The sequence below is a fragment of the Melopsittacus undulatus genome, chromosome 16 (assembly GCF_012275295.1).
Source record: "Melopsittacus undulatus isolate bMelUnd1 chromosome 16, bMelUnd1.mat.Z, whole genome shotgun sequence".
Taxonomy (NCBI): Eukaryota; Metazoa; Chordata; class Aves; order Psittaciformes; family Psittaculidae; genus Melopsittacus; species Melopsittacus undulatus.
Genome location: NC_047542.1, coordinates 663,653 through 784,589, shown reverse-complemented (window position 1 = coordinate 784,589; position 120,937 = coordinate 663,653). Strand labels below are relative to the sequence as shown.

Below are 120,937 nucleotides of genomic sequence, written 5' to 3'. Positions count from 1 at the left end.
TGCAGGTTTGGTGAATAAATGATTGAATACAAAAGAGTTGTGATTTGGCAGGGACAGGAATTGGGGAACTCATGCAGGAGGCAAAGGTGTGGGGCTGCTCCTTCTGCCAGGTCTGTGTGTGTGGTCCGCAGAGCCCCCTGCCTGGCCCAAGGGCAGATCCCTTGCAGCTGCTTCTGCTTTCATTTAGGCTAAAAACATGAGGAATAAGGCAGCTTCTGGACTGGTTATGATTGTGTCAAAGGCTGTTGAGGGACCTTGGCCTGGTGGGTAAGGGGGGGCAGTGAAGGCAATGGCAGCAGCACTGCTCTGAGGGCACCAATTGAGGAGCTGTGGTTTGTTTAAACCCACAGGGAGCCCATGTGAGGCTATTCCCAAATCCTTTGGGGAGCAGTTGCTAACATGAGACCTGGCTGTTGCTGCATTGGAAGAGACCTTAGTGGCTATGGGCTCCTGGCCTGCCAGAGGTGGAACTTGTGGAGCTCTGGGAGATGCCACCTTCTGGCATCCTGTCTTCTCCAGAAAGGTGGCATCAGTGCTCCGGCCATTGTGCAGCAGGAAGGTTGGAAGTGGTCACTGCTCTGATCCATGTGGATCTCTGCAGAAGGCTGCTCCTGGAGGTGTGAAAGAGGTTTTTAGGGTCAGCACTTGCTGAATGCAGGCAGCAGGAGTGGTGCTGGCTTTCTCCACACTTAAGCCACCTGATTGGCCATCCATCTGCTCTGCTTGCACACAGGTAATGCACATGCAGGATTTCCTTTCCACAGGCACAAGCTGGAATTACAGAATCCATGTGATCAGTGGTCAGCAACCGGCCCCCAGCAGAGAAATGGGGAATGGAGAAATTAGAGTGCCAAAGGCTTGGTACAAACTTTAATCCAGGGCTTCTTCCCTTGCCCAGCCCCTTCTGTGCTGGCACCTCCTTTTTGGAGTGAGAAGGGAGGAAAGGAAATCCTGTTCTGGGATTAAAATGAGTTCCAGGTACAGAACAGGATGTGATTTTTGCAGGATGACACCTCCATCACTACTAACTTCATATACAGTTGAAATTTGGATATAGAAACAATAGATGGGGGGAGGTGAGGGAATGGATGCTCCTTTTCCAGCCCTGCAGCCACAAGTTTGCATGTTCAATGGCACATAGAGGGGGAAATGAGACTGAAAATGTCACCTTTGTACATTGTGCGTTGTTAGCCTGACCCCAGGACAGGGAGCGGGGTGGCTGCCACTGACTCCATACCCAGTGCAGTAACAAACCCCTTACCCTGGGGGTGTGAAATGCTGCCAGCTCCCACATTGCAGGTCCTGAGAGGAAGGGGTGCTGAACGGTGGTGGAAAAGGAACAGTGCTATGTCCTGAATGAAGAGATGCTGGGGTTTGTTCTGTAGTTAAAGGGGGCTACAAAGAGGATGAAGCCTCCCTTTTGACAAGTCACATAGAAAAGATGTCCAGGGATGGGGCATTTGGGTTGCTCCAAACCCCACAACCCTGGCCTTGAACGGTGCCAGGGATGAGGCAGCCGTGGGTCCTTGCTAAGGCCTTACCTCGGGCAGGTTCAAGCCATTCCCCTTGGCCTGTCCCTCCAGGCCCTTGTCCCAAGCCCCTCTCCAGCTTTCCTGCAGCCCCTTTAGGCACTGGAGCTGCTCTCAGGTCTCCCCTTCAGGAGCCTTCTCTTGTCCAGGCTGCCCCAGCCCAGCTCTCTCAGCCTGGCTCCAGAGCAGAGCTGCTCCAGCCCTCGCAGCAGCTCCATGGCCTCCTCCGGAGGGGCAGGATCCCCTCCCTGCCCTGCTGCTCACTCTGGGGGTGCAGGCACTGGAGCCGGCCCATGGGGATCCCCGTGTTCGGGATGGCCCCGGCCCATGGGCTCGGCTTTGCCTTCACCGCTCCCGTCTCTCCCCTCCGCCTGCCGCCATTTTCCCCTTCCCGTCCGCCGGCGGTACCGCCGCGCCGCCAGGGGGCGCTGTCAGCGGGGGGGGGGGGGGGGGGGGGGGGGCGCGCACAGCGTCGCTCGCGCATGCGTGCCGTGCGTTCGGCGCGCGCGGCGGCCGGGGCAGAGCAGAGCGGAGCGGGGTGGGGGGGGTCGATGGCGGGCGCGGCGGCGGCGGGGGGGGGAGGCGGCGGCGGCGGCGGAGGAGCGGGGGCCGCGGCCGGGCCGGGCCCGGTGGCACAGGGGCTGAAGGAGGCGCTGGTGGAGACGCTGACCGGGATCCTGTGCCCGGTGCAGGCGGTGCGCGCCGCCGCCGAGGAGCAGGTGAAGGTGCTGGAGGTGACGGAGGGTGAGTGAGGCCCGAGCGGAGCGGGTGCGGCGGTGTCCGGGTTGTGAGGGGGGGGAGGCCGCTGCCGGGGTCCCCACAGCGGGTCCCGGTCCTGGCGCCTCGTGGCTCGGCCGAAAGTTCCCGATGGGGCGCTCGGGGCCTGCGCTGCCCCCGCCCCGCCGGTGGGACCGCGTCAGGAGCCTCCTTCCAGCCCTCAGCGCTGCGCACAGCACGGGCCTGGAGCCCCTTCTGCTGCAGGGCCTGTTCCGCTCTGACCCCCCTGTCCTGCGGGGCAGCAGCGCTGCACAGCGGGGGGCAGGACGTGGCGGTGCCCCCGGCTTGTGTGGGAGGCGGAGGGCAGACAAGGCAAGAGAGCTGGATGGGGAACAGCCTAAGGCCTTGAAAGGACAGAGCTTGAAGTGGCTTGAACCTGCCCGAGGGGAGACTGAGCTGAGCTCTTAGGCAGAAGCTGTTCCCTGTGAGGGTGCTGAGGCGCTGGCACAGGGTGCCCAGAGAAGCTGTGGCTGCCCCATCCCTGGCAGTGCTCAAGGCCAGGTTGGACACAGGGGCTTGGAGCAGCTGCTCCAGTGGAAGGGGTCCCTGCCCATGGCAGGGGTTGGGGCTGGAGGAGCTTTGAGGTCCCTTCAGCCCAAACCAGGCTGGGATTCTATGAAAGAGAAAGCACCTCAAGTTCAAGCAGTGTCTTTAATGCCATTACTAACACGGCCTTTTTCTGATGGCAATAAGCTAATTCATGCTCCTGCTACTTTATCCTGGCTGGAAGCTCCACTTAAAACCCCACTGATGATAACGTTTTGTTTCTCTTCATTCTGTGACCTATCCCAAAGAACTGGAATCTGTAGGAGCCACTGGAAGATTGGTGGTAGTCACTGTGATGGGAGCTGGGTGCTTCAAGGTGCAGCTTTGCCACCCATGGCCCTGAGTTGTGCCCATGGCAGCTCCATGGGTTGTTCAGGGAAGCTCCTGCGAATCCTACCTTACTTTTGTCTGACAGAGCCGTCCTGAAGGTGTTTTGTGAAGTGTTTCAAACTCTTCCTGCTCCTTAACGGTAGCTCAGCAATACCTTAAAGGAGGTTGATGTTAAAGGGAGGTGTAAGGGTGTGAGTGGGTCAGGAGCAGTGGTGTGATTGCCTTACTCTGGGAACGCCACCGGGGCAATGGGAAGGATGGTTTGATGCAAGGTTTGTGCGGTCCCTTAGGATGTGCTTGTAACACTCTGGGTTAAGTCTGCTTTGGTACATTAGGAGGAAATGTGCATTGCCACCACAGCTCTTGGAGCTTTCAGTGGGTGATTCCTGGCCTTGCAGAGTCTGGAAGTGCTGTGAGGTTCCTTCACCCACAGCATCTTTGCCTGACCACAGTCAGCGTGTCTTCAGCAGCAAGTGTTTATCCCAAAGAGCCTGAATCCTACCACAAGAGATGAAACCAAGGTTGTGCCATGCTTTGGGCAATAGATTTTCAGGAAAGGATCTTGTTTGATGGCTTTAGTTGATGGATGTCCCTTTGAGAGCCCAGGGATGCAGCAGAATTACATTTGATGGGTAACACTGGGGGCAAGAGGAATGAAGTAATCTATACGTCTGTTTTTCCACTGGTTAACAGCTACCCTGAAGTCACCCACCACTGCTCTGTGGTTGCACTTCCAGAAGCACACAGGTCTGGTACGCGTGCCCTACAGGATACCCATGCCTGCAGTTTGCAAGTGACACCAAACTGGAGGGGAGGCAGTTGATGTCCTTGAGGGCAGGGCTGCATCCAGAGAGCCCTGCAGGGAGGGACTGAGAGGAACCTCCTGAGATTCAGCAAGGACAGATACCAAGCTGGGCACCTGGGATGGGAGAACCCAGCACAGGGATGTGGATCAGGCAGCACTGGGCTGGGGAGCAGCTTTGTGGCCTGGCAGTCCAGGTGGCCAGTGAGCTGGACGGGGCCAGCAGCATCCCAGGCTGTGTGAGCAGGACCAGAGGCTGTGATCAGCCCTCTCTGGTCACTGCTTGTTTGGCCACTTCTGGAATACTTGTCCAGGTTTGCTCCCACCCCTCCAGTACAGGAAAGGCAGAGACAAACAGGAGAGAGCTCAGCAAAGGGCAGAAACATCTGGCTGGGAAACTGCAGCCCTCAACACATGAGGAGATGCTGGAGGAGAGGGGTTTTCCAGTGTGGAAACAAAGAGGGTTTTAGGGGTAGATCTGACAGCAGCTTCTGGGAGTTGTGAGGAGCTGTCAGGACACTGACAGGTTGGAGAGGGTGAAAGAAACCAGACACAAACTGAAACAAGATGTTCAGGCTGGATATAAGGAGGAGTTTTTCCCTGGGAGCAGAGCCGAGCTTTGGAGCAGTTTATAGAAGCTGGGCCGTTTCCAGCCTTGAGGATCTCCAAGACCTGCCTAGAAAGTGCCCTGAGCAGCCTGGTTTGATGCTGCTGGTGCTGCTTTGCTCACAGGGTTGGATGGAGACTGCCTGTGGTGATTCCTCCTCTCTTGTTCTAGTCAAGCAGCACGGGAGGAAGAAGATGCTGAGAGTAAAAGTGAGAGCAGTAGAAAAGCGCACAAGTGTTGGCACTTTTAATGAGAAAGAAATGGAGGTAGGGCAAAAGAAAACTGAGGAAAAAGCTTGATAAAGACATAAAAACCAAAGGACCTCTGCAGGGGACACATCAAGTTACAGGATGGATCTTCAAGGCTTTTAAAGGCACTCAAATATTAAATTACCTTGCTGCAAATTGGGCTGTAAACTTGGTGCTTGAGGTCACTTAGGGACCAGATGAGTGGGACAGTTTTGGTGAGGGCTCTAAGGGGAGGAAAGGGTGAACGTTGAGGCTGGGTTGTTACAGGTGAGTCAGGGCAGCTTTTGCTCTGCCTATAGTAGTTATGTCAAGGGTTGGAGTAAGGAGAGCAGGGTACATGAGGTGGTTGTGGCAGAGTGGAGCTGTGTCTAACAGCAGAGTCCCGGGACTGCCAAACAGCTCTTAGAGAGTTCCCTTACTGAAACTCACTGGAGAAGGAGCACTGCTGCAGATGGCTCCTGGATTAATAAGGGGTTAAAAGCACAACACGCTGCAGGGGGAGAATCAGAAGTCCTACGTGTGAAGCTGGGTTGCTCAGCACATCCATAAAGGATGTGGAAAAGAGCAAATCGTGGTGTGGCCAAGCTGCTGCGAGTGCTGCTCAGCCTGGCCAGGGAGAATCGGTGGCAACAGCTACAGAAGGATCTCACCAGAGCCAGTGGAGTGTGCGGATGGGGGGTGTTTGGGACAGCAAAGCAGTGCTGGGGGAGGAGGAGACACCTTAAAGAGCAAGGGGCTGGCCTAACTATAGTCACTGGGAGAAGGGATCCCATTGTCAGGGTGGAGAGTTTCCTGAGAACACCCATTCACTGCTCTGCCGTGCTCTGAAAGCCAAATGGACCGTTAAGGAGGGAGCAGAGAACAAAGCCCCACATCAATTCCTCATGCTTCTGCAGTGAAGCTGGCTTGCTGCTTTCTAGAGGGGTGAAGCAGGGCAGTAAAACACACACAGGGACCTTCACAGAGGGGTGGAAAAGCTGCTGCTCTCAGGGGGAGCAAAGACAGTGACTTTTGTGCCTGGGAAAGAGTTTGGGATGGAGGCTTTAAAATAGTAAGTGCTGGAGAAGATGAGTGAGGTGTGAGGGTTATTTGTGCCTTCTCATCAAGCTAAAATCAGGTGAACTTTAATCTGAAACAAGCAGAAGGAAGCAGGTTTTCCCCAGCGTGCAAACCGTGGAGCTCATCGCAGCTGGATGTCAGAGGTGGTTCAGGTCTTTGAGAGGATGCAGTCGAGCTCCCTGAAGCAGGTTGGTAATGGATCTGGTCAATGCTGGTACAAGGAGATGGGTAGAAATGTACAGTCAGGAGTGGACAGGCTGAACTATCCGAGAGGAGTCTCCTGTCTGGCTGATAGGGCTGTTCTGGAGCAGTATGGGATGTCAGCTCTGGAGTAAGGATATGGTGGCAGTTTCTTCCTGCCATATCACCCTGTAGCAGCTTCCAAGCATCTCCATCTCTTCCATGTTTCTGCATCTTCTCTGTGCTGAGGAGGTGTGGGAATAGGCACCCCATGACAACTCGGGGATGGGAGATGCATTATCCTGTCTCTGGAAAGGTGAAAGTTTACCTGGGGACCTTTGGTGTCTCTGGGGTTTAATGGAACATAAAGAAAAGCAACATTCAGGGAGGTAAAGGGACAGTGAGAGCTCAGGGGTATGGAGTGGGGCTGCTGACAGCTCAAGCATCCACTTGATCCTGGTGATGTGGGGATTGCTGTTTCCATTCCCCCTTTATCTGGTCTGTGCAAGTAATGCCATGAACAGAATTCCTGGTAGGAATTTGCCACATTTCTCAGTTAAGAAGGTACAGTTCTGTACTGTTTTCAAGGTGCACCATTGTCCCTGGGCCTGGAGCAGTTATCAGTGGGTTCATGTCAGACCCAGAGCTCATGGTCACTGCAGGAGTGAGCACATCTCTGGATTGCACTGAGGATGCTGCAGTCTGCTTGGAGAGCAGGATTAAAAGTGTTGGAAAACCAGAGAGATGACCTGAAATCGTCACAACAGAATATTGTACCTGAGGTGGGAAGTACTGTGTGTGAATGGAAGGAATCAAATGTGGGCACCCAGACGGATGTGGAGATTGCAGGTCAGTCACAGTGGTGAGCTGCGGCTGGGTGAAACTGCTGCATTTTTGGTGGCTTCTTGGGTTGTTTGTCCCCTTTAAAAATGCAGCTGAAATGCAGTGCCTTGAGTCTGGAATATTGCAGGAATAGTTATTGCTGCAGGTAAGAGGAGTATTATGTTAAGTAGAGCTGAAAAGGAGGCTCCCTGCTCCTGCAGCCAGGATAAGAGAGGTTTTCCCTTACTCTTACTCTTCTCTTACTGTTAAATACATGATCTACGAAGAAGGATTGAAGGAACTGGGCATGTTCTGTGTGACCATGGGAAAAGTGGGAAGCGATTATCTTCCAACCCAGAAAAGCCTCTTAAAGTGAAGTGGATGGGAGGAGGAGCACAGATAACCAACCTTTGTGAAGCACTCAGATATGCACAGCTGCTTTCCAGAAGGAGTTTCAGTACATTCTTGTTGGGAATGCTGTGGGCAGCATCTCCTGTGCTTGGAAGCCAGGTTGTGCTCAGCCTGTACCTTCTGCCCTACAGTTCCTAGAAGCAAAACCCCACAAACATAGTTCTTAAGCAGACCAGCAAAATCAAAGAGAGGGTTCAGTACAGTTCTCAGCTACCTGGAACAATTGGAATGAATTTTAAGCCAATTGATGGAGGCAGATGGTTTTACCAGACCAGAACTGCTGCTCTGCCTGGGTTTTCTTTCCTGTGTTCAGTCATCAACAGAATTGGTGCATGGGTTTTGGTTTTGCCTTTTGTCATAGGACTTGCTTGGCAACTGAAAGAAGCTCTTGATTTTCTGGACCAGTTTCTTGCTGGAGAAGGTCCTGCAGCTGGAATGATTGTAGAGGCAATTCCCTGTGTCCATGGGCTTAGGCAGGGGCTGCTCAGCAGGGAGCTTGGTGTGTTCTGAGCTATCTTAGGGTGTCATCTGGGACAGCTGAAATGATGCTTTCAGCTCACTCTCTGGATGAACCTGGGTTGTTCACACCAGGGCTGAGTCACTGATACAGCTTCTATCCTCTTGGGGTTTGTTAAGCTGTAAATTCACTTGTTTTTAACCTGCACTGGAAGTTATTTTTTTGCCCATGAGAGAAAGAAATAAGATGCTGAGGAAATAAAATGAAGTTTGTGCAGAGAACACAGGGGGAATGAATGCTCATGATTCACTGGAGTAGCTCAGCGTTGGAATTGTCTCCTTCCCACATATGAGTCATGCCATTGGTATGATGCCTTTCTCCAAAAATCTCAATGAGTTTTGCTGCGTGGGACTAAAAGCTCTGATACCAACTTCTTGTTTTCCTTCCCTTGCAGAGTTTGGTGTTCACTTAGCGGAGCTGACTGTGGATCCCCAGGGAGCTCTGGCCATCCGGCAGGTGAGGTTACCTGGAAACATAGAAGGAATGGGGATGGAGCTTCCCTTTGGTTTTGAAGTGGTCTGTCCTATTGGAGGCAGCTTCCTGTGACTGCTCCTTCATTGTCTTTTACATTCCTCTAGAGTTGTTCCTTTCCCTGAATCAAGTGTTAATGCACTTACCTTGTTTGAAAACAGGGCTTTTTGGACTTAAGTCTGGTGCTTGGGCACAGCTGATGAAGTGGATGGAAGGCAGCAGCAAGCACAAGTGGGGCTTGTCTTTGTGGCAGCTTTGTCTGTGGGTGTTTTCCTCCTGGAAAAGGAGCTTTAGGTTCTGTGTTTCCTCATTTGCAGTGTGGCCCATATCTTGTGCCTTCTTGGAGGTGAGGAAGTAAAGCTCCTGCCATGTGTACAGGCCATCATTGCTCAATGGATGGACATCAGTTCATCCTGTATTATGTAACCTCTTTTCCATGTCAGAAAGGTTAACTTTCATTTTGCCAAGCCCTGTTGCCCCTTTAAAAGCAGCACGGAGGGATGGGGGCTGAGCAAATGGGGTAGGGGTGACCTTGCTTTGGCTGTTACTGATTCTTGCTCTCTCCTGCTCCAGCTGGCATCTGTCATTTTGAAACAGTATGTGGAAACTCACTGGTGTTCTCAGTCAGAGAAGTTCAGACCTCCAGAGACCACAGAAAGGGTAAGGTTTGGTTTCATGTTGTCTACTTTGAGACACTTTATCCATCAAGGATATTCATTTTGTAGGTGGTCTCAGAAGTCCCAATGCCCTCGTGCATTTTGAGGATTAATGGCTTCAGTGAAGGTTTTCTGACTTTTTCCACTTTGAAAATCTGTTTTCAGTTGCTTAAAACAACATTGAACTTGAGAAGCTTGGGCTGATTTCTATAGGAAAAGTTCAACCATAATGTTTTTGCTGCTCTAAGAGCAAGGCTGGGAGAAAAGTGCTTTGTAAGTTGTACAAATACTGCTTCTGGCAGTCCTTTTTCAGAGATTTGCTAAATCTTGTGGTTTTCAGCTTGGGACTCAAAGGCTGTTTTCCCATGGCAAGTATCAGGTTAAAGGTCTGCTGAGTTTCACTAGAAGTCCATTCAGTAGGAGTGTGTCACAGCTGAAATGGTCACATTCTGGCCCTGTTGACTGGAGCATCTTTCCCATCGAGGGTATGATTCACCCCATCAGAGATCATTGCTTGAAGCAGATCTTGTGAATGACACCCCAGAAGAAGTGGCTGTGCATTTCCTGCCCCTTCTAAGGGGAACTCGTTCTCATTTACTGAAATCATCCAAAGTAAGCAAACAGTCCCTGACCGGAGCTGGGATTTTATCTCGCTAGCTCTGGATGTCTTCCATGGAGATATCTGCATCCTGTGGAAGTGCAGCTGTGAGCTGTTTACTGTGTGCTTGGCTGAGTGCTCTGTGTGAGAGGAGCGCTGCGTTAAAACACACCATGCACTGTTCCAGAATTATGGGCTGTAGTGTGCAAGGTTTCTTTGTCTCCTGAGTGTTCATTTTGTGTAACAAGTGCTGAATCGATATAGGATACAGTCATATATATATATATATATATATTTGGGTTTGATTGAATTGTTTTATGGCTGGGGATCTGCTTTGTTGAACAATGTTCCTCTCCACAGGCAAAAGTTGCTATTAGGGAGCTCCTTCCCAATGGGCTGAGAGAATCCATCAGCAAAGTACGCTCGAGTGTCGCTTATGCAGTTTCAGCCATAGCCCACTGGGACTGGCCTGAAGCCTGGCCTGAGCTTTTCAGTCTCTTGATGGAGATGCTGGTTAGTGGAGATGTGAACGCAGTGCACGGAGCCATGAGAGTGCTTACAGGTACGTGTACGTGAGAGCTTTGGCAATGCTGATGTGGCAAGTGGTTTAGGCTTTTCCTGTGCTAACATCCTGTCACTTTGCACTCCAAATGGAAGAAATTGGAATTTGCTGCTTCTCCTGGATGTGTTGGTCACTGCTGAATTGCGTGCCCAGTACAGGTTGTGAAAGCTAAGGAAGAAGGTGCTGTGCTGCAGGTTATAGCTCAGAAGGAAACTGGATTGCAACACCCTGTTTTCCAGATACCTGCAATTTTTAGTGTGCTGTTTCTCTGCTTGCCTTCAGGGGTTGCCATGGGGAGGCCAGATGACACTGGTGTAATTGAGTACAGATCAGCATGTTCTCAAATTGCCTGGCATCTCCCAAAGATGCTGATGCTGTTGCCTACAGATTTGTTTCTTATAAGAACGTTCCTTCTTTTTCCATGTTGCAGAATTCACACGGGAAGTGACGGACACACAGATGCCACTTGTTGCTCCTGTTATTCTTCCAGAGATGTACAAAATCTTCACAATGGCAGAGGTATGATCTGCACTAGGAAGCTGGTACTGTGTGGCGTTAGTGGGGATGTTGGTTGGAGCAGAGGAGCTCTGGTTTTAATGGCTAAGCCATACTGTAGTGTGAATTAGACTTAAAGAGTTATCTTGATGATGTGGTAGTTGATGGCAGCAAATGCTTCAACAGAACTGTTGGGAACAGTGAGAAAATAAGAGAATCAAAGCAAAAAACCCAAATACAATTAAAAGAAAGGAAATGAAAGCATCTCGTGTTCCTGATCTGTTATTTCACCTTTTTCCTAGGTGTATGGTATTCGCACGAGGTCGCGTGCAGTGGAGATATTCACCACGTGTGCCCATATGATCTGTAACATGGAGGAACTGGAAAAGGCAAGAGTTTAACTTACAACATACACTGAATGCAGAGCGAGTGAGGTTCCAGAGAGTTGTTAAGATGGAAATGAAGCGTTGGAGAACTCTGTACCCTGTCTGCTGTAGTTCTGGTGAAGAGGGTGTAATTTAACCCATGCAAAGTGGCTGCCTCCCTCCTTTACATGCATGCCTGGATCCTGTGGCTTGGTTTCCATGATTGTTGTCCTTGTGACTTATCAACAGACATGCTTGTAGCAGCTCAGAGAAAGGGGAATCAGTGTGGGGAGGAGACGGTGTATACATCCTTTGTTGGAAATCCTTGTCCTAGCTTCCATCTCCAGGTGAACCGTGTGTCCTCATACACTGCCAGGCCTTGGCTATGTGGGTTATGATAGGCAGTTTGTGGCCCTTGTCTGAGGTGTTAGTTACAGGCTCCTGGAGCTCCATCAGTTCTTGACCATCCACGTTACCCTTTTGTTCCTAAAGGGATGCTGGAAACCAAACCAAACAACATTTTACAAGAGCAGTTGTGCAGTTTATAGACAAGTCTCCTGTCTGGCCCTGAGCACATCTGCATTTTATATGGCCTTTGCCAAGTGGGTTTCCCAGGAAAGAAATTGCCCTTTTGAACCTTTTTGGGTGGTGAGGATAGGAAAGCGTGACTCAATAATGCGGCTGGTTGTTGCCCAGTGCTTCTATGTGCTCTTTCAGCCCTGTTTGCACATGGAGCCATTCCATGCATACTTTTGGGAAGTTGTGATGATTACACCCTATCTGTACTGCACTGACAAGGTTACTCATGCAATCTTTAAGCAGACAACTGTGCTTCTTAGCTATGGAGTTAGGAATGGTCTCCATAAAACTCTTTTTGTCCACTATAACTTGCTGTGCCAAGGACTGCTTCCAGAGTGCTTTGACATCTGGAAAAGTACTTGCTGCATTTTCCTAGGAGGAATCGTGATAATTTTCAGGCCAGGTGCTGATACTCACAAAGAGCTTGTTTGGTCTGGGGGAAGGTAGCTCAGGAGGGAGGTAAATGCCAGCCTCTGGGTTCAGTGGCATTGCTCATGTGTGGTACAGCCACCCCACTTCTTTTATAGCCTGGGGGGGTGGGTGATAGGTGCAGGGCATGTTTCATCTCGTCAGATTAAAGTGTTTCTTCAGGAGGATGTGCACCATGAGGCTTTCTGGACAGGACTGTCTGGATCTCCAGTTAGAGCCTGAAGTTGGGGTGTGTTTTGCAGCAGTCTGTGCTGTGTGGTTTGGAAGGGTGGAATTCAGTGAAGCTTCCCTCCCAGCATCAAAGAGCCAGAGTGATGGATGTCTGAAATAAGTGACTTTACAATGTTCTGCAGTTGCCTCTTTGGGTTTGGAGCAGAAAAGTGTGATTTCTGTTGCTTGTGGTGTTTTATTGTCAGCCAAGGGGAGTTTGTGTCCGGAATTCACCTGTGCTTGCCTTGATTATCACCAGGGTGCGGCCAAAGTCCTCATTTTTCCAGTGGTGCAGCAGTTCACAGAGGCCTTTGTTCAGGCCCTACAGATGCCTGATGGACCTACATCAGACAGTGGGTTTAAGATGGAAGTCTTGAAGGTAAGTAACTTATGGCAGATGAAATAAGGAATTGAACACCAACATCTTGTCAGATGTGCTGGAAAAGAGGGACACTGGGGTCTGTGTCAGCTCTGCTGGTACTGCTTGTGTTATGAATAGTTGAAATATTTTGGATCCCAGTGCTATACAACATTGAAATAAATTGTTCTGCCTGTACTGAAGATAGCAATGATGAGATCCATAAGGATTTGTCCATAAAATGAGCCACAGGAATTAATCCATAGAGCAATCTATCTTGTCATTTGTGGATCTAGGACATCTTGGATGCATATTGTTCAGATGCCATACTCAGAAGTTAAGTATCTGTCATTTCTAAATATGCTGTGGGATTCTGCAGCAATGAAGTTTTCAAAGCTTGGTATGTGCAGGTGCTTTTCTAGAACTTGCCTGCTCTTTAATGCTAAATGATCTTTGCAAAAGAGAGTTGGGAAGTCTTTGTATTCTCCTTGTTTCCTGGAGAAAGAAGATAGGAGGTTAGAGTATGGGGATAACCTTCAACAGCTGGGAAAGCACTGGAGCTGCAGGGTCCAACATGGGAGAGAAAAGAACTCAAACCCGTGAGTTGCAGAATCAAATCCACGTCTTTCATGTACTCACCTGTGTGCTGGGGTGAGCAAGACCTGGATCACAGTGCCCAGCTTCCTGAAAGGAAACGATAAGGAAGGATTATTGAAGACAAGCATCAGAAGTTTTTCATAATGACCAGCTTTGCACTGGAGGCATGAAAATAACTGCTGGAGGATGTTATTGTATTATTCAAATTAGCAACTACTAAGTTCTGTGTTGTGGAACTTGTTTTCTTGGTCCTGGTAAAGGCTGCAGTACCCTGATGGTGGCATCCTGTACCAGCTCAGTGAGGGGTGTGGGCATCAGACCCTGCTGTGCAGCACCACGTGGAGGGGAGCTTGGGGCAGGATGCTGGCAAGTTCTGTCGAGAGAGCATCACTTGTGGGTTTCTTTTTATCTCTCCATTGGCTGCGCACTGGGATTCCTGGGACAGGAATAGGCAGAACACCAACATGAGAGGGACACTTTCCAATGTGTTATCTCGGTTTGAACAGGCTGCACCTCCAGAGTTGTACATCCTGTGTTATCCCTTTGCTTGCCTGCACAAGAGCAGATAAGGTGAGAGGTCTGTCTCTCAGTCTATGCAAGAGAGGGGACTGCCTGCTCAGGAGTGAGAGCAGGAGACCTTGGTGGCAGGAAGACCCTGGCTTATCTTGCCTGTTAATGAAGCAGCAGCCTGTGCTTGAGGTGTTTGTTGAGGGTTTTCCCCAGTCTTGCTTCTGATCACTATTCCCTTTTGTTCCAGGCTGTGACAGCACTTGTGAAAAACTACCCGAAGCACATGATTTCATCGATGCAGCAGATCCTGCCCATTGTCTGGAATACCCTCACAGAAAGTGCTGCCTTATATCCTTTGTGGGAAAGGGTTTTAACTAGAACAGAACAAGACAAACTGCCTCAGACGCAGTAATGACCTGAACACAGCTGAAGAGCGTGATACATGGAGTACTCTGCCATGACAGACAGCATGTAGGCATCTGTGGTGTAGACGTGCTGGGTATTTACTTCAGTAAGCTCCATTTGGTTTCTTCTAGCTTAAAAACCCCATCTGATGAATGATGCAAGTGCCTGTGTTACACTGGCTGTGGAATTGCAGCCGAGCTCTGCACTGGTCCTGGTATTCTTGGTGGAAATTGTCTTCTTAAGGTGTCTAATCCTGTTGTAAAGACTTCAGGGAAAGATGAATCTCCAGTGTCCCCTGCTGCAGCAGTACCAGTGGCTGCTGGCGCTTGCTGCTGAAGGTGAAGTTAGAATCATAGGATAGTTTGGGTTGGAAAGGACCTTAAGATCATCCAGTTCCAACCCCCTGCCATGGGCAGGGACACCTCACACTAAACCATGGCACCCAAGGCTCTGTCCAACCTGGCCTTGAACACTGCCAGGGATGGAGCATTCCCAACTTCCCAGGGCAACCCATTCCAGTGCCTCAGCACCCTCACGGTAAAGAATTTCTTCCTTAGATCCAATCTAACCCATCACCCCTTGTCCTGTCACTGCAGTCCCTAATGAAGAGCCCCTCTCCAGCATCCTTGTAGCCCCCTTCAGACACTGGACGCTGCTCTGGAATCTGAAATCTAAAATTCTTATCAGGAATTTTAGGATGGGAAGAGATGAAGTCCTCAATAGGTGCAGTTCTGTAAAAACATTTTATTTCCTTAGCTCTTGTCCACTTATGTGAGAACCGAAGTAAATTACACAGAAGAGGTGGAGGACCCTGTGGATTCCGATGGTAAAAACTTGTTAAACTGCACTTCTACCTTCTCTTTGGAATTAATGGACTTATCTAAACCTTCCTGTTATCAAAACAGTGACTGAAACACTGTAGGAGGTTGTGCTTAAGGGTATATTTATGATGTCAGAACAGTGTCCATCACTTCTTTGTGAGTTACCTGTGGTTGTGCTCAATGAAGCTGCCTAATTCAAGTTCTGTAATGACTTAAGGAGTGAGTTCTGTAACAATTTTGAGGTAAAAGTAATGGGACAAAAGAAACTCAAACAGTTTTAAGGTTGAGCTTAATGGGTTTTAATGAGGGGGGTGTGGTGAGGTGGGACAAGGTCAGGCATCCTCCTGGGGCTGCTGCTGTCCTTGCTAGTCCAGAAGTAAGAATAAACATCTCATCAGACTAGCTGATAGCTTGTCATTATATTTGGCAGCCATTTCTATCTGTACATTCACATATTCATTTCACTTCTGCCTTTATGTTGGCATACTCAGACATGTTCTTTTTTCCTCGCTTCTTTGGGCAGGTGAAGTGTTGGGATTTGAAAATCTGGTGTTCAGCATATTTGAATTTGTCCATGCCTTGTTGGAAAACAATAAATTTAAGAGCACAGTGAAGAAGGCTTTGCCAGAGCTGATTTATTACATCCTCCTTTACATGCAGATCACAGAGGAGCAGGTGAGCATGTTTGTCTTGTGTAGGAAGCAAGGGACATGAGAAAGTTAAAGCAGCTCATGTCCTGGGGTGAGTTTCAGCGCGGGTAAGCTGCTCTGAGAGGCTCTTCAGTCACTTTGCTGTGCCCAGGAGTTAGGGCCTTTGTCTTTTTGGGTAGGTAGACATGCATAAAACCAGGCACTCTGTTAATGTTCATCTGCTTCTCTCATTCCTTATCTATAAATAAGACTGTAGCATTGATTCCAGGTCAGTCATTACTTGTGTCAAATTCTGGTCTCTGATGAGGAGCTAAGAGCAAGATGAGCTAAGAACAAAGAGCCTCTTCTTTTCAAAGGTTCCTCTGATAGAATATAAGAAAAATCACTTGAAGGTGGTGACTTCTTGTGGCAGAGGCAAATTCTGGCAGTACTTTAAAAGCCTGAGGTTACTGGGAACAGAAAAGCTTCTCTTTAACCGTGGTGTTTCATCACCTCCCTGACCCTTTTTGTCTCCTTTCTGGTTTAGATAAAAGTTTGGACTGCAAATCCACAGCAGTTTGTGGAGGATGAGGATGATGATACTTTTTCCTATACAGTGAGGATCGCTGCACAGGATCTGTTGCTGGTATGAAATGTGTTCCACATTTAGATGGAACCAAAATAATGGCAAAGAACAAACCTAGCTTCAGGAAGGGGATTTGGAGAAAAGGCCAACTTTTAAAAGTCTATACAGATAAGTGCTATCATTTCCTTCTGTGCAGGCTGTGGCTGCTGATTTCCAGAATGAGAGCGCATCTGCTTTGGCTGCAGCAGCTACAAGACATTTACAAGAAGCTGAGCAAGCTAAAAACAGTGGTGCTGAGCACTGGTAAGGAGATGGGTGTCGTGATTTTGAAGTTCTTTGCTTTCATAGAATAGTTAGGGTTGGAAGGGGCCTTAAGATCATCCAGTTCCAACCCCCCTGCTATGGGCAGCGACACCTCACACTAAACCATGGCACCCAAGGCTCTGTCCAACCTGGCCTTGAGCACCACCAGGGATGGAGCATTCACAGCTTCCTTGGGCAACCCATTCCAGTGCCTCAGCACCCTCACAGGAAAGAATTTCTTCCTTATATCCAGTCTAAACTTCCCCTGTTTAAGTTTGAACCCATCACCCCTTGTCCTGTCACTACAGTCCCTAATGAAGAGTCCCTCTCCAGCATCCTGATAGTCTCCCTTCAGATACTGGAAGGCTGCTATGAGGTCTCCACGCAGCTTCTCTTCTCCAGGCTGAACAGCCCCAGCTTTCTCAGCCTGTCTTCATATGGGAGGTGCTCCAGTCCCTGAGCATCCTCGTGGTCTCCTCTGGACTTGTTCCAACAGTTCCATGTCCTTTTCATGTTGAGGACACCAGAACTGCACACAGTGCTGCAAGTGAGGTCTGACGAGTGCAGAGTAGAGGGGCAGGATCACCTTGGACCTGCTGGTCATGCTCATTTTGATGCAGCCCAGGATATGTTTGGCTTTCTGGGCTGCAAGCACACACTGAAGCTGGCTCATGCTCATTTTCTTATCGACCAACACCCCCAAGTCCTTCTCCACAGGCTGCTCTCAATCTCTTTTCTGCTTTGGGATGAGGAAAATCATTATCACAGCTTAGACCAAAGAAACCCTACTTCCACTTCAAAATTTGTAGTTGTTTCTTGAGTTGATGATAGAGGAAACGCCTAAAAGCATCTGAATTCTTTTGCAGGTGGAAGATACATGAAGCTTGTATGCTGGCCCTGGGCTCTGTGAAGTCTATTATTACAGACAGTGTGAAGAATGGTAGAATACATTTTGATATGCATGGTTTCCTGACAAATGTTGTTCTAGCAGACCTCAACCTTTCAGGTATATTGGATCTTGCTATTACTGAGAGTAAATGCTGGGTGCCAGACCTTGGCAACAAACAAAAGTGGCTGATGAACCAGGTTGCTCTATGCATGTGATAGATGTAATGCAGCTCTACATGTGGAAGAGTGTAAGTCCTAACTTGGGAGTTCACACGTGCCACCAGATCTAAGTCAGTTAAATGTGGGACTGTCATCAAAGAAACATTTATTTCATCTATTACAAAGGGTTTTTCTTTCTTTCTTTTTTTTTTAGTCAATTTTGAATGAAAACAGTGTGCAAAGTGCATAGTGAGCAAGGCATGTAAAAACTGCTTCATTTACATATATTTACATATATGGTATTGGGTTGTAAATGAGCTGTTGTGCTCTAGGCAGAGCTCGTGGGGTCAAAATATAGATCTCAAAGGATATCCGTTTTGTGCTCAGTAATGGTAATAAGACAAAGAAATCTTGCATTTTCTAATGCTTGCTTAGAAAACAGCTTTTCTCTTGCTGCACATCTTGCATGGAGTTCTTTATGTCCACATATTAAAATTAATACTTGCAAGAGTACAAATAATGGCAGTAAAGATGCTGAGAAATAGAGAGCATCACCTGTATGAGAATACCCTAAATAGATGAGGATATTTGGGCCTGAAAAGGCAGAAGGATTGAGCAGGATAAAGATGAATCATACCTTGATAAGTATGAAGAGGTGAGTAGCTGTAAATGTTCACTGTTTCTCTGGTACTGTTGAACTTTATGTTCCATAATTGCAAGGTGATGGCTGGAAACTAGAAAAGCAATCTGTGAAAGGTCCCTGTGTATGTGCTCCAGTTCTTTTTCCTAAGCTGCTGCTATTTGCTGATGCTGGGGGAAGAACACTGAGCTTAATGAATAGGAACTGCTGAAAAAGCCTTCCTTCTCTTTCTTTCCTGTTGTTCTGGAGGTCAGTAGAGCTGTATTGCAGTATTGATGAACAGATTCAGTTGAGGGAAAAGGGTTGTTTTAAAGCAAGTGAGCAGTTCCTTGAAATAACTGGGAAAATAAACTGCCTTCTGCCTGTGAACAGAAATGACTTGTATGCCTGCTGACTTGTCTTCTGTGTTCCAGCTTAGCATTTCCTACTGGGCTGACAGGACTGCAGATAACGGATGGAAGCAGCTGTCATTTTAAACTCATAAAACTTAATTCTAAACCCACTGGGGTTTGTGTTTTGCTTCAGTGTCTCCTTTCCTTCTGGGCCGTGCTCTGTGGGCTGCCAGCCGTTTTACAGTGGCCATGTCTCCAGAGCTCATCCAGCAGTTCCTACAAGCTACTGTCAGTGGTCTCCATGAAACACAGCCTCCTTCTGTCCGGATCTCTGCAGTCAGAGCCATCTGGGGGTAAGTAAAGCCCAAGGTATTCCAAAGCTCCAGGGGTAGGTGGTATAAATTACACTTACAAAGCTGGCAGGGTGGAATGTTAGTAATGTTTCTGTATAGGCTGTGGAAGTATGTGCTTTGAAATAGATGTCAATAGGTTTGTGGAGCACATCTCAGCAATAAGGGAAGTTTTGGGGTTTTTTAATCCTATTTTGTGAATAAGTTGCCAGAAGGAAAAGGGAGGCTCTGCTGTATTGATTCTACAGTGAAAAATGAACATCAGTTCAGAAAAGAGCCAACCACTGCTCCTTCCCATTCTCTTCTCTGTCCCCAAACCACTTTGTCTTCCATTGGCACTGAAATGTTAATGAATAAGTAGAGGCAGAGACTTACTTACAGCTTACTTATTCCTGAAGCTGTTTTTTATCATTCCTTAGCTCACTTATAGGACATGGTGATTAAACACCCTGTAAGCAGGAAGTGTCTGTCTTGAACATCTTCTTTCCTCAAGGTTTGCTTTCTCCACTGATGGCAGCTCTTAAGAGATTACTTACTAGAAGGCAGTGGAAGCTTTGAACATCACTTGGTTCAACTTTGCTTCTGTCAGTCATTGGGGAGGAATAAGGAGGAAAGATAGCTGAGGTGTTGAGAGCTCAAGGAATAGTAGACTGAAGGGGAAAAGTCCTGTAGGAGTGAACTTAAGGAAGAAGAATGGGGGGGGGTGAACTAATCCCTTATACATCATCTAGAGTTTAAGGTATAAATCACTTTAATATGTTATGTGTATATTTTTGTATCACAAATTCCTTGTCTAGCTACTGTGACCAGCTGAAGATCTCTGAGAGCACCCATGTGTTGCAGCCTTTCCTTCCTAGCATTCTTGATGGACTGATCCACTTGGCTACTCAGTTCAGCTCCGAGGTCCTGAACCTGGTGATGGAGACGCTGTGCATTGTCTGCACCGTAGACCCAGTGTTTACAGCAAGTGTGGAGAACAAAATCTGCCCTTTCACCATTGCAATATTTCTGAAGTACAGTAATGGTAGGTATCCAAGTTACACTCTCAAAGTCCAGTTGTTTTTTGCTACTGAATCCTGGTGCTGGAAATTTAATCCACCATAATTGAGTGAATGTTGATTGATACGGTAAAGCTGGAAGGGAAACTTGCTGCTTTGCCTGTTAGAAATAGAGGTAGCAAAAATTGAGATGTGTTTGTTAGTATGTTTTAGTAAATGGTGCTTTCTCTCTCCAGATCCAGTTGTTGCTTCTCTTGCCCAAGATATCTTTAAGGAGCTAGCTCAGATAGAAGCCTGCCAGGGTCCAATGCAGATGAGGCTAATACCAACTCTTGTCAGCATCATGCAGGCTCCTGCTGACAAGATCCCAGCAGGGCTTTGTGCAGTAAGTGCTACAGTAGTACCTGGTCTTAGCTGGAGATGATTCCCTGTTCTGTAATGTGTAGGATGACTGGGCTGCAAAGAGCAGAAAGGTTGGTTTTGAACTGCTTCGGAACTTTGGTCATTGGTTGAAGCTTCTTTGTGGAGAGAAGGCAAACTGCAGGTGGGGGGAGATGCTTCCAAAAACTTACTTTAAACTGCTCCTCTGGCCTTCTTCCAGCCCATATCTTCTTCCAATATATCCCAAGTCACGTTGCTTTGACACAGCCACCTTTCACCATTAAGTCTCCTCTCCTGGTGGAATGTTCTCCAGCAGGCCACACGACTGTTCCTTGCTCTTTGTTCTTAGGCTTTTTCTGATTTATGCATCAGATATCTGTAAATTGCTGAAGATAAAATGCGGCAGGTTTGTAGTTTCTATAAAAAATCCCTTTGTAAACGAGTAAGCAGTGACTGTGGAATCACTGTACAGAATTCAACCCATAAACATCTTTATAAATGCTTATAATCTGCTTACTGATTGGTATGACTGTAACAATTGCTTATGGGTAATTAAAATCAATTTAAATCAATACAAACCAAGCGGAACGAGTCAGCTGGCACAGTTCTCTGCTGGACTGATCCACGTGCATCAGCCTGCTGTGACAGTGTGTGCCATGGGGTTTTTTACACTGCTTTTGATGTTTGCACTATGTTGGGACCTTTCAGAGCATGCACTGCGTGTGGTGTCAGGCACCCTGATGCTGGGATGCACGACTTCAGGGCTCTCTGATCTTAAAAGTACTCTGGACTGTACAATCAGGATGTGGTACTGGTTCACATCCCTGCAGTTCATGCCTTTGATGCTTACACCAGTGCTGCTGACTTAGCATGCTATGGCTGCTGCAGTAACAGTGCTTTTGTTCCTGTTTTCCTTTCAGACCTCTATTGATATACTGACCACGGTTGTAAGGAATACAAAGCCTCCTCTGTCCCAGCTCCTGATCTGCCAAGCATTCCCTGCAGTGGCTCAGTGCAGCTTGAACACTGATGACAATGCTACAATGCAGGTAACACGGGGTGGGTGGGAAGGATTGCAGGGCTATGCAAGTCCACGAGAGGTGACCAAGACAGACAGGTCTTAAGGGAGCCCAGGCTTTACTTGCCAATAGCTATATCAGCACCTTCTCAGTATCTCTACCTTCTCCAGTTTATCATCAGAGTACTGCTGTTCAGAGGCCTGCAATGACTTCTGGTGCTCATTCCTTAATTTGGAGTTTGCAAAGCAGCAGCCTTGACCTTTTTTTTCTGTTTTAGGGAGCACATTAAAAAACCCAAAACAAAGCCCAAAACTTACATGAAAAAAACCCAGACCTTGTTGCTTTACGAAACACGATGGATGCTGTCTCCATCTTTCACTGGTTAGAATCTCGTGGAATATCTCCAGGTAGCAAGACTGGCACAAAACGGCAGCTTGGTGTTTCCCAGATGATCTCTTGGAGAATGGCCTCAACAGGGAAGAGTTTTGTACTTGATGATCAACTGAATTCTGTAGAAGTTACTTCTACTTATAGGCATTCATGATACTGCACATTAGAGAGCTCTGGTCTCTTAGAGATGCCACCATCTGTAAGACCATCTGAAACCCTTAACTGTGTTCATCTCGATTAAGGGTCTGTTTGAGGTGATGAAAGGGGATGTCTTCCCATGCCTCCCCACTCCCTTACCTACAAAGGGATGTTCTAACATGGTACTTCTCTTGTCCAGAATGGTGGTGAGTGTCTGCGCGCATACGTCTCGGTGGCGCTGGAGCAAATTGCCCAATGGCATGATGAGCAAGGCCACAATGGACTGTGGTATGTGATGCAGGTGGTGAGCCAGCTTCTCGATCCAAGGACCTCAGAATTCACTGCTGCCTTCGTGGGCAGATTGGTCTCCACTTTAATTTCAAAAGCAGGAAGTGAGCTGGGAGAGAATCTGGACCAGATCCTGAGAGCTATCCTGAGCAAGATGCAGCAAGCGGAGACGCTCAGTGTGATGCAGGTGAGACACTCAGCGTGATGCAGGGGAGCAGGCTGGTACCCAGGGGAGGAAGGAGAAATGGCAGCAAAAGAAATTGGCATCACTTGTTTTAGCTGTGTGCCTGATTGTATATGGTTAGTGTAATTGGAGGGTCTCCATAGCCTCTTGAAGTAGTCAGGAAGACGCCTATTTTGCTCATAATAGTTGTCCACAGGGTAAGCCAGGTTCTTGTGGGCAAGCTGTTACTGCACCTTAAATATTCCCTCATGACCATGTGCTTGCAAGCAGTGAACCTTCAGAGAGGACAGGAGTTGCCTAAGTACAGATGCTATGGCAAAGGCAGCACATGTTTTCAAGTCATTTTGTGCTGTATTTGAAGGATAAATGCCTGGGAGTTGAGACTTTGGGGGGCTTGGGGCTGATGAAATACTGCCATTGACTGCAGTAGGTTATTGGCTGCATTTGTAGCAGTGTCTTGCAGATGGTTATATTTCCTCTTCCTCTTGGGGTTGGGTAAGCACAGCCTCCATCCTGCAGGAAACTCAGTTGCTCAAATACTTGGTAAAACATCTTCAGCTGTGAAGTAATGCACATCTAATGCTTCCTTCCTCCTGCTGTAGTCCTTGATTATGGTGTTTGCTCACTTGGTTCACTCACAACTGGAACCGCTCCTGGAGTTTCTCTGTAGTCTCCCCGGCCCAACCGGCAAGCCTGCCTTGGAGTTTGTCATGGCTGAATGGATGAGCCGACAGCACTTGTTCTATGGGCAGTATGAAGGCAAAGTCAGGTAGGATGTTTGATAAACTGTGCATTAACAAATCAATGCACAGATCATCCTGTTAATTTTAATGGCTGATCATCCTGTTGCAGCTGAATGCAGTGGGGGTGAGGGGAAGAGGAGCTGGATCACACTTAGGTGTGTGTGTCAGCGTTGGGTTAGTGCAGCTCAGGAGAGCTGTGATAGTTGCAGCAATCTCTGATCCTCCTCCAATTGCTCCTCTGGTGTTTCTGTGCTGGAACAGGCTGACCCAAGGGGGAAGCAGTGTCGCTTGCCAGCACAGGAGTGCTGCTGAGATTGAACTTCATGAATGGGATGAGAAGAGCTTCCAGCCAGGAAATGGCCTCTGTAGAGTAGTGTAGAGTTTCAGGCCATTGTAGGGGGTTTCCTAGGAGAATTTAGTGATTTCTTGTTGATTTAATGATCTCTTAAAAGTCAATAAAGAAATCACCAGAAAAAGTTTTCTCTCCATTCTGCTGTAGGAGCACATTTGTGTTCTGATGGAGGCCGAGTGCTGTATTCCAAAGCATGAAATGCTCTGTAGTAGTGTAAATTGTGCTGCAGCTGCTGTCTTGGATTTCTCTGGCAATGTGAAGACCAATGGACCATTCTTAGGGGTCTCACCAGCTAATAACTCACTTCATAGTATGCATTGGTGTGGTGTTGTTATAAGGCAGTCAAATAACCTGCGAAATAAGAAAAACCATGTGTAAAATAGAACTTGTGAGTGATCATGCAGAACAGGCTGTCTGATGTGGCGATCTCAGTCTTTGTCCTTAAGAGCAGTGGTTTATCCCTCCTGTGCCAGAGTGGGGTTGTCTGCAGGATCCTCTGAGACTGCTTATGGCCACAGGGAAAAGCCAAGCCTGACACTGACAGGAAGAATAAGGTTAAACTTTGTTCAGTGCTCCCTCTGTATTGTCCCACGTTGGAATTGTTTGCATCCAGATGGCTTGGCAGGGCCCCACACTTCAGTCAAAGTCATCCTCAGGATGGCTGGAAAACAGCTTGGAACTGGAGAAGGTTTGTGTGGAGTAGAAACCTGAGCAGCAGAGTGAAAAGAACACATGAAGGCACTGAAGGAGCACATTAGAAGGTCTGAGTGTAGCAGAGCTGTGAAGGACCAGAAGTGAGAAAGAGCTTTGAGACTGGAGAAAAGGAGATGAGATGTTCATGGCTGCAGGTCAACTGCATCACTACTTTCTTGCCATTGCTTTCCTCTTAGTTCCATCCTCAGCTACATGTGGTGCTTCAGGAGTGTGTTTAACCTCATGGCCCTTGTGAACTGGAAGTGTGTTCACTGTGAAAGCCAGACTGTTCAGGGCAATTCTGATCCATAATTCTGTTCCCTGCTCCCAGCTCTGTGGCATTGTGTAAACTCCTCCAGTATGGCATCAATACAGATGACAAGCGGCTTCAGGACATTAGGGTAAAGGGAGAAGAAATCTTTAACATGGATGAGGGAATCCGGACACGGTCAAAGTCAGCCAAAAGTAAGTAATCATTTGGCTGGTTCAGACAGTATTTTTTTCCTGTTAGATGGTAGAAAAGGCTTTAAAATAGACCTTGCAGGTCCCAGGAGGCTGGGGGGGTATTTCCTACAGAAGGTGCATGTTGATATTTAGAGCTAATCCGTACAATGTGTATTTAACATCTCCATAATTTGCCTTAATTCTGCCAAAGACTGATTTGGAAGCCTCTTGATGTCTAATTGAATACAAACGGATGAGATGATTTATGGGATAGGGTGTTTTTCACTGCTATTTTGCATCATCCTGTTCCATGTAATGAGATAGAATTGGTAATTTCATGACTTCCAATAGCTTCTCTGAGTGAAAAGTGTGGTTAGAAAATGCATTTGTCTTACTTTGAATTGGCTGAACCCCAAATATTTGGAGATTGCTCTTTAGAGATTGAAATATTAAAGCCAAGAGAGCCTGGGCAGGGCTGGGCTTCAAAGAGAAATCAAAATGAATGAAAAAACCCCAAAACAAGCACCCAAACCCCCCCCACACCCCGACAAAGACAGGCCTGGTTTTAACAACCTCCTATTAAAAGCAATGTGAATATATCTTTTTATTCTCTTGCAGATCCTGAGCGCTGGACAAACATTCCTCTATTAGTAAAAATCCTAAAATTGATAATAAATGAGCTCTCGAATGCAATGGAAGCAAATGCATCCAGGCAGACACCTGCAGATTGGAGCCAAGGTAAAATACCGGCTTTGCTTCTCTCTTTGCATGGCTTAAATCTACTTTGTAATCTCTTCAGAAGCATTCACAGTAATAAGAAGCTCACAATAGTAAATAGTAGACCTGTAATTACAAAGGCTTAAATAACGATCCAGAGTATGGGGTCAGTCAGTGTTGTGTATTCTCATGGCTGAAAATCATCTGGGGCTGGTTTGGAAGGTGGGAGCTGAGCATGTGCCAGTAACACTCCTTTTTTACTGTGTCTGCTTTGCCTTTCTTCCTTCCTGCTTCACTCATCCATTCTTGCTGCTTTTTGCTCAGCTCCAGTTCTCAGGTCACTGGTTCCAAAGGGATGGGAAGGCTGCCGGTGCTTCCCCTTACCCCCCTCCACAAGTAGGGATGTTTGCCTGACAACCCCAGTCCCTGCAGTGATCAACAGGCTGGAGCTCTTGGGTTTGGATTAGTTCTAGAATTGGTTTTTTCTTAAACAGATGATTCAAATGACATGTGGGAGGATCAGGAAGAGGATGAGGATGAAGATGAAGGCTTAGCAGGACAGTTCTTATCAGATATTCTTTCCACAAACAAGTATGGTAAGTAACAGCTCCAAAGTGCTTACTCAAAGCAAACAAGGAGTATATGACATCCTAATCAGTTTTCTTTCCTTGAGAGGAGCTCAACAGAGGCTGCAGGCAAGGGGAAGGAAATGCCACAGCAGGGCTTTGAGTAGGGGCCTTGTCTGTAAGAGGGATGTGTCTTTGAATAACACAATGATTAACTAACTGAGAGTTCACATGCTGAGTGAGCTGCACGTTGCTGTGAGGTTCAGGCAGGTATTTGTTCTAAGGAGAACATTGATGCTCAAAGATGTAGACGTGACCTTGGAATGACAGTGTTGCAGAAGTGGATGAACTTGCTGGTGGAGTAACCTTGAGAAATAATTGCTGCATAAAGATGGAGCAGGTGTATCATCTCCATTCCTCTGCCCTCCAGTTTGCATATAGTCCTAAAGGGAGAACCTTACAGGCGAATACAATAAGGGAGACCTCTCATATTAGCACAGAATTGGAAATGTGTCACCCCGACATAAGATTACAGCATAAGATAATAGTGCACGTAACTAACAAACCTGCTGGTCCGGTGTCCTGTGTATGCTCATCTCACTTGTGTATCTTTGAGACTCCCACCGTGACCCATCTCATTCTGGGATTTGGTGTTTCCTGATCATGTCAACTTACAGAGTGAATGTTCTGGATAGGTTATTATTTCTTTTACCTGGCAGCACTAGAACTATTTAGTTTTGGACCCTTGGATTTCAACAGTCGTCTCAGGGAATACTTCCTAAGATGTATTGCTCTGTTTGATGTTAAAACCTGCTGATTTGCCTCTGACAGATGAGGATTACTATGAAGACGATGAAGAGGACGATCCAGATGCATTAAAGGACCCTCTTTACCAAATAGATCTCCAGGTGATGCTCTAGAATAAGGGGTTTATTAATCAGATTCCTGTCATTCCTTAAAAACCTGATTTTTTTCTCTGTTGTACTTGAACAAACCTGCACACCACTGGAAACAGCAGCTATTATCGATTGGTATCCCAAAGGTACTCAGTGCATTGAAATCACTTTGGAAAGTGCTGAGTATCTCAAGAATGCCTGGAGCTATTTTTTCTTACTGGATCAATATCTATAACTTGGAAAAGGGACTGAACACAGTGTTTTGAACAGAGGGAGGTGAAACTTCTACCCATGAGCTTCACAGCTGTTTGCTGAACTCAGAGGTAGATTGGAGACTGAGTATGATAGAATTTCTCACTGCATTGGAGCTGTTCCCTTCCAGTCAGTCCCTGTCTCAATCTTTGCTCCTGCTTTTTACCACCATCTGGCAGCTGCTCTTAGCCTTTCCCTTTGCTGCCGCCCATCTTTTTTGCACCACTGACCTGTTCCTTGCAATCCCTTTGTCTCAGTTGGTGCATGGTGAGGTTTGTCCTGTAGTGTAAGAAACAGAATTCCCAAAGTCGCATGATGCTAACTGGCTCTTTCCATCTTCCTTTCAGGCCTATCTCACTGATTTCCTCTGCCAGTTTGCACAGCAGCCTTGCTATGCAATGTTTTCAGACCATCTCAATGAGAATGAAAAGCGAGTGCTACAGGCCATTGGGATATAAACCCACCCGAGAGACCACACCGATCATATCTGAACAAGGCTTATTCCACGTTCTATGATTGAACATAAAACATTTTCCAGTGTCCGCCTGCTTGTTGCAGGTGGACGACGGCCTCGTTGCGATGTCTTGAGCCTCATCTGAAGGTGAATCTGGTAAGGGAAGGAATGCTAAGCAAGCAGCAAGGACAGAAGTCTGTAGAGCGTTGCACATTGGTCTCACCATGGGAGCACTTCCATTTTCCACAGTAACTCTCCGGGAAGTTCTTAAAGATACAAAGATGTGTCCTTAATGTTTTTAAAAGCAAACTGTCTGTGCCTGTGACGAGGCACGAAACTGAGCTCCCCCCAGCACAGCTGGACAGAGAAAGGAACTGGGTCACTTAACAGGTTGCTTGGATGTATCTTGAGAAGTCAGAAGGTTGTTCCTCTTCGTGCTCAGATGCCACAGGGTAAATATCTCGATCTCACAGTGTGACTTCTTTTTATAGAGCTATAGACTCTTTAATCAGAGATGCCTGAATGGTGTGGAACCTGTTTACAGGAGTTTGGATGGGAGGCTGAGACAATAAACCCAAATGCGTATCATCTTTCCTGTTGTGGATGGGGCTTTGTCACTCACATCTCTGTCCAGTCCCACGGGAGCAGTTCTTTACTGATGCTTTGTGTGCCCATGCTCAGAGGAAGCTACCACTGACATTTCTCTTCCTGTGGCATGTGGCTACTAAAGACTTTGGTTTTATGGAACACAAGGAGCCACAATTTTCAGGGGAATAAAACCTAATTGTATTTAACCTACTTGCTCCATGGCAGCCACTCTGAACTACTCTGCTTCCCTCACACTCATGTGTGTGTTTTTATAGAGTGGTAAATAACATTTGCAGATTGATTTATCCCATAAGAACAGCGTGATGTATCTCACACCACCTCTCTGCCTTTGGATCCCCTTGGGGAAAATGAAAATAAAACTATTAAAATGCACATTGGTATCCTTCTTACGAGACAGATTTCCAAGGCTTTTGCACTTCTGTCCTGAAGTTGCTTTTTGAGACACATTTCTCCTTAGGAAACTTTGTGCATGTGCAGCCAGAGGATGTTGGGGGCTTTCAGAGGAGGCACCTGGACAGAAAGGGAGCCCTGTAATGGCTGCATCTTCTGCTTAAAAGGCTGACCCATTATAGAGTTTCCTTTCTTAAGGAAGGTACTTGCTGTTCCTGTGTGGAATAATATGCTTCGCAGTTGTATGGACAAACCTCCAAAGAGCTGGAGTCATTCTGTACCTAACACAGTCTAGCTTTTCACTTTTTTTACCAGGAAGGGATAATAAATTAACTTTTTACCAAAGGTGGCACAATTTGTTTAGTGTGTGTGGGGAAGGTGGAAAAACACCCCGGAATTCCAAGGCAGAGCTTGCTCCCACCCTGACCCGGCTCATTGCACCTGAGAAGGGGCAGACTTTGAGGGGGGGTATCCCCCACCCTTCACTGCAGCCTCATCTGAAGCATCCTTGGGTTCTCCATGGGTTTGTGTGAACAGCACCACGGGAAGCAGGATGTGAAGCCTGATTTGTGTGTGTCTGTGTGAGCGTCTCCTAAGGTATAAGCTCTGATAAATGCAGTCATGTCATGATCTCTTCCTTCCCTTTGGGTTCTCTGGTCTGTGATACCATTAACTTGAACCCTGATCTCCCTTTGGGGAGAAGGAACACTGTGGTTCTCTCTTCTGCCTAGACCTTCTTATATTTCATTTATAAAGCCCATTAGGAATTATGTGGGAGGCATGTGTGACTCAGCTTTCACTGAAAACTACACAGTGGGGAAACCCAGCTAGGAGGAGGTGGTGTATCCCGATAGCTCTGCAGGGAGGAACCAGTTCCAGCCCTGGGAAAGAGGCAGGACCATGGGTTTTGCCCCATGTGTTCGCAGCAAGGCTCAAACCCAGTCATCCATTCCTTGAGGTAAGTGAATGCCAAGCACGTGGAAGCACCTCGGTGTCAGTTCAGGCCTGGAGGAGATGGGCTGATGGGGTCCGTGTGCTTCTGGTGGGGGCAACTGCCATATGCCTTGATGGTGCTTTGGTGGAGTCAGATGGTGGGTTTAAACAAGACCATGAAAAACCAGACTGACCTCTTATTGCTGATAATGTTCCTCCTGCTGATAATGTGAATGGAGAAATCCAAGGATTTCTTTGCCATTGCAGGATCCAAAACAGTAGATGGGCCAGTGCCTTGTAGAGTTCCTGTGGGAGCTTGTCAGTGTGTTGGGTAGAAACTGTTTTGATTTGCTGGTGTTGGTGGTGTTTGCAGGAGTGTAGCTGTGGTGAAAAGGGAAAGGTTGGATGGGGCTTTGAGCATCCTGCTCTAGTGGAAGGTGTCCCTGCCAATGGCAGGGGTTTGGCATTGGATGAGTTTTAAGGTCCCTTCCAACCCAAACCCGTCTGGGATCTGTGTCTTTGGAGACTCACACTTGTCCCTCCCGCAGGATCAACTCAAATGCAGCCTGTGCTCATTGATATAACTCCTTTGCCTTTGTGCTCCCTGACTCCTCCTTCCTAACAGAACTGTGTGCTCTGTGATGTGTCTTCGAACACGAACTGTGTTTGCTGAAGGGCTCTCAGTTTGCTGCAACAAACCTGCCCAGTGCCAAGGTCGTTTCTCGGCCTGAAACACGCTGGACTCAATGGAGATGGGTCTATGGTGTGGTTTTGAGGTGCAGAGCACTTCTTACTTGTGCCCTGTTGAGGTGTCTAATCAGGAAGCGTGTTAGGATGTACAATCTCCCTGCTATCTATATTAAAGCTGAAGGTGGGACTCAGGCACAGCCTTGGTCACACGCCACGCCCGGGACTCGAACTCGCGACCCTCCGGCCACAGTAGCGCGCTGGGTGTCTCCCCTCCTGGCGGTGCATGCTGGGAGCTGTAGTCCGCGCGGGGCCGCCGCGGTGCACGCCGGGAGCTGTAGTCCCCCGGTGTCCCTGTGGTGGCTGGGGCTCGCCATGGCGGCGGCCGGAGCCCCGGCGGGCGGCTCGGGGCGCTCCAAGGTGGCTCCGAGCGTGGACTTCGACCACAGCTGCTCCGACAGCGTCGAGTACCTCACCCTCAACTTCGGGCCCTTCGAGACCGTGCACCGCTGGCGCCGCCTGCCGCCCTGCGACGAGTTCGTGGGGGCCCGGTGAGCGGCGGAGCGGGGTCGGGGTGAGGGTATGGGGGGGTCCCGGCGGCTGCTGACCCCGCTCTCTGCCTTCCGCAGGCGCAGCAAGCACACTGTGGTGGCCTACCGGGACGCCATCTACGTCTTCGGCGGCGACAACGGGTGAGGCCGCGGTGGGCCCGGGGCTGAGGGGAGCGGGGCTGCCGTTCCCCGGCCCCGCCGCCCGGCTCAGCCGCTGCTCTCGTTCCCCCGCGCAGGAAGACGATGCTGAACGACCTGCTGCGCTTCGACGTGAAGGACTGCTCCTGGTGCAGGTGCGCAGCAGCCCGGGGCTGAGCGGTGGCCGCTTCGGGCCTCGGGCCTGGCCGGAGCTGCGGGGCTGAGCTGTCAGCAGGGCTGCCTGCGGGCTGCGGGGGTTGTCACTGCCCGCACACCCTATGGGGTGCTGGAAGGGTGCAGGGGCAAAGGGACTGAGGTGCGGCGGCCACTTGGGGCAGGGCATGTGCCGCTGGGGCTCGCTGATGCCTTATCTTCGCTCTGGCCTGTGCAGGCTCTGTCATCTCGCTTATGCATCACTTGCTGTCTGTGCCACACAGATATCAGCAGTGTGGTGTTTGTACCATGCTCACAGTGCTCCGTCTGGCATAAAATCTAAGGCAGTTGAATTAAGAAACCGAAGCCAGTGAAACCCTGCAGGAACAGCAGGAAAACCCGAAGCACTTGTTTCTTGTTTGAGGCTGCAAAGAGCTGGGAGCCCCTGAAGCACAATGAGGGTGTTTGATTGCTGCTGTTCTCCCATTGTGCAGGGCATTCACCACGGGGACGCCGCCAGCGCCACGGTATCACCATTCGGCTGTGGTCTATGGGAGCAGCATGTTCGTGTTCGGTAAGGCAGCGGCTGGTTACAGTGGTGTCTGCTTGGGATGGTAAATGCACTGGTAGTGATGTTTGGAAGAAAGAATGAGATATCATAGAATAGTTAGGGCTGGAAAGGACCTTAAGATCATCCCGTTCCAACCCCCTGCCATGGGCAGGGACAACTCACAGTAAACCATGGCACCCAAGGCTCTGTCCAACCTGGCCTTGAACACTGCCAGGGATGGAGCATTCACAACCTCCCTGGGCAACCCATTCCAGTGCCTCACCACCCTCACAGGAAAGGATTTCTTCCTTCTATTCAGTCTAAACTTTCTCTGTGTAAGTTTTAACCCTTGTCCTGTCACTACAGTCCCTAATGAAGAGTCCCTCCCCAGCATCCCTATAGGCCCCCTTCAGACACTGGAAGCTGCTCTGAGGTCTCCACGCAGCTTCTGTTCTCCAGGCTGAACAGCCCCAACTTTCTCAGCCTGTCTCCATACAGGAGATGCTTCAGCCCCTGATCATCCTCGTGGCCTCCTCTGGACTTGTTCCAACAGTTCCATGTCCTTTTCGTGTCGAGGACACCAGAACTGCACACAATGCTGCAAGTGAGGTCTCACGAGAGCAGAGTAGAGGCGCAGGATCCCCTCCTTCAACCTGCTGGTCACACTCCTTTGGATGCAGCCCAGGATACAGTTGCTTTGTGGGATACATGCACACAATTTTTTAGGAATATTTTTATGACATATTGTTTGGCAGTGTCAGAAGCTCTCTGGAGCAAATCCACTGTTTTCCATGTCTAACACTGATTCCAACTTCAGCTTCCTAACACTCCTGTTTTGTTAAAGACCTAAAATTCATTCCCACAGTGTTTCTTTAGGGGTAGGAGTGGAGGAGGAGTTTCCCACCTGTAGCAGTCCATTAGCTAAATACCTCCCTTTGTATGAACTAAACTTCAGTTTTCTTCTAATATAACAACTGGAAGTGTGCGTGCTTGACTGCAGTTGAGCCCAATGGAATTGTTGTTGCCCAGGTGGCTACACTGGAGACATTTATTCCAATTCCAACCTGAAGAATAAAAACGATCTCTTTGAATACAAGTTTGCAACTGGGCAGTGGACTGAGTGGAAGACTGAAGGGAGGTAAGGAGCTGGCATCACTGCCCCCCTCTACAGGGGGCCTTGTGCTTAACTCCGCAGACAAAGGCACAGCTGGTGCCGGTGCTGCTGTTAAGGCTGTGGGATGATTTCTGCTCTTCTTGCTTGATTCAGGTGTTCTGAAAATGGGGGTTTTTACCTGGCCTCCATTCCAGAGTGGACTATATTGAAAATGTGACCAAAACCTATTTCAATTTAGTTGTATCAGAAACCACTTTGGAGCTTATTTGTAGTTAAATCTGCACCTTCTTTTCAGACTAAAATTGGACTTTCTGGAGCGCTTGGAGATGCACAAACTTGTGGTGTGTGTGCACACAAGTGCTTTGAAAAGCAGATGAATGAGTTGATGATGTATGTTTGGATCTGTTGAACATAGGTTCCTGAGATCCAGGCTTCTAAGGCAAAATCAGACCTAGCAGCATGTTACTTCGCAGAGCTGAGTTTGTGCACATTTAGACCACATCAGTAAATTCTCTTTCTGCTTGTTCTAGCGACTTCTGATGTTCTGGAGAGCAAGTCTTACCCCTGTATTCCAAACTCCCATGTCCTTGTCTTTCACCATGGTTACAAGTGTGGGTACTGCACAAATGGCCCCATGCAAGCTGATGGCCTTGTGGCATTGCAGTTTTGTTTAAATGCTTCTTGGCTGATTTAGTAAAAGCCACAAAGATTGGGGAAGAAGTAATCTAAATTTGCTCTTTTCTTGGGGGGTTTGCATCTCGGGAGCCCTCTTGATCTCAATCCTTGAAGCCATTTTGCATAGGGTACTTTATGCTTCATACTTGTGCATTTTAGCCCTCACCGAGATCCTTACACCACCTCTGTGGGCGATCTAAGAATGTTTCAATTGCTTTCCTGAACTGCAGGTTGCCTGTTGCCAGATCAGCTCATGGTGCAACAGTGTACAGTGACAAGCTGTGGATCTTTGCAGGATACGATGGCAACGCACGGTACGTGCTGGGATCACTCTGGGGTGCTTCTCTAAAATCCTGGTCCCTCACTGTTCACCTCTGTAGAGGTGTTTTCATACCCCAAGTGATTTAAGCCCATAACTGGAGCTCTGCGAAAGCTTTGCCTGTTGTTGAGCATCACATTTCTGCACTTCACCAAATTCAAGTCAGTATGTGTTTAAAACCTAGACACCTGGTGACTCAGACTGTGGATGTGTAATGTGCCATCCTTGCCTTGGTTGTAAAGATGCTAAAAGATCTTTGAAATTTGGCAAATGAGCATTTTTCTTCATTTCTGGAGGAGGAATTGGAGAAAGATGCATGATGATGGAGGAAGATGAAAGATGACTGTGTGGAGCTGCTCGGTTCCAGCTTAGGGAGTTCCCTCAGGACCTTGACTAGCTGGGAGGAGGGATTGGGTGAGAGGAGCTGTCTAATTTATGTTAAATGCATCTAATCACGTTAAAAAAATGGCTTTTTTGTGGAACAGGAGCCTCAGGCATATTAGGACAAAAGGAATCATCTGTAGTTACTGTGAGTAACTTATCCTGGGAAAAGCATAGTCAGGTATAAAAGGTAACAGCCAGTGATGTGTCAGGTTGCCTGCTCCATTCTCCTCTCTGCAGTGAAGGTGGGATTCAGCCGTACAAATCACTGCTGTGGTCCATCCTAGGGGTTAGTAGGGGGAGGTAGAAGGTAGCAGGCTAATAAGGGGTATTTCTGTAAATACCCCTGAATCCTGAAGAGTGAATAGCTCAGATCCTTAAGCTCCAGGCAGAATTGCTGTGTGTAACTGTAGAACACTTGGAACCAGAAAGATGCTGAAGCAGGCCTGGGGTGGTGGTGTTAAATGTAGGTATAGGAGAAAAAGATTTGAATAGTTTTTTTCCTGGCAGTGGAAGTAGAAACTAAAAATTACTGTAAAACAACCCAAACCTGTTTCTAAATAAAGCATTTTTGTATTACAACATAGGTTAAATGATATGTGGACAATTGGCCTCCAGGATAGAGAGCTAACTTGCTGGGAAGAGGTAAGAAGCTTTAGTTGCAGTTCACACATGGGATTTCTTCTTTGGTTTTCATATGCAGTTATTTAAAAGCCCTGTGCTGGACAGCACTGCTCTGTGCAGAACGTGTTGTCACACAGGTGAGCAGAAAGCCTTCAACATGATTGTGTTTGTGCATTTGGAAAGCCAAGTGTACACGAACTTTGCTTTTTGCTTGGGAATGTGAATATGAACTGGCCATGCCCCCTGTAGAAAGGGACTGCATTTCCCACTGTAACCACTGGGAGCTTTGCTGGCTGTCAAGATGCCTGATCCTGAGAGCACTGGGGCTCTAGAAACACAGCCTCCCATCCTTCTTATTCATAGTAAAATCAGTCTGTGCAGACTAAGCTCAGTATTAGTTGCTCACCTGGGCTCAGTTGCCTGTACATGTTGCTGCCGTGGGGTGTGCTGAGTGGCATGGTGCTGCAGCATCCTCAGCACATGCAGTGGTGCACCACAGTAACACCTTCTTCACTGTGAACTTCATTGTCTTTCAGATTGAACAAAGTGGTGAAATTCCTCCTTCGTGCTGTAACTTTCCTGTGGCTGTTTGCAAAGACAAGATGTTTGTTTTCTCAGGCCAGAGCGGAGCAAAGATTACCAACAATCTCTTTCAGTTTGAGTTCAAGGAAAAGATGTAAGTGTAGACAGTTAAATTGTACAAAATTCACATCATCTTTTACTACTTGAGTTGAGAAATGCACAGCCTTAAGGGTACTGAGAAAGAGTACTGCATCTCATGGTGAGGAAGTGGAGGTAAGGTATGGACCATGTTAATGAGACTTTGCTGTTTGCCATGTGCATCAGATTGGTTGTTTTCAGCAGATGAACAGAAATTCAGCAGATTCACTTTAAACAGTCAATGTGAGTTGTGTATTCAGAATGGGATGCCAAATATTGCCTTCCTGAAAGTTGTTCTATGGTCTTTTCTGTCAGCCTGGTTGCTGGCTGAAGTGGAACCACAACTGAAACAATAGCTGATGGCCTCCAGACCTTGGCTGAAATCATGCTACTGTAATGAATAAGCAATGCCCTATCAAAATGGGGTATGGTATTGGAATGGTGCCCTTTACTTAGAAGGTTTAGCTTTTAAAGTGGATAATAGGTCATGTATTCCTTGCCAAGTTGTGGTCTTTGAGCTGCTGGGATTTACATCTGGGTGAGGGAACCACATTGGCTTTACCACATTTTCAGTTAGACATTCATCAACACGGATCTAAGGGAGATCGGGATGAGTTGTTGCCCGTCCTCCTGCACGTTCTGGAAGTATCATAATGGAGCTCCTTTATCCTTACAATTACAGTTGGACCCGGATTCCCACCGAGCACTTGCTTCGAGGCTCCCCTCCTCCTCCACAACGACGATACGGCCACACAATGGTTGCGTTCGACCGGCATCTCTATGTGTTTGGTGGTGCTGCAGATAACACGCTGCCCAACGAGCTTCACTGCTATGATGTGGACTCCCAGACCTGGGAAGTCATCCAGCCCAGCCCAGACAGTGAGGTAAAACCTTCAGCTCTTGGTGTTTCCTTTTATGCTTGGCCCATTTTTTGCTGTCAGGCCAAGGATGTGTTTTTGACAAAGACACCGACTTTTAGCTCCTTTCCACCAGTGACTGAGCAGCTGAAATACTGTGGGCAGCAGTCTTTAGAGATGAGTCAGTGTTGACACATTGAAAACTTTGCTTAGTACTGTTTAAAGAAATCCCATCAAACACTTGTAATTGTTGAGTCAATCATTATTTGACTGAGCTTAGTAATGAATTCACTGTGTGGACCAGTGGTTCTGTGGTTGGCTGTGTGATGCTGTTGAAGCAGAATTCCAAACGAGATGAGGTTTTGATTGTTCCACTGGAATAATGCCTCTGTGTGTAATGCCTTAGAAATTCTGTAATTACACAGAGTACCATTTCTCTTTTAGGTCAAGTGTGAAGTGTTTTCTTATGAAGGTATGACTGTAAAATAATGATAGGCATCACAGGGAGACTCAGACATGGCTTTTTTGACCAGAGTTGCATTAATAAGATATATAAATTAAAACACCTGGGTTCTTTACATGAGCATAAAGAGGCAGTAACCACCAAGGGCCAAGTGAGCACCCCAGATGAGAAGAAACCTGTACTAATACCTGTATCTCCTGGATTTAGAATGGTTATGTTGGTTGCATTTGTTAGTTTTAATAGATTTTTACTTAAGCCATGTAGAAACACTTCAGCTGATGTAACAGTGGGTTTAGTGTGTGTTAGCTGATCCATGGGAAGAAATAGATGTCTGTGTGCTGTATGGAGAACCACAGAGATGAGGTTACACCTGGAGGAGGTGAGTATTGCCTGAACTAGGCTGCAGTCAAGTCTCAGGTGCTGTGGGTGCACTGCAAGAGTCCAGCATAGGCTGCAGTTTGGGTAAACAGAACAAAACCTAGAAACAGATATGGCAATGAGCCTGTTCTAGGTCCTCTTCTCTGCCCAGGTCCCTCAGGATTGTTGATGGTGCCTCGTGTGGAGGATAGGAAAATGGCTTAATAAGTAGAAAAGGGAGAGCTAAAGTGAACCAGGTCAGTGCTCCACAAGTAAACAAGGAACTTCTATTTTGTGCTTTTAGGATGTCTCCAAACTGAATGTCAAGCGTGCTTTCTGATCTGCACAGTTGCAGTCCTCATACACCATATAGCCTTGGTGCTATAATATATGTACATAGTGTATTTTACAGAGCTGTTCTCCATCTTTACTGTTAGACGATCTTCACAGTTGGGGGTTGTTCTGCTTTTCTAAGGCAGGCAGAGGAGTATCACATCTGAGTCCGTGCCTGCCTATACAACAGTGCCAGAGCTTCCTGAGGTGCTGGTTTTCCTTTACACAGGGCTAGCAGAGGATTTAAAGGTAATTGAAATACATTTTTTTTCATTGCCCTCAAGTTTTCCTGTTGAACTCCTTGGCTTTCTGAAGAAGATTGGAACAGCATCAAATACCAGCAGGCAGAAAGGGGGAAAATGCCCCATCTTGCCCAGTTGCTCCCTAGCAGATGGGCAGAGGTGTGCACACAGCACCCATAGTTTGTGCTACAGTAGAGGAGTGTTTTGCAGGGAATGACAGAGGAGCTGAAGGCCTGGGAGGGGATTTCACATCCATTTGTGGACACAGCCCCACAGAATCAGAAGAGATGTTTAGAAACAGCCACTGCCTTACAGAAGGTGCCACAGGAGGAGGAAGAGAATTCTTCCTTGCAGTGCTTTCTGAAGTTCAGTGTCTGGGACAGTGACAGTGTCCATGAATCCAGGTGGATTCCCACCATCTCCCAGTGCAGGTTCTAGTGAGCAGCCTTTCAAAGCCAAGAGCAATATGAATTTCTGACTTTGAGAGCTCCTTAGTTGTCTTTTAATAAGCAAAAAGGGAGGTAAATGCCTTGGTAACCTTCTCTGTCTTAACTGTGAGCTACACTTCTGGAGTTTTTCACATGGATTACAGTGACGTGGTTTGTGGGCAGCTAAGAGAGATTAAAAGGACTTACTCATCCCACTGTGGATGAGTCTGCCACAGTCTCCCTGTGCAGAGATCAGTTACACCCGTTGAGATATCCTCAGGCAAAAGAAGCATGTTATTATGTGAACAAACCCCTGAATTCCTGCAGTGAGGCCCCTAATGAGATCTGCTGTCAAATGTGGTGAGTGTAGCTGTCAGGGTCTCATGTTCTGCTAGGAGAGATAGAATGTAGCATGTCGCAGTCCAAAGAGAAAGCTGCTGTTTCTAAGCAATAGGTAGTGCTGAGACTTGCATCCTTTTCAGAAAGTCTTTTGCACAACCTTCAGGCTCTCCATACCAGTGATGGGTTCAGGTTGTGGTGAGAGGCACTGCTTGGAAATGCTGGAGTTGGTGAAAACCTCGTTATCAGAGTCAAGGTTGTTGTGCAGAGTGGTTTCTGTTTGTCAACTCTCTGTTCACCTCCTTCCTGAGGGATGTTCATTATGTGCTTTTACAGAGTTCTCCCCCAAAGAAAGCAGAATGTGGGCTTATGTGGGTGATAGCAGAAGGAATACACTTATGTAGCTCAGAAGAAAGCAGCATTAGTATGACTCATGTTAAATGGGTATAAAGTTGGGTAACTGGAAGATAGGAAATCTGAGTTATTCTGCCTAAGTAGTTTAGAGACTGGTTCTTGTCATTGCTCCACTAGATACTTTTGTCAATGGCCTTGAAAGAAAAGCAAGTCACAGCTTTCCCCTGCTGCCTGCTCATTGCCCAGGGTTTTGCCAATTCGTGATTACAATAACGGGCCACTCAGAGTGGTGGTTCTTAAGCTGGACAGAAACAATATGTATTTCATGTGTGTGTAAAGCAGAATAGCTGAGAACAGGGTGTGTGGTCTGTGCTTAATAGTTTACCTTTACAGTACCCCTGGAAACAATGACTTAAAACCTTTAGTCATTGTGGGTAGCTGAGGCAAGGTCCCTGTAATGTAAAATGGCTGGAAGTGCTGCTGATATCCTTGGCTCCAGAAGCCAAGAGAGTGTAGTATCATTTAGTAACATAACTGTTACCTCCATGTTTATTAGGTAGATCTTCCTGACCAATGTTGTGTTCACAAATCAAGGTTATTCAGAGAAGAAATGTGTGAATGATTGAAGGTTGGGAAACCCAGTGGCCAGCAGTGAAACGGAGTCTCTGGGCACCAGAGGCTGTTTCATCTTGTTGGGAAAGGATAAGGCAAGGTCCAGTGGCTTCAAGTTGACACTAGAAATACTCCAACCTGGAAAAGAAAAGGAAATGAAAGCTCATAGATTGTGAGGAACGAGGGTGGTGATTCCTTGGGATGTTTTCTCAGAGCCTTTGGGTAAATTTTTCACTGTGTCTCAACCAGGTTTGGTATTTCCTAGAATGAAAGTTCTCCTACAAGAAAGGCTCCATTTCAGTATGATTCAAGGATCTCTTGTAGGATGGTTTATGCAGGAAGTCAGATTAAGATCCCAAAAGTACTATTATGGGAATTTGATTTTGGAAAACACACCATGGTGCCACAAAGAAGCAAATGCTGGTCACTTGGTTTTTGTCATCTGTTGTTAGTTTTCGGTATATGTTCTCTTGAGACACATCCATTGGATTTAGCCATACTTTAAACTGCCACATTCTCTCTAATGCATTGTACATGAACACTACTATTTCAGTCTCCAACTGATAGATTGAAGTTGTGTTAAGGGAAAGAGTGTTTACTGTTATTACAGCTGTAAATAAGTTACAGGTTGGCTCTCATTCTGACCTTTGCAGTTACAACAGCACACATTTGAATGTCATTGTTAAAGAATCAATGTCCCTGTTCCCAGGTTGTGTTCTCCAGTGAGTATTAAATGGAAAAATCTCATCCTTGGTGTAGAGCAGAGTATCAAATGATGCCAACTGCCCCATCCCTTAGTACTTACCATAACCAGAACTGCAAAATCCCCTGAAGAGCAGATACTGCAACAAGCTTTTGTTATTATGACTTTGCTCTTGTATCTCATGATTTATCCTGTTTTGTAGGTTTCTGCATCATGGTCTTCAACTTTCTATTCCCTGCCATGATCTATGGCAAATCCCTGTTCTGTGTTAAGTGCTTCACACGAGGAGGTGGTGCTTACTGAGGTGATCCTTTGCTTTACACTGTTGACTTGATTCTATGACTTGCCAGCAGTAGTGCAGAGTTAAAGACTCCATGAGAGGTTCGAAGAATCTCTACCACTGGAAGTCTTTAGGAATAGCCTCAGTGAATGTCTCTCAGGAATGAAATAGGTATTGTTGGCCCTGACTGGGGCAGAGGAATGGAAATAGCCTTTGGCCAGGTCCTTTCCAGGTGTCTGTGATAGACTTTTAATTCCCTTTCTTCTTGTATGGAAAATAAGAGGGGGAAAGGAAAGGCTGAATTTCCATATTAGACATAAAATTCCATCGTAACAAGAGCTGAGCTGGGCTTCCACACCTGGAGTACGTTATCAAACAGGAGGAAGTCTTAGGATCACCAAAGCAGGAGGCTGGAAGGGACTTCAGAGGTTTCTGGTCTAACCTCATGCTCAGAGCAGAGGCAGGAGTTGACAGAACATCATTAGGTGCCCATCAGCCCATGTTTCCAGCCTAGATAAGTCCTTTTGAATAGCAGCCTCCAGCATGTCAGCTACTCCAGACAGGCAGCTCTGATTGTCTGAAAAGCAGATAGATTTTCTGCACCCAGTGTGTGAAAACATTCTAAATCCTTAAACCTCCTTGAACTTAAAGACTATCCAAAGCTCTGTCTGCCCATCTGTTAGGAGAGTTTCGTGCTGTTGCCTGGTATGATAGCGTAGAAGCATCCTTGAGTATCAACAGCTACCAGAAGTGACGTATCATTTGAACATGTTGTAGTTTATGGTTTCCTCCAGTTCCAGAAGAAAAATAGATGTTTGTTTCATAGAATCCCAGCCTGGTTTGTGTTGGAAGAGACCTTAAAGCTCATCCAGCTCCAATCCCCTGCCACAGGCAGGGACACCTTCCACTGGAGCAGCTGCTCCAAGCCCCTGTGTCCAACCTGGCCTTGAGCACTGCCAGGGATGGGGCAGCCACAGCTCCTCTGGGCACCTTGTGCCAGTGTTTTCACCTTTTAGTTTATGTTGGTTCACCACATTGGTTTGTTGATGGCTTTAGGTATTTCTATGTCATTTTGGCTTAGAGATTTTAATGGCGTTGGAAGCCAGGGAGGCTCATCGATGTTCCTAGATTGTGAAAGAGATCTGAGCACATCTTTACTGCCTTTGAGGTACCACAACCAGCTTCCTTCCTACCTCCTCATTCATATCTGAGTGTGAGGAGAGGTAAAATTTACACAGTTTATTCTGTAAACATAAGAAGGGTTTGGAGAAGCTGAGAGAATGAGAAGGAAGAGCCCTGGAACAAGTGCTGTGGATTTGGTTTTACCTGTTTCCTAGTATTGCACATAGTGCTGAATGTTCAGTCTGAGGAAGCACTGAAAACAAGTTGGAAATGCTTTGAGGGCTGAGTAGGACATAGAAGACACCCACTGAAACAGCACGAGTTGAAAACAGCACACGGTGTCTGTACATGGTGCCCTGACACTGTGTGTGATCTGTCAGCCGTAGCAAAGGTTTTACCGCATCACCTTCCTCATGCGTTGTCAGCCTTGACACAGAGAGCAGGTTGTCGCATTGTGACCATCAAATCAAGCCATGAGGTGGGAAGGTGGTCTCAGGCTGTGGGAATAGCTGAGCATCCTGCCTCCTAACCCTAACCCATCTCTGTTCAGCATCTGCATTCTTCCCACCTGCCAGAAGCAAACCCTTCAGCTTCTCATGAAGAGCTATGGGTGGAAGAGGGCAGAAACGAAGCAATTAGCACATAGGATTTTAACTGCTGTATACCTCAGTCATTGCACAAACCACAAGAAAACTATACAACTGATGTGTTGGATTGCTCAGTCACAGTGGTATTTGGTTTAGATTTCAGCATAACAGCAGTTAAACATCCACCTACAGCAGACTCCGAGGTAAATAAAGAAACACTTGGAAGTGAAGGCTTCAGAAATGCAAATCCAATGTATTCCAGGAGGGAGAAGTGAATTCCAGCCTTGCAAATGCTTTTCCTCCTCCACTCTTCTCTCCTTGAAATATATCTGGAGCTGTTTCAGCTTGAACTGCAATCTAAGAATCATTTAAGCCTTGACTCTACACATGCAAGTTCTAAGTTGCGCATAGAAAACTAGTATTGACCCTCGATGGAAGCTGTTCTTTTGATTTCATTTTCCTTTTGCATTGATTCGACTTCATTTATTATTAAGTGAAGCTGAATGTATTCCTGGGAAGGGCAGAATTTAAATCAAGTGAAAGGGTTTACACAGGTTGAACTAGGTTTATTTTCAGGTATGTGGAATCAGCCCCAGAGGTCGTGCTCAGGGCTGTAATCTCCACTATTTGAATGATTGCTGGTGCTCTGACACAGAAGCAGCAACACTTAATGCACAGCTTTGTAAGTCAAATCCGAACCCAGAGGAGCATCACAAAACTCGGTTTGTGCTGTCTAGACAGGATACGGAGTGAGTCTGAGCACAAGAAATGCAAAGAGATACAAACCCCCTTCTGAAATACTTTGATTTTGAAGGTGATGGCTCGAAGCAAGGCAGCAGTGGGGGAGGGTGAACTGAAAGGGAAGCAGAGGTGACTGGTGAGATCTGCTTTGGAAAGCAAGGACTCCAGCTTGAAAAGAGCCTTCAGTAATGACAAACTGGGTGGCTGCATTTGATTTCCAGTAGAATAGTTCTTTTTTGGTTTGTTTTTGGTTGGGGAGTTAGTTCTAAAAGGATGTGTATAATACAGCTGATATCAGCCCTTCTGGTTGTGTGGAAATGCACCTCTGGGTTGGATGGAGCTTGGAGCGACCTAATGGAAGGGGCTGGACCTGGATGAGCTCTAAGGTCCCTTCCCACCTAAGCAATTCTTATGATTCTATGATCTCATTCTCTTTTGGAGAGCTATGGAATGTGATAGATCAATATGATTCCATAATCTTCCTATTACAGTACTTATTAGCACCAACTTTAAAGTGTCTTTGCTAAAGTATCCATGAAGTTTGCTGGAGACAGAAGGTTCCTTGTTTATCCAGAGGAATCTGGATGGCTTGTTCCACAGGCCTTTGAGGTGACCCAGTCTGTGGGTTGGTACATCTGAGGCAGAAAAGCAAGCAGGTCCTGGCTGCTGCAGGGGGGTTGTGTCCTGAAAAGCTGTAGTCTGAAGAAAAGAGAAACTCATGGAAAATCCGGTGAGTAATGAGCTAAATGGGGCCGTTGTGTGATGCTGTGGTGAGAGGGGTAGGTCGGTGGTAATGAGAAATGCCAGTCAGCATGGCTTCCTGGAAAATGTGGCTCTGCAGATAAACATAATCTTGTTTCGTGTCTGAGCTTACTCGAGTGGTGTCTATAAATATGTACAAGAAGAGAAGATTTCTTCTACCAGAGGGCTTTTGATTTCGTAGGCGGTGATTTAATGAGATTTTGCTGCCTGGAAGACAAAACAAGCCTGATCAAACTGGGCTAGGGGGAAGGTAGTTCCTATCACCACTGGAGGACTTGATGTAAGATTATCTCAGTGAGGTGGGCTAATGTGATGAGCTACCTTTGGGTAACCTCAGAAGAAACGGGTAAAAACGATGAGCTCTGTCCCATGCAGGAGGGTCATTGCAGCTTTGACTTGCAGTGACTCCTTCCTGCTTCAGAAATCATCTCGTTTTACAGTTCCAAGGTGAAGTGTGTGTTGCATGGAATGGTGTGATCCCTCGGTTCTATAAATAGCTGGGGCTTCCTGCAGCCTGGGGTGGCTTTATGCTCTGTGGACCTGGCGTGATGGAGATAGGATTGGCTCTGTGGTGCCAGCTCTGGAAACGTCTCCAACACTGGGCTCTGTGCATGACTTGGCACTGCTGGAGGGGCTCGTTGGCCAGATGGGTGAGCCGCAGCGAGCTGAGGCAAGGCGAGTGCTTACAGGCCTCCAATTGAGCATCCTGCTGAGTTAGATGATCATTCACCATTCAAGCTCTCAACAGGATTTGGAATAAGCTCTGGGTTTGCACAGTGATTTACAGAATCCCTTTATTTCTAGAATTGGGGTGTATTTTCCTATGCAACGCTTAGCGTTGAGTCTGGGTTTAAAAATGATGTATTTTGTACCTACAGTGATATGGAGAGTCCTGTGTATGTACCATTCTGATTACAAGGTGCCATGAATAGGTGTTTTTAAATGTGAGTGCAAGTATGTTCCAGGTACACTAGGAAACAATCCTAAAAGGTAATATATGTCAATCTTAGGATGCAAGCGTTTGTGTCACTTTGGTCCATGTTGATTTTCCCTTCTCACTATTGATCTGTTGCAGGTTCTTTTTTTTGTGTGTGTGGAGAAAAAAAAAGAGGCTTTTATTTATTCCCTCCCCTATTTTGTCCTTTTCTTTCCCCAGTTACCCAGTGGGAGACTCTTCCATGCAGCAGCTGTTATCTCGGATGCTATGTACATCTTTGGCGGCACGGTGGACAATAACATCAGGAGTGGAGAGATGTACAGGTTCCAGGTAACCTACTGCCAGGTCACTGCTCAACCTGCTCAACCATCCCCACCAGTTCTGTGTGACTCCTCTGTCTCCAGACGTGGCAGTTTCTGCTTTGGCTCCTGCAGGCAGCCTTCACAGTTCAGACAAGACCCAGTTCTTCCATCTTGCTCTGTGTTATCTTTCATTACCCTCCCCATAGAGCAAACCCTTGCAGGTGTTTGGTGCTTGTTATTTTCTACTTTATATACTACCTTGAAGTTGAGTTAATCAGGAAATCCACTGATCATACACGGAGCAGTGCTTTTGGGCAGGGCCATGTGAAATGAATTCTGTCTTCTGTGGGGTTTTATTTTTCCCAGTTTTCCTGTTACCCTAAATGCACTCTCCATGAAGACTACGGAAGGCTGTGGGAAAACAGACAGTTCAGTGACCTGGAGTTTGTTTTGGGAGAGGTGAGTAGATTTTACTGCAGAGGTGCCAATGGGGGTTTCTGGTTTGTGTATTGTGTGCTGGGGAAAGGCAGATTGTACAGAGGTGGTTCCAGAACCCCTGGGAGTGAAGTTTGAAGAGCAGCAGCACTGGTGAAGGAGCTGTCTCTGCTTTAGTAAATTACACTCATCCAGATAACTTTCTAAAGCTGCAAAGGAGAAACTTTTAAACTGAGAAGATCTGTAGATCACTGGGTCATAACCACAGTTTGTCACAGCACAGTGTCATAGAATCATAGAGGAGTTAGGGTTGGAAGGGACCTTAAGATCATACAGTTCCAACCCCCCTGCCATGGGCAGGGACACCTCACACTAAACCATATCACCCAAGGCTCTGTCCAGCCTGGCCTTGAACACTGCCAGGGATGGAGCATTCACAACTTCCCTGGGCAACCCATTCCAGTGCCTCAGCACCCTCACATTAAAGAACTTCCTCCTTATATCCAATCTAAACTTCCCCTGTTTGAGTTTGAACCCATCACCCCTTGTCCTGTCACTGCAGTCCCTGATGAAGGGTCCATCCCCAGCATCCCTATAGCCTCCTTCAGACACTGGAAGCTGCTCTGAGGTCTCCATCAGCTTCTCTTCTCCAGGCTGAACAGCTCCAGTGTTCTCAGCCTGTCTCCATACAGGAGCTGCTCCAGCCCCTGAGCATCTTCATGACCCTCCTCTGAACTTGTTCCAACACTTCATGTCCTTTTCATGTCGATGACACCAGAACTGCACACAATGGTGCAAGTGAGGTCTGATGAGAGCAGAGCAGAGGGGCAGGATCACCTCCTTGGGCCTGCTGGTCATGCTTCTTTTGATGCAGCCCAGGATACAGTTGGCTTTCTGGTCTGTGAGTGGACAGTGAAGCTGGCTCATGTTAAGTTTCTCATAGACCAAATATATACGTAGTATATAGAGCTGTAATGTGAAAATGGTACTAATGACCTCTGTACTCAGTTGAGGTCCCAGCTGTTCCCTGGAAGGAGCAGTCAGTACTTTGCAGATCATTCCAAGAGCAATTTTAATGACTGAAGTAAAATAGAAAATGAAACCCAACCACAGATGCAACAATAAGAAGCAATATCTGTGACACTGAGCCTACATATCAGCTTCCACTTAGTGAACATAACAAAGAGTCTTTCCAAATGGTGGTTGCCATTAGGCTTTAAGGAAAGCGAGTGTTGGATTTCATCTATATGTGCAGAGCAAATGCAAGGCTGCTTTTGAGTCTAACTTCAACTAAATGTATGGTAACCCGGAGCTCAGCCCAGGCTTCCATGACTTCCGCCATCTGCCACCACCACTGTGGGATTTGGGTCTAGAAGTTGAATGTGTTTTCTTCCTTTGCCTGTGACAGAAGGAGGAACGAGTCCGAGGGCACACTGCGATTGTCACAGCTCGCTGCAAGTGGCTGAAGAAGAAGATCATGCAGGCAAGGGAGAGGCTGAAACAGGTGAGTCTTAGAGAGAAGCGGTCTCGTGGCAGGGGGATGCTTATTCTGCCCTGTTTTGGAAGTAAGGCTGTCAGGAAACACAGGTAGTATCTGCTGAGACAGCTGTGGCACCAGAGCAGAGCCTGATGCTGAGGTGCTCTGGAGCAAGGGAAGGAAAGAGGATAATTGGCATTAACAGGCTGCTGGATGTGTATCAGGCCGGGTGAGGAGCGTAACGTGGAGGAGCCACAGTTAATCCTGTTGTCTGGGTTTGGCACTATGGTTCCTTGGAGCCCTCGTAACTGTCAGGTTCTAATCTTGTGGAGTATCCCTGGGGATACTCCTGCCTCTGGGGAGGGCAGAAGCTGCGCATCCTCAGGGGTGGCCTGTGAGATCAGACAGATCAGAGGGAAGGCAGCTTTAAGGCTTGGAGCTGGCTCTGTTCCCTTTACCTTAGCATTTCCTGACTTCCTCCAGAGTGGAAGGTCTGGTGTCTGTTCCTTACAGCTTTTTAACAGCAAATATTTGACTGCTCTTGAGGAACTGGTAGCACATAACCTGCAGTAAGACGTATGGGTGCCTCATTGCCCCTTAGTTTAATTGCTTTGCCAACCCAAGCCCTCCATCTTCAGTGAGTAAGTCTGGAGGGAAAGGTTGTCAAAGTAAAACTTGGAAGTAATGAAGTGACTTAAAATACATCTGTGCAGCACTTTGAGCTCTGACTTTGCAAAGCAGGGGTCTGTGGAACCTGCTCTTCCATCTTCCTTCTCCAGGGAGAAATGCTGTTCCTGCTGAGGGCAGAAACATGAATTCATTCCTCCCTTTTTTGAGGTCCTGCTTTTGAGCTTTATGCAGGAGCTCACATTTGTTCTGATCCATGTTTGTTGCTGAATATGGAATAGTAAGTCTAAGACATGAATTCCTTGTCTTTGGGAAGATCATCTTGAAGATAATGAGATCTTGGATCTTAAAGAATGCAGTCATGAGAAGGCTCTTTCCTCTGGTTTGACAGTAACGTGTGAGCTGACACAGCCTTGTTGCCATGTTTTATTCCATCTCATTAGAAATCAAAGCAAGACATTGAAGACGAGGGACATGCGACTTGTCAGCGGGATGGGATTGGTGGGAATGTCAAGTTGTGCCGCCTGCAGCCGCTGCTGGAAGTGCCCATCCGAGAGGCTGAGGCGCAGCCCTTCGAGGTGCTCATGCAGTTCCTGTATACAGATAAAATCAAGTACCCTCGCAAAGGTAGGACAGAGGGTTAGGAACCTGCCACAGCTGGGCAGGAAACAGTTACTTTGACCCAGAGTAGGATCAAGCATTTGCACATGATCAATAAACCACGAACTAAAACCAAAGGTGTTGTGGTGTTCTGCACATGCAGAACACTGACTGCAAGGAGCATGGATCCTTCGTTGGCTTATTCCTTTTTTCTGGCATTGTTCTGATGTGCTGCAAACTGAGCCCACGCACAGAAAAGCAAAGCAAGAGAGGATTTATCATCTTTTCAAAATGCCAATCCGAAAGAATGCCTCAAGAAAGGAAAAATCGATTTGATGCATTCACTGAAGATCCCCTGGTTACAAACACTTGCAGGCTGGGAGGCAATAGCCAGAGATCTCTCCACTCCCACACAGCAAATCTAATGGCCATGCTTGAGTGATGGGGTGAGTTGGGCTGTGGGAGTCAGAGTGGATATCCAGGGGGAACTCCAGCTGGAAGGGCTGGGGAAGCTGGAGCCACAAGGCACAATAAGGTAAAGCAAGGTACATCTATCCTAGCCCTGAAAGGTTTGCTCAAGCTTCAGTCCATAACCTTTCCTTTCTCTAAAAGGTAATTCTCAGGAAAAGCAGGATTTGTATGCAGCTGCTCCAAGGCTTTCTGTGCAAACCTGCCTGTCTTGAGAGCAAGCCTCATTAATGGGGATGAGAGAAGCTTCTCATTGGTGTCTGCTGACATTGCCAGATCCCACTCTCAGCCAGTTCACTGATCCCTTAGGATCAGACCAAGGACATACTGAGCTCTTCCCTTTGTTACAGGCTTCTCAGGAAGCCTGCTACCCTTCCCCCAGCCCATCAAATCCCCTTCTGCTGGCATCCTCCAATGGCCCTGTCCTGACCATTTGTATTCTAGTTGCTCGTCTCAGTTCAGAGAGCAGCACCTTGGGGATCCATCCAGAGGCTGAGCTAATAGAATTGAGCATACTTATCAAATGGGATTTTCCAATTAGACACAGGGAAGGCACGTGACATGCAAGAAGGCTTTTCTCTAGCAAAAAGTAGTTACAGCAGATGGCTACAGATCTCCTGCGAGGAAATCAAAGGCTGTGGAGGATTATCCCTTGAGTTGGTGTCCCAGTAGTCCCATTGCAGTAGCCTGCAAGGGTCCCCACTGCCCCTCTCTTACTTCAGCCCTTTCTTCTAGACAGGCCTCAGGTCTGGGCATGCACAAGCACAAAGCACCTTCAGAAGGGCCCGTCAGAATGAGGGCACTGATTGCTAATACTGCATCCAACCCAAGGGCTGCAGCAGGGCTGTTAGCAGCCAAGTGCTTTGGAACATGGAGCTGCTGGCTTTGGAGCTTGTCAGTGGTTTTAGAGACTTCCCTTTCTTTCAAGGGTTTTAAAAAATCATAACCCAGATGGTCAAGATAAATTGAGCTCTGCAGCATTTTTATCTCTTGTCATTTCAGGGCATGTGCAGGATGTGTTACTTATTATGGATGTATACAAACTAGCTTTAAACTTCAAGCTCTCTCGACTGGAACAGCTCTGCCTTCAATACATTGAAGCATCCGTGGATCTGCAGAACGTGCTCATTGTGTGTGAAAATGCCAACAAGCTTCAGCTGGATCAGCTAAAGGTGATCACAGTTTGCATACAGAGGAACTGAGAAGGAAGTTTAACAAAGAGAATTTATGTAATAAACGTTTTGCAAAAGCTGTTGGCTTTTGCAAATTCAATTCTTTCCTATAATTGTAGTTGCTCGAGTGTATGTTAGGGTGGGCTGGTCTGCCCTTGCTCACCAATATTATGTAGGTTTTTTCACTAAGTGATACTTTTGCATATCTGCCCTGCAGGGATTTCAGGATCTATTTCAGGATGTAGAGGGCAGAGTGACTTTGGCTCTTCATCAATTCACTCTCACTGCAGCAGGATGGAACCAGTGTGTTTTCTGTTCCCACTGTTCTATACAGACACTGTAAACAGGCTCTTTCACCTGGGTGTGATCTAAATTCTGTTTTCATGGCTTTGATCTGAAAAACACTCTACTGGAAACGAAAATGTGTCTGCAGTTCTCTGTGCAGTGGGTCAAGGGCTTTGCTGAAAGTCAGGGTAGGGTAAATACCTCCAGGCTGATTTGCTCTGGCAGCACGTTTGTCATCCAGGAGCCTACAAGACTCTTCCAGACTGTTGTAGCCTTTACAGAGAGAGTTAAGGCAAAATCCACACAAGGAAATCCTTCACATTGTTTGTATTCTTAATGGAGAGTGTTGAGACCTCGTCAATCTTCTAATTAACTTCTGGTTTCTAATTGTATTAGGAATTATGGTGAGATAGCAACTAATCTGAGTTAGCTCTGTGAGGTTTCCAGCATCTCCTGAGGTTCCTGTTTCGGAGCAGCTAGATGGGAGGTAATGAATCTTTTCCTTGTTATTATTTCTTAGTCAGGTTTTTCTAGAGGCTTAGAGTTGTCCTGAATTTCCTGTTCAAGTAGGAGCTGAAATGGTCCCTTATTGAGGAGGTCACTGCTTGATAGCTCCAGGACCCATGTGGAGGGTCGTAAGAAAACTATGGTTGTTCACACGTGTGTATGTGATGCTGTGGGATGACTTCAGAGGGCAAACCATCCATTTGGTATTAATACTGGGTTGGTGTTTTTTTTGAAGGAACATTGCCTGAACTTCGTGGTGAAGGAGTCCCATTTTAATCAAGTAATAATGATGAAGGAGTTTGAGCATCTTTCTTCATCCCTCATAGTGGAGATTGTACGAAGAAAGCAGCAACCTCCTGTTCGAACGCATTCCGATCAGCCACTTGATATCGGTAACCTACCTTCTTTTTAACCTAATTACTTGTGCTGGTTTTGCATTGCTAATGGTTTGCTTAGTCTAAGAAACAAAGGAAAGAGGGGCTGGAGCTATGGCTTTGCCATGGATTAGTTTGATAGTACCTGGTCATCTGCAACTATCTCGTTCTTAACTATCTCATTACATTAACTTTCAGGAACATCTTTAATTCAGGACATGAAGGCTTACCTGGAAGGAGCTGGGACTGAGTTCTGTGATATCATCCTTCTCTTGGATGGCCACCCACGGCCAGCACATAAAGCCATCCTGGCTGCCCGCTCCAGGTGAGGCTGTGTAAAGTGCAGTGCTGTGCAGTCTGTGGGGCAGCTACCTCTTTTAGAAGACAGGGAGGAACTTTGTATGCACATAAAGCATAAGACTCATCTTTGCTCAGTAACTGTAATAAGCCTTTAAGCATCAGTGGTTAAATGGTTTGGTTATTTTCGATTTGATACCCAGCAGGGAAGGATTGGAGGAAATTAAAACTGGAGAGGTTCTCTAGAGGATGTGTAGGAAGCTGCAGTGCAAGACAAAGAATCTGTACAGTCACAGGGAAGCAAAGAGGTGGTTTCAGTGAAGTGGAAAGCACCAAATGTCCACTGAGGTCAGAAAGAGTCTTCTGATGGTGAATGTCCATTTTGCATCACCTGAAGTTTGAATCTCTTTCTACCTTGCTGGTATTCAAGACTGGGTATGAATAAGCACAGGAAACAATGGTGCATAACAGAGACTAGATTGTTCCTGTACTTTGTTGAGGAGGCGAGTTCACCCTTCTGAAGGTGGCGACTGTTCTCCCTCCTCAGTATGGTAGTGAAGGGAATCTGTCCTTTGCTTGTGTGTTCTGTGTGCCTGCCCCTTTACATTCTGGCAACCATGAAGTGTTCATGTAAAATTGCTGTTTCAAATACTGTCACATTTTTTGTCTAGTCCCAGAGATAATATTCAGTATTAGTTACTGTGCTATTTTACTAGAAGCATTTCACAGCTATTAAAACAACCCTGCATGATTAGGAGCCTGCAGATACCAAGGAAATTCATAATGCTTTAAGCTCTCTACTGGGTCTTATGCAAATGAGACAAAAATCAAAGCACCATGTGTCCTAATTTTCAAGAAACAGAGACAAATTTTGGGTAGTGCTGATGGAAATCAGGGGGATCATATTTGGAGTTCTCTCACAGGCAGACATATAAAACCAATCATTTAGCAGTGGTTTTGCCCAGGTTGTCACCTGAATTTGCTTCTTTGGAAGCTGCAGTGCTTAACAGCAACCTCTGAACAATACCGGGTTAAACCATCTGTCTGCAGAATGTGTACATCAGTGTTACTTCCTTTTCCAGTTACTTTGAAGCCATGTTCCGTTCCTTCATGCCAGAAGATGGGCAAGTGAATATTTCCATAGGTGAAATGGTTCCCAGCAAGCAAGCATTTGAATCGATGCTTCGATATATTTATTATGGAGAAGTAAACATGCCTCCTGAAGACTCCCTGTATCCTTATATCTAAAGGAATTGAAGTGTCTGCCTCATACAGCAGCTCACCTTCCTTCTGCTCTAGCTTGCCAGGCAGAGCCTGGGAAGATTGCTGCTCAAGGCTGTGTTTTAACTTCTGCTACGGTTGCTTTACGGTTGTTTCCTTAATGAGATGAATAGCTACCTCTTTGCTGCACCTTACTATTATGGCTTCTCCAACAACAGACTGCAAGCCTACTGTAAGCAGAACCTAGAAATGAATGTCACGGTGGAGAACGTACTGCAGGTAATTGTCCCCAAGCAGCTTTCATTAGTCGTTTGACTTAGATCCAGGGCAGGGTCTGGTCAACTGGGTACCCCTGGTGCCAGGTTCACTCAGATGGCACAAACCCTTCTAATGCCAGAGGCCCTGCATGGCTGACATGTGCAGGAGCACAGGCTTCAGGGGTTTTGTTTTCTTACCTGCTTTTGGTGTCACTAGTGCTCAACTGGCCAACAGGATGTTCCTCATCCCCCCATTGTAGACCAGTGTTTCTAAGGGTCTTTTTAAGAGGTACCATGTGCACTGCACTCAACTCCCAAACCCTTTTTTGGTAGACATTTGTACCAGGGCAAATGGTGATGTGCAGGTGACATTAATCTTGTTTTTTCAGTAAATGCTAAGAGGATCTGACAATGAAGTGTAAGCTAACAAAGAATATTCTGGGATAAGAAAGCCTACAATGCCATCTACTAGGTAGGCAGACCGAATGCTTTGCAACACGAGCAGAATCAACTCCAGCATTAACTGCTTTTGGCTCTTGCCAGTCTCACTCAGGCACTTCAGGGAACCTGGCTCAGAAACAGATCTGCAGTTTCCTACTGATTATCTCCTGAGGACTCAATGCATTTAAATCCAAGACTTTAGTTTTCAGTAGTTCAGAAAGCTGGAGATGTTTCCCTAGCTCAGAGGAATTGCCTCATCTGAGTCAGAGCAGTGTTTGTGTGCTGTACCTCTGAGCTATGTAGAAGGAAGATCACATCATTGCTTTTGCTCTAGATTTTAGAGGCAGCTGACAAGACCCAGGCGCTGGACATGAAGAGGCACTGCCTGCACATCATCGTTCACCAGTTCACCAAGGTTGGTTGCATCTTCTCTGGGGCTTTTGAGAGCTGCTGTCCTCTGTCACTGCATTGGTTAAAGACACATTAATAGAGGAATCCATTTCAGTCTCTCTCATGTGAGACAGCTGAGAGCTGGCTGAGTGTTGCTGATACTCCCCGACAACTCTGCCAGGCATAGTTGAAACACCAAAAACAAATGACAGACTGGAACAGCAGGGTCTGGAAATGTGAAGACCTTCCAGAACAGAAGTTACCCACAATTGCTTCCATTTCCACTTGTTCCAGCTGATGATTTTGTGCCACGCCACTGTTGGGTTCTCATGTGTATAGCAAGATAAGTTTGTGATAAATTGAGGGCACAGATCTCTCTTTCACTGGCGGTCATGAGTGTGCTGTTCATATTTCTCTTGAAGTACTCTCTGTCATAGATGCTACACTCTCATGTGCCCAGAAGGCAAATAACCATGTCCTGGCTGGGCTTTCTGTATTCCATGTTCTGAAACGTGGGATGATGCATTAGTGATAGGGAAGGTCAAGAGCCTGATGTGCTGATACTCCTGTCCTCACTTGAGAGAATAAGGGTATTACCATTTAGTTGTTCCTTTGAGATGTGATCCCTCCGTGGGAGTTTCCCAGCGTGTCACCAGTTCATGGCAGAACATTATTGAATCAGCATTATTGAAATCAGTTGATAAATCACAGGAATTGGGATTTCTGGATGCTATGCACTTACCAACAGTAATTCCCAAGTTAATATTGAGGTAGCTCGCTCTCTTTTGTGTATTTAAACTCACAATCCTCCACTGCTGCCCATGGGGAAGGAGGGCACTGCTCAGTCCAGTCTGTATCTGAAGATACACAGGGAGCTATTCAGGCTCTTTATGAATTAGTTGCCCAAGTGCAATGCATTTTACATCCATAAATAGCTGAAAATGCATAAAAAGCTTTGAGAGTGGAGCCAGCATCCAGGAATCGCAGTCCCAGCACAGGGTCTCAGCATGAGGTTACAGCCCCTGCCTTCATCTGCTGGATTTTCTTCTGGCCTCATGACTCCTGCAGAGTGGCCCAGCTTCAGCAGGGGATGGAGAACGGTCCCATTGTGAGTTACAGGCAGTTGGGGCATCTCCTGGGGCTCCAGGCCCTGAGAGCTGAGATCTCATGGTCTCAGCTTCCTGTGGAGGCCCCAGGAAGACAAACAGGTTGGCACCAATCTCAGCAGAACGTGCTGGGGGGAAATGAACGTTGCGCCATGGCAGAGATGGGAGCTAAAGGGCGTTCCTCAATTGTATTCCACTCACCAGAGTATGTGGAAATGTTTTCTGTTGGAACTGTTGCCTGTTAGAACAGTTTTGCTCAGACTGGGGCTGGAAGCCTGTCAAGCAGATGTGCATGAAGAAACCTTCATTATGCAATGTTTTTCTTTGGCTTGAGAGGCTTCAGTGTGTGATTTTTGGCCCTGTGCTGGGTGCCTCCGTGTGTGGCTGGGCTCCTTGGCAAGCTGCAGGCTCTGAAGGGGGATCTGTTCTAGCTGTGCCAGCCCAGCAGGTCATGGAGGCTTGGACAGGCCGGGTGGATGGCCCTTGGCATCTCCTCTTCTTCCAGCTTGATTAACTCTGTTCTCAATGCTGACTGTCAAGGAGCTTTCCCCCCCAGTAAGAACATTAATGGCAGAGCTGTGCCCAGAGGTTTGCTGCTTTGGGCAACGTGGGTTTAGGTTCCTGTGTGTCAGTATTGTGCAAAATGCCCAATAAAACTGCTGTTCTGAAGTGTTTGTACTGACACCCTGATCTGTTCCTCCACAGTGCATGCCTCAGGGCTTCCCCTCCATGTTAAGGGGGTCCCTTTCCCTCCCAGTCATCATAGACCTTTACTTTGGGGATATTATTACTTCAAGCACATGTCCTGAGCTCTTTCTGAAAGCATCTCAGTCGTTTCCTTCCTGGGCTTCAAAAGATGCTTAGGCCATCTTTATTCTTTATCACAGTCAAGCTTAGAGTGAGGTGATCAGTGAGTACTGGTTGGGCAAGTAGTCAGGCTTTTAGGCAGAGTCTGCCTTCAAGGCTGGGCATGTATGTTAACAAGTCTAGAAAGAGGGATTCCTGGCTCATTACTGTGAGGTTGTGGAGAAGGAAGGAATGTGTAGAGCTCCTTTTTGGTAACAGTTGAGCTTCTGAGCAGGCTTCAGAGCATAAAGCTTGTTGATGCGGTGAAGGTTTCTGTTGGCTAGTACTCCAGTGACCTGCCTTGACTGCAGGAGGAAAGCCAGCACCACCAGCATGGACACACAGCAGCACCACAGCCTCTCCGTAAGAGCTGACAGGGTGAAGAGATCAGGTCCTAAGTCACGTTCTCAGTAGAAACAGACTCCAAAGTTCACGGCTGTGCTGGTGCCCAGCTTTGCTTTCAGGAGTGCTTAGCTGGCATCCATTAGCAGGAGAGTTGTCACTATAAACAGTAATTACCCTCCTTTCTCAGAGAGGCAGTGCTGGCATCAGCATTTCTGCTGTTCTCCATCCCATGCCCTCCATGCAGCAGTCTGAAACTGGGTTCTCAGTGCAGGAAGTCATGGCCAGAGCCCAGGACTCTGATTTCATAGTGCCCAGGAGCTGCCTGTTTCACATGGGGTGGCTGGGGTGAACTGATGCCACATCAGCTGCCATTTGGGGAGGGCTTTAATTTCTTTCTGTTGTTTTCTGTTCTGTTTTTCTTTTCCTTGAAGGTCTCCAAGTTGCCAAATCTGCGCTCCCTGAGTCAGCTCCTCCTTCTTGACATCATAGAGTCGTTAGCTAACCACATATCAGACAAGCAGTGCGCAGAGCTGGGCTCAGACATTTGACACGCTTTGGTAATTGAGCTTCTCCCTTGTTCCTCAAACAAACCAGCACTTTATGGCTGACTCTCTCTTCTACCATTCCATACCGAGCTGCTGACAGTGTCTACACAGTACAGCAGGCCCTGAGGAGCGTGGACAGCTGACGTGCTCTCCTGTGGATTTGCTTGGTTTGTACCTTTGTGGCAAAGGGTTTGGTCTCTCTTACGCAAATGTCAAATTGAAACCATTGCAGGAATTAATTTATTCCATGTGGTTTGGGGAGTAACTAAGTTCAGAATCAAGCCCATTGTTACTTTTAGACTGTCAAAGAAAGCAGTCGTGAGGAAGGGTGGCGTTAATACTCTGAAACGCAGCATTTCAAGGCTATTTAAAGAGCTTCAGCTGACACAGGGGAAGTCACATAAACTGGAAGCAGAGCGTGGTGTTCGCTGTGACTGTTGGAGCAGGATGGAGGGGCTTGTCAGAGACTCTCCATGGTGTGGATTAAAACATAAACCCTTTTGCAGCTGCCTCCACTGGTGGGCTGCAGGAGGGCCAGGCCTTGCTCTGCAGCAGCTCACACTAGAAGATTACAGCGGTCAATCCTGAGCACCAAATCCATTAATCCTGTCTCGCTAAGCCTTTCTAAATCAATTTATTAATAAAGAGTTAACATCTTCCCCTGGCATTTCGTGATTGACTTGGCTTTCATTTTGGAAAAAAATGAAGCAAAAAGAGCTTGATGAAGGTCACTTTGTTAAAAATAACTGAGCTACATCTCCTCACTGATTTCACACTGAAGTGTCTTCATTAGTCGTTGCCTTTGCAGGAAGGTGAATGAAGGCACAGCCCTTCCCAGCCAGTTCAGCAGCAGCTCCCTGTGTGCTGGATGGTTCCCGTGCCACACAAAGGAGAGGAGCTTTACTCCTTTACTTTACACATGGGATCAGCGATGGCTCGGCAGGAGCCCGGCAAGGACCAGCCTGCAGCTGCTCCAGCCCTGGAGATGCCATTGCCAGACCCATCCCTCCTATATCAGCACCAGGAGAAGCCATCAGCCTCCTGGAGCAACCTGCACATCCCTGAGCAGAGCTGCCAGGGTCCCTGTGTGGGGTGAGAGCTTGGCTCCTGGGCAGCAGGAGGCCCTCTGAGGCTCACTGGGAACAGAAACAGAGGAAAAAGAACAGATTTTAATGAGGAAACGTTCAGTGAAGGAAGGAGCAGTGAGGTCCTGCCAAGGAGCACCCCGGCTGCACTAGGCCTCAGCCACCTCCAAGCCCAGGATCTTCCTGACGTAGTTCTGGACGTTGACATGGAGCTGGGGAGCTGTAGCAGAGAAGGTCTCCATGGCCAGGGCCTGGGCTGCCTCTGACCCGGCCCACATGGCACGGTAGAGGGGCAGGGTGTACTTCTGCTTCCCCTGCGGAGACAGAGCAGGGGTCACAGCCCAGCCTCCTCCCTGGCTCCAGTGGGGTGAAGCCCCTGGAGCCCCACATCTCCCCTCCCAGGGCACAGCACCCCCAGGAGCACCCTGCTCTAGACCAGAGAGAGAACACAGAGGAATGGGCACCCCCCATGTGCTGGGGGTTGGAACTGGATGAGCTTTAAGGTCTTTTGAACACAAACCAATCTGTTCTCTATCAATAGCAAGAGCCAACCCCTGGTCCTCTGGCACTGAAGGTGCTGTGCCCATCTCTGCCCCAGTGCATGCTGCCGGGCACAGCCACCCCTGCCCAGGGACAAACCTGGCTCTGGAGGAAGTCCTTGACCTTGCTGTACTCAGCCTCAAGGTCGTTCCTGAGGATTATCTGGCACCAGCGGAGTCGCAGCTCAGCGTTCTGGGACCTGGAGATCTTTGGGTACATCTTGCTCAGCCTTTCCACGTTGCCTGCAAGAGGGTGATGGTCACCATCCACACGGCAGCTTTTGCCCTGCTCCTACTGCAGGGAGACCCAGCGACCCCATCCCGGCTATGCTGCAAACCCTCTGGGATGTCCCTGTACATCTTAGGGACATGCTTCCCTGGCTTTCCTTTCACAACCACACGGATAGAGGCCTCCTGGATACCCGGAACCACACTGCTGGACTGTAGTGGAGACAGCCACGCACGTGGTCTCACATCCCTTGCCACCTGGCTGGACTGGGCCATGTCACCCCATGTCTCCTCTGGGCAGCAGAGCCCAGGGGATGAGCTGGCCCTCACCTTGTGGCAGGGGGGATTTCTGCAGCACCTGATCCAGGAAGTAGACCAGCTGGTACGTCCTCCAGGCCGCGATGTCCACGGCTTCAATCGCCTCCATGTCCAAGCCATCGGCTGCCCAGAGCAACGCCAGCTCCTCTGCTGGCTTCATCAGCACATCCCCGGGCGAGAGGTCGGGCAGGAAGGGCGGCCAGCCCGGCGTGTCCAGCCAGCGGCTGAACTCCAACCCTGCAGGGATGGAGGGAGAGCTGAGCCCAAGCTGCCTCCTCTGAGGGCATCCCCAGCACCAGCAAACCCGCCTGGGGACTGGGACAAGGCAGTTGTCTCCAGTGGAACACACAAACCAATGTGCACAGGGTCTGAGAGACACGCAACGGCTCCAACACCCACGGGTGCTGGTTTGCAAGGCAGAGCCCAGTCCCCTGGCCAGGAAGGCACTGACCTGGGATGGAGTCCACACCTTTCTCCTTCAGCTCCGGGAAGTACTCAAGGAAGAAACCGAGGGCATCGTCTGCTGTGATGCTCTGGAACTTGAACCGGTTCACATAGGCCTGCGGGGACGGCCAGGGCATGATGCTGCATGTGCTCATCCCAGCAGTGCTGCTCCATCTCATGGAGGTTTAGCCTTGCAGACCCATGTCAGCCCCCTGAGGGCCTGCCCAGCCCCCTGCACCCCCCAGGACACCTCTGGGCATTGCCACCAGCTGCCATGGACATGGGGCCGAGTTCTGCCTTCATCTCATCCTCCCATAAGCATCTGTTTCTCATTTCCTCTTCCTCTCCCCAGCATCCCTATCCAGCCCATCCTTCCCACAGTCCCATTGTGCTCCCACTGAAGGGATTCGCATGACTTGGCACCTCCTTGTACTGACCTGGAGGAAGGCATCAAACTTGCTCTGGTCACCCACCAGATGCGCCAGGTAGCTCACAAAGCAGAACCCCTTCTCGTAGGGCGTTTCGTTGTATGTGTCCTCGGGATTGATACCTACAGAAAGGGAAAATCCTTAGGAATCTGCACAGGAAACAGCCCTCGTGCTGAGATTTCTGCTTCCTGTTCTGGCTGCGCATCCATCATATCCCTCCTGGAGCCATTGCCTCCCTTGGGCACCAGCACTGGTTGTACTGCAGGCAGGAGGCCCCATAGCAGCAGGGCTGCCCCTAGCCCCACACCTCGCTCCCACAGACCTGGCTCAATGACCACACGCAGCTTGTTGAGCGGATGGTCCTCCCCGGTGTTGTCCATGTGCTGGCGCAGGAGGGCCCTTCCCGTCGCCGCCTCCAGGCACGTGTATGCCAAACCTGGGCAGGGACAAGAGGCAGGCATCTGGAGACCCCAACCAGCACAACGGGGGCTGCTATGGGATGGAAACAGCATCATCTCATGAAGAAAAGGATGGGGACGCACCATAGACCTCGGTGGAAATGCGCCTCTGGGCATACATTGTGAAGCCCTCGTTGAGCCAAAACTCGCCCCAGGAGGCGTTGGTGACCAGGTTGCCAAACCAGCTGTGGGAGATCTCATGGATGATGACATCGGCCAGGGAGCGGTCCCCAGCCAGCAGGCACGGCGTCACGAAGGTGAGGCAGGGATTCTCCATCCCTCCGAACGGGAAGGAGGGCGGCATGAACAGGATGTCATACCTGCCGGGAGGAGGGGGGAACGGACTGGTCAGACCCACCTCTTCCTGCAGATGCAATGGGATGATGGAGCGATGCTCTAGGAACAAGGTTCTTTGGGAGCAGAGCCATACCTGCCCCAAACGTAAGGTCCAAAGAGCTTCTCTCCAACCACCAGGAACTCCTCGATCACCCCATCATACTCCTTCTTCGCAGCCTCGATCAGGCAGGGCTCGGCCCAGACACGGCTCCTGGCCAAGTGTGTAGAGAGGAACTTTTAACCATTGGTGGACTTTCACCCCATTGCTCCCTCAGCCAAAACCCACACGTGGTTATTCCACAGCAAAGTAACAGCTGATAAAGGAAGCTCATGAGCCTGATTGATAGCGCAAACTGCTCTGATTTCTTTCCTCATCTGAAAGTCAAAGGGCTTTTATATGGTGGCTGTGACAGCTGGAACCTGAACAAACCCCCGGCCTTGGACAGACGTGGGGCCCTCTGTGAATGGGGACCGCTCTCCCCAACATGCACAGGGCTGAAACAGAGCCAGGGACCCCCTGGGAGCTGAGGGAACCAGCATCAAGAGCAAGGAGCATCCTCACCCATCAGAGCTGAGCTCTGGGGATGCAGCATTGGGTCATGTTCTGCAGAGTCCAGCAGTGCAGGACAGGCCCAGGAGCTTCACCATGCAGCTCAGAGAGCTCAGCACAGAGCCACGTACCTTGGGCCCACATCAGCAGCCACAATGTCCCCAACAGCCAGAGCGATCAGGTAGGAGGGGATTGGCTGGGACATCTTGAAGACAAAGGTGTTGTCTTCCTCCTTCTCCCAGCTTGTGGCACTCATCACAGCCACGAAACCCTCAGGGACCTGGACATGGAGACAAATTCACCTATGACATCTGTAACATATGGAGCAGGATGTCAGCTAACCCACATGGGGACACTGTGATGTCTGAATGCATCCCAGGACGCTGAAGGTGGCCAGGTCTGCAGCACTGCAGGGTTTGGTGGGCAGAGCAGAGCAGCAATGCCCTGAGCTCCAACTTGGGACCACAGCTGCATCCCTGCAGCAGCATCGCTCAGCTCTGGAGCTCAAACACCATTTGGGTGCAATTGGTCACCCCCCTCCTCCAGCTGTGTCCCCCCACTCAGCTTGTCCTTGTTACCCTCCCACTGCTACACACACCAAGAGCAGACCCTCAGGCTGCTATGAGGCAAACCCAGGGGTCTCTGTGATAGAGGAATTACTTAGACAAATGGCAGTGTTCAAGGCCAGGTTGGGCACAGGGGCTTGGAGCAGCTGCTCCAGTGGAAGGTGTTGGAACTGGATGACCTTTAAAGTCTCTTCCAACCCAAACCATCCCATGTGATGCTATGAAATGCAGCAGCAGAGGAGAGGAGAGCAGAGAGGTGTAATGGAGTTGATCCTGGCTGGTATCTGGGCATCAAGCACCGAGTATTTCAACCACCTCCTGCTGCGAGGGAAGAACTGGTGGGACAGCAGCACGTGCGCCTGCTTGCAGCCACTGCATGGAGCATGTGCTGGGGGGAGCAGCACGAGGCCTGCTGGGCTCAGCTCGTGTTCCGCTGGAGAGGAACATAGGAGGAGATCAGGAGCCTGCATGAATGATATCTTGGTGCCTTCCCTGCTGCTTGCCAGTGCCGGAGGGCTTGAGAGTGTGATGAGCAGCAGGGCCAGTGAGGTGATGCTGCAGTGATTCAGTGCATCCCAACAGGCTCCTATGGGTGGGTTCAGCTCCGCTGGGTGTGGGTCCACCCCGGGGCCCCTCTTACCTTCACGGTGGCCGAGTAGGTGCATTTGACGGACGGGGTGTCGAAGCAGGGGAAGAAGGACCTGTTGAGGACAGCCTGGCCTTGGGTGTACATGAAGGGCTTCTGCTTCCCTGCCGTCTGCTCGGGCGCCAGCCAGCACACCTACAGCAGAGCAGAGGCCGCGGTGAGGGGCTCACCCCGGGGGGCGCTCCTTGCCCGACGGGACGGGGGTTCCCCCCTCCCGTCCCCGCTCACCCCGGGCCCTTCCCCCGCTTCGTAGTCGATCTGCAGCGAGAGGCGCTGCTCGTCGGGGGGCACGGGGACGAGCAGCGCGCACCCGAAGCTGGCGAAGGGCTCGGTGCGCACGGGCAGCGCGGCCGGGGGGGGGGGGGGGGGGGTCCCCGCATCGCCCGACGGCGGCGGCAGCAGCGCCGCCCCGAGCACGCGCACGCTGCGGTGCGTGTCCAGCCGCAGCACCCCCGCGTCCCCCCCCGCGCCGCCGGGCGCGCGCCGCAGCTCCAGCCGCGCGCTCCCGCGCAGCCGCCCCGCGCGCGCGCCCCCCGCCGGGAAGGTCACGCGCAGGGAGAGGTGCAGGTGCCGCAGCGACCACGCCCCCGCGCTCCCGGCCGAGGCCGCGTCACCGCCGCGCGCCGCCATCGCTGCCGGGGGGGCGGGGCCACGGGAAAGGGGCGTGGTTAAGGGGGGAAGGGGGCGTGGTCACATGGAAAGGGGCGTGGGGACTGCGGGAAGGGGGCGGGGCTGGGGAGGGGGAGATCCAGGGGGAATCCATATGGGAGACCCATGGGGGGTCAGGGGGGAGGCGGGCGCATGGGGGAGGGAATCCAGGGGGAGTCCGGAGGGGGAGACCCATGGGGGGTCCATTCTGGAGACCCAGTGTAGGGTCCGGGGGGAGAATTAGTGGGGTCATCCATGGGAATCCATGGGGGACATCCAGGAGGGATGCGGGGGGAATCCTGGGGAAGAGCGGAGAGAGAAGAGGCGAGAGGTCCCGGGGCGGGGAGTGTGTGTGTGTATGTGTGTGTGTGTGTGTGTATGTATGTGTGTGTGTGTGTGTGTGTGTGTGTATGTGTGTGTATGTGTATGTATGTGTATGTGTGTGTGTGTGTGTGTATATGTGTGTGTGTGTGTGTGTGTGTATGTATGTGTGTGTGTGTATGTATGTGTGTGTGTATGTATGTGTGTGTGTGTATGTGTGTGTATGTGTATGTATGTGTATGTGTGTGTGTGTGTGTGTATGTATGTGTGTGTGTGTGTGTGTGTGTGTATGTGTGTGTATGTGTGTGTGTGTGTGTGTATATGTGTGTGTGTGTGTGTGTGTGTGTGTAATCCAGCGGGATCGGGGAGGGAAACAGGGATCCGCATGGGAAACCCATGGGGGATCGGGGCCGGGGAGGTGGGGGGCGAATCCATGGGTCATCCATGGGAACCCATGAGGGACATCCAAGAGGGATCCGGGGGGGTCCGGAGGGGGGATGTGGATACAGACCCATGGGGGAGACGTATGGAGGATGCAGGGGGGGATCCCTTTGGGATACCCATGGGGAGCCCCGGGAGGGAGCCGGGTGAGGGGAACCCATGGGGGGCATCCAGGGGGATGCGGGAGGGTCCAGGCCGGGATCCGTGGGGAGGGAACGGGATGGGGGGGGGGGGGGATCCCGTGCTCCGCGTCCCGGCAGCGGCACCGGGGGCCGGGCGGGGCCGTGTCCCGGGGGCCGGGCCGGGGCCTGCGCGACTCCTCCCCGGGGCCGGCCCGGGGTCCCTCGGCCGCTGCGGGACGGGGCGCAGGGAGCGGTGAGTGCGGCAGCGACCGGTTCCTGTGCCCCGGGGGGAGGCACCGGCACCGGGGTAATGGGGGGGGGACAACCGGGAGGGGACGGCAAATGATGGGGGGGGCACCGAGGTGCTGCGGGGAGCGGCGGTGGCAGCGCTGGGGGTGACGGCAGCCGCTGCAGGGATGGGCACCGGCGGACGGCAGGGGCAGCCCCCGTGTGCCCCCCCCACGGGGACCCTGTCTCGGCAGTGGGGCCCGGCTGCACGTTCCCATGTCCCAGAGTCCCCCGGACACCCCCGTGTGCCCCCCCCGGTGTCCCCTGGACCCCCATCCTTGGCTGGGGGTTGGGGGGGGAGCTGGAGGTGGAAGCAGGGGCTGCCTGTTCCTGGCTTGCGTTCCCAGTGACAAGGGTGACAGGGGGAAACTGAGGCACGGCAGCGGCCGAAGTGGGTGCTGGCTCTCTAGGGAGCGTGTGTCGTGCTGCCCCACATCTTCCCTCTGCAGGCAGAGCGGTTCGTGGTGTCTGACCCCTTTTTTGAGCATGGGAAGATGCTGGAGGGTCACGGGCACCTGTGGGTGCTCCATGGGTGGGTGCTGGGGGGACTTTGTGATTTCAGTGCTGTTTCCACTGGTAACAAAGGGGTCTGATGGGTGCTCAGCCACCCTGGGGGATGCTCTGACACCCCAGGGATGCTTGGCCATGCTCAGATGCACGGATGCCTGAGCACCCTTGGGGTGTTGGAGCATCCCCACGTCCCATGTGTCGGTGCCTGTGCTGTTGCATGGGGGGGTTGGAGCCCCTCAAACACAGTTCTGTGGCTGGGGAAGCTGAGTCAGGAAATCCCGGTTGTCCGAGCCGGATCCTGGCTGAGTCATTTACTGGAGCTGAGTAACTGCCCTCCATGGGTGGACAAGAGCTGCCTGCTCTGCCTGCTCTGCCCACTCCGTGCCTCAGTTTCCCCACAATGCAGCACATCCCCGGCCTAGGGAACCCGCTCCTGAGGGACCAGGGTGGGCCTGAACAGGGGGAGATGGGGTGAGATGGGGAGTGTGGGGCTGGGTGATGGGAATGATGTCCCTGAGGCAGGATTTGGGCCTCCTCCTTCTGCTGAGGGGGTCTGCAGGCTGAGTGTTGGTGTGTGGGGAGGGGGACGGGGACCGGGAGAGGGATGAGGATGAGGATTGGGATGAGATGGGGCTGGAATTGGGGGTGAAGACAGGAACAAGAATGGAGATGGGGTAAGGATTGGGATGAGATGGGAATGGGACAGGATGTGAATGGGGACAGAGACTGGGCTGGGATGGGGTCAGGGATGGGGCTGGAGCAGGGCTTGGGGCACAGGAGGGGCTCTGTGGGGCAGGAGGGGACTCTGTGGGGCAGGAGGGGACGCCGTGGGGCAGGAATGGGGCGGCCTGGCTGGTCGCAGGTTATAAATAACCCTCGGAGATGTGAGGTTCTTTCCTGCTGCCCTCCCTGCGCTGCAGCCCCATGGACAGGAAAAAGGTGTTTCCGCTCCGGACAAGAGCTGGGCCCGGATGGGGACACGGGGAGAGGCCATGGGCAGATGGGGGGGGGGGGGGAGCAGGTGACCCATGTGGAGCTGGGAGAGCTGGAGCCGGGGCTGGGGGGGAGCAGGGCCCCTCGCGGTGACTCTGACCTCGCATTGCTGTGGGATGTCCCCTCACTGCCCTTGGGGAGGTCCGACCCCAGCAAAGGGACTGGGGACATGGGATGGGGATGGGATCCCTTGGGATCCCTTGTGGGGATGTCCCTGGAGGGCACCCGGGGACAGCTCCCTCTGCCCTCCCACAGCCCTTTGTCCCCCCCTCAATGACAGGGATGTGTCCCAGGGATGGGGTGGTTGGGACCTGGCACCTGCCGTGTCCCCATCCTGGGCAGGCTCCGGTGGCTTCCCTGCTGCCTTGGCTGGCACAGCCTGAGCCCTGCTCGTTAGCAAGGGGCCTCTAACGAGCTTTGCGTGGCCGTGCTATGGGTCTGGGCAGTGCTATGGACATCGGGCGCTGCTACCGGATTAACTGCCTGGATTAGGGGATGCTCAGCGGGAGGGGCCCCGGCACCAGCCGCTGCCATGGGAAGTGACAGAAACTGCGGGATGTTCCTTAAATCGGGATTGGGCCACAGAGGGGATGGAGCTGGGAGCCCGGGGGCTGCCCTGCAGGCACCAGGGGTTGGGGTGCTCCGAGGCATCGCATGGGGAGGGGGCAGGTGGGGACAAGCCACCCATCCCCAGGGCCAGCGGGAGCTGTGGGACTGGTGTCCTGGCATCCCTTCACTGCCAGGATGTGGGAACTGGGCTGTGAAGGTCTCGGCTGTGCTGTGGGAAGTGGGTTTAGGACGGGAGCCAGCACTCGAGTTAATGCCTCCCATTATGGATCCAACGGGTTCCCTGCCTCTCACGGGGGAGAGGAGGTGGGAGCTGCAGGAGTCGGTTTGTTCCCGTCCCCCCACCCTCATCCTCGGCTCCCAATGGACACGGCCTTGGAGCCTGTGCGGATGCGGCTGAGCGGTGTCACCACCGGCAGCGGGAACTCCCCCTGCCCGGGGCCAGGCCATAGCTCTGGGTCCTGGATTCTCCTCCACCCCTTCTGGCTCCTGGATGGGGAGGATGCACCATGGGGTGGGCGAGGGGGGATGCGGAGCGCTGCCTTCCTCGTATGGGCTGCGTGCTGCAGGATACTCAAGGGATGCTTGAAGGATGCTCAAAGGAAGATCGAGGGATGCTCAAAGGAAGCTCGAGGGATGCTCAAGGGACGCTAAAGGGATGCTCAGGCTCCCCTCTGGGTGTGATGGCCCCGCGGTCTCTGTTATTTGCATCCCTTGGAGGTGGAAGGTTCCATTTCAGCTGTACGAGGATGGTGGGACCGGAGCTGCTGCCTGCTCTGGGGCTGATGGGGGTGCTGGGGTCGGGATGGCATTGCCAGCCCCTGCCTGCCTCTTCCAGCCACAGGTGTAAGTGGCCATCCCTGGCTCTTTGGGGATGTTGGCATCAGGAACGAACTTGGGGTTGTTCTGCTGAGCCCCAAGGTCTCTGCCACTGGAAGATGGCCATGGGGGGGGGGGGGGGCACAGGCACTACTGCAGCCCCCAGGGCCTCAGCAGGAGCTGTTTGCCAGCAGCTGCTGTGGATTTGCAGCTCACTGGAAAATCCACTCATCCCATTAAGGGCTCCCGATGGCTTTTGCTTTCCATTGCAGATACCCGGTTGTCCTAAGGGAACCCCCCTGGGGTGCTACCGGGGCTCTGCCAGGAAGAGTCCTGGATGCAGAACAGGGTCTGATTTGTTGTACGAGGGATTGTTGGGCTGAGAGGAGGGAGATTCATCCCATTTGCCCAGGTAAGACCTGGCAGGGGCGGTGGGAATAGCCCTTACGGGGGGGGGGGTCAGTTGGGAATTGCAGCTGGGAGTTGATTTTCCCTCACCTGATTCATTGCCCGGAGCAGATTCAGCCCCAACCTGGAGCTCAGTGGCTCTGCTCTTGGGATTCAGGCTCCTGCTGTGGCCCCTTTGCTGTGGCCCCACCCCGCACCCCCTGCAGCGTTTTCCAGATCCTTAACTTAATTTGGGGGGGAAAAGGGCATTTTTGGATGCCCTGAAGCCCCCGCTCTGCCCGTGAGCTTGGCGAGATGAGTGCTGGGAGGAGGGACAGGCAGCGGGGGGCTCATCCGTGCATGCTGGGATGGGAGGTCAAGCCCAGCTCCCCCCCGAGCACCACCGCACACGGCTGCAGCAGCATCCGCTGAGGTGATGCGTTCGGCCGGGGGGTCCCCGATCGAGGGCTCAGGACCGGGGATCGGTTCCATGCGGTGCCGGCGATCGCAGATGCTGCGACATCTGCTCCTGCTCCGAACTCCGGGAGCAAAGGGCAGGTCCGTGATGCGGGAGCTCAATGAATGATGCAATCGGGTTCGGGACGAAGCGGAAGCTTACCCGGGTGTCCCAGTGCCTGCACCGCGGCTGCGGGATGGCCTCTGGCCAAGGGCTCGGTCCAGCCGGGACAAGGGGCGGGGGGATCCTGAGCCCCGTGGAGTCACAGAGGTTTGGGGAAGGTTTGGGGCAGATTTGGGGAGGGTTTGAAGCCTGATGGAGGCGCAATGGAAAATGTTGCTTTTTTGCCACAGTGCTGGATGCTGAAACAAGGGGGAATGGCTTGAACCTGCCCAAGAGAGGGGAGACTGAGCTGACCTCTGAGGCAGAAGCTGTTCCCTGTGAGGGTGCTGAGGCGCTGGCACAGGGTGCCCAGAGAAGCTGTGGCTGCCCCATCCCTGGCAGTGCTCAAGGCCAGGTTGGACACAGGGGCTTGGAGCAGCTGCTCCAGTGGAAGGGGTCCCTGCCCGTGGCAGGGGTTGGAGCTGGAGGAGCTTTGAGGTCTCTTCCCCCACAGCTGTGGGTCTGTGAGGCCACCCCGGGCTCCGCGGTGACCGGTGGCTCCCGTGTCCCCCTCGGCATGGCCGGGGGCGGAGCTGTCCAGCACCGGTGCCTCCTGAACGGGCTCCCCCTCTGCCCCCCCGCACCCCGGCACCCATCACCGCGGACCCCAGCGGGCAGGGCCCGGGGGTGCCCCCGGTCCCCCGGTGCCCCCTTCGCTGCCCCAGGGAGGGTCAGAGCCGCCGTGCTCAGCCCCGGTTGGGGTGCGAGCTCCGTGAGGGGCTGGAGGGACCGTGGGGACCCCAGGCACCGGATGCCCCTGCCACAGGGAGCCGGGACATCCCCGGGCGGTGTGGCCACAGAGAGGACTTCGGCACCGGGGCTCCTTGCACAGCCCCTCGCATAGATCCTGGCGCAGCTCCTGGCTCTGTCCCAGCAGGATTTGTGCCCTGCAAAGCCCATCCCGGGCACAGTTTGGTTTCAGTGCTGTCTGTGGGGCTGTTGGGGGCAGGAGCTGCTGCAGTCGGTGCGCTGAGAGCTGCTCGGAGCAAGGTTGTATTGGCGTGGATTAAGTGCATAATGGGATTGCTGTGGAGCAGAGAGCGGTGCTGCGCATCTCTGCTCCTACCACAGGCGGTTTCCATCCTCCTGCCCCATTCCGGAGCTCATCTCCCAGCATGGAGCTGTGGGGAAGCAGCCCCACAGAGCAGCGCTGCCCGGGCCCCCCTTACCCCCGCCTGCATCAACCATGGAGCCTGCCCCTCCGGAGAAGGAAGGAGCCCACCCAGGGCTCAGCGCTGTGGCGGTGGCGATGTCCCAGGCACTGGCAGTGTCCCATGGGCTGGCCAGGTCCCGGCCAGGGCAGCGGGGCCGGAGGGATGGAGCTGGTGGCTGAATCAGGAGCTTGTTCTCCTCGGAAGGCTCCGCTCTGCCCCCGCTCCCTCTGTTTCTCTTAGGGAAGTTCGATGTCCCTTGTGCCACAAGGAGCCTTTTCTTTGTCCCTCTTCCGAGCGTGCCGGGGAGGCGGCAGTGCTGGAGCCAGTCCCAAGGCAAGGAGCACAGGGCTGCTTCGAGGGGCACCGGGATGGGCTCAGCTCCTCACCCGGCTCTGCTGCAGCCCCCGGCACTCCTCTGCTGCCGGTCTCAGGGGGGGCTCCACATTCATGGAGCTGCTCTGCAGAGTCCGTCTTCCTTTATCCCTGTTTCCCAGCCTGGTTTCGGCTCCCTCAGCCCGAGCAGGGTGGGGAAACTGAGGCACGAAGGATGCCAGCAGAGGCTGTGGGTTTCGTGCCTTTGTGCATCACCAAGCGGTCGTGCTCTGGCTCCTGGCACAGTTCTCCCCGGCGGTACAGGGCAGCTCCATCCCCATCTGGGATCCATAAACTGCAAGAGATAAGAGAGAAGCAAATTTAATCTGGTTTATAGAAGTCACCCTGAAGCGTTTCAGGAGCAGTGAAATGCTGCTGAGCCATGGGCTGTTCTCTTGAGACCATGGGGGCTGGATCCCTCTGAGGCATCCATCACACGTGCTCGCTCAGGTGATGGATGGCTCCAAAGTGCATCTGTTTCAATGCTGGGGATGCTTCAGTGACCCCCTCACATAGGAAATGGGGACATGAAATGAGACTCCAGGCCCCTGTATCCATTTCTGGCTGCTGAAGTCTCACATGAGGGATGCATGTGGACACTGGGATGAGGACATAGCTTGAGCTCCAAGCACAACAGATGCCTCTTTGAAAGAGATGCCTGCAGGGATGTACTGGGTTGTGCTTGCCCTGGGATGAAGGACACGCTCAGCCAAGGCTGTTTCGTTTTCCTTCAGTGTGAACACCCATGTCTTTGTGGAGGAATCAGCTGAAGGGATCTGAAACCACCTCATCTCTGGGCTTAAAGGTCTTCAACTCAAGGAAAACTGGAGTTCAGCACTGGGTAGCTGTTGGCTCGGTGCTTTGGGCCTGAATCTGGAGCTCATACACCTTGTGTGTATATTCTGGTACCTGGCAGGGGACAAAGCTGAAGCATCTGGGGCAAAGTCCTGGTGCTCCCATCCCTTGGTGATGGCAGCAGCTGGTTCCCAAGAGCTGCTCTGGGCACACAGAGCTCTGCACCCAGTGGCATTAAAGGAGAAAGTTGTTTCTCTTTGGATCTAATTGCAGAGGAGCTGCCTGTGTCTATGTAGGTCAGGCTGTAACCTGCTTTAGCCAGGCAAAGCGGTGCAGGTGACGTGGTGCTCCCCTGCTGCTGCAGGGGCAGAGCTCAAATGGGACAGGAATCAATCCAGAGGCAGATGAGGAACTCAGAAGAAGAATCATAGACCCATAGAATGGCTTAGGTTGGAAAGGACCTTAACATCATCCAGTTCCAACCCCTGCCATGGGCAGGGACACCTCACACTAAACCATGGCACTCAAGGCTCTGTCCAACCTGGCCTTGAACACTGCCAGGGATGGAGCATTCACAACTTCTCTGGTTTAGTGTGAGGTGTCCCTGCCCATGGCAGGGGTCAGAACTGGATGATGTTAAGGTCCTTTCCAACCCAAACCAGGCTGGGATTCTGTGATTCTATGGCCAGGAGATGGTCTCAGGTGTCTGGGACATGGTCTCGTTGGACCAGGAGATGGTTCTAAGGACAAGGAGAAGGTTTTGGGTGGCTAAGAGGAGCCCATCCTGCCTGTGCTGCAGCCCAATCTGCTGAGGCTCTGTGCCATGCGGCCTTCCTGCAGGGACCTGGGATGGGACTGCACAGGGTCCATGGGGGAGGATGTCACAAGTGCCATGGGGATCTGTGTGGGGGGGACATCGCGTGTGCCCTCCATCTATGGGGTGCAGCAGCCTCCTCGAGGATGAGGCCATTGAGCACCTCAGTCAGCAGGGGCCAGGACCAGGGTCTGCTGTGTCTGGGGGGATGTGGGTGCCCCCATGGCCACCGCTCACCCTGCTCATCCCTGCTCTCCCCCCACAGCCTCACAGCACCAGGATGAACGGGACAGCCAACGTCAACCCTGCCGCCCGCAGCCACTTCACCTCCGCCATCCCGGTGCCCCGTGCTATGGCCCACGGCAAACCACACACTGCGGCCCCCCCCAGCACCACGGGGCCCCCCGTGTCCCCCAGGGCTCTGTCCCCCCAGCCACCCCCCGGCCCCAGGACCCTCAAGCCCAAAGGCAGAGCTGCTGAGGGCAGTGGGGGCAGCCCCAGTGTCCCCCACCGTGGGGGGCAGAAGGTCCCAGCAAAACCTCTGGTGCCCCCCGGGAAGTGGCCAGAAGCAGGGGGCAGTGGGAGGAGAGGGGCAGGCAGGGCAAGGGAGCCCCCTGAGCTGCCCAAAGCTTCCCCAGCACAGGGCAGGGCTGGGGGGAAGTTGGGGGGCGGCCCTGGGAAGGGCAGTGGGGTGACCATGGCAGGGATGGGGGATGAGCCCCACAGCAGCTCACAGGGCAGGGGTCCTGTATTTGGGTCGGGGGCCATCACCTTCTCCTCGGGTACCCCACACAATCACCCTGTCACTGCCACCGTGGCACCCTTCCAGTACCGGTGAGTCCCTGGGGATGGGGCTGATGGGGACAGGGGGACATGGGGAGGCAGGTGACATGGTGGGGGTGGTCATGGGGAATAGTGGGGTTGGGTCTGGGGGCTCTAGGAGGGAGGGAACCAACTGGGTTTGGGGTGCTGGGGGTTCTTGGGGCACCATGGCAGCAGGTGTGGGGCAGGAGATGGGTTCAGTGGGCAATGGAGTGCGCCGGAACAACCCTTGCCAGTGTCCTCATACCCTGGCAGAGCCCAAGGCACCGCATTCCCATCTCCTGGGGGTCCCCAGCCGGCTGCACCCCGCGATGTGCCCCTGCTCCCCCACCCTGACCCCACTCTGCCCCCAGGCTGCAGGAGCACCGGGAGGGTGACGAGTGCCCTGGACCTGACCCCGACCCCAAACCCGGAGGCCCGAGTGAGTCCAGGGGGGTTTGCTGGGGATGAGGAGGGTCCTGCGGGGGTCGTGGGGAGCTCAGCCCCCTGCGGGCACGTGCTGGAAGGGGATCCGAGGGGAGACCCCCACATAAGATGTGCCTCAATTTCCCTGGGAATGACATTGCTGCAGCTGCTGTATCCAGGGTCTCCCATGGCCAAAACCCTACAACCAGCGGCGTGGCCAAACCCAGGTGCAGGAGCCACCTTGGCATCCCCCATGGTCCAGCATCCCCCATGGTCCAGCATCCCCCATGGTCCAGCATCCCCCATGGCTCAGCATCCCCCATGGTCCAGCATCCCCCATGGTCCAGCACAAACGAACTGTCCCCTCCAGTGGCGCCGCCAGGACATGGCTCTGCTTTGGCTCCTTTCCTCCCTCTTCCCAGTTTCCAGGCGAGCTCCAGGAATGACCCATTTCCAAGGAGCTGGCGTGGAGCCGGGTGGAGGCGGGTGCCGCTGGCTCCCCACACCCACGGCGGGGACACCCCCGTTGTCGGGAGCCCAGTGCGAGCTCCCCACTGCGGTGCTGGGGACAACCCGGTCCCCGACGGCGCCTGCTCTGGGGCAGGGTTTGGGGGGCGGCTGCTGGGGGAGATGCCGGGCGGCGGTTGCCAGGGCAGCGGCAGCGGAGGATGGTGGGATGCTCCAGGGATGTGCAGGGAAGGGGAAGGAAAGGAGCCGGGAGCTTCGCTGCGTGATGCGAAGGGACAGAAGTCGGTCAGAGCCGCGGGGCTGGGGAAGGGGCCGGATCCTTTCCCTTGGCTCCACACCTCCCGCGGGCCTGGAGGGGACGGGGAACACCGGGAGGTCCCAGGGGTCCATGACACGGCCCCCGCAGTGGGCCCTACACCCAGGCCATAGCCGTGATAACCCCGCAAGCTGACAGCGGCTTCGGGGTGCAGCTCCTGCACCCACCCCCTCGCGGCAATGGGAACACCAGGGGCTTTGGCCACCCTTTGCTGTCCCATCCCGGGCCGGGGCATTTCGGGGCTCTTCAGCACCACCACGGGCTGGACCCCGACTCCCCCCCCTCGCTGGGGGCTGTGCTGGGGGCTCACCCCCCCCCCCCCCCGCCCTGCCCTCTCCCCATCCCGGCAGCACGGTGATGGGCTCTAATGCGATATTTTCCGGCGGTTGCCATGGCAGCGCGCGTGAGGTCACCAAATAGACTTAATTCACCCCTCCCGGGGGACGGGTAATTAATGAACACTGATGATAACCAGACCCCGCTCCCCCTCAGCCCCCCCCATCCCGGAGGGGCCCCGCTGGGGGTGGGGTCCCGGGGCCGCCCCTTCCAGCGCCGTTTGGGGTGAAACGGTGAAGTTTTGTCCCCATTCTCCCTCCCCCCCCCCCCCCCATCGGGGCTCTGCTCGGTCACTCCCCTCCCCTCCCCTCGCGTGCTCGGCCCTGCGCGTCCCCGCGGGCGCGGGCAGGGGGCGGGGCGAGGCGGGGGCGCGCGCGGAGGAGGAGGAGGGCGGGCGCTTTTTGTTTGCCCCCGACATTCCGCTGGTTCGCAGTGTCCCGCTGGCGGCGCAGCGGTGAGGGGGGGGCTCCGCCGCTCCCCATCACCCCCCCCCCCATCTCCTCCCCGTTCCGCTCCGCCCCGGTGGGGCGGGCGCTAACGGCGCTTCTGTCTCTTGTCTCGCCCGGTGCCCTCGGTGCGGCAGCAGCAGCCGGTGGGTTAAATGGTTGCAGCGCGGGGATGCTGGGGAGCAACCTCAAGAACCTTCCCGACGTGGAGCTGGGCGAGGAGGAACGCGGCTACCGGCGGGGTCCCGACGGCGGCTCGGTGATGCCGAAGCGGGCGAAGGCGGCGGCGGCACCGGCGGCGGCACCGGCGGGGCCGCGGGGAGCGGAGCTGCGCGTCTTCAAGGCGAGCAGCGCGGAGGGGCGGCTGCCGGCCGGCTCCAACCTGCGCAAGCAGAAGTCGCTCACCAACCTGGCCTTCCTCACCGACGCCGAGAAGAAGCGGCAGCTCTACGAGCCCCGCTGGAGCGACGACATGGCCAAGGCGGCCGCACCGGGGGCGGCGGCGGCGGCGGCGGGGGGCGGCCGGGGCGGCGGCGGTCCCCGGGGCCGGGATGCGCCCGCCATGTCGCGGAGCTTGTCCCGGTCCGAGCACTCGCTGCTATCGCCGCGCCCCACCGGCCCCAGCAAGCCCCCGGCCGCCGGTAAACCGAGCCGCATCCCCCGCGGGCCCTACGCGGAGGTGAAGCCCCTGAGCAAGGCCCCCGAGGCGGGCGGTGGCAAGTGCGATGATGAGCTGCTGGGAGGGAAGGGGCCGGCGGTGGCGGCGGCCGCCGAGGAGAAGCCGTACCTGAAGGTGGACCCCGAGCTGGTGGTCACGGTGCTGGGCGACCTGGAGCAGCTCCTCTTCAGCCAGATGTTGGGTGAGTGCTGCGAGAGGCGTCGGGGGGGCGGGGGGGGGGCGGGGGTGGTCCTGGCACCCCCGGGGGGAGAGGAGGAGGGATGCTCACGTCCACCTCTGGCCTTGTCTCCAGCCTGCTCACGAGGAGCAATGGCAGGAGGTGGGGAGCTCGTCCTCCCGCACATGTGTCTGGTCATCCTGGTCCCGATGCCCCACCAAACACAATGGAGGTGCCTCCGCCGCTCCCCACCGTTGCCGTCGGCGTGGCTGCCCCCGCGGGGAGGCTGCGGTGGAGGGGCTGTGTGTAGGGGCTGTGCTTTGGGCAGGAGGCTTCAGATCCAGAGCTTCTCCAGTGCCTTGGGCTGAGGAAGGTTCTCCAAGGATGCTGCTTGAGCTGGTTTCAGCCTGTGGCCGCCAGCATCTTGCTGCCCTGGGGGGGTTTGATCCTTGAGCCACACGTTTGTGCATGGGGGGGTTCCATGGGAGCACTGAGCACTGCCTCCGGCGCTGGCCATGCCCTTGCTCCGGGGACCCACTGCCCCAGTCATGGCGCATGGTGCTGGGTCTTGGTACTGGCACGTCGAGCCCTCGTGTTTCCCTCGTGCTGATCTCTAGGAACCCGTGGCAGCCTCGGGAGCCCTCTGTGTCCTGCTGAAGCCTCTTCTCCCCCCGCATCCCAATTGCAGTGCCTGTGGGTTTGGCTGGGCAGGGACTGCTGGGGGCTCGGGGCTCCAGCGAGCTCTGTTCCGTCTCACAAACTGGTGTGAGAAGGTGGCAAATGGCCTCTGCACAGCCATTAGTGCCTGAGCTGGCCGGGTTTAAAGCCCTGCTTGGTGGTGGTGGGGAGAGAGCAGTGGTATAGGCAGGGCTGGGGGTCCTGCTGTGTCCTGTCCTTCAGATTCCCTGCCTTTTGGGAGTCCAGGAGCTTCTGTGGTGCTTAGAGAGCTGACTCGAGGTGTGTTCTCCTGGCTGCACCAGAGCAGAGCTCAGCTGTGGGGAGAAGGGGGGGGATTCACCCCGGCTGGGGCTGTGGGGCAGGTTTGGGAGGTGGGGTAAGGAGCCCAGGGGAGGTACCTGTAAAGCTGTGCCTGCTGAGGCTGCTTCCCTGCTGCACACATAGGAACCTTTGGGTTGGCACAGCCCCTGCCTCCAGTGCTGGTATGTGGGCATGGAGCCTCCCAGAGCATCACCCTCAGCCCTGGGGTCAGCAGGCTCCTGCTCACCCAGTCCCATCCTCATCCTGGAAGGGATCTGGCAGCTGCTGGAGCATCTCAGGGCTTTACGAGCAGCTCATGGGCAGCCCCAGGGTGAGCTGGGTGGGCAGGGAGCAAGAACAGGCTGGACACGCAGCAGTGGGGTCTCATGGACATCCATGCTCAGCCCTACTGCTGTGGTGGTACCAGGGATGCTGCCAGCAGGACAGGGCTTTGTGCCCCCACCAAGGAAGACCATAGGTTGTGGAAGTGTCCCCAGTACCTGCTTTGTTTCTGTGGTGGTTGCCTTGCTTCTGTCTTCCTCAGAGCCTGCTTCAGGGCCCCAGGGCTGCCCTTGACATTGGGAGCATCCCTTTGGACTCCACTTGTATCTGAAGGCTTGGTCAGCTGGCCTGTGAGGTCCACATTCTGCTGGGTCTGTGCTCTGCTCCCCCTGCTCTGTGTATGTGCTGAAACAGGCGATTGTCCATGATGTGAGGGCTGCCAAGCATCCTGTGGAGCAGCCCCAGGGCTGGTCTGGTGGGGACAATGCCTGGGGTGGACAGGGCAGGACCTTAACCCTGCAGAGACCTTGCTTTCCTTCCATGGGGCCGTGCTGCTGGCGTCCATCAGAGCTGTGCTGTTGAGTCATAACCTCCCTCCCCAAGCCACCCATGACCTGGCGTGTCCTTGGCAGCCGGTGTGGTGGGGATGCCAACAGGAGTGTGGGGATGTGTGGAAGAGCGAGCAGTGGTGGCTCCATCACTTCATGCATGCTGGCAGCAGGACCGTGCCTGGGGCTCTGCACTCAATGAGCTTCTGCTCCTGATCCCTTTACTTGTGCTCTGGTGTGATCCAGGCAGACGAAACCTTCACTGGGGGTGATGGTGCCTTCCACAACCTGATTCCTGCAGGGAGAGGTTATTCCTGCAGTGGGGATGGACCCGGAAAAGACAGGATCCCTCTGCTCATGAGAGTGGGCTTCAAGCCCTGCCAGGGCTGGTGGGTCGGGCCAGGACAGGAGCTTGGTTGCTTCAGCAGGTGCTTGGGAGGGAGGGGAGGTTTCTCTGCTGTTTTCTTGGGTTCCTTTGGCAAAAGGAACGTGATCCTGAGCTGTTTGCCCATGTCTGCTGGAGCACCGGCCCCAGAGCGGCACGAGGAGACCCACGAGCTCGGTTTGGGCTGGGATCTGCAGAGCCTTTTGGCATCTGCTCGTCCTCTTGTCCTTCAACTGTTGGCCTATATTGAACAGCCAGAGCCTAACCCAAGCTTCCTGCTGCACTGGGCACCGTGGCTTGTGGAGACCTTGGCATGTCTTTGATCTCCACACCTGAGTTCTCATCCCCACCTCGTGCCAGGAGCATCCCCAAGCCTCTGCTGGCCCAAAATACAGTTCATTTAGTGGTGGCCGAATGCTGCCTCTGTGTCATCTGTTTGATGGCACCGAAGCCTTTGTAGAGCTGCTGGAGATGTAACCACACTTACATCAGAGCAGCGTGCTCAGGACAGGAGAGGTCAGTGGCACGCAGCCACTGCCTGTGCTTTGTAGAGGCTATTTCCATCGTCCAAATTACACATTGCACATCAAGCAAAGACTGAGGCTTCTCATCAGGGCTTGCTGGCAGCTGGGGCTGCTCATTACCCCAGCGCCCAGCCATGGGATGGAGGGTGGAAGGCAGGAGCTCGTGGCACAGCTTGGCATGGTGCCGGCAGCATTCCTGCCCTTCCCTAGAGCTCCCAGAGCACCTCGGGGTCCTGCAGCCTCTTCTACAGCCAATTCCTTGGCCAACTCTTGCTGTATTTGGTGCCTCTTGAGTGGGTGCTGATTCACATCAGTGAGGAGGTGCAGGTGGTGCATGGGCTGGAACACATGGGTGATCCCGCTGGGATGGTGTTCCCCAAAGCGCTCCCTGCAGGAACCTCTGCACCCAGCAGAGCCCAGGGGCCAGTGCCTGCAGATGGGCTCCTTGAAGGGTTGGAGCTTCCCATTGCATCCAGCTGTGGTCGGCTTAGGAAAGAAACCACATGGATGGTGTCTGGCATGTCCCTGGCTCTGGTTGAGGTGGCCCCAAGGAGGAACCTTCCTGCTGGCCAAATGTATGGCATGGGATTAAAAGGAGCTCCTCTGCCCCACGGTGTTCCTGCCTCTGCCCCACTGGCTGTGTAATCAAGTGCTAACGGGCCCATTGCAGCCAGGGCAGGAGACCATGGGGAGGTTGGACACCAAGCAGCTCATCCTGGTGACAAGGGGGGGTTACTGCCTTGTGAAGCGGTGTGGCTGTCCTGGTGCCACTGTCACACTGATGTTGTTCCTCTCTTAAGGCTCCTGTGTGATGAGGTCCTTGGGGTGGGGATTTGTTTCCTTCTGGTAGCAGATACGGACTCGTGTGTTTGAGGAGAAAGGGGGAGAGGTGGTGGTTGGGTTGCAGCTTCCATCCTGCTCCAGGCAGGGAGATGCAGAGGTCTCCTGCTGGCTGAGATGGCAGCAGGGAATGGGGAGAAGATCTGGACCCCAGAGCTTTCTGCTGCATCCCTTTGGTATGTGCCTGATGATAATGGCAGTGCTAAACCCCCAGATAACCTGCGTTTGGCTTTAAAAGCTGCCCATAAGAAAGCAGCAGAGCAAACACTTGAAGGCAGAAGTACTGGGGCTGATCTGCTGAAACAGAATCCTGCCCCAAGGAGCCTGAAAACCCTGGTCAGATGGTTACTGCCTCTGCCTTGCTCCCACGTCCAACATTTGTCCACTGGGAACACATGTACCTGGATGTGAACTTCTGTGCAGCTCTGCAAGGGCTGTAGGGGTCTGCTGGTGGGATGTGACCATGGTGGGGCCTGGGCCATGTCCCTCCTTGGGTGGTTTGCTCTGTTCTGGGTGCCTCGGGAGCAGTGTGCTTCCCACTCGGATGGCACTCGGGGAGCTGATGGCAGTTCTGGATCCTTCTGGAGAGTTCCTGCTTGATGCCCCTATCCCTGGCTCTGTATCTTTGGCTTCTCGTGCTGTCACACGTGTCCCTGTGCCCACAGCACGAGCCCCCTGTGCCATCACCCTCTTGTGTCCCTTTAGGTTAAGAGCTCACCCCTTGTCCAGTCCAGAGCATCCTTTGTGCCACCACACGCATAGTGTTTGGTGCTCCGTGTGTGTGGTGGCAGCAGTGTCCCAGTGTGTGCCCTGTCTCTGGTGACGGTGGCACTGCCGTTAGAGCCCAGGGGTGAGGCTGCTGAGTCTGCATCCCTGCACTGGGTGGAGCAGGGATGGCTCCATCCCTCAGGGGTGCCTCAGTCCCGGTCCTCTTCGGGTTTCAATGCCTTGAGGGGGTCTCATGTGAGATGTGGGAGGTGGGACATGGTGCGGTCCTGCCCTGTCCCCTGCCCTGCAGAGCCGCATCCTCCTCCGGGCGCATCCAGCGGTGCTCAAGAGGGAGCCACGGGAGGGATTGGTGGTTCTGGGGCTGGGAAGCATTGAGCTGGGGATGGCAGAGCCTGAGCAGGGCTCGGCCCTGCCTCATGGAGGGGCGAGGAGCGAGAGGGGCTCTCAAGCTGCTGCATTGCAGCTCGGAGCCAGGAGCCAAGCGGCGCGGAGCTGGGAAGGCAGAAGATGCTGCATTGCAGGGCTGAGATGAGGAGCTGTGCACATGGAGATGTGCCTGTGGCAGGGCGGGTGTGACACTGAGGAGCCGTGCCCGGCGTGCCCACTGATCCGCTCGGCTTCCCTCTGATCCCTTCCTGCCACCTTTTGTTCCTTCATTCCTCCTGCTGCTTGTCCGATCGAGGCAGTTGTGTGTGTGCCATTAATTCGGGAAGGGCTGGGACTCACCTCCCTGCTGGAACCTGTGCAGGGGAGCTCAGCACCAGCATGGCATGGCTGGGCAGGAGCTTATCCTGGCCCCAGGCTCCATGGCTGGAGACCCTCGTGTCCCCTGCGCAGGGGCCAGCTCAGCGTGTGCTCCCAAGGGGTGCTGCATGGACAGAGGTGTGCGGAGCAGGTCCTGCACCAGGGGCTCAGCTGCGGGATGGGAACCTCTTCTGCCCAGTGCCCTGGAAGGATGGATCCTGGCTGAGCAGGCGTGGAGCACGCTCCAAGCCGTAGCCCAGGTACAGCTCCGTGGCTGGTTATTTATAGCCCTGTGAGGTTTCAGCATCGCCACGGACTGAGAATAACTCCCTGATGAGGCACTCGGAATCACACATCCCTTGCCCATGCGCAGCATTGTTGCCTCCTGCTTCCTGCGTGTCGGGGTAGGGAATGGCTTGGTTGTGGCAGAGGGAGACTGAGCTGAGCTCTTAGGCAGAAGCTGTTCCCTGGGAGGGTGCTGAGGCGCTGGCACAGGGTGCCCAGAGCAGCTGTGGCTGCCCCATCCCTGGCAGTGCTCAAGGCCAGGTTGGACACAGGGGCTTGGAGCAGCTGCTCCAGTGGAAGGGGTCCCTGCCCGTGGCAGGGGTTGGAGCTGGAGGAGCTTTAAGGTCCTTTCCAACCCAAACCAGGCTGGGATTCTATGGAAAAGGCTTTACCCTGGTGTTTTTTCTATGCTGGGGGTGAGCTGGCTTCTCATGGCACAGCTCCATGGCCCTGCCCTTGGCAGGATGCTACTGATCTTTTTGGGGAGCATGGTGCAGACCCCTTTAAGTGTGGGCTCTGTAAAGCCCACTTCATGGGGAGCAGTCCTTTCCTTTCGTAGCCAGTGTCTGGGGAGCTGTGGGCACTGGCAGGGAGGGATGTGCTTGGGGAGCAAGGCAAAGGAACCTGCTGTACGGGCTGAGACCTGCAATGTTGAAACTCATCTCTTTAACAAACCCCTGGGGCTGGAAGCGTTTGATGCTGTCAGGGTGTTTCCAGTTTGCTTTATCTCTGCCTTGGCATTATATTTCCAAGCTGATGCAAACAAGTGGATAACAGATAGTGGCTAATTCGCATTGATTGCACTGGGAGCTCCCCGAGGTGAGCCTGGGCTGGCAGGAAACGTGCGGGGGCCACTCCATGGGGCAGGCGCATCCCTCCCCAGCCAGTTCCCACATCCTGAGGCTTATCCCAGCCTTGATGGTTCAGAGGCTGGAGGCGGCTTTGCCGGGGTGAGTTCATGCTGGACCAGGCTGGCAGTGGTGTTTTGGCAGGCTCGGAGTGGGGAGCGCTGCTGTGTGTGTGTGTCAGGTTGTGGTTGGGAATGGGGACTGTCAGGGCTTGGAGCAGCTGCTCCAGTGGAAGGTGTCCCTGCCCATGGCAGGGGGTTGGAGCTGGAGGAGCTTTAAGGGCCCTTCCAACACAAACTGTTCCATGATTGTTTGGCTCCCAGCGTGCAGAGCAAAAGCAAGAGGACTTCTGTCCTCCCCAGTCCATCAGGGAGGACACAGGCAGCATCCTGGGAGCCGCTGGGCTCTGCTGGGAGTGATGCTGCTGCAGGCCCAGAGGTGGGAGTGAACTGAGGAATGCAGTCTGCCTGTATTGGTGCTTGGCATTTTCCTTTCCCATCCCGCTGCATCCGATCAGGGCAGGGGAAGCTCAATGCGGAGTCAGTGGGGACAGCCCATGGGCTTCTCTGGTCACTGCCCTGCATCTGCCAGAGACCCTGGGTTCATTTCAAACAAAACCCTTCCTATGGGATTGGTGATGCACTGCAGCTCGGAGCGGGCTCTGGGAGCAGAGGTGCTGCTGTGCAAAGGACCCGCTGGCTCCTGGTGGTGGGAGCTCTGTCCCAGTAACAACCATGTGGCCTTGGCATGGAGATAGGATCCTGCTTGGCCTGGGGAACGTGTTGTGGGACTGCTGGCCAAGGGGAAGCAGCAGCATTTGCCTGACTCCCAGCTGCAGCCTGCAGTCTGTGCCTCGGGCTGTAGGTAGCCGGGGCCTCACAGATCATCTGCATGTTTGGGTGCTCACCCTGCGGTGTTTGTGGGTGCCTCTGTCGCTGCCTGGACTCCTGTCTCCCACTGTCAATTGGTTAAATGCCCCCAAAAGCTGTCTGCATCCCAGGGAACAGCAGCACCCAGGGCAAAACCCAGACCTGCTCTGCAGCGGGGGGGTTCAGACAGTCATGAACTTAAAGCTCCTCCAGCTCCAACCCCTGCCAGGGGCAGGGACACCTTCCCCTGGAGCAGCTGCTCCAAGCCTGACAGTCCCCATTCCCAACCGCCATCTGGAAGAGGCAGCAGCACCTTCAGCCATCTCATGTTCATCTCTGTGAGCCCTTTGGGCTGTGGTTGTCTGGGCTGTGCCAGACGTGTCCCGGTGCTGCCGGAGCATTCACAGGCATCATCCGGCCCCGGGCTGCAGAGTGCTCAGAGACTTTGTGCTATTTGCAATGAGTTTTCCAAGCGGAGCTTATTGGCTCGTGGGCATCTGCTCCCAGATGGAGAACATGTGGCCGGTTCCTGCAAAGGGAGAGGAACAGCCCTGCTCATAAAGCAGCATGGGGGATGAGGGAGGGGATCTCTTCCTGGAGCCTGTGAGATGCTTTGGGGGCTGTGCAGAGGTTGGGGTTGGAAAGCTGCTCCAGAATCCCCTTCACAAGCAGTTCTGTGGCTGGAGGTGAGGGCCTGCTCCCCCATCGGCTCCCTTCTTAGTGATGGGGGAAGTTCAGTAACCGGGGGGCAGGGATCTTTGCTTCCTGCTCCGCTTGTGAAGGCAAACAGCAAGTGATGAACATTGCAGGGTGATTTCCTGAGCAGTCATCGTGCTGAAGGTGGTGCAGCTTTGGGGCTGCTGGCACAGGCTGGCTGAGGACGTTGGGACAGGAGCTCAGAGCTCCGGATCAACAGTACATTTACAAAGCAGCTTTTCCGGCCTGGCATTCCCGAGTGGAGCGTGTTCGGATGCTCAGCGTGGCCGTGCTGCTCCCCGCAGCCTTTGCTGGGCTCCTGGGTTGCTCCTCGCTGTGCTCAGGGGCAGAGGTGCCGATTGGTTTCGTTGCCAAGCCTCTGGTTCCCTTTGTGGGAATAAACCAGTTTCTGTTCAGTTGAGGCTCTCTGTGGCTTCAAAGACAAACCAAATCCAGCTTCTTTTTTGTAGTGCAGGAGATGCCTGGTTTCCATCCCAAACCATCCATGGTTTGCAGCTCAATAGCACATCTTAGACAATGGCCTTAGAAATGAGACGCCTGCGTTTTGGACCCACAGTGCTGAGGCAATGCCAAGCAGTGCATGGGGTGCCAGAATTCATGCACATGGGGAGAGAGGAGAAGGAGGAGGAAGAAAAACTTGCTCCGATGGGATGTTTCCAAGGAGATCATGGTAATGATCTTCCATTTCCATATAGCTTTTCATCCCCTTGTGGGGTGTTCTCCCTCGCAAGCAGACATTGCACACATCCTGTCCAGTGCAGCTTGTCCTTAAAATCCATGTTGTAGCGGGGAGGGTTTGGGTATGGAGCAGAATCAACCTACCTGGGGGACACTGTGGGATGCTCAGGGATGCAGGATGCCCCCATGTTTGGCTGCTGAGCACAGCACATTGGTGCAGGGAGTAACTTTGACATGGAGCGATGGTGTCTGGAGAGAGGAGGATATCCCAGGGGAGGACATGGGAGGGGGGAAAAGTCTGTTCCCAAACCCAGAGCGATTCCAAAGGGAAGCTTAGGGTGTGTTCTTGGTTTTAAAATCCCAACTGTGGTGTTAGTGACAGCAGAAAACCCCCTTCCCCTGCTGCATGATGCACCCCAGCTTCACAGGGAGAGGCTGGGGCCTCAAAAGTACCATGGAATTATGAAGCAAAAGGCAGCTGCTGCTCCCTTCCATTCCTCCCTTGTGGAATGGGGTCTCTGGATGTGGGAACAGACCCTCCTTGCCTGTGTGTCCATGGGGATGGCAGCGTTGGTCACCTGCATGCGGTGGCTTTGCATGAGGGCAGATGTGGACAGATGTGTGTGTCCTGCAGGACACTGAGCAGAGGCGTGGGGTGCAATGGGGCAGAATTGGGTCCAAACCGGAGCCCTCCAGCTCTTTGCCCTCTGTCTGGAGTGGGTGAAGGAGGGCAGAGGGAGTGTGGGGATGGAGACCATTCCTGCTGTGAGCCACCAGCATGGGGGGTGATGGGCAGGAGCTGCTCCAGCTGGGGCTGGGATGGTTTCTCACAGTGTCAGCTTGGCAGGTAGCTTGGGTGTTGGGAGGAAAACAGCTTAAATCCATCACCTCTGATCCGCAGAGCTGAGCTCTCCAGGCACATCTTGCTGGATGTCGGATGGAGCAGGGGAGGAAACAGCTTATGGTAATTTCTGCAATGACTTTCCAAGGTTTTTTTTCCTCGGTGAACTGTCTGCAATCACTTACAGCCTTCCTGAAGGGATTAATTACTCGCTGGAGCTCATTGTGTGCAGTTCACATTCAGAACTGTTGGATACGATGCCTTGGCTTGGAGCGAGTGTGTGGGGGGGTCACTTGTGTTTCTTTTCCCATCCTTTCCCCCCTGCTCTGGTCTCTCTCAGGCTCCTGGTGGGAGCATTCCCCATTGCCGGTGGCCGCTCGCTCTGTGCATGACCGCAGCCACGGCCCTGCTCCACGCTGCTGCATAGCCAGAAGAAGACAAATCACTTCCTTGTTGGAATGACTCTTGGCTGATGCTTCCCTCCAGGCTGTAGCATTGGCTCCGCTCTCCCCACCGCGCTCGCGGCTTTGGGCTGTGCAGCCTCAGTGCTTGGACAGGCCCCCAGAACAAATGTGGGGAGAAGAGCTCAGAGCACATCGCAGAGCTGCTTCCCATGGCTCGTCCGGCACAGGCGGGATGGGCTTTAGCAGGGATAAATCAGGGTCACATCCCTGGGAGGATGCTGCCTGTGGGACAGGCACTCTGGGAAGGGCATTCATTGTCTGCAGCTCGCTGGGGGGATCCCAGACTGTCCAAGCTGAGTGTGTAACTCCTGCTCCTGGGTGCTTGAGGGATTCCAGGGGTCTGGAGTGAGCTGGTGTGTGGGGCATCGTCACCCCACATCCCTCAGCCCTTGGTGTTGGTGGGTGCATGGAAGCTGGTACATGATGGATAGTCGGGAGGCTCCATGGAAATCCCTTCTGTGGGTGCTGATGCCTTTTCCAGAGCGTTTTCCACCCTGCCCATCCCTGCAGTAAAAGCTGAGCTCACAGGGTCCAGATTCTGTACACTGAATCCTGAGGAGTCCCTCCACTCGCTGGAATATGGGGGATGATTTGGAGTGAGGAGCACTCCTCCTCCATGCCATCCCCTAGCCCCACAGGGTGCCTGGGCAGGGCTGCTGTGAGCTTTGGGGGCCCGGGGAGGAGAGTGGTGGCCCCATGGGGGTGGCACAGAGCTTTCTGGTGCTGAGCATCCCCTTCCCTCCTGTGGCACACACAGGTTTCCTGAAGGACATGGGGTCTTCCTTCTCTGCAAACCACCTTGAGTGGGGAAAACGTGACTGCTGCTCAACCCTTTCCCACTGGTTGGTCCCACCGGGGGATGCAGGGGGTCCCGTCCCCCCGCCATGCACTGTGCACTGCTTTGTATTTGAGAGAGCGGGTTTGCCTTGGGGTGAGCATCCCCAGGGCAGCCTGAAGAGACCCAGAATCTGTGCTGTGACCTGCCTGGGGTTGCTATTGCAGGTGCTGCCACCGTGGTCCAGGGGTGGCTCTTACCCCTGTGCCCACTTTGGAGCAGCACCCCAGTGCCAGGTACTGCGGGCAGGGGGGACACCCTGATCCCGGATGGATCCCGGTGATCCCAGTGCTGGCCTGAATGTGGCACCTGCCCCTCCTGTGGGTCCCGGGCTGGGGATTCCACCCCCCTGGGCTTGCACAATGGCCATTGAGCAAAGCCCTAGTAACCTTCAGGGCAGAGCGTGAAGGGCTGATTAGAGGGTGTGCAGAGAAGGGCACTGGGGTCCCGTATAGGCACTTCCCTTCCCATTTCCAGGGCTTTCCATGGTAATGGCTCCTATTTTCTCCGTTGTTAGGACATCACTCACGCACGGCTCGAACGACATCTGTCAAAGCATGTGTCCCGTCCCCCCCAGCCCGTCCTTGCTGCTCCTGGGGAAGAGGGAGCCGTTGGCCCCGTAATGAGCCTGACATCAATTAATCATCAGCCTTCAAAATTAGCATCGTGGCAGCGTACGATGGAGGGAGATGATTCCCCAGATGGAAGCAAAAATAGCCTCGGAGCCTTCCCTCCTCCCGAGGGAGCTGGCAACAATAGATCCACTAAGGAGGAGCCTGGAGCTGGTTGGAGCTGGGGCAGCCCGAGATGCTCTGCCTCCTGCCTCATTGCGGGGTGCTTTTGGGTACCACCTCCTGAGCATCGCTGGGGTCTGGTCCTGGCTGTGGCCAGACCCTCATGGGCGTTGCAGAGAGCCCAGGGTGAGCTCACAGCACTGAGCCCCTTGTTGCAGGTGGGGCTTTAGGAAAGCAGAGCCCTGGGGGTCTCATTGTTCAGAGTGAAGGATGCTCATCCCTGAGTGCTGCTGGTCCTGCTCTGGGCACACTGCCCCTTGCTCCTGTCCAGGGTGGCAGCTTGGGCAGAGCCTTGCCAGCCCCTTGGGAGCTCAGCAATGGGCTGGGGACCTGTGCAGGAGGTGACCATGGCCTGGTCCTTGTGCCGCTGCCATGCTGGGGTTCCCCATGCTTGGGGAGAGCTGTGACCTGAGCCTGCAGCCTCCTGCAGCTTTGGTTTCCCATCCTGTTCCTGGTCAAGGTGCAGAGCCCCCCATGCTGGCTGTGCTTTGGGTCCATCCTGATGGCTCTGAGAAGCAGCTCTGCCGGCTGTGGCTGGCAGGGGAGCCAGGGAGGACATGCTGCATTCCTGCTCGAGGCACATGAGGGCTCTTTGGTGATGGACAGACAGACCAAGTGTCTACCAGAGCCCAGCTGAGGCCGGGGAGAATTGTGTTTGCAACGCATTGCTCTGCGCAAAGCTCACAGTCACAAGGCAAGGGGGACAAAAGGCTCCCTGTTCGCTCCGTCCCAGTGGGTGCAATTCCAACAGTTAAAAAGCAAATGTGAGTTGTTTGTCTCTGGGAATATAAAGCTTCCCCAAGCGTGGCTCTATTCTGGCTGGGAATGGGGAGTTTGGCTCTGCTAATGACTCTGTTCTCCCTGCAGAACGGAGCCAGCTTGAGCCAAGAGCTGCCCTGACAGACCCTTCCCGGCCAGCCCTGGTACAGGGACATGGGTTGGGGAGGAGACGTGCTCCTGAGTCTGAAAATCACCCTTTGAACCAGGCCTGGGTGCTTGGTGGAGAGCAGTGAAGAGGGATGAGCACAGGGACCTCTGCCTGTGGTACCCAGGGGTGGCTGCACCCGTGAGCATCCTCCCGGTGTCTTCTCCCAAGGCATCCTCCTCAGTAAGAGGGAGCCCCAGGCAGGGTGAGCTGCTCCCTTGGTCAGATCTGTAGGTCTGGGGCATCTGACTGCGAGTCCAAGGGTGCCACTGGAGACCAGGGAGCTCTTGGATTGTGTCTTCCTGTATCCAAGTCTGGGCTCATGGACAGCCACGGTGCTGGTTTCCACCCAGGTCCTTATTCCCAAACTCACTGGAGAAGGAAGGGGAAGGTGCCCATGGCTGGAGGTTCTGTGGTGCTGGGGCTGTGCCTGGTCCTGTGCAGCCCTGTTGTGAATCCGTGACAGGACCCTGGGATGAGCATGGGTCTGGGGGAAGGGCTGGGAACTGTGTGCTGCAGCTGGACCATGGACACAGCCACACCGAGTACATGGAGCATCCTCAACAGTAATCACAGTCATGGAACGGTTGGGGTTGGAAGGGACCAGCCTCCATCACGCTATGGGATCCCTGCAGGGGTCCTGCAGACCCTGGCAGAAGCGGGTGCAGGATTCCCCGTGTGCCCACATCCCTTCCTCCACCAGCAGAGCCCAGAGTGGAGGCTGGCGATGTCGCCAGATGTAGGGCACATCTGGAGGGCACCGAAGCAGTTAAGTGAAGGGCTGATTTGTGCTATAGAAACCCGCAGTTCCTTCCTTTGATCCTCTGAATCAGCCCATTGCCTCCGCCGTATAAAGCCCCATTTATCTCTGCTCTTCCCAGCAAGTTCGAAGGCGGTTGCGGCTCAGCAGCGAGCGAGCTGGGCTTTCTCTTCCGCTGAAGCAGAATCAGGTGAAATCTCTATGGCAACCAGCAGATGACAGCGGGTCTTGTTGCCTTGGAAATGAGGCAAGGAGGAAAAAAAACCCACCCAAAAAGAGCCATCTGGAATCCTGAATTCCCACAATGTCCAACCTGCGCCTGGTGACGCGTGGGGAGGGTGAACCCGCTGCCACCGGCTGCTCCGGGGCCTTGTGTTGGGTTTTGGGGGGGGTTTATTGGTGTCCCCACCTCTACTTCTGGCTTCTGTTGGGTGTTTTTAGTGCAGGGTCTGCAGTGTCAGAGCCTGTTGGTGGCTGTGTTAAAGGTGGGCATTGGGGTGCACCCCCCAATGATGCAGCACCCCAAGGGGAAACTGAGGCACATGTGAGTGCCACTGTGCAGGGCCCTGGTGTAGGACAGACCCCACATGCAGTGAGCACTGGTGATGCTGAGGCCATGGCGCTGTTAACCTGGGTGTTGGTGTCCCTGTGCTCTGTGTGTGCTGGTGTTTAGAGGTCAGATCCTTGGGCACAGATCCAGCCTGAGGAGCTGAGCTCCCTCCTTCCCAAGGGGCACAGGTTGCTCCTCCAGGTTATTCAGGACACCCGCAGTGGGACAGGGGTGTTGGGATGCTCCCAGCTCTTCCGCTTTGCAGGACCAGTGTTGGAGGCAGCTGTGGTACAGGGATGTGCAGGCTCTGCCCGGTGCAGGGATTTTGGGCTCTCCCAGCTCATTAGGGCAGAGCAGAGGGTGTCATGGAGGTGGGATGCAGGGGACATGGAGCACATGGAGGCTCCTGCTGCTGAAAGAGGAGCTGGGATCTGGATGTGCAGGTGGGGTGGTTTGAGGCCAAGCATAGCATCCATTGAGAGAATAACCCTCAAATGGGCTGGAGGCCCAGTCTGGATCTCTCCGCTTGAAAACGTGTGTATGGGAGAGACCCAATTAAGTGGATTTATGGCTGCTTTAGCCTGAGAAAGTCTGAATCCCTTTTAAAGGCTTGGCTGGCTGGAGCCAGAGCGGGTCCAGGCTCCAGGTCCCTCCACCCCCACTTGTCACCAGCAGCCATCGCCCCACAAGTGCTGATTCAGCACAAGTCCCAGCCTGTCACTGCTGCTCATCCTCTCTGCTCTCACCCCACAGTGAGGAGTTGCTGTGGATGGATGGATGGATGATCCCGATGGATGGCGTGGCTGCGGTGGTGGGGACAGCGGGTGCAGGCATGGAGGGAGCTTCCTTCGTGCTGCAGCCTCCTGCAGAGCCCTGTTCCAGAAGGGTCCAGCAATGAGACCTGGGGCTGTTGGGGAGCTCCTCTTCTCCCCTTGCTGTGTCCCACAGGGGCTGATGCTCCTTGGGAGGCTTGGACCATGAACCCCATCACCTGCCCCAGCTCCTGCTGCTTGGTCTGGTCAGGTGAAAGCCTGGGAGCAATTAACACTGGAGTGCTAACGAACCTGCTGCCTTCTGATGGAGGTTTGCAGGAAGGGGTGAAATGAGTGAGCTCCCATTGAGCTGGGAGGATGTGCTCTGCTCATAGGGCATCTCTGGAGGGAAAGGGGTGGGTCTGGGAGGTCCCGGTACATCCCTTGGAGCACACAGGGATTGCAGGGATGGGGATGGGCTGGAAAACAAGGCCAGTGGTGGAAGGGGCAGTGGGTCGGGCAGGCACCCTGCAGAGCCCCATTGCTGCTCCTTGTTCAGCCCGTGTGGAGGCTGCTGGGAGGAAAGGGGAGTTAATGAAAGCACAAAGAGGACTGCAGGTTGTGAGCATCCCCCTGCCCGACCATCCGGGAGTGTGGATCCGAGCTGGCGGGGACGGAATGCCGGATAAAGCCCTTTCACTCCATATGGAAAGACTCTGCTGGTAACTGCATCGCAAGCGCAGAGTGTAGCTGGGAACCTGCAGGGCTCAGTGGGGCTGAGCCAGGCTTGGGGGTCTCACATCAACCCGGAGCAGAGGCTGGTGTGGGGAGCGTGTGTCTGCAGGGGCTTCTGGAGCTGGAGGCATCCCATGGCCTGAGGGGATGGGTTTTATTGTGCTTTAATGGTGCGTTTCAATGTGCTGGAAGGGATTGAGCAACAGTTAAAAACGTGTCACGGCTTGGGAGGAAATTCATTGCAGCTACTGTGCGATGGGGGCCGGATTCCCTGCCTCGGGAATGCCACGGGGCCTTTCCCAGCACGTTCCTGCTTGCTGTTAAAACCCTTTCCTGGGTCACCAGGGGTCTGCTCTAATGACATGGGACCGGTTGCATGGTGGGGGCAAGAACACGCGAGTGCTTGTGCCACGAGTGTGAATATGGGCACGGATGTGTGAGGGCCGGCATCGGCTGCTGCTGTCCTCGTACCTGCATGTGTTCATGCGAGGGCACAGGCGTGTGCATGCACACACCCCCTCTCTGCAGGGCTTTGCCACCATGTGGCCTGCACATGAGCTGTGCATGATGCAAAGAGGTGCTTGGGCAGCGCATACACACATATGCACACAGATGCACATGCACACACACACACATACACACACACATGTACACACATAGACATGCACACACACATACACATGTACACACACGCACACACACGTACACATACACATGTACACACACATACACAGGTACATATATACGTGTACACACACATACACATGTACAGACATAGACATGCACACACACATACACACGTACATACACATGTACACATACATACACATGCGCACACACATGCACACACACATATACACATGTACACACACATACACATGCGCACACACACATGCACACACACATATACACATGTACACACACACACACACAAACACACACGGTTTCAATGCCAAGGCACATGGGGCACACATGTCCCGTGGCCGCGGCTCTGCCTGGCCCCAGCGGGAGCTGTTGGCCACATGCTCCTTTGGAATGAGCTGTCACGAGGCCTTGGGAGTTGATGATTCCCTCGTTCCTTGACGTCCTTGGCCACGTCGGCAGCGCCCGCGGTGCAGGAGCTCTTGGAGGGGATGGGATGGGCTGGACGTGGCACAACCTGGAGCTCCCTGCTCTCCTCCAGCCCTGGCTCTGTGCTGCTCTCAGCCCTGTAGCGCCTGGCCCTGAGCTCTGCTACCTCCTCCAGCCCCACATCCCACCCTGCCGATGCTCTTCTGGTGCTGGTACCTGCTGCTTCCCAGTTGTGCTGGGCAGGAGATGGGGTGATGGGCAGCGCACGGATGGGCATAGTGCCTGGTTCCTGTGCCAGCACACGCTATCCAACACAACAGCGGGCAATGGGATGGCCGAGGTTTCCTGTCCCAGTTTCCCCATGTGTGAAGTGGGACCATATCCGGTTAACTCACATTGAAGAGAGCGCTGGGAGCTCAGTTCAGAAAGGATTAGAGCAGAGGCTGCACAGGGCTTAGGGACAGTGTCCTGGGGCTGGGAGAACGCAGGGCTGGAGCCAGCACCCCCTTCCTTCCGTGACAGCCGGATGGAGCCTGCGGGAGCTGGAGCAGAGATGGAGACACTGCAGGAGCTGACCCGGCCGAGGCGCGGTGTCCAACAGACCCCGGCACGCTGGGGCTGAGCCGTCCCTGCTGCTCCCTGCTCCAGCAGCTGGGAACATCTGGCTGCAGCAAGCTCACTCCATCGCTGCGGGGAGGAATCCAGTGAGCTCCCGCTGTTCCCACACTCCAGCCTCTCCCAGCGGCTCCGGTTTCGGCTCAGCTCCGAGACCCCCCCGGCCCCTTCCTGCGCTGGACCCAGTGGTGACCCCAGTGCGGTGGGGATGTGGGCTCCTTTGGATGCTGCTTCTTGGATCTTTGCTGCCGGGGACACCGGTGGGTGTTCTGTTGGCATCGTGTAGGCCCCCTTGCTTGGGGCACCAGTCTGTGCTCTGTGCCTCCTGCATGAAGGTTTAGTAACGAGTTCATGACTTAACCTCTTGCTAAGCCTTGTTTTGGGAGCTGGACCAGGGTGACCGCACACGCTCAGGGTTGCTTGTCCTGGTGTGCGCTGGCTGCGTTGGCTTCCCTGGAGGCTCACCAGCCCTCTGACCATCATCTACAGCGGGCTTTAACCTGCTTGATTTAACCTGTCTCATCAGGCTGTTACCGCTTGTCACCCCTTTCCAGGGTCATGCATAAATCAGAGCTGCTTCACTGGTTTGAGGTGCTTGTGCCCGGGCCAGTGGGTGAGCAGAGCCTGGGGATGGGGCAGCTTCAGGTGTACCTGGCTGCAGTTGTTCCCTGTGTGGCCCCTTTGGTCCCCACCAGCTCGTCCTTTCTGGACCAGACATCCCCATAGCAGCTCAGCACCCTTTGGGTGGCATTTCATGGTGGTGCAGCTCCAGCCTGGTCCCTGCCCTGTCCCCTCCAGTGGGCAGAGCAGGAGCTGATGTGCACAGCGCAGGCAGAGGGGCACAGGAGCCATTCACCCCTTGTCTCTCCACAGACCCCGAATCCCAGAGGAAGAGGACGGTGCAGAACGTGCTGGACCTTCGGCAGAACCTGGAGGAGACCATGTCCAGCCTGAGGGGCTCTCAGGTATCCCACAGGTGAGGCTCTAGTGCCAGACCCCCACCACCCCTTCCCCACAACCAGTGTCCTTCCTGGGGCAGCAGAAGGTGAGGGGCAGGGATGGGGTGGGTTACACTGGTGCCTACAGTGTAGGCACCAAGCTGGGTGCCTACACACGGGGGCTGGAGAGGTGCCCCCAAATCCATGGGTTGTGATGTGTGGGGCTGCAATAGAGCCCCATCTCTGGCAGAGCTCTGGCCTCAACACAGCCTTGTGCTGTGGGGCTGTGGGGTGATGCTGAGCGGAGCCCCCAGGCTCCGGGCAGGAGGTGAGGTCTGTTACCCATGGTCAGCTGTCCCTGTACGGGGTGAAGGTATCATATCCTCTGTGCCTGCCCGGGTTTGGACCATAGCCTCCATCCCCGTCTGTGTAAAGGGGATGATGGAGACAGAGCTGAACAAAAGCCCTGCAGCCCATGGGCAGAGGTGGGGTTCCCTGCACACAACAGGGCTAGCAGCACCCCAGGGGCTGCGCACACGGTGCCCATCATCTGGTTAACCCCAGCAGAGCATCTACCCCAGTTCAGAGGCCTCTGACCCATGACTGGGACTGTTCCCCCTTGGTCTCTCACTGGAGCCCAGTGCAGCGTTCCTGCTCTGAACCAGCTCCAGCATCCTCATCCCGGATGAAGGGCCCGGACCCTGCAGTGTGTGTGTGTGGTGGGGATCTCCGCATGGCGCAGGCGGGGCTCGGAGCAGCGGCTCTCGGGTGGAAGCCATGCGCAGAGCATCCTTCTCCCGGTGTTTGTTGCCACCTCGCGGTCTCCTTCGGTCCTCGTTTCTCTGCTGTAAGGAGCAAAAAGCAGCAGCTCCCCCCAAGCCCTTCACCCATCCTTACAGACCCCCCCCCCCCCCCTCCCCGTATCTCCCCTCTATCAGGTGAAGCAGCTCCCGTGGATGAGCTCTTCTGAACGCAGGAGCTCATCCAGACCTTGCTGCACTGCCTGAATCTGTTCCAATCTGTTCACGGTGGCATTCCCCAGGCTGGAATCACCCATCACAGCTGCACCATCCCTTTGCTCCGTGCAGGAGCTGGGCTGCTCATGTTGAGTCAGGGCTGCTTCGGGTTCACTTCTCATTTCTCTGTGTCAAACCTCACTTTCCCACCTCAGCGTTTGGCTCCTGTGCAGATCCTCCCTCAGGCCTGGCCTTAGGGAAGTGGGATGAGGATATTAAATTCAGGGGATTCACTGAGCACCACTGGTGGGTTTTGTCTCTTGGCCATCGCTTCCTTTTCCCCATGAGTTATGAGAACAGTGGGTGGTGGAGGCCTCAGCCACAGAGAAAAACAGCTTTGGATAGGCCAGAGATGCCTGCCCCTGCCTTCTATCCCTTGTGCAGCTCCTGAATACGTGAGGATCTTCCCTCTTATCCCATGGCAGCTGAGTTTATTTGGAAGCTTAACCTGCCTTTGGTGAGGCTTTCATCCCCACTGCTGGTACCCTGCTCGCAGCATGCTCCCTGCATCCCTCCAGGAGCATCCTTTACCAAAGCTGGGTCAGCTCTTCCCCCGCACGTTGTAATAACACACGTGCCCTCTAACTCTGCTCTCGGGAATGCTCCCTGCAAGTGTGTGCGATCCGGATGTCACCCGGCATCACCAGTGTCCCCATAGCTGCTTTGGGCTCTTTCTTTGTTCCTCCCACAGATTATTCCTCAGACTCCTCTTGTTCTCCTCTCTGTATTCCCCCATCCGTCGGCTGCGGCTCAGCCTTTGCTGTGTTCTCCTAGGACACAACTTTGTTCCTGAAAGACATCACCGTGTTCCCGGCATGGGCTTCCTCAGGGGCTTCCTTTAGTCCTGCCTGAGGTCCACGGCTCACACGTGCTCTGAGCTGCAGGCAGAGCATCCTCAAACAGCCTTTGTGCTGCTGCCCAACACGAAGCCCTTTGAGCTGCCCCTTTGAGTTCTGCTTTAACAAACTTCCTGGGGGGTTTATGCAGTTCCCTGTTTCAGATTCTGCAGCCAGGGTTTGGCTTTCGGTGCTCCTGCAGGAACAGTTCATTCAGGCTGGGGGATAGCTTGCTGATGGCAATGTTTGGAGGGAAGGGGAAGGCTGTGGGTTCCCAAGTAGCTGCTCTGAGACCATTTTTGGTGTCTAAATTTAGCCTCAGCGTCGCTCCCCCCCCCCCCCCCCCCCCAACTTGCTCTGTGCCCAAAATACACCCCGAGGGGTGCAGGGAATAACTGGCTCCCCATTGCTGAAGCACTCGTGGCTCTGGGTGGTCTGGAGAGCAGCTCTGTGGGGCTGGGGAGCCCCATCTCAGGCTGCCCCCCCCCCACCCAGATATGGGGGTTCACTTGCAGGGGTTTGGTGTGTGGTGCTGGTGCAGGGATCTGGTCCTGGTTTGCCCCTTGTCATCCTTTCGCTCACAGCATCCTCTGCCACATCCGCTGGGATCAGGGTGCCATCACCCCAGTTTGTCCTGTCCTGGCTCTGGTGTGATGTTGTTGAAATGCTGGTGGGGAATGGTCATGGGAGAGCAGCCTGAGCACGGGGGAGCATGGCTGGGATGTCCACCCAAGTCAAAATGGTTGTTGGCATAAGTGCTGCTAAAGCAGTGCTGTAGACCCACAGACTGCTTTGTGTTGGAAGGGACCTTAAAGCTCCTCCAGCTCCAGCCCCTGCCACAGGCAGGGACACCTTCCACTGGAGCAGCTGCTCCAAGCCCCTGTGTCCAACCTGGCCTTGAGCACTGCCAGGGATGGGGCAGCCACAGCTTCTCTGGGCACCCTGTTATTAGATGGAGGGGGTCCAGGACCGTGTCCCTGCACCCACTGGGAGCCTCCAGCCATGCCCTGCCCTAACCCCCCTGCACCCCTGTAGCTCCCTGGAGATGACCTGCTACGACAGCGACGAGGCCAACGCGCGCAGCGTCTCCAGCCTGTCCAACCGCTCCTCGCCGCTCTCCTGGCGCTATGGGCAGTCGAGCCCGCGCCTGCAGGCCGGAGACGCGCCGTCGGTGGGGGGCACGTGCCGCTCTGAGGGCACCCCGGGCTGGTACATGCACGGCGAGCGGGCGCACTACTCGCACACCATGCCCATGCGCAGCCCCAGCAAGCTGAGCCACATCTCCCGCCTGGAGCTGGTCGAGGCACTGGACACCGATGATGTGGAGCTGAAGTCGGGATACATGAGCGACAGTGACCTGATGGGGAAGACACTGACAGAGGATGAGGACATCACCACGGGGTGAGTGCCTGTGCCGGGGCTCGGGTCTCCACCTCCTGGTTGGTTGGCAGTGGAGGGGCACCAGGCACAGCAGGGATGGATGGAGGGATGGAGGGATGGATGGATGATGGATGAATGGATGGATGCATAATGGATAGATGGATGGGGATGGATGGATAGATGGAGGGATGGATGCAAAATGGATAGATGGATGGATGGATGGAGGAGGGTGGGTGGGTGGATGGATGGATGGATGGAGGGATAAATGGATGGATGGATGGAACACATAGGTCATGGCCAACCTGGTGGGGTGGATCATGTCCCTGCCTAAGATCTCATCTCAGTCTTCCCTCTGGCATTGTGGATGGGTGGCACTGTGGTGGAGCAGGGTGCTCTGTGAGCAGGAACCCCATGGGGCCAGGGCCATCTCCTGCCAGTTGGGCACAACTCAGCACGTCCAAGGTTTGCTGCTTCTTCCCAGATGTGTCCAGCTCCCACTGCACTGTTGAGGTGGCCCCGGCTCTGGTAGTGGTCCAGGGTTGCAGTGTACTGGATGTTTCCTATTTGAGCACAGGCATTTGAGCTGTCCCAGAGCAGGAGGAGGTTTTGCTGCTCCAGTCCTCCTGGGGTGGCCGTAGTCACATCAGCTGGTGCAGGGCAGAGCACAGCCCATGGCTTCACACCCATCCTGGGGGCCAGCACTCCCCAGGCCCAGGGGTGCACTGGGCACACGCCATGGGGTGCCTGTGCTGCGATGCTCCAGCTTGGAGGTGACAGTGTCCATGGCTCCACAAGCATAAGCCCTGTCCTCCCCGTGAGCACATGGGGTTACTTTGGGGGGCTGCCCTGTGCTTGTGAATAGGGGTGTCCTGTTCTGGTTTAGCATGGACCCCTCCTGGGGGCTATAACCCATTGCATGTCACCACCTTCTGCCACCGGGCACTGGGCTGTAGGGTGCAATGGGCACTGGGGTGGTTTTGGGCTGCCCTGTGTGGCCACATCTGGTTATGGGGATGAAGGGCTCTGCTGCTCCCTGTCTTCGCCTTGTCTTGTCTCAGAGCTGCTCGTGCAGGCAGGTAACCTTGGTGTGCCCTTGGCTGCAGAGGCAGTGCTGGGAGGGGAGAGCTGGAGCATCCCTTTGCCTCTGTCAGCACTGGGCGGGCAGAGTGCAGGCAGAGAGCAGGCAGAGAGCAGGCAGAGAGCAGGCAGAGTGCAGGCAGAGAGCAGGCACAGTGAGGGCCATGACTGAGCAGAGTGCAGGCAGAGGTGGGCATTGAGTGCAGAGCCAGGGCAGGGGAGCAGGGACATCCCATTCCTTCATCTCAGAGCCAGCCAGGGCAAGGAGCACTCATTCAGTGCAGCCCCTCCTTATCCATCCAGCCCTTCATCCAGCATAGCTTCTCATCATCCAGACAGCCTCTCATCCAGCACGTCCCTTCATCCACACAGCCCCTCATCATCCATCCGTTCAGCTCAGCCCCTTATCTAGCACATCCCCTCCTCCATGCAGCCCCTCATCCAGCACATCCCCTCATCCATGCAGCCCCTCATCCATGCAGCCCCTCATCCATCCCCCTCACTGGCTCTGACCTAGAAAGCAGATTCCGCCCCAGGCCCCATCTCCCGGTGCTGCTAATGCACCGGGCAGGAGCCGGCTGCTGCAGATGGGACCATCAGCCCCGAGCCCCAGCCGTGGGGCAGCACACCCCAGCACCGCGCCGGCGCACACCCGGCTTGTGGGGCAGTAGGTCAGAGCCAGCGAGGAGCACACGGTGACACAGCCCCTCGGAGGCTGGGGTCGTGGGATGGGGCCCAGCATCCCCAGAGCTCCCTCGGGAAGCAGCCTGGAAGCAGAGAGGGCCGAGGTAGGTCGAGGTGTGCGGTATTGGGGTGGATTTGGTTGGGGTGAGCCCAGCCGAGATGGCAGAGGGGTGGCAGGGTCAGGTGTGGTGTGAGGGCAGGGAGCAGCTCGGGACAGCCCAGACCCCAGGAGCATTTCTGTGTCTGTGAATGTTTGGCTCCTGGCTCCTTGCCCTGCTTTCCCCCCTGCCTGCATCCATTGGGATGGCACCCGTGGGTCCCCTCCTCCAGCAGCCTCCTGCTGGCATTGGTGGCTGGAAGGCTCAGGCTTTGCTCTGCCTGTTCGGCAGCAAGACCCATCCTTTGTTCCTGCTGTCACTGCCTCCTGCTCATGCGTCCTGACCCAGCACAGCCCCGGCTGTGGCACTGTGGTGTCTGAAGGGTCTGGTGCAGGCAGCGAGTGTTGCTCAACGGCAGCATTTGCTGGGGTGCTGTTGCTCTCCTGCCCTTTGCTGCCCATCCCTGGGGCCTGGGCAGCACCGAGCCCTGGGCTGTTTCCCTGGCACTGAAATACCTTTGCTCCCTTCCTTGGCTGCTGTTGACTCTGGTCCCATTTCCCAGCTGCTGCCCCACAAGTGGTGATGCTGCTTGGGGTATCCCCAGGCGGGTCCATCAGGCTCCAGTGCAAAGGGCTCAGCAGGGTCCAAGCATCTCCCCGAGGTACCCCTCATGTTTCCAGCAGTGCAGGGCACAGTGGGGCTGAAGGGACCTGTTCTGTGGCCTTGGCCATGCTGCAGCATCCCTCGGTCCAGGGCAGAGCTGCGCTGGGGGGTCACAGGGGGAGGAGATCACCCTTCTCTGGCTCTGGTGCACAAGGTGACCTATGGGGACATGAAAGCTCAGCTCAGCTGTGTGCCCCAAGGTGATGCTGTGGGGCTTGCAGCTCCCAGGGATAAACTGGGGCAGCTCAGGTACCCCAGAACCCCATGGGGACACTCAGGCAGGACTCATCCTCTCATCCTGGCAAAGCACAGCGGCTGCTGGGCCAGATCCTGCCATCCCTGAGCACAGAGCCCAGGGAGCAGAGAGGGAGCGAGCAGGGCTGGCTGCTGAGTCAGCGCCTCTTTGCTGCGGTGCTGCAGGAGTGCAGATGATGCACGTGCGCTGCAGGGCCTTGAGCATCGCTCTGGAGCCGATCCCTGAGGCTGTGCACATCCCATAGGGTGCTCAGTGCCATGGGGAAGCCCTTGTGCAACCCTGTGATTTGGGGACTCGTTTTTTGTTGGGATGGAAAGCGAGGTAGCATTGCATCCCATTGTGTCCCATTGCATCCCATTGCAGTGTGCCGGCAGCATCCCCACCCCTATGAGGCAGCTGTCTCTGTTCAGGGGCAGGAACTGGAGCCTTTGGCATGGGGACTGTGCAGCACTGTGTGGTTCAGGGGTGAACACGTGCCCAGCTCACAGCACCATCCTGTGCCACCACGGTGCTGCTGCTGCTGCCGGGTGCTGGGGACCGCGCTGAGGGAGGGATGCTATGGAGCTGGCTCCAGCTGGCCTGGCTCCCGCATCCTCGCTCCTTGAGCTCTGTGAGCAGCAGATGTTTGGCTCAGCTCCCCACGGGCGCCGGGGGAGCAGCCGCCCCCTTCTCCTGCTCCGAGCAGGATTGGTGCTGGCTGCAGCCGGTCCAGTCTGACCCCTGTCCACCGCCCCGGCCCGCCCGTGAGCTCATTCCTCAGCGGGGACACCCCATAGGGCACGGCCATGGCCCTGCACGTGTCCTGCCGTGTGCGGGGGGCCCTGGCCTGGGGGGGGGCAGGAGGGATGTGGGGCTGCACCACACTGCGTGCCAGGGCTCCTGCTGGGGACAGGGGATGGACCCAGGAAGGGGCCCCATAACCTTGCTGGGCACTGCTGCCGTTGAACCATGGAATGGTTTGGGGTGAAGGGACCTTAAAACTCATCCAGCTCCAACCCTTGCCACAGACAGGGACACCTTCCATAGAGCAGCTGCTCCAAGCCCCATCCAGCCTGGCCTCGAAGGGTTGAAGGGGGGGGGGCCCTTCCTCTGTGCTGCTTCTTCCTTCGGGGTTTGGCTGGAAGTGCCCAGCGCTGAGCCCCAGCTCTGGCAACAGCCACATGGGGAATGTTTGGGAAGGGGATTGCAGGGCTGAGAGGCTGGAAGGGGCCAGCACAGACCCAGGGTTTGGGAAGATGCTGCCCTCCATGGCTGCTTGTTGGGGCTGGATATGGACACGGAGCAGAGCCCATGTACCCGTGGGGGTCTGCCCTGACACCCACCGCTGCCTGCTGAGCTCAAGTCCTGCTTTAGCCATGTGCTGGCCGGGGTGTCTGAGGCCACCGGCGTGTCCGGACCTGGGGAAAAGAGGGATTTCGCAAGCGGGATGAGTCACAGCACTCCCCACCCGTCCGTTGTGGGAGGAACGTGAGGAACCATCCCCACATGTTCCTCGGGGGGTCAGGGATGACCCCGTGTTGTTCCCCCTCATGGTGGCCAGGCTTTGTGGCTGATCTCGTGCTGTGGGTGCTGTTTGACACCCCAAGGAGCCCCTCTGCGTTCCATGGGGGTGCTGGGGATCAGAGGCAGTGCCTGGGGGATAGGGCACTGTAGGGCTCCTGGTGTGGGATGCTGATCCTCTCCTGCTGGGTGAGCTTGGGTGGATCAGATCCCCCCCCCTTCCCTGCCTCAGTTTCCGCACCTGCAAAGTCTCTGTAGCCCCCGGTTCCTCTGAGTGAAAGGTGCCAGATCCCAGTGCAGGAAATGCAGGTGGGAAGCACTTGGGGTCAGGGTACCCTGGGCAACAGGGGCATGGGGGCTGTGCAGGGGGCTGGGAGATCCTAAGGGAGCCAGGGGGCAGGAGCAGGATGCGCTGAGATGGATGTGGGGGGGACAGAGCCCCCCTGCCCGTGCCTGCGGGGTTCCCCAACCCCCCGATGGTGATTTATGGAGCTAATTGGTTTTCCTGCTCCATTAAGTGGAGGAGAAGGGGGGGAGGGAAGAACCCCCACTGCGCCCTGCCTTCCACACCGATCCTACCAGAGCAGCATGGGGGACACTGGTGGCACCTCAGCAGAGCCCCCCTGGTGCCCGTGACCCACTGATGTGGGGCGCAGAGACCTTCTGGTGCAAGGCCACCAGGCAGAGCAGGAGGAAAGGGGGGGGGGGCGGGCGCTGCTTCAGTCCATGGTGGGATCTGGAAGGGAAACAAGTGCCAGGAGCCTCGACTGGTGCTGGTGGGAAGGTGTTGGTGCCAGTGTGAGATGGGTGAAGCTGGGAGACTTGAGTGGCTCCAGCAGCGACCACTGCAGAGAAATGGGGCTGAGGGTGCTCCTCTGCAATGGGGCTGTGCTGGTGCTGCTCCTGGAGGGGCTGCTGTGGGCAGCAGCGATGCTCTGCCATCATCTCCACCATTCTGCTGGCTCAGGTAGGCTCAAAGCTGCCTTTCCTGGCATCCACCATGCTGTGCCATGCCAGCTCCCCATCCCACCCTGGATTCCCCATGCCAGGAGTAGGGGAGGGATGAATCCGGTGTGGTCAGGCCAGAGGGACCACAGGGATATGATGCTGGACGTGCTGTGCCGGTGCACACCGACGGGGGGGCTTTGCCCCACCGTAGGGCTGGCTGCTGGCCGGGGGTCCCGCACTGTGAGCCCCAGCCAAGGGTCGGGAGCCGCTGCCGTGGGTCGGTGGGTGCAGACAGTGACTGCTCAGTAGGCACGGGGATGGTCAAGGCATCGCATCCCGCATCCCGGCCATGCTGCAGAGCCTCGCCTGGCTGGGGCAAGCACGGGGCAGCGAGGAGGGAGCCAAGAGGCGTCGCCGAGGAAGGAATCACTGATTTCCCAGCCCGCAGGGACAGGGTCTGGTTTGCCCAGGCTGCAGTTAACCCTGTCTGCCGCGGTGGGGCTGGTGAAGGTGACCCCCACGCCCCCATCCCCTCAGTGGGGCAGAGCTCTGGCTCTGACAGAGATCAAAAGGACAAAAGGGGGCTTTGGGGAGCAATGAGGCGTAGGGAGCCGGTGAGCAGCCCGCTATGGGGCTGGGCAGGAGCAGAGCCCTGTGGGACCCACAGCCGGGGTAGTGCCTTTGGGGTGGGGGGTTTGGGGAGCACTGGGGATGGGCTGGGGGCACTGTGAAGTCCGAGGGTGGGTTTGGGGACTGCGGGAGCTGGGCTGAGGCTGGGGGCCACCATGGGCAGGGGTGGTGGGGTGGGGGCACTGGAGCTGCGCAGGGGGACACGGCCAGAGGAGGGGAAGGGGGGGGGGCGCAAGGAGCCTAGTCCGGGCCCACCCCGGCGGTGTCGGGGCGGGGCTCGGGGACAGCGACGAGGTGTGTGTGGGGGGGTGAGGTGGCCGGACCGGGGCTGCGGCCGCTTTAAGGCTCGGGCAGCACGGGGCGGTCCCGCAGCCGCTCCCGTTCCCATTCCCGTTCCCGTTCCCGGTGTCGGCAGCACCATGCTGCGGGTGGGGAGACCGAGCTGCGCCAGCAGGTACCGAGCGGGCATCGGGGGGCCCGGCAGACAAAGCAGCCCCCCCGGCCCCGGCTCCGCACCGCGGGCGCTGCTTTGTCTCGGCCGAGCCGCGGGGGGGACCCGGGCACCGCCCGGCACCGCAGCATCGGGGCGGCTCGCACCTGCGGCGCCCGGGGCGCCGGGATCCGGCTGCGAGCGGAGCGGAGCGGAGCGGCCCCACTTCCCCCGCTCCGGGGGCGCATCGTCGGGGACGCAACGGGACCCGCATGGAGGGAGGGTTCCGGGTGCCGGGGAGTGCAGCGGCACAGCCGCGTTGTGCTTGAGCATCCCTCCTGGAGCATCCCTCCCCTCCTGGAGCATCCCTCCTGGAGCATCCCTCCCCTCCTGGAGCATCCCTCCTGGAGCATCCCTCCCCTCCTGGAGCATCCCTCCTGGAGCATCCCTCTTGGGCTGTCTGCCCACTGCTGCCCGTAGCGGGTTTGGTGCGGTGCCGGGTGCAGGGAGGGGGGGATTGGGGCAGTGTAATCTGGAGCTTCTAAAGCACAAAGTAGGACTGGTTAGGGTCTGATGGGGGTGCTGGGGTCAGCTGTGCTCCAGAGCTTGTGTTTGCTGTCGGTGGAGTTGCTGAGTTGCGGCTGTCCTTGCTGTGCCAGTTTTGGGCACCCCTCTGTGCCTGTCGTGTGTCCCATGGGAGCCAGAGACACCCCACAGCAGCTCTCAGTCCTCACCCCATGGCTTGAGTGCTTTTGGGATGTCAACCATGACCTTCCATGTTTGCCCTTCTTGGCATAGGGTTGCTGAGGAGGGTCTGGGGTCCCTTCCTGACCTCGTTTCATGAGGCTCCCCTGGGGCTGGGACAGCAGCAGCTTCCCATGTGAGGCTGGGAGAGTGTTTGGGATTTCTCCAGCCAGGCCACAAAACCAGGCTGAAGAGACCCAGCACCATGTCTGGTCCCAGCCATGTGCCTGCAGGATGCAGCTCCCTGAAGCCTGGCCTTGCTCCCAGTGCTTCCTGCTCCAAGGGTGATGGTGGCCTGGGAGAGGAGCTTTGCTTTGTGCTTTGTGGATTTCTGTTGTGGTGAGAAGTCACCCCCAGCACTGGGGTTGATGGTGGGACATGCTTGGAGATGGGTGGCCCAGCAGCATGTCCCGGGAGCGTGGCTGGGATCAAATCCCTGCCTGAGCAGCAGTGCCTGCAGGGCTGTGTCCCAAAAGCTGTGTCCATCCGTGTCTGGGAAAAGCAGGATGCATGGAAGTGTTGGGGGGTGCTGGAGCTGCCTGTGTGGCTCCATCCTGAGGTTTGGATACCATCATCCATGTCATCAGATGGTAGCCTGGAGGGAGCGGTGGTGCCTGTTGCTTGTGCCGTGGCACCCTTGTTGGCAGAGGCATGTGCAGGCACCTTCTCCTCTGCCAGGCCATGTTGTCCTGTCCCCAGCTCAGGAGGGTCACAGCATCCCTTGGCTGACACTAAGCTTCACCGGCTGCTGCGGCTTTGGTGCTCCTCTGTGGCCCTACTGTTGGGAAATGGGCATCTGCCATGGGGCACAGGTACCCTCCATCCCGCAGCAAACCCCACAGGGGCCATAGCAGGGAGATGTGGGGTCACTTGTGTGCCAGCGGGGGGGGGCTGAGCCTGCCGTGGGTGCTCCAGTTTGTGCCATGGGGCTGCACATGGGGCTCTGACACTGTTTCTGCCCTGGCAGCTGGGACGAGAGCAGCTCCATCAGCAGCGGCCTCAGCGATGCCTCTGACAACCTCAGCTCGGAGGAGTTCAACGCCAGCTCCTCGCTCAACTCCCTGCCCTCCACCCCGACTGCCTCGCGCAGGAACTCGGCCATAGCGGTAGGTTCCTGCGGTCCCCAGCCCCGGTGCCACCACCACCTCAATGGGGAAGGCAGGATGGAGGGTGCCCGGTGCATCAGTGCTCCCTGGCGATGGGTGCGGGTGGGTGCTGGCATTGACCCCGCTCTGCCCACAGCTACGCACGGACTCGGAGAAGCGGTCGCTGGCTGAGAGTGGGCTGAGCTGGTACTGTGAGGGTGAGGACAAGGCACCCAAGAAGCTGGACTACGACAGCAGCAGCCTCAAGATGGAGCACGGATCCTCCAAGTGGCGACGGGAGCCCTCGGAGGGGGGCGAGGAGGGGTCCAAGGGGGGGGAGCTGAAGAAGCCGGTCAGCCTGGGCACTGCAGGCTCCCTCAAGAAGGGCAAGACCCCTCCGGTGGCTGTGACCTCTCCCATCACACACACAGCGCAGAGCACCCTCAAAGTAGCAGGTGAGGCCCAGGTTGGGTAGGGTCCGGCTCCAGTGATGGGGAGAGGGTTGGATGGTGCCTTCATGGACCTTCCCAAGCACGCTGGCCATGGGGTGTTCTGAGGCTGTGCTCAGAGATAGGGTCTGGAGAGGGTCTAGGGCTGCTCATCCCTGCAGGCAGGTTGTGGGTCTGGCTCCACACAAGGTGCTGCTTGCCCAGGGCTGTGACTGCCCCATGGCAGTGCAGCCATGCACCAGGCTGGAGGTTGGCTGGGTGCACGGGGGGCCTGGCTATGGCTCTGCCCTGACTCCTGGGATGATGGCACATCCCTGCTCTATCATCACTGATGCCACTGTCCCAGTTCAGCCCCAAAGGTCTCTAAGATGCTAAACTAAGCTGTCCTTTTGTCCCCAGCAGGAAAGCCTGAGACCAAAGCCACGGACAAGAGCAAGCTGTCTGTGAAGAGCACAGGCCTGCAGCGTTCCTCCTCTGATGCCGGCCGTGACCGCGCTGCTGATGCCAAGAAACCACCCTCGGGTCTCACGCGCCCCTCGGCCTCCAGCTCCTTTGGCTACAAGAAACCAGCTCCTGCCACTGGCACAGCCACCGTCATGCAGGCTGGGGGCTCGGCCACACTCGGCAAGATCCAGAAGAGCTCCAGCATCCCCGTCAAGCCGGTCAGCGGGAGGAAAACCAGCCTGGATGTCTCCAACGCAGCCGAGCCTGGTTTCCTGGCCCCGGGTGCTCGGTCCAACATCCAGTACCGCAGCCTGCCCCGGCCGGCCAAGTCCAGCTCCATGAGTGTGACCGGTGGCCGCGGTGCCAACCGCCCGGTCAGCAGCAGCATCGATCCCAGCCTGCTGAGCACCAAGCAGGGCAGCATCTCAGTGTCACGGCTCAAGGAGCCGTCCAAGGTTGGCACCGGCCGTGGCACCCCAGCACCCGTGAACCAGACGGACCGCGAGAAGGAGAAGGCCAAGGCCAAGGCAGTGGCGCTGGACTCTGAGTGTGGGACCGTGAAGAGCGGTGGCTCACCTGAGAGCACCCCGAAAGCACAGAGCAACCTCCCACCTGCGGCCAAGGTGGCCGAGCTGCCCCCCACCCCTCTCAGGTATGACACTGACACTGCTAAGGGCAGCCTGTGCCTGGCATGGCTGTGCCCAGTGCTCAGCCGTGCCCAGCACCAGAGCATCACCCTCTTCCTCACCCATTTTCCCCAATCCAGAGCAGCTGCCAAGACCTATGTGAAGCCTCCCTCGTTGGCCAACTTGGACAAGGTCAACTCCAACAGCCTGGACTTGCCCTCCTCCAGCGAGCTGCCACCACCGCACTCAGCCAAGCTGCAGGACCTGCACCCGGGCAGCGGGCACCTTGCGCCCTGCTTCAGCCCCAGTCCTGCCCCCATCCTCAACATCAACTCGGCCAGCTTCTCCCAGGGCCTGGAGCTCATGGGTGGCTTCAGCGTCCCCAAGGAGGGCAGGATGTACCCCAAGCTCTCCGGCCTGCACCGCAGCATGGAATCCCTGCAGATGCCCATGAGCCTGCCCAGTGCCTTCTCCGGGGGCAGCACCACCACCCCAGCCCCTGCTGCTGCTCCCCCTGCCAGCACGGAGGAGGAGGAAGAGGCAGGAGAGCTGGGCTGGAGCGGGAGCCCCCGGCTCGCACATCTGGACAGGTATGGATGCAGGGAGGGCATGGGGCTGCCAGGGCACCTCTGTGGGCTCGGGTCCCTCGCTGCCATCCTGCCATGACCTCTGCCTGCTCCGGAGGCTTTTCCTGGCTCATTTCTGGGGAGCTGTCCCTGTCCCTGCAGCTCAGCCCCCATGGCACCTTGCCATGTCTGCACAGGGATGTCACTGCTCTTTCCTTCCCTTCCAGTGCCAACCGCGACAGGAACACGCTGCCCAAGAAAGGGTTGAGGTAAAAGAGCCTGAATCACTTGTGGATGGTGCTGGGGAAGGCCCCATGCAGAGGTTTCAGGGGGGGCTGCACCGCAGCGGGCAGGAGCCAGGGCAGTGCCGGTCCCCCTCACCATGGCTCTGCTCTCCAGGTACCAGCTCCACTCCCAGGAGGAGGCCAAGGAGCGGCGCCATTCCCATGCCATCAGCAGCGGGCTGCCCGAGGCAGACGATCAGCAGGAGCTGCCCTCGCCCCCATCCCTCCCCATGGCACTGGTTGGGAAGGGGCCGCTCACCAGCATCGGTCAGTGCCCTCCCCATGTCCCCCGGTCCCCATTGCCCCATGTGGGACTGCCTGATGGGTGCTGCTTTTCTCCTCGACGCCCCCCCCAGCAGCCCTAACAACCAGTGCTCACTGCATTCGGCTCACTGAGGTGCTGGGTTGGGGCCAGGGGTGTCCATCACCTCCTCTTTGGGGCATCTCATCTACCCTCAGGGATCTGGCCACAGCTCCCAGCTTCTCTGGGGGTGCCCAGAGGACAGGGGGAGAGCATTGCCCTGCTCTTGCCAGGACCTACATGTTCCTGGAGGGTTTGGGGGGGATCCAGGCAGATGGGTTGGGGTTGCGGTGTGATGAGGTGCTGCCCTCTTGCATGTGCAGTTGATGGGCTCTGGCATGGTGGTGCCTGCTTTGCCCTGGGGCAATGGATTTGTTTCTCAGCCCTTGGTGGTGGTGCCCAGGTCTTCCCACTGTAAATCTGTGGTTTAGCTTTTCCCCCAGCCCTTCCCTGCTTTGGGACAACCATCCCTGCTTCCTCTCTGCATCCCAGCTCTCATGGATTGCTCCCAGCCCTTGCTTCCCATCCCAATCCCAGGTTCCTGGTGTGACTCTGACCCTGCCTCTCCCCACCTTCTCCTTGCAGTGAGCCCCACTGCCACCGCAACCCCGCGGATCACCCGCTCCAACAGCATCCCTACCCACGACTCCACCTTCGAGCTGTACAGCACATCCCAGATGGGCAGCACCCTCTCCCTGGCTGACAAGCCCAAGGGCATGATCCGCTCGGGCTCCTTCCGGGACCCTGTGGATGATGGTGAGAGTGAGCTGCACCCTGCCTAGCCAGAGGGGCCTCCCGGGGTGATGCTGGGGCTCCCCACACCCCTGTCCCTTCCTCCTGGTGCTGCTGGAGCAATCTCGGGTGTGTTGATGCATCCTGTGCTCAGTGTCAGAGCAGGGGACAGCAGCCTGGTGGACCCCACACTGGCGTCTGGGTGCCTGGTGTCCCTGTGTCGGCACCGGCTACTGTGGCACTGGGGAGGTGGGCACCGAAGCAGGTGCAGGAGGAGGATGCTCTGCACACCACAGACCTGGGGAGCTCACACCAGCCCTCCCACATCCCACCCTCTGACCCTGCAGACCCCCTGCACCAGGAGCTCCATCCCCTGCTGTGTCCTGCACCCGCTGGCCAGGGCCAGGCTGACCCGGGTTTTGTTCTGTTGCAGTTCACGGATCGGTGCTGTCCCTGGCCTCCAGCGCGTCCTCCACCTACTCCTCTGTAAGAGCCACCTCTGTGCTGCGCTTCGTGCATGGCTGGGGGGGCCCGGGGCGGGCAGGGGAGGGCTCTGTGCATGCCTCTGCTTCGCGCCCAGCCTGTGCGTGCCTGCTGCCCTCTGACCGCCTGCCTCTGTCTCTCTCTGCCCTCACGCTGCTAGGCTGAGGAGAAGATGCAGTCCGAGGTGAGCCCGCGCTGCGCTCCATGCCCACCGCAGGGTGAGAGGGGCAGCGCCAGGACCCTCACCCTGCGCTCTCTTTCCCGCAGCAAATCCGCAAGCTGCGCCGCGAGCTCGAGTCCTCGCAGGAGAAGGTGGCAACGCTCACGTCCCAGCTCTCTGCCAACGTGAGTCCCGCACCGCAGGGCACGGCCGTGGTGATCCCTGCGCCGGGCATCGCTGCTCACACATTGCTCCCCTTCTCTCCCAGGCCAACCTGGTAGCGGCTTTTGAGCAGAGCCTGGTGAGCATGACATCCCGCCTGCGGCACTTGGCTGAGACCGCCGAGGAGAAGGTGGGTGCTGTCGGGGTGGCATCGGTAGCAATGGTGGTGCAGGAGGGTGCCCGTGGGGCTCGGGTGGACCTGAGGGTGCTCTTGGTGTGGGTGCTGTATGGTTGGGATGTGCTCCTTGGCTCCCGTCTGCTTCCCCAGGACACGGAGCTGCTGGACCTGCGGGAGACCATTGACTTCCTGAAGAAGAAGAACTCAGAGGCCCAAGCTGTGATCCAGGGTGCCCTGAATGGCACTGATGTCACCCCCAAAGGTGAGGCTCTGAGAGCTCAGAAGGTGTTCGGGTAGGAGAATGGAAGGGGCATGAGGAGGAAGGTGTGGGTGGCTCTGGTGTTGGGGCAGATGCAGTTTGCTGATAGCTCCTGTCCCCATCTCTCCTGCTTCTCTTGCTGGCCACAGAGCTGCGGATCAAGCGGCAGAACTCCTCTGACAGCATCTCCAGCCTCAACAGCATCACCAGCCACTCCAGCATCGGCAGCAGCAAGGACGCCGATGCCAAGAAGAAGAAGAAGAAGAGCTGGGTGGGTTGGATGGGGTACTGGCAGGAGGGATGGTGCTTGGCAGGGTCTGGTTGGGGTCAGCCCCATAAACTGGCTGCTCTTGGCTACATTGGCGTTGTGGTGTTGGTCCCCTCTGTCCGTTGAGGCCAGCGCTAGCGAGGAGCTTGTTGCCACCGTGGATCTGTATCTTGATGTGTTGGCCAGGGCTTCCCCAGCCCCTCTGGAGTTCTCCAGCCCCGCATGCCTGCTCCCTTGGTCTTTCCTACATGTCCCCCTTGTGTCCATGCAGGCTCTGGCTCTTGGGGGCCCTGTCCCCACACCAGACGTGTGATTAAGTCTCGCTTTGTTCTGTTTCTCTCCCCCTATGCTGACCTCAACCCTTTTTTTCCAGGTGTACGAGGTAAGTCCTGCACCGTCCCCTGCACCGTGGCCAGGGCCACGCTCCATCCCGCGGGACGGTGCTCATTGACACCGCACATCCCATCCATCCCACTGGCTCCAACCCCTGCATGGGCTACCCCGGGACCCAGCTGGGCTGCGTGCACCATTGGTGTTACAGCCGAAATACACACCCACACGGAGGGGCTGCGCAGCAGGAGGGGCTGGGATGGGATGTGTCCCATGGTGGGGACAGTCCCCTTCTTGCCTGGGGAGGGCAGGCCCGCTCCTGACTCCCTGGAGCTGGATCTTTTGGGATAGGGACCTCTCTGCAGCCCTGCCTGTGGCGCTGCCCATTTCTGCATTGCCAAGGCTGGCCTGATCTGGCACCAAGTGGCATTGTCCCTATGGGGGGACCCATGGGGGTCCCAGTGCTCCCCAGTTCTGCCATGAGCACAGCCTGGCACCCATCTGGTTTTGCGTTTCTATCTGAAATGCATTGCTTTTGCTTTTGGGCAGACCCTAGAGCAGCCTGGTGCCTATGGGAACCAGGCCACATCCTGACTGTTCTCACCCCCTCTTTCTCTTTCTCTTCCTCCCCTTGGAGCAGACCCTGGCCCTCTGGGGGGCACAGTGTGAGCCCAGGGTGCCCATCCTGCTGCTCTCCCTCAGGCCCCTGTGCAGTGTCCATCACCCTCCTGCCCTCAGTGTGCTGCTCACCCCTGTGTGCTCTGTGCATGCTGCATGCCCGGCCAGCGCCCAGGGACATCTTGGGGAGGGCTGGCTGCCCCTCTGTGCTTCCAGAGGGACCCTGAGGGCAGATGGGGGGCTGTGGGGCTGAAATAGTTCCCTTGCAGCAGGACCCCAGCTCTGCAGCAGCTGGTGCAGGGGATGTCCCTATAAACCCCACTTGCTGGGATGGTTGTGTGAATGTAAGGATGGAGCCAGCCCTTCCCAAGAGACCAAGGTGCTGGTGCAGTGCCTGAACACCCTGATGGTGGGGAGCAGGGCTGGGGGGAGCCTGACCAGGACATGGGCCCCACTCTGTGGGGCTGCAGTCTCGCACAAGCACAGGTGCACCCCTGTCCATCAGCCGGTGCCTTCCCCATGTCAGCGGCAGGGCATGGTGCTGCTCGGTGATGGATGTGGGGTTACTGGTCCCAGTTCAGGCTGTCTGTGGGTCCTGAGCAGCTGGAGGTTCCAGGGCAGGACTTGCCAAGCTGTGCTGTGGGGCTGCCTCTAGCAACAGCGTTTTCACCTTCCGTAGCTGCGCAGCTCCTTCAACAAAGCCTTCAGCATCAAGAAAGGACCAAAATCAGCCTCGTCCTACTCGGACATCGAGGAGATCGCCACGCCGGACTCGTCAGCCCCTTCCTCCCCCAAGCTGCAGCACGGCTCCACGGAGACCGCATCACCCTCCATCAAATCCTCCACATCCTCCTCCGTGGGCATCGACACTGCAGAGTACGTGGGGCCGGGCAGGGTTGGTGCCAGGGGCTGCAGGCTCCTGCCTGGATGTGTGCATGACTCTGTCTCCTCATGGCCCAGGCTCTTCCAGGCCCATGGGGAGGGCGAGCCCGAGAAGAAGGAGGTGTCGGAGCTGCGGTCGGAGCTGTGGGAGAAGGAGATGAAGCTGACGGACATCCGCCTGGAAGCCCTCAACTCAGCCCATCAGCTGGAGCAGCTCCGGGAGACCATGCACAACATGCAGGTGAGACTGCAGGGAGCCGGCTCTGAGGACCTGCATGGCTGCGGTCCCAGGATGCTGCTCCTCACCCGGTGCTGTGTCTGCTTCTCCCCAGCTGGAGGTGGATCTCCTGAAGGCTGAGAACGACCGGCTCAAAGTGGCCCCAGGGCCCTCAGCGGTGCCAGGCTCCATTCCCGGCCACGTCACCAGCTCATCGGCCTCCTCCTCACCGCGGCGTTCCCTGGGTCTCACCCTTGGCCATGCCCTCAGTCCCAGCATGGGGGACTCAGGTAGGGCTCACATTGCTGCTGGCAGCCAGGGCAGGCCACAAAGACGTGTGGATGGTGGGAATGCCGTGGTGCTGGCATCGCCATCAGCTGCAGCAGGGTTTGGCTCAGCTGGGCAGGGTGGTGCTGATCACTGCTCTGTCCCCAGATGTGTCCCCCATGGACGCCGTCAGCGCCGGCACCCAGAAGGACGAGCTGATGCTGCGGATCGTGGTGCGCATGCCACCCCAGCACATCATCAAGGGGGTACGTGTGGGCTTTGTGGGGAGCCATGGCCTGGGACAAGGGGCAGAAATGCCTCTCTGGGGCTGGATGTGGTGCTTCAGCTCCGCACACGTTGGTCTTGGCTCCTAGGACCTCAAGCAGCAGGAGTTTTTCCTGGGCTGGACCAAGGTGAGCGGGAAGGTGGACTGGAAGATGCTGGATGAGGCTGTCTGCCAGGTCTTCAAGGTAGGAGCATGATGAGGACCTCTCTTCTGGGAGCCATCCTTTTACACTGCTCCACCATGCCTGATGCTCCCTGGCCCAGGTCCTTCCCGGAGTCTCCTGGAGCTGCTTGAGCACCACTTGCTCCCTAACAGCCCTATCCTTGTCCATGTAGGATTACATCACCAAGATGGATCCTGCTTCCACGCTGGGGCTCAGCACCGAGTCTGTCTATGGGTACAGCATCAGCCACATCAAGCGGGTGCTGGACACGGAGCCACCAGAGCTGCCGCTGTGCCGCCGGGGCCTGACCAGCATCGTGGTGACGCTCAAGGGTCAGTATGGTGGAGAGTGCCCATCCCTGTCCCCTCTTCCTTGTGGCACTGGGGGATGTGAGCAGGACCCTCAACCCACCCCTGCCTGCAGGCTTGAAGGAGAAGTGTGTGGACAGCCTGGTGTTCGAGACACTCATCCCCAAGCCCATGATGCAGCATTACATCAGCCTCCTGCTCAAGCACCGGCGGCTCATCCTCTCGGGCCCCAGCGGCACCGGCAAGACCTACCTGACCAACCGCCTGGCTGAGTACCTGGTGGAGCGCTCGGGTCGGGATGTCACCGAGGGCATCGTCAGCACCTTCAACATGCACCAGCAGTCCTGCAAGGTGAGGGCACGCAGCAGGCAGGGCTGGTGCTGTGGGCCCTGCTGACCTTACTGCTGCCCCACGTGTGACACCAGCCCCACGTGTGACCCCAGCCCCACGTGTGACACCAGCCCCACGTGTGACACCAGCCCCACGTGTGACACCCAGCCCCACGTGTGACACCCAGCCCCACGTGTGACACCAGCCCCACGTGTGACACCCAGCCCCACGTGTGACACCAGCCCCACGTGTGACACCCAGCCCCACGTGTGACACCAGCCCCACGTGTGACACCAGCCCCACGTGTGACACCAGCCCCACGTGTGACACCCAGCCCCATGTGTGACACCCAGCCCCATGTGTGACACCCAGCCCCACGTGTGACACCAGCCCCACGTGTGACACCCAGCCCCACGTGTGACACCAGCCCCACGTGTGACACCAGCCCCACGTGTGACACCCAGCCCCACGTGTGACACCAGCCCCACGTGTGACACCAGCCCCACGTGTGACCCCAGCCCCACGTGTGACACCAGCCCCACGTGTGACACCAGCCCCACGTGTGACACCCAGCCCCACGTCTTGCAGGACCTGCAGCTGTACCTCTCCAACCTGGCCAACCAGATCGACCGGGAGACGGGCACAGCGGATGTGCCGCTGGTGATCCTCCTGGATGACCTCAGTGAGGCAGGCTCCATCAGTGAGCTCGTCAATGGCGCACTCACCTGCAAGTACCACAAATGGTGAGATCCTCCCTGCATCCTGCTGCCTCCCATTGCACCCCTGCATCCTGCTGCCTCCCATTGCACCCCTGCATCCTGCTGCCTCCCACTGCACCCCTGCATCCTGCTGCCTCCCACTGCACCCCTGCATCCTGCTGCCTCCCATTGCACCCCTGCATCCTGCTGTATCCTGCTGCACCCCTGCATCCTGCTGCCTCCCACTGCACCCCTGCATCCTGCTGCCTCCCATTGCACCCCTGCATCCTGATGTATCCCGCTGCACCCCTGCATCCTGCTGCCTCCCACTGCACCCCTGCATCCTGCTGCCTCCCACTGCACCCCTGCATCCTGCTGTATCCTGCTGCACCCCTGCATCCTGCTGCCTCCCACTGCACCCCTGCATCCTGCTGTATCCCACTGCACCCATGCATCCTGATGTATCCCATTACATCCCTGCATCTTGCTGTATCCCACTTCACCCCCACGTCCTGCTGCATCGCACTACATCCCTGCATCCTGCTGTATCCCACTGCACCCTTGCACCCTGCTGTATCCCACTACATCCCTGTGTCCTGCAGCATCCCACTACATCCCTGCATCCTGCTGTATCTCACTGCACCCCTGCATCCTGCTGCACCCCTGCATCCCATTCCAGCACAGTCTCCTGGGCATGTACATGGTGCCTGCTGCTCTCAGGAAGAAATCTGGACCATGGAGATGAGGCTGCCTTGGCTGTGGGGTCTTGATTCAGCTCTGCTGCAGGTGGGGTGATGCTGGGGGCTTTTCCTCATGGGTCCTGTCTCTCTCTGTCACTCTCTCAGCCCCTACATTATTGGGACCACCAACCAGCCTGTGAAGATGACTCCAAACCATGGCCTCCATCTCAGCTTCAGGTAGGAATCCATACATCCCGAGGTGCATTCCAACAGGACCTGGTGCCCCAGCCTGGGCACGTGCAGCGTGGGGATGCTGGAGGTCCCCTGAGGGTGATGGGGAGCAAGGCAGCAGCTCTGGACACCAGGCCCTGAAAGGTCTTTCCCATAGGATGCTGACCTTCTCCAACAACGTGGAGCCGGCCAACGGCTTCCTGGTGCGCTACCTGCGGCGGAAGCTGCTGGAGTCGGACACGGATGTCAATGCCAACAAGGAGGAGCTGCTGCGTGTGCTGGACTGGGTGCCCAAGCTCTGGTACCACTTACACACCTTCCTGGAGAAGCACAGCACCTCCGACTTCCTCATTGGTACGGCCCTGCCACCTCCTGCCCTGCACGGCTGCACCTTCCCCTATCCCCAGTACATCACCAGCAGCTGGTGGGTGATGCATGCTCTTCCCTGGGTGGCATTTGCTCCATTGGAGCCCACAGCTCCTGCTGAACCAGCACCTTTCCTTGGGCATGGCAGGGCTGTGCATTCCCAGGCAGGTCTCCCATTGCCTCACCATGCTTCTGGGGGGTAGATTGAGCTTGGCAGCCCCATAACTTGCCTTGGAGCTTGCTTGTGTGTGAGGCAGATGCTGCCCAGATGTGGCTTCCAGGGGGTGATGGAGCCCCAGGCACACCATGTGCAGTCAGGTTTGGTGTCCGTGGCTTGAGCAGGGGACCCAGGTCACATTTTTCCTTAGGTCCCTGCTTCTTCCTGTCGTGCCCCATTGGAATTGAGGATTTCCGGACCTGGTTCATCGACCTGTGGAACAACTCCATCATCCCTTACCTGCAGGAGGGAGCAAAAGATGGGCTCAAGGTACTACTCAGAGCATGTGGGAATGCCAACCAGATGTGCTGGGGGACATGGTGGTGCAGGAGTCTGATGGTGCAGGGAAAGGGGAGGAACTGGGACTTTGGGCAGAGGTGGCATCTCTGTCACCCTGTGGCTGCAGCATGGCTCTGTCCTGGGGGGCTTGAGGTGCCACTTGCTCCCTGCCTGCAGGTCCATGGGCAGAAGGCAGCCTGGGAGGACCCCGTGGAGTGGGTGCGGGACACCCTGCCCTGGCCATCAGCGCAGCAGGACCAGTCCAAGCTGTACCACCTGCCCCCCCCCACCATCGGGCCCCACAGCACCGTTTCCCCTCCCGAGGAGCGCACTGTCAAGGACACGACGCCCAGCTCCCTGGACTCGGACCCTCTGGTACTCGTGGTTCTCTTCATCAGGGACTGCAGTGACAGGACAAGGGGTGATGGGTTCAGACTGAAACAAGGGGAGTTCAGGTTGGATCTAAGGCAGAAGCTGTTCCCTGGGAGGGTGCTGAGGCGCTGGCACAGGGTGCCCAGAGAAGCTGTGGCTGCCCCATCCCTGGCAGTGCTCAAGGCCAGGTTGGACACAGGGGCTTGGAGCAGCTGCTCCAGTGGAAGGGGTCCCTGCCCGTGGCCCGGGCTGGAGCCGGAGGAGCTTTAAGGTCCCTTCAACCCAAACCATTCCATGGACAGCCCTGCTGCACTGGGCACTGCAGGGTGTGCTGGTGGACAGGGGAGAGCAGGATGGAATTTCACTTTGCCTGCTATTTTTACAGTGTAAAAAGCCTGATCTGGGAATGCAGGAACACTTTACACTAATGTGAGGGGCAGTGGGTGCAGGATGGAATGGAGGCACACTGCACACCAAGGCTCACTGTGGTGTGCCAGTCAATGGCCACAGCATCGTGTGCCATGCAGTGTCATGTCCACACGCAGAGCCACGCACAGACTGGGGCTGGCCCATGTGTGTCACCCCAAGAGGCTGCTGCCCATGATGCCAGCAGATGCACCAGGGCCTTTCTCCCCACACTGCTTTGAGCATCCTGGCTGTGCCCAAGGCCAGATACTGGTGTCAAGGATGGATTTTGCAGCATCTCCAGGCTTTCCATCCCCTCCAAAGGCACATCTTGGGGTGGATGCTCTGCACAGGGGGGCAAGAGGGCCTCGGTTTCCCCATGGCTAACCTTGTCCCCTGGTGCTCCTATCCCCACAGATGGCCATGCTGCTGAAGCTCCAGGAAGCCGCCAACTACATCGAGTCTCCAGACCGTGAGACCATGGTGGACCCCGACCTGCAATCGACTCTGTGAGGCCCGGACGTGCCGGTCCCCGCTCCCACCGGGCTGCTCCCCCTTCCCTTTGGTGTGCGGTGGAGCTGGGTCCGGCCGGCGCGAGGAGCATCCCTGCTCCCGGCCCGGGGGCAGGAGGATCCTGGTTTCTCATTGGGTTTGTTCTGTCTCTCCCCTGCTCTTGGCTCCGGGGCCGGGAGCTGCAGGGAGGGCTCCGTGTGGGGCAGGCCCCCCGCAGGAGCTGGAGCTGGGGCGCAGGGCAGCGTGCGGCCACAGGACAAGGAGTCAGGGGCTCCCGCTCCCTCCGCCTGGCTCCGGGTAGCCGAGGGCAGGCGCCGCATCCGTGCCCCGTTTCACCCCCCATGGCGCTGCCACGGCCAGGGCAGCCCAAGAAACCCTGCTCTGGTTATTTTATTTGGTGTCCCCCCCCATCCCATCCCATCCCATCTTCCTTTGGCCGAGTCCAGACTTTGCTTTGGTCCCTTTTTTGTTCTGGTTCTTTGCTCTCCCGGCCTGGAGCCTGTGGCTCAGTGCCCGTTGCTTCCCCGTAAGCAGCTCCCTTTCCCTTTGGATTCTTTTACAGCTACCGGTTCCACTACTCAAACCACCTCTGTCACAAAACTGGTGCTCACTGGACAATCTCCAGTCCCTGAACCCACCTCCCGGGGCCTCACAGCTTGGCTGAGATGGGACATGGCAGCCAGGGGCAGCGCGATGCTTCCGGAGCATCCCCTCGCCTGGTGCCTCCCTGCTCCCTAAAAGCACAAGGCAGGGTCTGGCCCTGGGGATGGGGTCTCCCACCAGGCCAGGATCCCATGGGCATCCCATCTCCGAGGGACCTGGGGCATGGAGTGAGTGCTGCTGTGCCCTCCCTGGGCAGCCATGGGGGGCACAACCTGGCTGCTGTCCCCATGGTGCTGCTAGGCTGGTGCAGTCCCTTGTGTCCCCGGCTCCCCAAGGCCCTGGCAGGGTCTCGCTGTGCCCCATGTTATGCTCCGGGGATGCCACGTGTCCTCTTGGCCCTGCCGTGCAGTGTCACAGGAGGCGCCTGGCACGGAGGGGATCAGCCCCGGTGCTGCCGTGGTGCCTTAATCTCTGGCCATGCAGGAAGGGGGCACATGGGCTTCAGGCTGGTGCTGTTGCAGCCTGCCCTGGCTGCAGTGCCCTATGCCTGTCCCCAAAGCTGGCTTGGCTGGGATGGGACAGGGGTGCTTGCACTGGCCTGAGCACAGCTAAGCTGGAGCTGCTGCCTTCAGCTCATCGCTCGCCTGTCCCCAAGAGGATGCTCTGCTGTGCCAGCACCTCCATCCCTTAGCCCAGTGCAGCTCTGCATCCCCCTGCTCCTCTCTGCTGCTGCCCAGCTGGGCTCCCACACCCTGCAGAGCCTTTTGGGGAGAGGTGACCCCAGGGCTGCTTCTCCAAGCCCATCCTTTCCCTGCGCCCTGCCAGGCTGGGCACGGGGCATCCTCAGCCCCCCCTGGACCCCATCCAAACCCCAGCATCTCCTCCACGGCCCGGCCTTGCTGCCGGTGGCAGCCACCACCTCTGCCCTTGGTGCTCTCGGCCGGGGCGCCTCACCACGCGCCCCATGGTGCTCACTTGTCCGTCTGTCCGGCAGCCTCCCCGTGCTGCCCGGGGCCATCAGCCCGGCCCCTTGCACAGGGGTGTCCTCCCCACGCTGGCTTGGACGCTTGGGTTCTCTGTTTGCCTTCTCTTGTGTTGCCGCTGTGGGCTAAGGACTCGCTGTAAATAGGTCTGTAGTCACAAGCCCTGTGTGAGCTGGTGGGGCCCAGCCCTGCGCCTCTTTCCTCCTCTGGTTTGGGTTGATTTCATTTTGTACTCTGTGATAACTGTGCTGTGCTGACTTCTGTTCTGATTGTACGAGGCACCGGCTCAGCCGTCGCTCGAGGCTGGCGCTGAGCACCCGGCTCTCCCCTCCAGCCCCTCTCGCCCTGCGCAGGGTAGGAAAGGGCATGGAAAGCCTTTGAATGGGGCAGAAAAGCCTTTGGGGCTGCCCCGTCCTTGGGCAGGGCCATGCCCTGAGGGTCTCATCAGGGGAGAGCCCCACTTTATTTTCTGACACCTCCGAAAAGCCACAACCACATGGACCAAACTGTCCCCATCACTGGCTCACTTGGGGCTGCGCTGCTGGATGTCCCTCAGCCCCTCTCCTGCAGGTTTGACCCATCCTTCCCAGAGGCTGTGGCACAGGAGCAGTCCCCAAGGGGCAGGGAAGGGTGAGGGCAATGCTGCTGTGCCCCCATGGATTCCTTTGCCTCACCCTGTGTCCCCCAATGCAGCAATTGGGGACTAAGCATCCCTTGCTGCTGCCCCATCTATGGGCTGAGCCCCTTTGTCCCCAGGGGGACATGTCCAAGGGTTGCACCAACTCATCCCACTGCCAGCCCCGAAGGTGCCTGTTGTCCCCAGGGGTGGTGCCTGTCACCCCCATAGGAGCCGGTCACCCCAAGGTGCCTGTTGCCCCAAGGGTACCCAACGTGCCCAAGGGTGCCCATTGCTCCCAATGGTGCCTGCTGCCCTGCAGGGTACTGCCACCTGCAAAGGTGCCCATGGCCCCTGGGTGCACCAGGAGCCTTCCCGAGGGGCTGGAGCAGGGAGATGCCAGCACCTCACCCTCCTGCCCCCTCGAGTTGCTGCTGCCCGGTGGCCCGAACCTTACAATTTTAGCTTTTTTCTATTAAAAACAACCTTTTTTTAATTAAATAAAAGACAAAAAGGACAAATTCCTGTTTTAGATGATCTGTGTAACTGGGGTTTGTGTTTCCTAACTGCATGGTATTCCTGCCCAGGGGTTTTCTAGCACTTTTTAAATTTCTCTTTAAGATTTTGGTCCAGATTTCTACTGCTCTCGCCTGTCTTTGCTTTCCTCTCGCATCCTCCACCTTTGTAAACTCGCTCCATTTTCTACCTGATGTTGAGACCCGACCCCACGTTGTACATAGCTGCGGGAACAATCATAGGGAACAAACACCATCTGGACTCTTACCCCACCGCTCCTTCTTTTTACTTCCAAGAACCTTGCAAAGAAGTCTAAAAGGAAGCCAGGAAAAGGCTTTGAGGATATTCCCAAAGACAGCAACAAATCCAGCCCTGCACCAAGTCAGCTCCTGCTGCCCACGCTGCCCGCACCAACTGGCATGTCTCTTCTCGGTCGTCTGTCTAACACCATTGGATTCAATAAAGTTGTCTCCTGTTCCACCTGGCTCCTGGTCCTGTGTCCGGCCTAGTCCTGTGCAGGGAATGATGGGATGGTTGTGCCTATGCAGCCACCCCTGGCCTCCGAAATCCAGGAGGAGGGCTTGGAAATGCTCCTGGGTTGAAATCGTGGCTCTTTTGTGAGATGCTGGGAGTGGTGTTGGGATGGGGAACCCTTCTCTGTGCTCCTATTGGGTCTGGAGGGTGCAGAAGTGCTCCTGGTTTGAGATCCTGGTGGATCTGGGAGATGCTGAATCCTGGGGGATACCTGTGGGGGGGCAGATTGTACCTGAGTGTGCAGAGGACGAGTGGGACCCCCTGAGCCCCTTTCACCTTGCCGGGGCAGGTCCCCTCCTCCTCCTTGGGAGGGCCACAGTGGATGCCACCTCCAGCACAGGGGGGTGGATGTGAGTGCTCTGTCCCACTGCAGGACATGAGGGGAGGATGAGAGGGCCAACAGCAGCGGACCGAAGGGAGATCCCGTCCTCCCAGGATGGCTCAGAGCTGTTTCCACTCCCGAGAGTGATGCTGGAGCAGGGACAGATGCTCCAGGAGTTCCTCACAGGATGGTGTTGAGCTGTAACAAGCTGCAGTGGCGAATGCAAGGCCAGGAGAGGGCACTTCCCATCGGCTCCGAGCTCCTGTTCAAGGGTGAGTTCCTTGAGTGTAATCCTGAACCGGGAGCAGGGGAGGGGTTTGGGGGGCCCAGGGCTCCTCGTTCCCAGGGATGTGTTGTGCATGCTCGTTCCATGGCCCAGTAATCATGGGTGTCTCTGTGGTGTGGGTCTGGGAGGGATGAAGAAGGGCACAGGGACCCCACAGCACCAGACACGGTTGGTACAACCACCATGTACATACAGCAACAGGACCTACAGTAGGACCTGCTGCTTCCCACACCGCATGCAGCTGCACCGGGTGTGCACCCCAAGCCATCAGGCACAGCATCCCTTGGGTACAGTGCCTGGCTACAGCACCCAGCCTAGGTACAGCAGCAACTCCCAAGGTGACCCACAGCCTTTGTGCCAACACCTCCCTTCCCAGGGAAGTGCAGCCCTTTTTCATAGACCCACAGCCTGGTTTGTGTTGGAAAAGACCTTAAAGCTCATCCAGTGACCAGGGAACCCTTCCACTGGAGCAGCTGCTCCAAGCCCCTGTGTCCAACCTGGCCTTGAGCACTGCCAGGGATGGGGCAGCCACAGCCTCTCTGTGCACCCTGTGCCAGCGCCTCAGCACCCTCCCAGGGAACAGCTTCTGCCTCAGAGCTCAGCTCAGTCTCCCCTCTCTTGGGCAGGTTCAAGCCATTCCCCTTGGCCTGTCCCTCCAGGCCCTTGTCCCAAGCCCCTCTCCAGCTTTCCTGCAGCCCCTTTAGGCACTGGAGCTGCTCTCAGGTCTCCCCTTCAGGAGCCTTCTCTTGTCCAGGCTGTCCCAGCCCAGCTCTCTCAGCCTGGCTCCAGAGCAGAGCTGCTCCAGCCCTCGCAGCATCCCCATGGGCTCCTCTGGACACCCCTGGAAGTGTCCTAGGGACCGGTAACGAGTGACCAGTGCGAGGACACCGCGGAGGGCGGGGACACGTGGCAGGGGGCGGAGCTACGCGGAGCCGCCGCACGCGAGCCCGGAGGGGCCGGGGCTGCCGCAGCGCCGCGCTGGTCCCGTCGCCCCGCACCGACCGCACCGACAGCACCGACAGCACCGACAGCACCGACAGCACCGACAGCACCGGCCGCCCCAATCCCCGCCCTGCCCGCTCCGACCGCACCGCCTGCACCGCCCGTACCGCACCGACCGCACCGCATCGCTCCCCGCACCGCCTGCACCGCCCGTACCGCACCGTCCGCACCGCATCGCTCCCCGCACCGCCTGCACCGCCCGTACCGCACCGTCCGCACCGCATCGCTCCCTGCACCGCCCGTACCGCACCGTCCGCACCGCATCGCGCCCCGCTCCGCCCGGTAAGTGCCCTCCCGCACTCCCGACGAACTTTCTCTCGGTGCCGCAGCGGTGCGGACTCTGCGGGACGGCGCCGGTCCCGGGGAGCGATCGTCGCGGTGGGCGCGACGGGACCGGGGCCGGGGCTGGCTTGGTTGGCAGCGACCTCCCCGCCGTGTCCCGGTGCCGGGAGCGGGGCGGGGACCGGCGCTTCCAGCGGCGGCCCCTTCCGGGACGCGAGCCCTGGGGCTGCCCGTGGGGTGCTGCTCCCCGAAGGCAGCGGGGACGGAGCCGGTGGGGATGGAGACGGGTGCAGCCGCCGGGGCAGAGCCTTTGCGGGGGGACTGTTGACCCCTCTGGGTGCGGGGCTTCCCCCGGGGTGCAGAGCCGAGCCGCCGGGTGGATGCTCCAGCTCCGCACCCCTGCTTGAGCCCGAGCCGAACGCGTTGCCCTTGGGGTGCTGCGCTGGGGGTGTCCGGGGCGCGGGGCTGTCCCCGGTGCCCGGTACCCCCGGCAGCGGCTCTGGCCGGGCGCTCTGCTCTGCACCAGCGGCTCCGCCGTAGCGGCCTGGCCGGGAGCCAGCTTCGGGCTGTCCCTGCTCCGGGCTGTGTTTCCCCGCCGAGGTTGAAGCATCTCCGGGATCCTTCATCCCTTCTTGTGCTTGCTGCGAGCCGTCGGGGTGCAGCGGTGTGCGGGGGGGGGGGGGGTGTCACCCCAGCTCCGGGTGCC

At 54.9% G+C, this 120,937-nt stretch overlaps 4 protein-coding genes across 13 annotated transcripts; 3 read left to right on the top strand and 1 right to left on the bottom strand.

The window, feature by feature from the left end:
* Nucleotides 1–2,080: 2,080 nt before the first annotated feature.
* IPO9 (importin 9) lies at nucleotides 2,081–28,281 on the top strand. The gene is made up of 24 exons (XM_005140997.3): nucleotides 2,081–2,273; nucleotides 8,223–8,284; nucleotides 8,873–8,959; nucleotides 9,914–10,115; nucleotides 10,546–10,634; nucleotides 10,913–10,999; nucleotides 12,453–12,572; nucleotides 13,906–14,006; nucleotides 14,831–14,889; nucleotides 15,408–15,559; nucleotides 16,061–16,159; nucleotides 16,296–16,402; nucleotides 17,269–17,408; nucleotides 18,615–18,774; nucleotides 19,569–19,795; nucleotides 20,006–20,154; nucleotides 21,071–21,199; nucleotides 21,897–22,172; nucleotides 22,772–22,938; nucleotides 24,289–24,422; nucleotides 25,020–25,139; nucleotides 25,613–25,714; nucleotides 26,516–26,592; nucleotides 27,180–28,281. Exons 1-24 carry the CDS (start codon nucleotides 2,081–2,083, stop codon nucleotides 27,288–27,290), a joined length of 3,150 nt encoding a protein of 1,049 aa, XP_005141054.3. The 3' UTR covers nucleotides 27,291–28,281.
* An 832-nt stretch (nucleotides 28,282–29,113) lies between these two features.
* LZTR1 (leucine zipper like post translational regulator 1) lies at nucleotides 29,114–56,549 on the top strand. Of its 2 annotated transcripts, none has more exons than XM_031054766.2 (20): nucleotides 29,114–29,243; nucleotides 30,535–30,597; nucleotides 30,693–30,749; nucleotides 31,242–31,321; nucleotides 32,327–32,435; nucleotides 33,317–33,400; nucleotides 34,374–34,431; nucleotides 34,947–35,086; nucleotides 35,753–35,954; nucleotides 44,407–44,517; nucleotides 44,856–44,948; nucleotides 46,333–46,428; nucleotides 47,472–47,655; nucleotides 49,099–49,268; nucleotides 50,296–50,452; nucleotides 50,633–50,759; nucleotides 51,814–51,963; nucleotides 52,126–52,231; nucleotides 52,985–53,065; nucleotides 55,769–56,110. In XM_031054766.2, the coding sequence occupies exons 1-20, from the start codon at nucleotides 29,200–29,202 to the stop codon at nucleotides 55,883–55,885; spliced, it is 2,229 nt and encodes a 742-aa protein (XP_030910626.1). In that variant the 5' UTR covers nucleotides 29,114–29,199; the 3' UTR covers nucleotides 55,886–56,110. The 2 variants fall into 2 exon arrangements, with proteins under 2 accessions (XP_030910626.1, XP_033925773.1); XM_034069882.1 differs by lacking the exon at nucleotides 29,114–29,243 and adding an exon at nucleotides 30,246–30,456 and having other exon boundaries at nucleotides 55,769–56,549.
* Nucleotides 56,550–57,116: 567 nt separating this feature from the next.
* On the bottom strand, nucleotides 57,117–61,567 carry RNPEP (arginyl aminopeptidase). The gene is made up of 10 exons (XM_031054767.2): nucleotides 61,475–61,567; nucleotides 60,400–60,548; nucleotides 59,813–59,929; nucleotides 59,467–59,702; nucleotides 59,247–59,360; nucleotides 58,934–59,046; nucleotides 58,504–58,612; nucleotides 58,065–58,289; nucleotides 57,607–57,749; nucleotides 57,117–57,281 (listed from the first exon to the last, which is right to left on the bottom strand). The coding sequence occupies exons 1-10, from the start codon at nucleotides 61,565–61,567 to the stop codon at nucleotides 57,117–57,119; spliced, it is 1,464 nt and encodes a 487-aa protein (XP_030910627.2).
* On the top strand, nucleotides 61,514–118,289 carry NAV1 (neuron navigator 1). 9 transcript variants are annotated; one of them, XM_034069880.1, is made up of 32 exons: nucleotides 63,223–63,265; nucleotides 66,462–66,601; nucleotides 70,596–71,164; nucleotides 71,506–71,573; nucleotides 73,261–73,983; nucleotides 91,602–91,704; nucleotides 94,554–94,919; nucleotides 102,896–103,034; nucleotides 103,171–103,468; nucleotides 103,865–104,558; nucleotides 104,673–105,122; nucleotides 105,326–105,367; nucleotides 105,498–105,649; nucleotides 106,269–106,439; nucleotides 106,849–106,901; nucleotides 107,059–107,082; nucleotides 107,166–107,243; nucleotides 107,327–107,410; nucleotides 107,549–107,660; nucleotides 107,807–107,928; nucleotides 109,553–109,996; nucleotides 110,088–110,262; nucleotides 110,408–110,505; nucleotides 110,614–110,709; nucleotides 110,861–111,020; nucleotides 111,112–111,347; nucleotides 111,915–112,069; nucleotides 112,870–112,941; nucleotides 113,093–113,289; nucleotides 113,670–113,788; nucleotides 113,975–114,172; nucleotides 114,992–118,289. In XM_034069880.1, exons 3-32 carry the CDS (start codon nucleotides 70,611–70,613, stop codon nucleotides 115,085–115,087), a joined length of 6,279 nt encoding a protein of 2,092 aa, XP_033925771.1. In that variant the 5' UTR covers nucleotides 63,223–63,265; nucleotides 66,462–66,601; nucleotides 70,596–70,610; the 3' UTR covers nucleotides 115,088–118,289. The 9 variants fall into 9 exon arrangements, with proteins under 9 accessions (XP_033925769.1, XP_033925771.1, XP_033925772.1 ...); XM_034069878.1 differs by lacking the exons at nucleotides 63,223–63,265; nucleotides 66,462–66,601 and adding an exon at nucleotides 61,514–61,637; XM_034069881.1 differs by lacking the exon at nucleotides 66,462–66,601 and having other exon boundaries at nucleotides 63,235–63,265.
* Nucleotides 118,290–120,937: the final 2,648 nt, after the last annotated feature.

Coding starts and splice junctions, on each gene's coding strand:
- IPO9 (XM_005140997.3), top strand. CDS start 2,081: ATGGCGGGCGCGGCGGCGGCGGGGGGGGGAGGCGGCGGCGGCGGCGGA. Junction 16,403..17,268: donor AACAGTGGTGCTGAGCACTG/GTAAGGAGATGG, acceptor ATTCTTTTGCAG/GTGGAAGATACATGAAGCTT. Junction 19,796..20,005: donor ATTTCTGAAGTACAGTAATG/GTAGGTATCCAA, acceptor TTCTCTCTCCAG/ATCCAGTTGTTGCTTCTCTT.
- LZTR1 (XM_034069882.1), top strand. CDS start 30,281: ATGGCGGCGGCCGGAGCCCCGGCGGGCGGCTCGGGGCGCTCCAAGGTG. Junction 35,955..44,406: donor AGCCCAGCCCAGACAGTGAG/GTAAAACCTTCA, acceptor TTCTTTCCCCAG/TTACCCAGTGGGAGACTCTT. Junction 50,453..50,632: donor CGATCAGCCACTTGATATCG/GTAACCTACCTT, acceptor ATTAACTTTCAG/GAACATCTTTAATTCAGGAC.
- RNPEP (XM_031054767.2), bottom strand. CDS start 61,567: ATGTACACCCAAGGCCAGGCTGTCCTCAACAGGTCCTTCTTCCCCTGC. Junction 59,930..60,399: donor GCTGCTGATGTGGGCCCAAG/GTACGTGGCTCT, acceptor ACACTTGGCCAG/GAGCCGTGTCTGGGCCGAGC. Junction 58,290..58,503: donor AGGTGTGGACTCCATCCCAG/GTCAGTGCCTTC, acceptor CCATCCCTGCAG/GGTTGGAGTTCAGCCGCTGG.
- NAV1 (XM_034069873.1), top strand. CDS start 70,395: ATGTCACAAGTGCCATGGGGATCTGTGTGGGGGGGACATCGCGTGTGC. Junction 73,984..91,601: donor CCTCTTCAGCCAGATGTTGG/GTGAGTGCTGCG, acceptor GTCTCTCCACAG/ACCCCGAATCCCAGAGGAAG. Junction 112,070..112,869: donor ACCTGCAAGTACCACAAATG/GTGAGATCCTCC, acceptor TCACTCTCTCAG/CCCCTACATTATTGGGACCA.